The sequence below is a fragment of the Accipiter gentilis genome, chromosome 24 (assembly GCF_929443795.1).
Source record: "Accipiter gentilis chromosome 24, bAccGen1.1, whole genome shotgun sequence".
Lineage (NCBI taxonomy): Eukaryota > Metazoa > Chordata > Aves > Accipitriformes > Accipitridae > Astur > Astur gentilis.
In genome coordinates, this window is record NC_064903.1 from 4018116 (window position 1) to 4138844 (window position 120729).

A 120729-nucleotide genomic window follows, 5' to 3' on the forward strand; every position below is an offset into this window, starting at 1 on the left:
GAAAAAGCAAAGCTGATAGCTCAAATGGATCAGGTAATTATCTTTAAAAACTAATTTTTTTTGAGGAAATCATGTCTTTCCAAAAGGTTGTTAACCTTTGGTCACAGCTCCCTGCTTGTACTGGAAAGTATCATCTAATGCATGCTAAGGAAATGAGGCTGAGTAGAAGTGGCAAAAAAAAGGAGAGATCGCAGGGGTGGGAGAGCGTGTGTGTGTGTGTGTGCGTGTTTCTCTGCTCCCCTCCGCAAATCCTGCTCCCATCAGTGCGCCAGCTTAGCTGCTTTTATGTAGAGAGGATGAGTGAGGAAAATTGTCCCTGTATGTCAACCTTGCTTTGAGCTGGGGGAATTCTTGAAAAGATAGAAGGTTTTTGCTTTCGCTTGCTGTTCAAGGCAGGGTGGATTGACAGCACTGGAGCAAGTTTTGTATTAAAAGTCTGAGCTACAAGTTCAGTGTTACTTGAGGATTAAGGCAAGAGCATCTCCCTTGAAGCCATTCACTACAACTCTCATCATCACTGAAAATGCTTCTCAAGCAGCTGTTATGGTCCTAGTTAGCTGCAGGATGTCTAGAGGCCATCAAGCCCTTTTGGTATTCTGGGAGAGAGAAGGTTTGATCTTCCAAGATACAGATGGTTAAAAACTGTCTTTTCCTTCTTCAGCAGTAATTGGCTCCAGAAAACAACAAAAACAGCAGAAACATCCCAATCAGACTAATTACTTTATTTGCCGCAGGCAAACTGGCTGAAGCTGCGGGTGTCTGGGATACGGTGGGAGCCCCGTGCATGTTCCCCACCTTGGGCAGAAATAACTATCCAAAATTTCCCAAAGCGGGTCCTGGAGGGCCTATTCCCACTCACCCTTTGGGGACCATCCTCTTGGATGCCACATTGGCTATCTCCCTGGGTACAGAGGTGTCTGGAAGGTATTTAAAGCTCTGGCATTACACACTGCTTCTAATTGTATTTTCAGCTTAAATTGGTTTTATACCACATGAGGTATGAGAGTCTGTGCTGGTAGGGAAAGCTTGTGCTAATCTGCAGGAAGAGTCTCATCTCTATAATCCTCATGCTCGTCTTTCAGTCAAGTGACTACAGAGCAAGACCCCACAGAGAATACATCTGCAGAGAAAGTGGTTACAGAAGCATCTTTATGAAAGCTATCTGCATGGATTGAAGCAAATGGAGGGGAATAAGTTACAGGAAGAAAGGAGGCAGGGAGCTGTGCTCTCCCCAAGGCTCATGAGCAACAGGATTTCGACCAGTCCCTGCACAACTCATTTTTATAACTTTATTTTCACTTGGGGTGACGGAACTGGTTGTGCTGTGCACACAGGGTGTGTTTGCTGTGGCCAGTGTCACTGCTGGTCCTACAACAGAGTGTGTTTTGTGCTTACCAGTAGTGTGGGACACTTTCCATCCTGAGACCCGGACCACAGCCTGCCTGGGGCTGCAGAAAACAGACCCTAGCTACTATGTGCATATAAACATAATGTAATTTCTAAATACTCACCATTGGAGAAAAACATCTGATAGCTTAGAAAGGCTGTGACGGGTGAAACACGGTGCCTTCACTCTGCAAACGTTTGACTTGCTCAAGTCTCATCCCGTCTCTGCTATCCCAAAGTCCTTTAGCTATGGGAAGGCACTGTGAGAATAGGAAGAAGTTGATAATGTTTGTTAGGTCCAATATATATATATATTTTAGAGTCTTTAAGGACTTGGATTTCACGGCACAGATACCCAAGAAGCACTGTGCTGTTTGGTTTTGCCAACCTCACTGCCGCGTGGTCTGCTCAGCCAGGTTTGCTCCTCGGGGAGCTCTCCTGCGCACACGCAGGGTCGCACCATCTTCTGGGTTATTAGAGCAGCTGTGTCAATACTGGCCAAACAATACTAAACTGTCTCCTTGTTTCCATAGTGACATTTCTGCCTATATGAGTAATTTTGGGCTCTTCCCGGTCACGCTCAAAAACACAAAGCAAAAAGGAAAGGAGATGTAACAGGCAATGTAACTACCGTGCAGACCCCCAGCAGATGTCCCAGCTGGGACCAATGGAGTTGTATCCATAGATTTCTGCCCCCATTTTCTCGTGTACAAATACCCCAAGAAGCAAATTGTCTTCAGCTTTGTTTCCTAGCTTGCTAATGGTATCTGTGGAAAGGACAGGCAGTGCCCTAATTTGAGAGCATCAAATATCTAAAATAACCTCAGAGGACGCTGCTTGGTAGCTTGGATGTGGACCAGCATGAGAGCAGCGGTGGTGCTCTGGAGTTCGTCCAGATGTGACTCTGAAGCTCAGTGATTCCCAATCCTTCAAATGGGAAAAAATCTTCCTTTCAGAGAAAAGCACTGCTACTCTTCTGACCTCTGATCTCTCTGCTCTTACGGTTAGGTCCTTGCTACTAAGCTTAAGTTTGGGTTTACCAGTAGAGGTGGTTCAGTCTCCAGCACTGGTCTGTGTGGTGTCTGGTGTCTACAGCATGGTCAACGCTGTGCTCCTCTCCTCTTCCCAGTTCAATGAGAGCTGTAGCTACATCATTACTCTAACCTTGTGTAAGTTTGTGAAGGAACAGCAACTTGTGGTTACATGTGTTTTACCAAATTCACATTCTCTAATTGCAAAAAAGACTCCACAGTATGAAGAACAAAAGACCAGGGTCTGGTGATCAACATGATAAATTTGCCCATGTGTGCTCTGTTTGTTCAGTGGAGTACAGTTGTCAAATAATATGCTTCCAGGCTCTGTGAAGCAAATTAATTTTGTATTCTTTAATCAAAAAACCCTTACATTTTTCAAAACAATACCCTCTTTTCCCTCCCTGAGGGCCCTGGAGAGCATAAAGCAATGCAAAGGAAAGAAAGAAATAGATGGAGAAAATAAACATAGTGACAACATGACAAATCTTTATAATCTAGTAGAAATTTCTTTATTTTTATATTGCTGCATGAATCTGAGCCTGGAGTTCTGTTATCTGCTGTGGTAAATAAGGATGAAATAATGGGAAAAAAAGTGTATTTATAGCCTGAATATACTGCTGAGTAATATAGTGGGGTTTGCTGCTTGGGAACACAGAGACCAAGTCTTATCCCAACAAAATTCTTTTGTAACCCTGCCAAATGCGTCCTGCTGACACATCCTAAATCCATGAACAACCAGGACCATAGGGTTGCCTATGTGGGAGTCAACCGAGACTTCAGGAATGGAAGATAGCAAGTAGATAATCAGTTAAAAAAAAAAAAAAAAAAAAAAAAAAAAAAAAAAAAAAGCTTTTTTTAAAGAATATGTGAATTAGCAGTGGAATGCCTTGCCACAGGATTCTGTGGGTTCCAGAAGATGACAAAGTTCAAAAGGAAGCAGGAAAAATCAAAGAAAGAAAACATCATTGAGGTATCTCAAATACAAAGACAGCATCTCTGGACTGGGAAGCTCCAGGGCTGCAAGCTGTGGGAGTTTGGGAGCATTTCCTAGGAAAGTGTTGCTACCTGCTTGCCCCTTTTGTAATCTCTCCTGTCTGCTAGACAGATCTTCAGCATGATCCAGCATGGTTATTGCTATCTTCTGACTGAAGGGTTTATCAACAGGGTCCATCACTTGCACTGCAAATAACGGATATGTACCTAAAATGGCAAGAAATTGTGGGATTTCTGGACCCTGAGTGTTTAGGCCGTTCTGATTCAGGGACAAAGAGAACAAGAAGGAGTTTGGGTTAAATTAATAAGAGCCTTAATGTACATAAGGTGTTAGTATCTTTAGCATCATGCCACGGACACCAGATGTGAGCAGGATTAGACTACATGGTGCCTAAAGCACTGACATCTTGGAGGTGCCCTCTCTTAAGCACTGACTTAAGAGTGACCTCAGAGAAAGCATGGATGGATGCAGAATTTCGGTGTTGCTTAACACAGGATGAGCCCAGTTTTTAACAAGCTCATCTTCCCCCAAAACAGTTTTTCACACAAGCCGTACTGTAAGTGTTTTTATATTTATTTCCTGTGACGAAGCTTTTCTAGGACTCAGCCAGGTACAATTTTTGGTTTTAATAGCCTTGCTGTCTCAGCAATCTCATCTGGATAAACAAGGAAACTGAGCACATCTCTCCTTTTGTCTTATCTTATTGTGGGGTGTCAGAGAAGAATGAAAATTAGTTGAATGGCCTCTCTACCTATTTCCAAACAAATTTCTGTTTTCTCATGTAAGTATGGTTGAAATGAGCTCTTGTTCAGGCTAGTGTCTACCCTGAAGAACTAGCTAACAGGTAGGGCAGGAGAGGGAAAAATGGTTAGAAGCTATAATTTTAAAATTGCTAGTTTTGCATGTCACAAATTAATAAATAAGGCTGGGAAATCTCCCTCTTAGCCCAGTGGGAGCAGACTCATCACTGGGTTACATTGCTTTCTGTGTCATTTGTCTTCCCAACTACTCTGAACTCATGGCTAAATAGAGTTCATGGCTTCAAGGGGGAATCACAGCAACATTTTGGCTTCCCTGTTCCCTCAGACCTTCATTCTGATCCACACTCCAGTAAATACCTGATTTTCAGCAAGCACGGTAACTACAGTGGGACTTTTCATGTGCTGAGAATCAGGCACGCACCTATCTCAGTGAATCAAGATCTGCAATTTTCTCTTAGTGAAGTGAACATGTGCACAGAGATGAAACACGTGCAGTTAACAACGGTACAGCATTTCACATACACTTGAACTGGCGATCAGCATTTTATCGGGAACGACGGCTATCTCTGCATGCTACCTGAAAGGAATATATTTAGCAGCAGAATTCATAAGCCTAGATTTCCAGCACTGTGTGAATATGGAAGGTACTTCAAGGCTGTTGAACACCTCATCTGTCGCCACCAAGGAGCACTTAACAAAAAGCAGCTGTAATAATCCTTGCAGAAACACCAGCGTTGATTATGAATGTTTGAAGACACATCTCTGGACCTTTGCCAAAGGCCTTTCAACCAACCGCCTGCAAGGTCAGACGGCTGCTGGCTGAGATCCCTCTGTCCCCGTAGGCATTGGATCAGGTCTGCCATCAAGAAACGGTATGGGGAGAAGGACTAAGAGCGCCAGCTGGTGCCAGCCCATTTCCCGCTGACAAAATCACCTTAGCGTAGAGGGAGTTTCATTTTAAGAGCGGTGAGGAAGGCCTCGCTACTAGGGAGCGAGGAAGATGTCAGAGCACCGAGTTATTACTCATTGCAATTACATTTATGCTTAAAATCATGGATTAAAACCTAACCACGAGGTCTACAAAGAATAATGGATAAATTCAGTCTATGCTCTGCTTTAATTTTTTCAGATGAATGTTTCTTTCTATACCAAGCATATGGTGCACTAGATTTCAAGTCCCATTGATAAAGACTCTAATCTCTGTAGTCTCTTTATTATATTTTTCCATTTTCTGCTGAGTTGGAAAAAGGCATTGCATACCATCTGTCAGCGTGATCATAGTGCAATTTGCAGAAGTTTCAGGCCGGTACAGCATTAGTAGCAGCTCGCTGTTCTCCTCCAGACTTGGGTTCTTATGGAAGCAATATAGCCCCATTAAACAGTTACTTCACAAACAAAAACTCATTTGTGCAGCATGCTAATGACAATAATGCAAACGAATATGTCATGTTTGTAGCTACTATCCCTAACCACCCTATTCATGAATATATGGTAATTAAGTTATTACTGCAAATGTAACTGTGTCAGCACTACTAAATTAAGGGCTGTACTGTAAATAAAAATGGGGTCATAAAAAGGAAAGAAGGCAGTAAAAGATAATGGATAGAAATACTAAAGGCAAGGTAGCAGAGGCTTTGCACAAGCAAAGGCATTTATTTTAAAGGCTCCTGCTAAAGGATCTATGTTGATGCCATGGCCTGAATTTGCAGATAGATGCTGATACATAAAAAATTAGTTCTTTTTTTCCTCAAATGCACAATACTAAATCCCATGACACTGGCAGGTTTGTGATAAAACTGGTAAGTGATCATCAACAAATTACCCCTCTGATGTGGCTCCATCTCTGAGCTCATTAAGAAGTGTGTAAGGCACGGAAAGATGACTTAACAGACCCCTTCTGTAAAAGTTTGCAACAGAAAAGGGACAGGTTCCTGTACCCAAAGAATAATCTGTAGTCTGAACTACATAAAGTCAGGGGGTTTCTTATTCAATGAACTCAATCCCACTGTATACTTTCTGCTCTCTTGTATTGTCCCCAGTGCAGCCAGTTTTAAAAGCCAAACAAAATTATTCCCACATGAAGAACCCTATTTCCATTGAACAGAAAAAAAATCGGATATTTGTAGCAGAAACAATTTCATTACACAAATGTAAATCATGAGAAACACCACTGAAACCAATATTTTGCTTAGGCTCAACCTGTGTATAAACGAAACCAGAGTCTGGCTGTAAGTGACCAACCCCAGGGGTACACCATCATGGTGGGACCCGTGGTGGGACCTGGACAACCACTATCCTGCTTCAGTTCGAAAGGCTTGAGGTTTGAAGACATGAAAAGAAAAAGCCCTGAATTAAAATACATGTCCTTACTGAGGGGGAGAGAGAAGAAAAGGGAATGATTCAGTTTGGGGAGGTGATACACAATGCACAGAAAGAAGGATAGACAAGCATGAGCCGTATATTGCATATTCTGCATTTGCAGATTTTCCTGAGTTCACGATTTTCATAGAACATAAAACCAAAGAGGACAATGATCAGAACTGCAAGACACTGCATGCAAAGAAAGCCACTATCTGTGGTTAGTCTGAGATCCATAGTGGATAAATAGCACTGAAGGTGGCACATAGTGAGATTTATCTGTAAAGTGAGAGTTTTCTCCACTGTATCAGATAGAGGAAGTTTATATTTTTCTAATGGATATAATCCCTCCTGCTTCAGCACAGAAGACGATTGCCAGCAGAGATTGGAAGATGCCTTTTCTCCAGGCTGTTTATTCCACTTGCATTCACAATGTGGTTTCCCTGCCTTTTTTCTCCAACTCAGCTAGAAGAGAGCCCTGACAAGGATAGGGCACTGGATTTGATGTCCCCAGTATGCAAATCCTAATTAAACACAGGCAAGGATATGCTGCATCAGTTTGCTGGTAATATTGATTTATATAGGGACAGGCACAGCATATAGCTAAGTGGTTCAACAGCATTTTGAGATACTGTCTGGGAAGAAGAGAGCTGGCTGAACTCTCAAATCTGCATCAGCTGGCAGCCACCACCCATAGCCGATCCCCTTCAAAATATTTTTGCTTTGACAGTGCCGAGGGTCTGAACTGGAGCCAACTGTGGATTTTGCAAATGGCCCCTCTATTTCTAAAGCACTGGGCACAAACTGTCCAGTAAAGAAATTATCACCTTCCAGCCTGGCATTTCAAGCATTTTGCACCCCAAATCCTCACTCCTTTCTTGCTTCTGGGGTCTCTCGTGGGGCTCACCCTGAAGCTGTGGATGGGGAACGTAATGCCAGGGGAAAGATGCTGCAGCTGACAGCAGACCCTTCCCACTGCCCTCTCAAGCAAGCATTTGACAGCACTTGCGTTTGCCCAACTGGCATGGGATGAAAAAAAATACTTTGCCGATAAATTACCAGTTCCACCGAGAGACTCGGTGGTTTTCTTGAAATGCAGGGTGCCTCAGTGTCACTGGGGGAAGGAAGCTTGTGAACCAAGGACAAAATGTAACCATAATAATGTGAGGCACTGACGGAATGTAAAATAGTTTCAGTCACTTAATACAAAGTAAGCCATGACTAGCTCAGGAGTAATTATTTATTTTTAAACTCTCTTTTTTAAAGAATTAAGAATTGCATACTAAGGAAAAAGTTTAGGTTTGAAGACAGATATCCAAACCAGAGCAAGAGAGCATAAAGGCAAAGTTTCGAAGGTATTCATCCTAAAGGCTAAAATTAGAAGTGATTTGTGGGAAGATGGAAATTAAACTCCTTTGGTCTCATACAAGTGCCTGCAAATAGTAGCACATGCTTGAGTGCCCCTGGCTGCCGAGCCCTTTGCAGTTCCCCAGGGCTGTGCGCGGTTACACCACGCTCTTCCCATGGTATTTATTGCCAGGTCAAGGCCTTTGCTTCCTTTCTGACAATTCAAGTATGTACTAAAACCCACATCTGTGTCTGCGAGGGGAATTGCCAGGGCATTTCTGAGAAGAGACCATCAGGTGCACGAGCACGAGCATTGCCAGCGGGTGCAGGGAAGACGTGCTGGGGCCAGCGTGCCCCGCAGAGCCGCAGGCACGGGCCACATGCATGGGAGCGTGAGGAGGGCTCAGAAAATACATTACAACCTGTGTTTGCAGGGAGCAAGAGGCACATGCACAGAAGGAGCAAATGGCATGAAGTTAATGAGCAAAGATCTATTAAACAGCGGTGTGACCGCTGCTCGCGGTCATCTATCTCCTCCCGGCTCCCGCAGGTAGCAGCAGTTGCGAAACGACGCAGTCATGTAACAGAGTCAAAGCTGACTTGCCTCATGCTGAAGGACTGGAGTTAAGTTGAAGAAGCCAATAACTTGTTTTAAGGCTGTCTTCCTAAGGGATCATTTTGGTCATTTCACCTGCCGTACAGCTCAGTGTCAGCCTTGTCAGAAAATAACCGTCCTGATGTGAGCAGGCAAACAGACTGGTGGTCTGTCTGTCCGCAAGCAGGAAACAAAATATGTAAATTCTTTATTAGGAAAAGGGTAAAAAGGTGCGTGAGATTAACAAGTAAATTGAGACAAACTGTCCCTGGGCTAACACATCCATTGCAGGATGGAAGGGATATGGCGACAACAGGAATTGAACTCATTTTTCCATGCAGTTTAGTGGGAGCAGCAGGTGTAAGTCCCGGGGCCTGATCTTCCCCGATGTAAATCGGTGCTCTGCCACTAACGTCAATCAAGCTGTCCTGACCGCGCACCAGCGAAACAGCTGGTCTGGAGTGTTTGCTCAGTATGCGTTCACTGGAGCAAAGAAGATGGAATCCAAAATAACGATAATAAAGGTAATCCAGAGAAAAATTAAAACTACTTAAGAGGAGGCATAGAAAACTCCTGCTCATACCTCCATCACCAGCTGTAGCGCCGAACATCTTGTCAAGCTATATTTCATCAAGCTGCACCGCTTCTTGCAACTACAAGTAAAATGGCAGCCCCGCAGGGATTACCCACTGCCCAGTTAACAGCAAAAAGATTTTGAAGTGCGGAAAGTTAAAAAGAAAAAGGTTTCCAGTTTCCTAGTTTAATTTCCATTTTCTGATGACCCGAAGTCATCTAAGGCAGCGATAAAAAAAAAAAAAGAAAAAAATCTATGGCATTTTCTTAAGGGACGAATTATTTTTAGCCATGGAGATTTAAAGCTCTCTCCAAGTTCCTGAACTTTCAGAACTTTTCTTCACTAAGGAGCTTGACAGCAAAGCAGGTTCTCTTTTTCCCAACTTTTTAACTGATCTAATTAAAATATGCAAAATCTCCCTTTCTGCACAATGAAGGAATACACATTTTTTCCAGCGAGATAAAAGGCATTTTCCAGAGGCTTTATTTCTAAGAATAATTGCTCCCCTCTCTCTTTTTAGGGCTCAGCTGCCGTCCTGCCTCACTTTATGGTAGAGAAACAGGAAATAAACTATCTTGCCCATTTTACTTGGTTTTGCTCTTGAGATTACTGGCATCAGACAGCTTTTGTGAGACAGAATTTGTTGTCAATGCACCACTGGGCCTGATTCTGATTGACATCGGTACCACTGCACACTGCCAGAGCTTGGTGTAAATGGAAATTTGGTCCTTTATGCCTTAGTTGAGTTCAAAAGGCTCCAAAGGAATGACTTCCCAAATGGGATATACATATATATACACTTTTTTAATGGAGTTTGGGTAAGTATCGCTTTTTAAAAATGACACTGCTCTTTCATCACCTCCATTTATGGGATTTTGGGGGGGGTGTTTTGCGTTGCTTTTTGAGTGAAGCTCCCCTCTGCCCTGCACCCTGTCACAGCCGGGGGGGACAGAGGCAGCGCTAGCTGCCTGCATCTCCCACTTGCAGAGCTTCAACAGCTTTTCCTGCTGTCCCCTGGGACAGCACCGCACCCTTTTTCTATGTGCAAAAATCAACCTTTTGCTCTTCCAGACTGTGGTCACCTTGTAAGAGGCCCTGGCTGGGCAGAACCCAGGGCCAGGTTCTGCGGTAAAATGCAGAATAAAAATCCTATAGAGAATATACAAACAGAAATTAATTAAACCAATCAGAAGGGATTGCTAGAGAAGCCCTGACCTATGTTGTCACTATACAACGACCTGAGGCTTTTGCTTCACGGTTGCAAATTTTTTTTTCTTTCTCACTAAAACTATTTTCTGTCCATAATCTGAATGTAATCTTGGCCGCTAAAGGGACTCTCTCCTTGGGCTCAAGGCCATTCCCTGGCAGTAAATTCAGTTCATCCCACTGGAACAGGGACAAATGGATGTCATTTACAAAGCCAACTGCACCCACTCAGCACATACACGTATATACGGTACAGCAAAACCCCTGCAGCAATGCGTCACGTGCCCCAGTCCTTGGATTTAAAATCCAGACAAACTCTTAAGCATGGGTTGACTGAATCTGAGCAGGAAGAAAATGATTTTATGTTCTTGGACTGACACAAAATGCAGGCAGAAGTTTTGAATAAATTATTTGCTCTGAATCATTTACTCAGCGCTACTCAGTACCTCAGAGGACAAGGAGGGCTCCTAAACATTTGCAGTGATAAAATATTGAGTCAACTCTAGTACTTTTTGCAGGGGAAGAAGTGTTCATCCCGATGCTCTGACCGATTTAGCTCGTGCATTCCTGGCGTGGCTGCCGGCAGGCTCTGGCACTTTGAGCTGCGGAGCCCGTTGTTGTCTGCGTAATGTTGTTGTGCCCCATTAAAGCTGTTGTTGCGTTTCACCTTATAGGTGGGTGCACCTCTGTGACAGATAAAGTGGTCCCTGCGCACAGACTGTAGCTAGTGAAGTGCTTTCTTATGAAAAGTGCTCGCGAAGCGCAGCGAGTTCAGAGTGTTAGTATGTATTATTCATCTTTTAATAATATCGCAGCAAAATTTAGGGGAGTACGGCAATAATCTTAATCATTAAAGAGGGCAGGACATGGGTTTGACGTGTGTATAAGGCCCATTACAAACTCCTCTTGAGTGTCAAGTCTCGGTTTCAAGAGTATAGTGGTAAGAAAGGCTCATTGTAGCAACTATGGTGCTTTCAGGGGAAAAACAATTTAATGCTGGGATTTTGTGCCCAGAACAGAACCAGAGGGGATTAGCGTGGGGGAGCAGAGTAAGAAACTCAACGCGCTCCTGCTGTGGGCAACGCCACAGCATGATGGCGAAGGCAGGATTGGTGCGAATGCCTCTGTTAGAGCTCCTCTTTTCTGGCATAAATAAAATGCTACGCTTAGCTTAAAGTGGAGAAAGAGGGGAAGTGAACCCCAGTATAACCAGTGGTGCCTGGGCAGGGTTAGTGGGAAAGGGGAGAAAGACAGAAAAAGGCCTTCCTGCTGACCAGAGGGAAGCTTTCCTGGCCAGGGAAAAGGTAAAAACTGGATTTCACCGGATTCAGTCTGTCAATAAACGAGTTACGAGATTTTCTCAGTTATCTAATAGATATAGACAGCCATGTGTCAAAGTGTCTGGGAAACGAAGAGGAGGTACGAACTCAGAGCCTTGGGATGGCTGGGAAGTTGAAGCGGAGAGCTGAGCACTGAACTGGGTATCTCTCCACGGTGTGCTGACAGGCTTTAACGGCCTGGCAGGGAATTTGGCTGGATGCGGCGGAGGCAGGACATTAGGTTTGTCCCGTGTCAGGGGCTCGGGGTGGGGTGCCCCAGGTGCCGGCCCACCCACGCCAAGCTTGCCCCTCCAAGGGCTCTCACCCCCCTGGAGTGACCGGGATGGAGGGCCAGCCCTCGCTCAGCCTCCCTGCCACAGGCCCAGCCCGGCCGGGGGTCCGCGTCACGGCCAGGCCAGGCCCTGAGGGGAGTGAGGGAGCGTGGGTGGGTGCGTTGGGGGTGTGGGTGGATGTGTGTGGGTGTGGGAGGGTGGAGGTGAGTGGGGGTGTGGGGGTGTTTGGGGGGGTGTGTGTGTGGGGTGAATGTACGCGGGGTTGTGTGTGGTGGGGGGAGCGGGTGGATTTGTGTGGGTGAGGGTGTGGGGGGGGTCTGTGTGGAGGTGTGTGTGTGGGGGGGGTGTGGATGTATGTGGGGGGGTGTATATGTGTGTGAGGGTGGATGCGGGTGGGTGTGTGGGTGTGTGTAGGGGGGTCTGGGTGTGTGGATTTGTGTGTCGGGATGTGGGGGTGTGGGGGGGGTGAGTGTGTGTGCGTGGGTGGGGAAGAGAGAGTGTGTGTGTGTGTGTGTGTGTGTGAGGGTGTGGGTCTGTGAGGGGAGTCTGCACCCGTGTGTTTGTGAGTGGGTGTGTGAGGGGTGTTTGTGTGTGTGGGGGTGTGTGTTTGTGGGTGTGTGAGGAGAGTCTGTATGCCTGTGTGTGTAAGGGGTGGGGGGGGGGGGGTGAGAGAGGAGGCAGTAGGTGTATGTGTGTGCGTGAGTGTGTGCGTGTGAGGGGCTGCTGTATCCGTGTGAGTGTGTGAGGGGAGGGAGTGTATGCATACATGTGTGTGTGTGAGGGGAGCGTGTATGTGCGTGTGAGTGTGTGAGGGGAGGGTGCGTGTGCGCGTGTGTGAGGGGAGGGCGCGTGTGTGAGGGGAGGGTGCGTGTGCATGTGAGTGTGTGAGGGGAGGGTGCGTGTGCGTGTCGGTGTGTGAGGGGAGGGTGCGTGTGTCGGTGTGTGAGGGGAGGGTGTGTGTGCGTGTCGGTGTGTGAGGGGAGGGTGCGTGTGCATGTGAGTGTGTGAGGGGAGGGTGCGTGTGTCGGTGTGTGAGGGGAGGGTGCGTGTGCATGTGAGTGTGTGAGGGGAGGGTGCGTGTGTCGGTGTGTGAGGGGAGGGTGCGTGTGCGTGTCGGTGTGTGAGGGGAGGGTGTGTGCGTGGGGGGGGGGGGTGCGCTTGTGTGTGCGTGTGAGGGGCGGCTGCATCCGTGCGAGCGTGTGAGGGGAGGGTGCACCCGCGCGTGTGAGGGGCGGCGTGTCCCTGTGAGGGAGTGCGAGGGGCGCTGCGTGCGCCTGGGCGCGACGCTCCGCTTCGGCTGGGAGCCCGGCTGCCGCCGAGGGCCGGTCGTAGGCGGCGGGGAGCACCGCGGAGACCCGGCCTTTTTTCTTTTTTTTTTTTTTCCCCTGGACGCGGGTCGCAGCCCTGCCCGGCGCCTGCCCGCTGCCGGGCCGAGGAGCAACGATGCCGCGCTCGCCCTGCCCTGCCCGCCGCCAGCCCCTCGGCTCCGCGCCGCCGGCAGCGGCGTAGCGCTCCCGCCTCGGGCGCACCGGCTGGGCAGCGCAGGCGGGGGGGGGGGGGGGGGGGGGGGCATGGGGGCTCCCGCCCCCCGCGGCGCTCGGCGCGGAGCGGATTACAAATGAGCGGCGCGGCCCGGCGACCCGGGCCCGCGGCCACCCCGGCATGTAGAGCCTGACGGAGCGGCGCGGAGGTGAGCGGCCCCCCTGGGGCGGGAAGGAGGGAGGGAAGGGGGGGGGGGGGGCGCGCACCTTGCGCGGGGAGCGGCCCCGCGGCGGCGGCGGGACCAGGCGGGAGGACGGGGCTGGGAGCGCCCCCCCCCCCACCGTCTCAGTCCCCTCCGGGCGCTGCCCGAACTTGGAGCCGCGGCTGTTACCCCGTGTCCTGGGGCGCCGCACACCAGCCGCGTGTGGCAGGGGCCGCTGCTGTACATCACCCCCCCGGCCGCCCGCCCCACGCAGGCACAAGCATCCGCTTGCCCCGGGTCGGAGGGTTTCTCCCGCTGAAGTTGCCAGCGCCGGAGCGGCCGCGGTGCAGCAAGGGCCGGGGCGGGCGGCGGGGCCGCGCTTCCCCGCGGGAGTTGCCGGCCCCGCTGGGACTCGCAGCCTCTAAGGGACGGTGCTGAATTTTTGCTGACCTTGGGCTAAATGACAGCACGTACCCTATCGGCCACCTGGATCCTCACATGCACGGGTTAAACACAAATGTAGATTGCTGTTAACTGGGGCATCCTCTGACCTCGTTGAGAGTCGTCTCGCTGACCCATGAGCCCACAAAATGGGAAAGGTAACAGTCCTATCGGAGGGGGTGCTCTCTGCTGTGATGCTCGCAGAAGGAATGCCTCATTTATCGTCCACAGACTCTCGGGCATCTTGCAGTTCATAGTTTATCACATTCCACAGCCTGAAAAATAAGTCAGGGCTCATTTTCAGGACTCTTCGTGAGTTCATTTGTTTACTATGGAGCCGTGACTTAAATGGTATAAAAACATTCTGCTTGTGTGATATTTTTGGTGGCATTGACAACAGATTTGTTAGTCATGGTTATGAATATGGTAATGTGCAAGTCTTCCATTAAATTCTACATGCTCTAGGTAACATGGTTGAACAGTCATGTATGAAGTCTTGCGTTCTCGCTGCTGCTGCAAGGGAGCAACGTCGCTTTGAACTTCCAGTCTGTCTGATCACTTCCTCTTAACTTTTCCACTGTATTATAAAAAATATTTCATCTCCCTGCTGGTCAAATGTAAACCCTAAGTTTTGTGTCAGGTGCACCTCCTTGCAAGCAAGCTTATGTAATGCGGCGCCCTGTGCAGAATGCAAGAGGAGATGGAGGGAAAGATTTTTGGAAAGAGGGTGGTCATGTGGTTACAGTGCCTCTGTGTGTATGTGTGCATGTCCCTGTGGGAGAAGAACTGAGGAGGTTTATTTACTTATATTCTGTGGACATCTTGCCTGATCCTGGGCAAGTCTCTCAGTCTTCTTCAGCGTTGCTTGCCTTCTCCGTAAAATATAGCTTATCCTGTGTTACAGCTTCTGAGGGCTGTGTGAAGCTACTCAGAAGCCCTTGAAAACACTTTTCAGCCAGGGAGGTACTGTGAAAATGCAAATTACTATATTGCTGTTTTAAAAAATGCTTTTCAGAAGTTAAAGCAGTATCTTTAGGCAGTTTATTGAAACTGTAGCCAAATGTCTTTTCAGGTAGCTCCAAAGCAGACTAAAGGAACTATTTTCTTGAGTAATACTGCCCTGTAAAGACATCTAGTGTCATTTCTTAAGAAAAGGAAAAAAACCCCCACATTTGGGTGTTATCAGCTGTGTCACTCTTTGTTCCGTCCATGAATATTTATCCCCAGTTTCTCTGCATGTAACTTGGCAGTAATTATCAGCTGAAGAAACACTTCAGACCTAGACCGTTTAAGCTGTAAGTGGGGGATGAAGACATGAAGGAGCTTACCCTGACCCGTGACATAAAACTGGTCCACTGTGAGTCCACTGGTCTCTGTGGTGTGGCTTTGCTGTTCCATCTGGTTATACTTTTATTCTGAGACAGAGCAATGATCAATACACTATCAGCTAGGAGCAAGTCTTGCTAGGCAAGAACTATGTCTCAGATACTGCTACAGGGCACATTTCTAGCATTAGAAGTAAAGAAAAAGGTCCAGGTGCTGGCTTTTTTTTTTTTTAACTGTGAAAAGAAACTAGATGGAAAAGGACTTGAGTTTGAGACTAACCTCTGATCAACTTTAATTTATCTTGCAAGTACATAGAATATAAACAGAATTCCTTATTTTTATTACTGGGATTCTGAGAGAATTCTTTGTATTTTGATGTGCATTGCTTTCATTCTAGCACATTGAAATCTCATTGCTTTTGTAATATATTTTTTTAAAAGGCATTGTTATTTTTCTTAACCACCTTCTGCTTTGGTAGAATCTCTGAATAACTTCTACTCAGAATTTCATTTGAGGTAATGCAAGACACAAAATGCTTTGATTAACTTGCTTTTTGCAAAGATTTATTTTCAGACAACCTTAAAAAAATTCTTAGAATGTCGTTTCTGAGGTCTTTTCATGTTGTGGATTTAATAGACAAGGTACTGTCAGCTGAGTTATGAGTCTTGCTAATAATATGATTATGTTGTTTTTTGAGAGATACACTTCTTGAAAACATACCTCAGAGGAGAAAATTCACAAAAGCTATGTGCAAATAATTTTTTTTTCTACAACAGATGGAAGAGCTCGATAATCACCAGTCAAGGGTGGCTAAAATTAGTTTAAAACAGAAAAGATTATTCCTACAAGTACAGTAGTATAATTCGTACGAAATGAGCCAAATCCTACTAATTGTTACACTGGTGTAAATATAGAGTAATTCCTTTGCCTGAAGTTTCTCCTTCTTTATGAAGTAATGTAGAAAACAGGGGATTATGATGCTGCTGAATTTTGACACATTCGTAGCACAGGTCAATTCTTGAAATGCAGTGGCAGAATATGGCCCAGAGTTTAGCCCCTTGTTCCCATGTTCACAACAGCATAATACTCACTCACTGAGACTCCAATTCAAAATTTGCTGTAATATGACTGTGGGTAGAGGGTTGCTGAATGACTCAGATGAATGTAGCTCAGAGTAAACAAACATGTAAATCATTTCTGGCTAGAGGAAGGAAAACATGAGAGAGCAGAGAAAAGCCAACCTCAAGGATGAGACATTTATAATGACATGATCAGCAAGGATCACCAAGTTCAGCAGGATTCAACCATCAAAAACTCAGGACTGGATTTGCCACAGTCTTTTACCTTTGGTAATGAGAGGAACCTGTATGAAGTGAGTGCCTACATGCAAGTATTACAAGCAAGCAGAGTTTTCCACTTGCTTGGGCTGATAATCTGGTACAAAGGTGAGCAGGCTCACGTCAAAAGCTGCATTTGGGAACATTTAAGTGGCCCGCTATGAGAGCTGGGAACCAGGTGTACTGCCTGTCTCGGAGAGGCAGGATACTGCCAGTGACTGATTGGTAGTCTCTACAATGTCCAATTTGGGGAAAATACAAGCTAGCAAGTGATTCCTGGAAGTTTCTGAACCCAAAATCCTGGATAGAAGTGTGGAGTTGGTATGAGTAACTGCAGAAGGATCCAGACCCAGCCTGTGGTTCAGGTTAAAAAGTACCAGAGCAAGTCAGTAGGTTTGAAACAACTGTAGGTTTCTTCTCATCTAGGTGAGCGTCTAGCACAAAATCAGAGCAAGGCAAAGGCTATTCTCATTTGTTTCTCCTGCCAAGGGAGATGACCAGTAAGCACAAATCACTGCAACAGAGCATCTTGCCAGTCAGGTCCTCTTTTGAATGCCCAGGCCCAGTGCACTTAAAAGGCACGGGAAGATGGAGCTGTCTCTGTGTGTGGGAGACTGCAGTCACTGAAAAGTTAGGGCAGGATTTTTATCCCTTTCAGCTGTCTGAGCTATTACGCTTCAGTGTGTTTTCAGGGTAAGTTAGGTTAAGTTCCCTCTTGGGGAAGCAAGAAATGTGCTGGCATCCAGGGTTGAAATGAGGAGAGCTGGGGCTGGTCCCCTTCTGCTGCACAAGGATCAGTTCCCCAGAGCTCTGCCTCCCTGCTGGCTAACCTGCCTCCCGTTTTGGCCACTTTTACCATAATGGTAAAGAGAGGATGCTGTGTTGTTGTGTGGAGTTGTTCAACATGAAGCCTGGGCTCTTCCTGAGATTTCCTGTCTTGGAAGGCAATGAAGAAACCTTAGAGTGAAGTGTGGCTGTAGGTATGGCATCCTTGTGGTGTTTTGTATGAGATGATGGCTGTGAAGGGGAGGAATTGGAGAGACAAGGTATATTTCTCTATGTGCATGAGTAGCAGGTAGACATCAGTCCTCATTTCTCCATTTTTAATTTTCTTTAGAGTATATCAAGTTTTGTATAGTGTTGGTCACAGTGGCCGTGATAGGAGACTTGACTTGGGCAGCAGGATAATTTTTGCTAATAGGAATTATGGGTGTTTCTGTTAGATCGTTAGACACGTATTATTATTTATTCTCAGCTCAATCTCTGGATTCAAGCCAGGGAGCTACTTAGTCCTTATTCCCTTCTGTCAGTCTCTTTCCCTCTTCATGTGCAGTGAATATGTTCCAGTGAGAACTGAAGCAATTTCTTGGCCCCTCTCATGTATCCCGCATCCCTTTTGCATCCTTAGAGAGGAATCTGATTTACTGTTTGGGAAAGACTGACTTAAGCACCTGAATAGAGCCAGGTATGTTTCCTATCATGTCTGCTAATTAAATTGTAATGCTCATTACCACAGGACACTGTGGAGGGCAAAAGCATAAGCAGGTTGAAAAAGATGAGATGAGTTCACAACGAATAGAGTGGATAGGAAACGAGGTGGTCTGGATGTAACTAACCTCTGGCTGTCTACACTACGAATTGCCAGATGCAGGGAGAGTGCAGAAGGGAACAGTCACTGTAAATGCAGTGGACACAGACTTACCCATCACCAGAGATAACATGCTGGGATAGAAGGACCATGGGTTTAATCTATTCCTGTGCTCTCCCAGCACTGGCACACATAGCTTGCTAAAACAGCAATTCACTTTCTTGTCAGTAAAATAAAGACTGAAGAACAGAGCTTATGGAATAGTGTTTATTGGGCATTTTGGTTCCAGAATGATAACCAGAGTAGAGATTTCAGCCTGCTTTCACAGGTATTAATGGATTAACATAAGAAGCTGCAAGAATTTCATTGTGTGAAGCCTTACTGGCAAAGCGGTATGAGACGATGAAGCCATTTGGGGCTCAGGGCTCTGGCTGGGACAAGAAGATGAAATAATTCTACTCTCTCATTCAGTCTCTGTGTCCTGTTCGTTCTGGTTTGTGCTGCATTATGAAATGGAGGTGCTGATCTCTTACTTAGCCCGGAGCTGCAGTTAATGGAAATATCTGCATTATGTGTATTGGGGTATTTGAAAGTTTCCAGTTGGAAAGACCTCCAGGTTTATAAAATTGCCCTAATGCCTAAAATTGTTCCTAATAGGAACAAGAGGAATAAAGATTCCTAGGATGTCAGCACCTTGTCACTGATTCTTCACCCATTTCTCTTGGGAGGTCAAGTTAGATGCAGGGCCATGGTCACTGAATAAATGGACAAGGGACTGTGAGATGTCTCCCCAAGGTACAGCTAGGAAGGCTATTTCAAAGAGAAGCATCTGCTGCAAGAGAGGGATATTTTAACAGTAGAGGAGAGGTTACATTGGCAAAGGAAGTAAAGCCCGATCTAGGGATGAGGAGGAGGACAGGAGAGCAGAGAGAATGTTTGAACAAAAGATATGAAGTCCCTGCAGTATATTTAAGGCTATAGTGAAAATCCTTTACCCAGATCTTTCTTTGCTATATAACACCATCAGGGGATCCTCATTCGGGAAGAGCAGACTGAGTCTCTGAAGAATCCTAAATGTCTTCCTAAGTTTGCTTCTTCTGCAATATTCTGTCTTTTCAGCAAGAAAACAAAGACTAACCTCCCTCTTGGGAGAGTCTGCGAGGACCATATCTGGAGCTGACTATGCCCAGTGGCTCCACAGGAGTTGCTGGAGAGAGCAGGGCTGCCCAGCTAGCAGCCCAGTTCTCCACCAGCCTCCGGGTTCCTTGGCTGGGAAAGCAGTTCCAATGAGGTCCTGGCTGACACCCCATTGCCAGCTCCTGCTGTCAGGGGGATGCGCAACAGGAGATAGATACAACATGGCCACGTCGCTGTTCCTGACAGACTCTGAGTCCCTTCTCTGTGCCAAAAACATAAGGGGCACAAGCTGAACCCAGACTAGGGATGTGCTCTATAGCTGGAAAAAGGGCTTCAGGCTTCTTAGACTCAAGGTCTAAAACAAGTGTGTGCCTGAAAATGCACATCTTTGTTTAAGCCTGGAGCTCTGTGTTTATGGAGTGTTAGGGCAAATGTTCTGACATTTGTCTGTGGGTTTCTATTGATCTTGAAATCATGCCAAGTTTGAAATGATCTCTTTCCAGCTCCCCTTACTTCTTCACCATATATGGGGATTGATGCTGGTGTGCACACATGCACACTACTGAGCTTACATGAAGAGTTGGTGACAAAGAGCGATATGTTATGGTCCTGCAAGCACGCGCGCCTGTGCGAGCGCACAAAATGGCTTCACTTCCACATTATCTCCTGCAGTTTTCCCTGCACCCTGTCTGTAACCTAATCAAACAGGCTGAGCAGCTGGTGAGTGGGCGCCTTGCCTGTCAAAGACATGGGTATGAATATCAGCAGTCAACAAGCCATCACATTAGCTATTGGCACAAAATGTAATCGGTGAGTGTAGACACCCCTCCCAAAAATAAACCCATTGCTGTCCACAGAAGCCACATGAACCCCTGGTTGACTGAAATAGTTTGGGAAAAGAAAGAAGTTGAAGAGTGGCTTGGCTGAAAGTAATATATGCAGGATGCTGCAATGGATGAAAGGAAGAGGTGTTTTAGAAGTCTTCTGGCTCCTCATGTGAGGGTTTCTGACTGATTTCCAGTCAAAAATAGTTCATCTGCACTGGCCATACATCTATGGAGTGGGTCAGGTAGCACAAATACTAGCAGATCTTTCTGGGTTGTCTTCTGACTTTGCTGAAGATTTGAATGTACTCATGAATGGAACAAGACAGAAAATGGGGGGTTTCTTCCTAGAAAAATCTTACAGACTCCCAAAATGTCACTCCAGCCTACAAACATTAACAGTCACAAAGCCCTGAAAGTTTGTAATTATTTACACAAAATGGAGCATCTAGAGAAGCTGAGACCCTGGCACTTAAATCACTCAGCAGAGAGCTGGGGAAGGAAAAGGAAAGGCTGGGATTCAGGCCACCAACACAAGGGTGGGCCTGGCCCAAAGTCTGTTTGGTCTTTCTTGTGTGGAAGAAAGATCAGATTTGTTAGAGCTATCAACTCTGGTCCCTGTTCAGAGACATTTCCAGTCCAAGGCTAAGCTCAATTCTTGGAATTCCCAATTCTTGCCTGGCTGAAGGGAAATGTGGCTCTAATTGGCCTGTCTTCTTTCACTAGTCCTGGGACTAGCCACAGGTTGAATTACTGGTGAAATCCGAAGGGACCCCGTGGTCCTGTAAGGTGAGCACAGAAACAACAGTGGGAAACAGAAAAATGCTCACTGACTTCATTGAACTTTGGATCTGGGCTTGAAGAACAATGTTTTATTTTGGATGTTCTCACTGTCCTCTGAATGGCTTATTTTCATTCTTTTTTAAGGCTCAATAGCTGATGTCACCAAAATTCAGGGTGGAGTATTTGGGGTGTAATGAAGGAGCAGGGTTGCTACTATGACCGTCCCATTCACATTTGGATTAATCTTTCTCTCTTACAAAAAATCAACTGGAAACAAAGCTCCCTCCCCTGTGGCACTTACCTATGCAGAGCAGGCCAGTTCAGAGTTGTTTTGTGTGTTTGCTTTTTTAGGATCAGAGCCTTTATTTTTTTCCTGCTTCTGCATGCAGAGCTTCCCCTCAATGACCAGAGGTGCGTATGTGGAGCAGGGACACCTGCCTTCACCAGTGTGGCAGAGGTGATCTCTTCAGAAGCATCTTTCTGTCCCTCCCAGAACGGGGGCTGATTCAACCAAGGAGTTTGGGCGTGTGTTCAGGCTCAGCCCTTGGTAAGCGTGGAGTTACAAATGGCTGGATAAAAGCTGAGTGTGTTGTTTTGCACTGTGACAGGCTGAGGTGGAGGGAGCCACAGAGTTGCTCCAGACAGTGGCACAGTGATGTGATTCCTGCAGTCCTGCTACATAGCCCCTTTCATGGCAGTGCTCTTTTAGAGTCCTTTAATCTGGTTATTCTGCTTGACTGAAGTCCTTTAGCCACCAAACTTGCAGTGCTGAGGCTGCGGTGCTGTGAAAGGATCCTGTTCCTACATTTGAACCAGGATAAGACTACACACACCTGTCAAATCTCCACTGCTGTCAGATTATTCACAGCAACTACATTGTTAGATGGATTTTGTTGTTGTTTATGGACATTTCAGAACCTGATCCAGGTTCTACAAATGGCTTCAGTATTCCTGGATGATTGGCCAAACTCATTTTTGCCAGCAATGGGTTGTAGACTGGTCTCTCACTTTCTGTGATACCTATAGGAAAATTCGGGCAGCCACAAGATGTGGCTCCTCTTGATCCAGATACTGATGCTTGAGCCTGAGAGCCTGCTCTGTTCAAATGCCCTCCAGTAGTACTGACAAGCTGAGTGCTGTTACACACATAACAGCATGGGGGTCCCTCCTTTTTCAAGTGATAACCGTGCATGAGTGGCTACACGCTGGGGCTTCCAGCAGTATGCAGTCACAGAGCAATGAGGCAGGTCTGTAGCATGTTCCTGTGCTTAAATGTTGAAAAGTTATGAAGAGAATGCAGAGTTCAAAGGAAATCAAATTAGGCTTTTAGTTCCTGTTCATTTCTGGAAAATCTGAAGCATATTAAATGGTATTAATACTGTGCCCATATTGAAGATGCTGTTTAAATCAGCTTTATGGATTGAGCTAACATGGAATTAAGATAGATTAGCATCATTGTCACCCATTTTACAGACAAGGAAAGAGAAACACAGCAGCATGACCATGATCATGCAAGATCGAGAAGTCAAAGCCAGGTCTTTTGCTTCCTTGATGCTGTGCCACACAAAGCTGTCACTGAGTTCAGTTTATTAATTCAGAGCAAAAGAACAGTGTGCTACTAATAAAGTGGTTACACGAGGGATACCAACATGCTGTGTAGATTTTGTGATGGATGGTTTCCCGTTTTAATCATCTTTTATAGCCCCAACATATACAATATGCCTCTGAGTAGTAAATGGGGAATCAAGTCATAAAGAATTGAGACTTCAGACGGGGGGGGGGGGGGAACAAAGCCCAGCCCATTTCCCACAAAGAGACCATTAGCAGTGGTGCAGTTGCACACACACGCATTGTGCTGTTATGACCAGCTTAAATTCAATATTGAACACGTCTGGTGCTAAAATGGGACTGGCAGTTGGGAAGAAAGGAACATAAAGTAAGATATTTATGAAATAATTGTGAAGCATTCTTAGATGAAGGAGCCAAGCAAGAGAATTTGTAGAAGCTCCTGTAGAAGTTTGTAGAAGAAGAGTGCAGGCTGATTCTTTGTCTCTGTCTTGCTGGATGATGGGGAGTGGATCAAGCTGTGGGGCAGTCTTTTTTTTCCATTACATAGATGTGAATGTTACTGCTGCTAAGGTCAGCCCAAAGCAGGGATAAAAGACTAAATTCTAATCTGCAGATATGAAAAGTGAAGAATATGGGCAGATCTTCTTTTCAGTGGAAGTAAAGCATTGTATAGGAAAGATAATTTATAAATATCATGGATAACTGATGCTATTCAAAAGTACTGGTTTGTTTCCAAATTAACCACTACATAAGTAGACCTACTCTTTTCTCATTTAAATTCATTCTTTGTTTATCTTGGTTTGGATCCAGAGGCCTGATCTACTGTTTTTTATCCAACACTCCTGTTGAATCCATATGGATCAATTATCATTATCAAGAGCATCATGTTGGTCCTAAAGGGAACCTCTCGCACCTGAGAGATTAACTCTGGAAACAGCCTCTTCAGACTGCAGAATTTTTCTAGCCTAGATGGACCACCTCTGTGCAATGGGGACGCTAGAGACACAGATGGGTGTTTGGATACCAAAAGGTTTTTTAGTTTGACCATCTCAGTTTTCATAGATGTTTGGAGAATGACTACACTTGCATGAATGCCTGAGTCTATGGAAACTGATGAATATGCAAAGTAATTGACTGTTCTTGGTGGTAACCCAGTCATCTGTTCACATTAGACCAGCGTAGTATGTGTTCGTAGCGCTGCTGACAGTGCCTTTCATGTCTGGGCAGCTGGGGAGACCTTATGAGGCAGAAAACCATAGGTTTAGCCCATAGTAAATATTAGAACCCAACCACATGTGATTGTTTCAGTAAAGAATCTTATTTGTATTTGTTACAGCCCAGGAACATACCATGACCTGAACATCTTCTTTACCCTCCTGGGTAATGTCAATACAGTCTTTGCAGAGCACACTCCAATGTTTCCTGTTAGCAATACACCCTATTTCTGTGTACAGATATATAAGGTGCCAGGAGATGGTCCTGCAGATTTGTGCTTTATTTGGTACTAAAGCTCCCCTGCAGCACACATCCAAGCCCAGAAAAGCACTGGTGGCATATAGGTAGAGTCATACTCCTAAATTGGCACTTGGTCTCTTGCTTTTTTTGGGGGGTGCTGAGCAGGGAAGATAAAGCCCAAAAGTGGGAGTGACAATAGACTAACTCAAAATGTAGCAGGCTTTGGGGCTGAGAACTGAAGAAGTTCAGTAACAGCATGTGATAGACTACATCAGTGGTACATGAAACGAGAAGCAAAGCATGGAGATACTTTGATGTGCTTGCAATACCTTCCCTGCTGAGTTAGAGTTTTAATTTGGTGAGTCTCGTCAATGGCATCAGCCCAGTGTAACGAAGCAGGAAGGAGTCCAGAACAGTGGCTTCTCTTTTCAGTTTTACCAGTGCAATTAGGAATTATGTCATTGAGGTCAGCAAGACAAGTGAATCTCCATAAGCAGAATGAAATTCAGAGTGCATAAGATGCTTTTGAAACAAGTTGGCTCTGCTTTGGCTGAAGTAATGTGAAGAAAGATCATAGTAAATTAATAACCAACACTAGAAAGGAAAATAGAAAAGGAAGTTAAAAGAAAGGAGAGCTCTAAGTATTTTCTTGCACCAAGATGACATATAAATATATACAGACTTAATTAGGAGAAGGTTACTTGAAATCTCAAAGCCAGCTATCAGCTTCTCACTTTCTCACAATATTTTGTTACAGCCTACTATAAAAAAGGCATTTAATTAAAACAGATTTATTCATCTGATCATGCAGGCGTTACAACGAGACACTGTTTCCAGAACTTGGGTCTTTTTGTTCAACTTAGTGGAAAGTAATAATATCATGGAAAAGGTATCTCCCATGTTAATAGGCAATGTTCATCCCTTGTACCTTAGCATTGGTTTGTTCTGCCTTTGCCCTGAGCCTAGCAGACTGCAGACACACTATGAGATTTTGTCCTGCATTTTATGTGTGTAAAGGGAGGATTTTCCCTGAGACGTGTTCAGTTGCAATGCTGTAGTTGCTTATATTGCTTACTTAGACTTCTCTGTGCGCCCTAAGGATTTGCAGACCTATGCTAATGTAATACATAGAGTCACCTTGAGTTCACATTTATCAGCTTATGCAAGTGCTAACCTTTTACTGCACTGCAACAGAAATGCCATTCCTGTTCAGCCTGGAGATGACAAACAAACAGCTTCATTGTCAATCGTGGATTTAGGAGGCTGGCTGGCTCAGTGGCTGGTGCAGTGGCTTTGGGAGCGTAGTTCTTGTCAAACACTACACAAACCAGAGCGGGCAATCTTGTTTTTTTCCCCAGGGAGGGATGGTGTTTGTTTGTTTGTTTGTTTGAGTGGTTTCACCTTTTTCAGGCTTTAAGGAGGGCATACTTGAGGTATGCTGAGCATTTCATGCCAGCTTTCCACTAACAATCTGTGGCATTATCTGGTGCAGTGTTGGCGCTTGTTTTGGGGCAGCTCAAACTGTAGGATCCTTGGCAGGGATGCAGTATCCCTAGAACTATCACTGCCCATCATTTTCTTTTGTAGAAAGTTGAAGTCCAGAATGAAATTTGGGAAACATATGGATAGCATTTGACTTTTTCAACCTGAAATGTCAGCCAAGTAACATTTGTGGAACCAGTATAGCCAGACACCAGGCAATAGACACTGTGTAACAGCATGGACCATCCTGCTAAGGATTTACAGGGAGACTCAGTAGCTCCCCTGAAATATAGGGGAATTCTTGGAGGACTCCAGCTTCTTTCACTGGCTGTTTGGCCACATGATGTGGCTGTTTGGCTTGGCTTCTGCAGGCTGCTGTTCTGGCTAGAGACACAACACAGGAGAACAGTATTTGTGGTTGTCAGAGGTGCTTGCTGGTAGTAAGGTCTACACTACTGTGTTTTGATCAGAAATCAGTAAAGATGGACCTGAACTGTAGCTCTGAAAATAGCTTTGAAAGGAAGGAGCCAGACCTGCTGGGCCAAAGGTATGCAAACAAGAAAGCAAATAGCAAGCAACTGGCCTAATGTATTTTAGACAAAATTGAAAAGAGGTCTTCACTGACAGCAAAATCCAGCTAAAAAAGAGAATGCAAGGGCTCCTGAGAGTGCTGGAGGGCACAGGAAAATCCGTGCTGAATCTAGCTTCCCACTTGAGAGCTGTGGCAGAGGAACAGGGACTGAAGAAGCTGAGGAAAGATAGCTGGGCTACAAGTACTGTAACGTTAAACAAAAAGATACTTCTGGTCCATTATGGCACTTCAGAACACAGGGCCTAGGACACATAACCTCACTAAATTGAGAAGAATTTGGCCTTAGTTCATCAGTGTAAAAAAATCATTGTTTTATTTATTTTTTCATGCATGTTCCAGCTGAAACTACCTTCTAAATAAAAAAAACATTCCTTTATTATAGTTACAGAAGGGGACTTGAAAAATGAGAAGGTCTTGAGAAAATTGTGGACCTGAATACTTTTGGTGAAGCCAAATTAAGTCCTGTACGTAATTAAGCCAGTAGAGATGCAGGGTTATTCTAAAGAGTCAAAGAATTAATTTTAGACTTGTGACAATGCACCCCCAAGCAAAATCAGGCTCGGATTTTAGTCAATCATGCAGTCCATCTAGGAACAGCTCAGAATTTGAGGAAAGTCTCAATTTTCCCTTTCAGTGATGCATGGGAATATCATGTCTTCCATGGATACTCTTTTTGCCGTCATTTTTGCTGTTCTGTTATGAAAACTTGATTGTGGGTAATAAAATTTAATGGATAGTGTTCAAGAATGCTAACAGCTAATTAGATGAGCAAAAAAATGTGTAAAACTAACCGTAGAGCTTGAAATTATAGAACTGTAGATGGTCATTATGCCCATGCCCATTGAAAGTGTAAGTGAAAAAAAACCCCAGGTCTTAATTTAATGTCTTTGCCAGTTGTTTGTTATACAAGCTGGCTTTAGCCTTTTGGATGTTTTTTAATCAGACACTTTATCTGCTTTATGTGTCTGGAAAGAACAGTGCTGACAGTATCTTGAAGATGAGAGCTGTGTAGTCAGAGAAAGTTATTGAAGCTGGGAGGAAGGCAAAAAATGAATTCTAGAAACAGAATTCATTCCTGTTACGGCAACCAAGACGAGGGCCTCTTGGTGTCCTTACTTGTAGCTACCAGTGATGCCATATACTCTAAAGCAAAAGAGAAGTGCGGACGGGACAAACTACTCGTCCAAGGGTGCACCAGAAAGGCAGTGGAAAAGATCCCTACTTTGCTGTGTCACTGGGATGTGGCTCTCAGATAGAGCAAATGCTGCTGCTAAAACTCCCAGCTAGAATCCTGATTTCTTTTCAACCTCAGAGAAGCTCTCAGGCACCTCAAGGATTTTACCCACCCTTTATTTTGCCACGTTTGGTGGAGTATACTTTATAACAGACCGACCCGATTCTGGTGGGAACCACCAGACCCTTCACGTAACTGACATGAGAAGCCAAAGTCAGAGCAGAGCTGGGAACTAATCTCATTTCCCACACATTAATTCTGCTTGTTTTGCCATAGACCCGATGATCTGTGAGAAACTTGGCTGATGTGGTTATGCTGTTTTCTGCAGTCATCCCAGAGGTCGTCCCCAGCCCTCCTGACAGCTTTGAAGGTTTGCAGAAAGCTAAGCCTCAGGTAGCTAGACAGTGGGGATCTTAGCTTGATACTCATTTCTCCAGTCAATGTCAAAAGACCTGCTCCTCTGGAAATAACTCTCAGAAGGGAGGATTACATCGCCAATGCTGTGTTCACAGTAGGAGGTAGTTCAGAGTCCAGGACTGGGGTCAGACAGAGAAAGCAAAAGGTGGAAGTGCCTCTCCATTCCCTACTCATTAAAGTAACATGCCAGGTGAAACGGCATCTGAGTGATGTCTGACATCTGCAGTGGTCCCTCCAGCAGTTTGCATAGTTATTTAAAATGTCTGTGTGTTTCCTCTGTTTCAATGAACACCTTGAGCATAGCTCCCTTTCTGTTAAATTCTTGTACAAATTTTGTTCATGCAGCCCCTTTTAGGTGGGGCAAAAGAGGTGAGGGTGTCTTCAAAAATCACCCAAGCATGGAGGTAGGAAAGATAAATAATGCAAACCGGTAACTTTCCATCTCCTGTCTTGGATAAGGACTGGAATTGCAATCAGCATTGGCACCTTGATGATCATGCCCCAGAATTAGCCTCTCACTGAGATATATGGGACTCAGCCTTTTGTTCTTTGCCCAGGCTCTCTGCTAACTCCTGTAGCTGTCTAAGCATCAGATACCCACATTTTCAGATTTTCTTCACAGACATCGTAGATGGAAGCTTTCAGTTAAGAAATCAAGAAGGAAAAAAGCAAGAGGAAGGCAAAAGAAAATGAGGATTTGAGTGAACAGTGCCTGTCAGAGGAGACTAGCAGTGCATCATCACTGTACATCTGCTGCTCTAGTGCCTTGTTCTAGTCAAAACATCAGTAGGGAAAACAGCTGTGCTACCCTGAAGCCTTACTCTCCTCTACAGTACTCCACACATAGTTCAGCCATCAGTCAGTGGTTAAGGTGTGAGCCTGGAGCGCAATGATGCTCTTTGCTGGCCCTAGGCTTCCTGTCAAAAGTTGGTAGTGTCTTCTGCTTTTCTTTACTTAGAAAATGGGGGTGATGATACTTTCTGTTTTGCAGGGAGCCCTAACCAGATGTGCTACTAAGCAAGGATTTGTGGGAGGAGGGCTCTTAGACCTAGGGCTTTAACGAAAAAGGAAATAAATTTGAAAATAGTGCCTATCTGGTAATATACATGCTGTTTGCATTTCTGTCTGTAGCCACAGTTATGACTGTGCTTAAATAGAGTTGTCTAGTGTGGAACATATTTTCTCAGCTGATTTTAAGCTCTGCATGGCAGTAATAGAGGTGTCTTAGAGTAGAGAAGATTCAGCAGGCCTTGGCTGTAAGTAGGCATGTATAGAAACGTATTTCTCTGCTGCCAAAAGTGGTGTTAAATTGGTGGCTGTTTTATCTGATTGAGTCGAAGGGATCCTCTCACACTACATGTGAACAAGGATGTATGATATCTAGCTGGCATGATTTAATGGACTTACAAAACTATCTTCGTGGAGAATACCCAGTGATGCTTCTGCACTGTGTCGACTGAGTGATAACACCCTTTTAGCTTTATAAATAGCAGAGCAGGCGATCCTTAAAATGTGTGGGCATGAGTGAGTGTACAAAATGCCACCGTTGCCCTGACCCGCCTGGTACCAGAGCAGAGCACAAAGACATCCCTTGCTGCATGGACCATGCTGGGTTTTTTTCCAGCCAGTGAAGGGCTTACAGAGAAGGTGGTGCCGTGGCCTGCAGAGAAGGTCTGGCATGCCCAAATCAAGCAGCCACAGTACTGCCGAGTCCATGGGCTCCAATGCCCCATTCCTCCCCTCTCTGCCCCATCCCTCAGATCTGCAAACTTTGGCTTAAAGTTAATGAGATTTTTTAAACCTAGAGAATTTGGGACACTTTCTGCCTGGTTTCTGCATCAATGAAGTTCACTCAGTGACTCACACTCTTTACTTCACACCCTGGAGGCTAGAAACTTTTTTTTTTTTTTTTTCAGAACACATTCTCATGTAATTATTGAACTCTCAGAGCTCAGGGCTGAAAATAAACCCCAGCAAATGTGGCTAGACTCCCAAGGAAGTGACAAGCATGGCATGACTGTAATCTAGTGTAGTCTAGTTGTGCAGACTGCGAACAGTTATGGAGAGCACACAACCCTGGGGAAAACTGCTCTCCTGGGGTGAAACAAGTCCTTGATATGCTGCTAAGAGTGATACTACTTACATGGCCTTCTCGAGGCCTGCTCGGCCCTGACTGCATGGTGTGGTTTATCCTCAATCTCAGTCTTAATGCCAAAACAGTTCATTTCAGAGTCACTTTACAGATAGTACATTGCTGCTCCATTGGCAGAGATCAGTATCTTGTAAGCCATCTGTACTGTAAGAAACAATGCTATTTTGTCAGGGAGATGGTGAGAACGATATCCTACATGTTGTATATCTGCGATTTAGCAGCTCTGTGTAGACTTCCAGGAAAGACAGGCACATAAAAAGTACAGCTAAAGGTGCATCAGGAATGCACATATAGGAAGAAACCCCAAGAAGCCAAAAGACAGTCTGCAGGTAGATGTTGTTTGGGTAAATTAAGCAATTAGTCTTCTTTCTTTGCAGGTTCAGTGCTCGCTATTCCTTTCATGTGCAGTAAATCACAATTTTGATGTATGTCTACCATGATCTGACCTACATTTTATGTAGGAGCCAGGAAAACATAAACCAGTTCTCCAAAGTGATGTTCAGGGAAAGCAGAAGAGCAGTTCTTTAAAATTGTAGGTGCATGGGGAGGAGAGGCCACTGCTACTGCCTTGTAGGGACCACAAATTTTCTTACGCTTCATTCTTTTGCCAAAAGTATAACTCTCCTGCCTCGCAGAGATATCTGAGAGATGCCCAAAGGACAGGACGGGGACAAAGGTCTGTAGCAGCCCAGTAACTCCCAGCAGGTTCCAGACACCAGTTACGAGGGCTAGCTGGAAGAGAACAGAAAAAAAAGAGCCTTTGCAGAGCCTTGGAGGGGAGAGGAGATCAGTATCAAGAGAGGAAAAGAAAACTAGTAGAGACAGCTGTGGTAATTACCACTTCAGGGGTGATTTTCATTAACCTGCAAGATCTTCCTCTCAGCAGAGATCAGACAGAAAAGGGGAAAGTGAAGCTGTGTTAGAAGAGACCTGAGAGGGAGGAGGAGGGAGGACAGGACGTCCACTCAAGAGAATCTGGGAGAGAAAAAGTAATGCCCAGGACCAGTCTGTGAATCCAGCACTGAAGACAGACCCAGGGGCAAGGTATTTGTTAACTGTTTTCTTTTTAAAGTTTGCAAAACATTAATATTTTAAATAGTTTATTCTTTATTAGCATAATTAAGAATACACAAGTCTAAACTCACTGAAAACAGAATTAACAAATTAGCAGGTGCAGGAATTTGGAAGCAAGAGGTTTGGGAAAACAGAGCTTGCAAATGTCGGCATTAAGTAGAGCAGTGAAATCGTGCCAAGCCTTATTTATGGATTTGTGCACTGCCTTTGCATAGGCCCACTCCTGCAGCCAGAGGAATACAGCTCAATTTAAACATGAACCCCCTTGCAGTTATACTGTAGCTGAGCCTAAAACTGAGAACATACAAAATAAATCTCTTCTGAAGAAAAACTGATGAGCCTCACCTCAGATGTCTCTTGAAAGCCGAGATACCTTGAATGAACACTTAACTGAACAGGGAAGCAAACTGCAAAATTAAATCCAAAAGAAAATGGGAGAAAATTTTAGAACAGTATCTCAAGAAAAGAAAATACAAAAAAAAAAAAAAAGCAGCAACATTAAGTTATACTGCAAACAAGAACTTGGGGAGAAAAAAAAAGCATCCTATGCCCATGTGAGAAGTTCCCCTTAGGAAGACCAGGGACTGATTTCTAAGATAATGTCATGCAGATTTTTCAGCATCTGACAGAGTAGCCCTGTGGAATATTTAAAATAAGGTGTTTCTCTAGTAAGGTGGGGCTTTTTCATTTTTTATCATCACTTCTTGTGCAACCTTTCTTGGGACAGAACTGCTGCGCCCCATCAGGGCACTGGCCCCAGGAGAGGGAAGTCTCTACCGTGAGATTGAAAAAGGGTGCCAGAAGGCTTCCACTGCAATATCATGGGGCAGGACTGCAAACTTCAGACCTGAGCCCAAGGAAGAGAGACTGCGGTATTCCTGTTAACCACAGTGGCTGCCTGTAAGGTGAGGAGCAGGTGTGGGCAGAGGCAAAGCTCCTGCTTGGTTTTCTCTATACAGAAGGCAACAGTAGGGCAGGGGAAGAGCATTTTACATCCCTCTAAAGGGGCTCAGTGACTCAGCTCCCCTGGAGGCATTCGGACTCCAGATCGCTCTGGCATTGTGTTTGTCTCAGTAGACACTAAAGGATCGGTTACATATATTAAGCTATACATATATATGTATGTGTATTTCTGGGCAATTCTGGCCAATTATCACTTGCTGTCACGAAAGGATGAAGCAAGTCACTTCACTTCTGTTTGCTGTGGATTTCCCACTCGTACAACGAGAGGATGAATGCTGCTTGTCCTTTAAAAAGTACTTTTAGATCTGTGGCTGAAAAGCCATGTAAGAGATGGGTGTTATTGTTGGTAGCCAAAAGACACAATGTAAGTAGGCAAAGATTAAGAAATAACATGTTTACTCCTACAAATCTCTGACCCAAATCTCTGACTTTATAAGAATGGTCTGGTAGTTGAATAGGCAAGTTTTATACTGGCGATATTATTCAGGAACCTTATAAGGGCATAAATAGTAACAAACGTCTGTGTCCTATGCATTTCTTTACTTATAAGCAGTATAACAGTGTTACCCCTCTTCCATGCTGCTTTATGTCTGTGCAGCATTTTTTTGTGTCTTTTAGATTCACATGCTTAATTCTCCTGAGAACAACATTTTTCTATTTTAAATGAATGTGTTTTTATTTCCTCCAGCCTTTCTGTGGGTCTTCAAAAATTGTCCAGTTTGCAGTTCTAGGCTCTTCCCTGAGCTATCTTAATGAACTAGGATTTGGCTTTGCTTCTTTATTTTATCTGCAGACTATTCTGTTTATTGTCATTGTCAGGGGAAGCTCCCTCCCACTTTCTTTTTATGAAGATTTCTCTTTTCTTTTTTCTGTATGGCATTTCTACCTCCCCATAAAATACCCTGCTTTACTGCACAGCTGAGGCAGTCATTTTGTCAAGAGACTGTCTCAACAGAAGTGGCAGTGAAGGATGCTAGGACCAGGCCTGACTTGTGCAGAAGCATGACTGAGATAAACTGTGATTGCACTACCATTGCAATCTGTAATGCTTGGTCTCCATCATTTTAAAATGGTACATTCAGCAAGACCTTTTGCTTGTAGAAACGGCTTTCCTTCTCAGCCCTACAGCCATCCAGGTGGCTCAGACTACAGGATTTGCTGGTGAGGTGCACCTGAACCAGCCAGGGTCCAACGTGGTGGGGAAGCTGCGCAGCCATGTGGCTGCAGCCACAGGAGAGGAGACTGTGCCCTGCATTGGTCGGTGCTAGTGAAGGAGAGGTAATACCCCCCACGCCGAGTTGTGCTGCATTCAAATCAGTCACCTGCTCTAAGTACTTCAAATATTTGGATTTTTCAGAATTTTCTTCCTGTGTCTGGAAGCCCCTAAGAAATCTTTCTCCTGTGAAGGTTTTAGAAAGGAGAGATGTCTGAAAGCTTGTTCTCTTTCCACAGAGCGCAGGCACAGAAGCATCACTGCCAGGCACTAGCACCCTCATGGGAGCAGGGCAGCCTCTCCTTGCCCATTGGGAGCTCTGATTTTGGTGCCATTTGAGCAAATGACTGCGAAATGCAAGTGGTGTGCTCGCTGCTCTTGGGACACAGATTCCTTGTGTTCATGTTTCCAGCATTCTGTAGGTGCAGGGAATTTGGCTTTTAATCCCTCCATATTTACCATAGTTTGGAAATTAAGTCAGGGAAGCAGTATACATGGGTCTTACACTTTTTCATCTCCAAAAGGTGATGCAGGTGAGCATAGTACTGTCTGAAATAGCTTTTCTTTGCAATTGGGAAACATTTATGTGAGAATTGAGCACATGATTTTTCCTTCTCCTACCAAGAACCCCCAGTCTAGTTTGAATGACAAAATTAGGAACAAAACTAAAACAGAGTTACTAGAGCTAGAGTTACTACTGCACAGTAACCCTAGAGACTGTCAGCATAGGGGACTGCATATGCTGGGTCTTGACTGTATTTTTACACGGGTGCCAATGAAAACAGTTCCAACAAAGCTTGTTCAGAAATGGTAATTGATAACCACTAATAAATCCACACGTTACTGAGACGAGAAGCAGAGCCTAAACAACTGTCACTGTTAGTTGTTTATAGCTTGCTGCAACTGCCCTTTTCTCATACTGGCAACTGTGCCATAATCTTGTATTTTCCTTTTGTGACTGGGTGGCTTAGTTGCGCTTTCAGCCAGGCTGAGGCAGGTCTAACAGTCCATACTGTCATCAGCTCTCCTAGAGACAATATTCACAGATTATCTTGTTGATTGAAGAAATGATTACAACGCTCGTTGAGTGAGAGTGGGAACAGGCAAAAAAAATCTCTTCTTCAATAGCTACAGCAACTAGAGATTACAAGCAGCAGGCACAGAAACAGTGGACAACATAGAGCACAGAGATGATAATGATGCCATGCCACATTAGTGCTGCATTAGCAGATAAGACAACGGGGCGGCTTGCTTGACAGTATTTCTCAGTTCAGTTGACATCTCTTTTTTGTTATTAGGTGGTGGAAGATGAATAGATAGCCCATCTCAAAAGAGTAGGGGACAGAGCGATGACGTCAGACAGACAAAATAAGCTTTCTGTTCTGTCTGCATTTGCAAAGATACGTACTGTGAATATATTCCAGAGTTGTTTTTTTTTTTTTTTTTAAGCTCCTTACAATGGTACATTTTATTTATTCACACCCATGTGATGACTGTGTGAAAAGAAGTTGGAGAATTACAAACTGTAAATACTTCATTGTAATAGTAGCTAAAACCATGTGGTGCAGCCATTCCATCACCAGAAAGTCATTTTAGTAGCCCAGACTGATTTTTGTTGAGGTAATACTGAAATACTCCAGGGATGGGTCACTACTCCCTGCCCCTCTGCCTCCCGAATAGGAGCTTTGAAATTGGCTCTACACTAGAGGATTTTTCAGTCATCCTTTCCATTAAGACATACCGGAAGCTGTGTGTTGCTTTCAGGACAGATGAAAACAAATCTGGGCTACCTGTACCCTGCAAAGACCACAGTGACAGAGCTGGAGATAGACAAGGATGTTGCTTGTCCTGAACACAGGGATGACTATTGGCCCATGTTCTGCATGGCTGCTTAGGCTGTGTGCAAATCACAATGGCAAGGAGTAGATGTCCTGTTTATTATTATCCAGAGATCAGAGAAAGCACTCTAAATCAAATATATTACCAACTTTCCTGGAATGCAAACACTATACATGTGTGCATAGAGTGAATCTACTGTTTGATAAATTCAGACAAGCTTGGTATTAGCTTTTGCTGTCATTTCCCAAGAAAGGGTGCTGTCTGTTGTTTGAATTCACTTGCAGAGTATAAGGCTGAGCAGCCTCATACCAGCTTGCTCACAGGCTGTAATGGATTCTGGTTTAAGCCCATATATCCAGGGCTTGTCCAGATTAATATGAAATGCTGCAACTTCTGTGCAACTAGACTGAAACTAATGAAGGTTATAACACAAACTAGGGGTTTCCTAATACTGTTTCCTTGATGACTTTCACCCTTAAACGATGCCAGTACATCCTGTTCAGGCAAGAGGCCTTAAGTCATGTGCGATGGAGGAGTAGGTAACAGAAATATGCTGAGCTGAGTCAGGCAAGTACAAATCTTTTTCCTCCATGGCAAAGCAGAGTACCCCAGAGAAGTGTTTACCCATGCACTGTTAAAACTCGGGGCTTTGCTCATTTGGATCAATTAAGCAGCCTGCCCACAAAATGTAGTGACTGTGTTATCTGCTGAAATGTTCTTACACTCTGTATTTTAAAATACAGCAAAAATACACTAAAATACACATTTAAGAAGTTCCCCATTGAGGAAAAACTAGCTTATTAAAGTCACAGATGTACAAAACTTATATGTCTGGACAACACCTTTTTGAAATACAGTTCTGCTGAAGAGAACATCAAGCTCAGCAGGTGGAGATGGAGGACAGAGAACCACTGGGGGCAAAAGAGAGAAGAATAACTTTCTGGGGTTGCTACAAGTGATCATTGCTAGCAGTGAATCAGTGGTAGCCCACCTCTGCAGCTCCACAGAAAAAAGCCTTTTGAGAACATCCTGGTGCTTTGAAGCAATGGTCCGCTCCTGTCCCCAGCATTATGAAGGACTCAAGTGCTGAAGCAGTAGGTTAAACAGAAACCTAGGAAGAACAAAATTCATAGTTGGCTTGAACAGGAAAGCAAGGAATATCAAACACCTCATCTTTTTAAATGGTTAGGCTTACGATGTGAGTTCTTCTCTATGGTCAGGTCAATCCAGATGTGAAGAAGGGCTTGTGTGCTGGCAAACTTGTCGGTTTTGTTTCCAGTTACAGCAGTTCGATATAACAAATGCAAAAGTCTCTTCCTGTGAATTTTCTTTAAGTACATCTGCAGACAAGTATAGTTATAATGGAACTTTCCATCTCTCCAAAATTAAATCCTCCTTTTCCATCCTGAATATCAGCCTTGGCTACCATCTGGCTGACTTTGATTCTGCAGAGATATGGTGAGGTGGAGCCTTGCATCTGCAAAACCCCCTGTGAAACCCATGGGATGTTTCAGGCCTGTAGAGCTCAGCCTGACACTGAGGCCAGTTTCATTGTGTTATTCGCTCTAGGTTCTCGTCTCTAGTCATCACTAGAGCATGGGACAGCCCTTCAGCTCTTCACCAAGACAACATGATTCACATCTGTTACATGCTGGCTTTTAGGCTCTCCCCATGGGTTTAAGCATATGTGGTGAAGTATCACGATTTGTTATTTTCCTTTGAAATACATATGTAGCTGTGCTCTTCTGCTTGAGAGGGCAAAGTCAAACCAAGTGCTTTGCATGTGGAATGGACGAGTTTGTGCTACAGAGTCATACTGGCTTTCAGTAAGGCTGTGTCCAGCAGAGAGAGCTTATTCATCTAGTAGAGAATTCAGCTGTGCCAATTTTTCCATCCTCCAGCATTAGGTGGCCTTGTAGATGTTCTGGACTGACGTGATTGAGCACCCTAAAGCCAGAAGTCTGAGAACTGAGTTTGATTCCTAAGTTTTAGTTAGGAGCACTGAATGCTCAGAGAGGAACAGGTACTTTCTTAAGCCCAACAGTATCTCCAAGCGTACTATATACGCGGTATCTTTTGTAATGATATTTTTATATATACATATATATACACACCCATATGCGGTTAGTCATGACTCATCAATTGATCATGCAGCGGAAGAGAATTATACCAAAGAGTTGGCCTTTCCAAATCAAACATATATATCTTTGATAATTGTCACCCTCCCTAGGAAGTTAAGAGTTGCAGCTGGGACTTGAGTCAAATTATGGCATTTTGAGTTACTGGCAAAGAATTTTCTTTTGGCTTCTGTAAATTTATAATCTGAAGTTTGAGGTTGTCTTCTTTTACAAACACTTCTCAGATTAGAAGGTTACATGCAGTACCCCAGTGACTATATGTATTCTTAACTACGCCTGAAGTGATGACGAGTGAAAAATGTTCTAAGAAGAATTTTTCTCTGCATCTTCTAAGGACATATCCTCCCATGTGAATCATGAACGACTGCAGCCTTGCATTTTTATCACATACTCTATTAGTGCTCTCCCTTTCACTCATCTTGGGCAGTGAAACTATATTACTCATCTCCAATTTTATTAGCTGTCGGTTTCTCATTTTTGTGTTGTACTGCAACCCTGCAAGATTTGGAAAGCACTTATTCCAGGGGAATGATATATCTTACATAACTTATGAGCTGAATATAAACTTCCTGAGATCATGGGGCCTTTGCTAAAGGCAATTTACACAGCCATATACACCAGAAGGTCATTGCAATTTTACAGTTTTGAAATACTTCTGAGGTTGTATATTTATTCAGTAGTGGCTCTTTTTGCATTTAAAAGCATCAGGAAAAATTTCTGCTTCTGACCAAAAAGGTGGTGAGTGTCATGCAGACACATGAGAAGCAGTGAGACTTAGGTTGCAATCTGGTTCCCACTGAACTTCATGGAAAAAACAATTTTCTGGAACAAGAGGGTATCTTTGCAGAAGAAAAGGAATTGCAGAATGTTACAAAGTCAGTTTTATTTCCTCAAACTGTGGGAGGCATAAGCTCAGTCAGACATTGTTAGTAAATAAGATCTAGAGCACTTAAAAGAAGGATCCAATCACAAACTCAATTGGTCCATTAACTACATGTAATATTATTTACCTAAGTGGTCCTTCTGGACTATTTCATAACTCAGCTTTATAACCTTTTTAAAAAAGATCAATATTACTGAGCACACAGCCTCTGAGTGTGATGAAAGAGTCAGGCTGTTTTAGCAGTTACAGTCCATGATTTCCAGACCTGAAGTCCAGATTAGAAATGCAAAATGAGGAAAATACTTTCCCTGAAATACTAAAAAGAAAAAGTAGCCTTGGAGAGAAGAATGGAGGGAAGCAGTGAAGTAAGATGTGTTGCAAGAGATCAGTTCTTTTATTGGGCTGATAGAACTAGAAAATACAGTCAGGCTTTCCAGCACATAAACCCTTCTGCAGATCTGAGAGAGAGGATGTAGTGACATTTAAAGCCACACACACAGTTTTGCCAACATGTGTCAGAGTGAATCTCCAGTAGGAGGGAACAACCAACCGCTCTATTTGCAACTTGGCAGATAGGGTGTTTTGTTGTCTGCTCTAATGTGTGATGCGAGTTGGCTGCTCGTACCGAGTCCCATCAAGTGGGAAAGGTAGCTCTTGTCTATTGAACTTGTGTTCAAGATCCAGTATTTGATTTGTTCCTCAGGTAGTCAGATGCTCACATCAGCTGGGAGCGATGAGCTCCACTATCTAAATTCAATACCCCTACAAGTCTCTGCTGCTTCCATTACACAGGGAACTCAGAAATTGGGAGCAATGGTGCTTTTCCACCTCTTAATCAGCATCATGAAAATTCAAATGATGGTAAAAGCAAATAAAAGCCAGGAAGGTCCTATTTTATAGTGGGCCTAGTGGCTACATGGATGTAAACCAGCACTGGCTCTCACCCTTTCAGTTATACTCATCCCATTTCATACAGGTCATTCTGATTTCCGTGAGACGGTAGCATGTGGGAGTGTGTTGTGTGTGTAAAGTGGGAAATGAGGGATCGTTCAACTGCTAACAGATCCTAAGTTTTGTAGTGAAAACTCCTGAAATTTTTAGTGGCAAAGGGCAGTGCTGCTGAGTGATCTTTGCCTGTCTATCTTCATTAACCACATCTATTAACTAATGGCTACTATTCAGTGCTGCTCCCCTGCACTTCTTTCTCCTTGCCCTCTCCTCACTGCTTCTTACACATTGATCAGGCAGCCCCCCTTGCCTTTTCCCATGCTAGCACACAACATTGCTCTAAACTTTGTGCAGTTTTCATAATGTTCTGTCTCCGACAAGAAATGTTAGAAAGGAAAGCTAATTTTCATTCTTTCTGTTGTCTGTTTCTCCTTGGTGCTGAAGCAATCTCTGGTGCACCTGGGCATGATACATCAGTGTGATGAACTGATCATTTGGTACCAAGTTGTGATCCAGGGTGGGAGACAGGCAAGGGTGTTGAGGACAGCGCAGTGTCTGTAGAGAGTGCTGACTGTAGGTATCATACAGACGGTGACAAGTATAAAGCCGCTTCTTAGTTTGCAGCAAAACCCATTGTTTTCAGCCCTCAGCCGAAGTAATACCATTCCCTTGTGATTGTGACATGTCTATCCCAAGTGTTCAGTCAAAAAAACCCACATGTGGCAGCTGTAATGCCATTTCATTCTTCCGAGTGAAAAAAGTGGCCCTGTTGGTGCAGGGGATAAATACATCTGAACTGAGTTTTGGAAGATGCAGAGAAATTTTTGCAGGGATATTAAAACCATTTTGTGTTATTAGACAAAGTAATGTGGCTGGAAACCTTCCTTCCCCAAACCAGAGAAGCTTTTTCTGCCAGGTATGACTGCTTTTCAGGGGCTAAAGCTCTCATTTCTGTGCCAGGCAACATAGAAGTGGTGTCAGGCTGAAATGGCTTGAAGATTTGGACTAATAGTTCAGGGAGAAGGGCAACCCAAATGGAGAGAGATCATAGAGTCCAAATTGAGTGGTAAGTCCTCCTCCCCTTATTTTGTGTAGTTTGTTATGTGGTTCTCTTCATTTTTCTACACCTGTTTGTGCTGCAGGTATCACCATTGCATTAGCCAGTCATTGGATATTGTCAGATGCATCTGCAATCAGGCATAGACTGGAAAAAATTTTCCTTGCCCCAAATATTAACTCAAGTAGCAGAAAATGCCTCTCTGTGAAGAGAATTCATATGGAAAACATGTGCTTTCAGGCTCTCTGCACAGATTCCAAAATTTTAATGTGACTGTGTTTCTATTTTCGCTGCCTTTCAAGTACTTAAATTGTTTCTTCTCTCTAGGCACCTGTGAATTGCCTACCCCTTTTCCTACCTGGATTTCATCAATATTTTTGTCATTTTTTAACTGTTAAGCAGGAGACAGTACAACTCTGGGACAAACAAGTGGTCTAGGGTCTACCAGCATTGTCTGTTTCTTTCACGAAAAGATGCTGCCTCCAGGAGATTGGTGGTATTGGGAAGTGATAGCTAGAGAGCAGTAATCCTTGGGTTCATTTGTTCCATCCACGTTTGACTGATGCTCTGTTAGCCAGTTTTGGAAGAGAAAGACATTAGGTTTGGAAGGTCCATCTGTAATTGTGCTGGATCTCAGGCTGAGGGGCAGCTCAACAGCTAAAGTTTTTGCTGAAATCTTCCATGTAATCCAGACAGACAGATATTTGTTTTGACACTGCATGCTATAATTTCCAAACCCAGTCAGCAGTGTGCGTTTGTTAGGCTCTGCAGATGATGGCATGAGAAGAATTCAGGGCAAAACATGCATTTTGTGAATCCTTCCTGTTTGGTTTTATTGCAGCTTCTTATGTGCTTGCAGTATTAACAAAATGCTTTCTTGGACTGGGGTTGTACTGGGAGATGAGATCTGGCTGAGAAGTTAAGATATCTGAAGCTTTCTTTTCTTTCTACAAAACTGTTGGAAAGGAAAGGGATCCAATTCTGGCATGATGTTTCATAAGGTGACATTTGTTATAACTCATTGCAAATGTTACTCACCATCTACAAAACATTCAATTAAACTGAAGAACAGTGAAAAATATCCAGTTCCACTTTAGCAGCTGTACTTGTCACCAGAATCCTTCAGGTTTCTCGGAGCCAACAGATTCCCCCCTGGAGAACTCTACATGGTGGCTACTGTCCTCTGCCACCCGTCCCACCAGTTGGTGTTCCTGCTCCTGTGAGCCAGATTGTCACATGAGGACAAAATTTCCCTTCCCATTTGGGCTTATCCTTACTTTCCCAAAGATCTCTTTGGTCCTTAACTTGTTATCAGACCTGTTCTGCATCCTTTTGTGTCTTGTCAGTATTTCAGTGGGAATTGGCTGCAGGGATAACATTTTCAAAAACAAAATTTGAATAATGACCTGTATTCCTTAGTCCTTTTGAAAATCGGAGTAGTTGGTTATACATGTAGTTTATTGAGACTTCAAGCTCCTAAGTCACTCAAGATTGTTCCTTAGTTCTCAAAGCTTTAGTGGCATAACGTTTCCATAGAAAATAAGCCAATATGTTTATGATGGTTTCCATTCAGATCATAGGTCCTTTTGCCTGTTAACACCTTTGTGTGTGTCTTCACGTTGAGGGATATGTGCAGAGAGCTCTAACTCTGGAAACGTAACAAACAAAAACTTTTCTTGTACTTGTAGGAAACCAGGATACTAAGCACATTTTTTGAGATGCCAAATGCGTTGTTACAGATCTCTGGCTCCCCAGGAAATTCGCAGATGTAACTTTGCTGTATGCTACAACCACCCACTATTTTGCAGTGTCAGCTGGGCTGGAGCTCAGATCCACCCACTCCTGCCGCACCGGGCCCATTACACTGGAACTGAAGGCAAAATGCAAATTGGCTCTGCTGAGCACGGTTGCCTTATGGCATGCAGTGGTATGGTAAAGACAGAACCCATAGTGTCTCTCTCCTGGTTCAGCACCTGAACCACAAGATCCTACTTCTCCTTATCTCTTTATCAAAACCTCCTCTTTCCCCTGGATAGCGCACTAAAATGGAACAAAACTCTGGCTAATTTGCTGCAGGAAACCATTAAGCTTTGGGCAAGGAGGCGGAATAAGTAATCCAATTAGTTATAGCTGCTAGTGTCCACTGGTCCTGATTTGGTGTGGCTTATCGATGCCAAGCGGAGGTAGATAAGCATAGCTCCTTTCTTCCTTACGTGTGAATACCTGTCCAGCCCATGTTTCCTATGACTTCAGTCACCTGCTAGACTCTTTGAGCCGTGGGAAGGAACAGTAGTAATTCATTCAGTTTGCCACACTTGTTCCAGGGCTGGATTGACTTCTTGTTTTCCTAGACCATAAATAACATCACTGCCTCTGGAGAGCAAGCGTGGTGGCTTTCTACATCAGCCTGTCTTTAGGTCCTATTTATGTATGAGGAGAGTGAGAAAATACGTTTAAAAACATGCAAGCTTTAAAAATAAAACTATGACCTAGTCAAAGAGTAAACATCAGGGAAAAATAAAAACCTTTTTTAAGAGATGGAAGCAGAGAAGAAGTAGCAAAAATAAAATAAATCTTATTACTGTAAATAGGAGGGTGTAAATCAGCAGCTCCCATCGCTGACAGTTCAGAGATGCAGAGGACCTGGCTCAGCAGTGAAAAAGGAGGGAAGTGAAAAAAAAACATAGAGTGGGAAATAAAGCAAAGATGAGAAATCCACCTACCTGCACGTGATAGATTATCCATAAACAACAAGATCATGCTTCTGACCAGATAAATAAATGGCAGAGTGTTTAAACCAGATTTTAAAACATACTGAGTGTCTGTCATTCTGTGTACCACTTCTGAGCAGTAGTGTAACCTTTATTTTTTCAGGTAGCCTTTTAATGTGGGGTTGCTCAGGGGGTGTTACAACCACTGTGTTGAGAATAAAACAGCTTAAAAAGGGATCAGAAGCTTTTACCACGATGGACCTTTGGAAGTTTGTCCCCTGTGAGGAACAGACAGGGGTTGCTTGTCTGTTTTGTCACTTAGGCATGTTTCTTCTTTCCCCGTAGGTTGCCCGGTCACTATGAACAATGGCCCAGCTATACTACAAAAAGGTAAACTATTCACCGTACAGAGATCGGATCCCACTACAGATCGTGCGAGCGGAGGCAGAGCTCTCGGCAGAAGAGAAGGCCTACCTCAGCGCTGTGGAGAAGGGGGACTATGCCAGTGTGAAACATGCCTTGCAAGAGGCAGAGATCTACTACAACATCAACATTAACTGTATGGATCCTCTTGGTCGCAGTGCCCTTTTAATAGCCATAGAGAACGAAAATCTGGAGATCATGGAGTTGCTTTTGAGCCACAGTGTGTATGTGGGTGATGCTCTGCTGTATGCAATACGGAAAGAGGTGGTGGGAGCTGTGGAGCTGCTGCTGAATTACAGGAAGCCGAGTGGTGAAAAACAGGTTAGTTGAGTGTTCCAGTTCAGTTTTAAGCTATTATCCACAGAGAGGTGCTGTGCAGGAGTCATAAAACAAAGTCCTTAATGTAGGTCCGTTGCTTTAAATGCCCAGAGTAAACATGGGCAGTCCTGTTTGGATGATAACCTTCCAGTCTGAGGAAAGGTGTTCTGCCTGACTTAAATAGTCAGCATTTTCAATTTCACTCGGTGTTCTTTTCAGTCTTACAGTGTTTGTGAACCTACTGATTTATAGGTTGATTTATAGACGTGCACTTTGTAAAGGAATTTGGGGCTGTCTGAAATTATATTACAATCTATAAATATGAACTATTGCCATGCTGTTGTACTGATATTAAGTGGAATTTCTTTTCATAAGTAAATCCTGAAAACACACAAGCTTATAAATAACTGTAAGTAAGCAAACAGTCTGCTAGGTTTCAGTACTTAGCCATAGTACAGACATATCATCTTGGTCTCCATCTCCAGAGAGTTCTAGTTCAGAAATGCTGAGGCAATACATAACGTTCCAGCATGAGCTAAGCTGCTGTATATCTGAGCAATGAACAACTATGACTTGTAAGAAGGATGCTTAGCTACAAAACCATCGGTACGTCACATAAGGATCTTTGTGAAAAACCACAAAGTCTGAATCCTGTAATTTCAGTTGTCACATATCACGCTGTCCTTAACTTTTCTTTTTTTTTTTTTTCTTTTTTGCATCTTCTCATTTGCAAGTACTACTGCCAATAACTAGAATAGTTTATATACATTAGTGACCGCTGACAATGTTTGCATGTTCACTGCTTAGAAAGGAACATTCGAAACTTGGATAATCCTGAAATATCAAGCCTCGTTTTGAAGGCTACTTGAACACATCCCTCTGTGTCTGAAAGAAGAAAATGATTAACACCAGTCAATCATAGAAGAAAACATTTTCAATGGATAGGCCCCTTAGTACATAGTTTTTCAATAATAATTTTATGTAGCCAAAGCAAACAATAAGGATCAACCCTGACAATGTTCAAGAGTGCTCAGCTTGATACTTTGAAACAGCAGCATTCTGCATGCTGTAGCAATGTGATTCCAATGTATGGGTTAAGCACTAGAGAGATGAAGAAACTCTTCTATCAGACCTAAAAATTGAAATATTAGTACTAGGTTTTAGTCTGACAAAATGTAAGTAGCAAAGTACAGACCATACATGGAGAATGAGCTATTTTTTTCTTGGTCTTCTAGAAAGTTTGACAATCTTATAGGCCAACAGGACAGAAAGTAGAATAGAAGAAAAGCTTTTTTCAGTAGCATGAGGAACTGCCAGTAATTATTGCAGGTTAGTGGCAAGCTTCTCCTGAAATGTCATGGAAAGCAAGTGATGGGATTCATGTGGATTTCTATAAGATCTCTTGAATACCAAAACTTGTGTCCACTCAAATTCACAGCCTTGCTGGCTTAACTGAACAGAGGTCCATGAAATAAGGTTGATTTATTGCAGCTGAAATTCAGCTCCAACGTCTCTAGTTCAGTGATACATTTCATAGCAGGTCTGTTTCATTTTTCTTTATCTCTATGGCAGTGTGCAGCTATCCTTCTGTAGCTAGGTTTGTATCTGCTGTGAAGTTTACAACTTGAAGGAGAACATGTGTGTGGGAGAAGAGATGCAGTGCCAGTTTAAGCTTTATTTACAAGGTTGGTTACAAGACCAGATTTCATCAGTACATTAGACTAGTACTGGCTTGATGCAAGATCCTATGTACAAACTAGGATTAACTTCCCTGGCTGTGGTTCAGGCTCTTCTGTAGACTGCAGGAAGCGTTTGCTGGTAGAGGCCTGCAGGACTGGACTTCCATTTCAGCAGTTTCACTGATTGTTCATGCAGTGACGGTAATTAACATTTATTTCATGTATAGTGATAGAACATAAATGGAAAGACATGCTTAGTTAAGCAAAGTTGGGACAAAGTTAGCTTGTCAAATCACAAAGCTAATATAGGAGGGGTTTCTGAACACAAGTTCCTGATGCTAATTCCACAGCAGTATCGATATATGTTCAGTAATTATCTTTTATGGATCCTTTCTCAGAAAGTCCTTTGGGAATCCTATACCTAATTGCTTTCACAAAAAGCACCTGATAAATCAGATTAGCACAGCTTTGTCCTAATCAGCTACTTATGTGTTCTAAAACCTATAGAAAACCTGCTTTTTTGGTTGAGTAGTAACGAAAATTCACACTTCATGCATTGGTTTCTGTCTGGCTGAGAAATTTTTAAGATAGTGTCACAGCACTTCTTATATATAAGGTTTAGTATAATCTATTCATTAGGAGTACACAAGGTTCAGTCTGCCTGAACAAACCTGTGTGAAGGCAGCTCCTTGACTTACGTGTAGCAGCCTGTTTCCAATTAGGGGCTGTCTGTTTGTCTTTGCTGCACTCCGGGCATTGGTGCAGAAAAAGCATCTTCTGATTGCTCTCTCTTAAATGTTCAGTACATCGCCTTCATTCATTTGAGTCTGGGGGCTGTGAAAACGTGTTAGTTCCTATTTTCCCTCTCTCTGCCTCTGAGAGGTTATTATTTGACTCCATACCAAAGCGTTGTTTCTCTAACTGCCAGGCATGAAGAGCTGTTCCTATTTGCGTCTGTTCACGTCAGCTCAGTTAATTGTTGTCTTTGCATCTCAAAAGCAGCTGAGTAGCATAATTCAGCATAATGCATTTTATGGGCATGTATTTTCGCTCATTCCCACAACCTTATCATTGTGCCACAATCCTGACTGAAAACGTTACAAGTTGCATTATGCCAGCCTCTTGTGGGGTTCCAGTGACTGCATCTAGTTAGCAAAAGATACACCCAAAACAAGGTAGAAAACTGCAGCCCCTTACAGACTTGGCCTGCAAAGCAGTTTCACTCACCAGCTACAGAGTCTCTAAAAGATTATGTGTCCTGGGCGCTCCATACCTGTCTCTTGAGAGCTGCCCGAGGAGAGGAGCTCTGCTTTTCCCCTGTATGATGACCTTTCCAGGGAGCAGAAGTAAAAAAAAATTCAAATATAAGAAGTGACCTTTGTTGTGTTTCTTATGGAAGAGAATCAGGGTCTTATTCACGATGTAAGGGACAGGGAGAAATGGATGAAGAGGTTGGGTGACAGAGATGCTTGTGTCCTGTTATTAAGTGAACGCAGGCAGTCATTATTCTTCAAACCTTTGCTAGGCTGCTGTTTAAGTGCTGTTTACTGAAAATACCATGACAATGGCAGGGGTAAGTCATAGCCAGTAACTATAACAACACACTTCTCCTGCACTGCAGCCGCGCATGTAAGGGGTGTCTTGGGAGAGGAAGAAATTACTCTGTTTACATGTGGAGCGTATGAGAGCTGGGAACATGAACCACCTCTCTCTAAATCCTGCTACAAAGCACATGATAGATGAGTGTGCTGAACAGTGATGTGTTTGAGTAGATGTATTTCCTTTTAGGTTTACCTTCAAGCAAGGTTCATGGGCTATTTTAAGAACTTAACATTTCTCCTCAGATCTCTTCTGCCCGGTCCTGACAGCTTATAGCCATGGTTTTGTGTACTGCTCTCTGAGTCTCTTGATAAAGCTGGGGAGAAGACTTCATCAGTTGCAGCCAGAATAACTGGCTAATAAAGTTACAGCTGTTTGGAAAGATACTGTCACTTATCGGAGATTTTCGGTTCGGTGAGAGAGTTATCATGGTCCAAGCATCTTACTTTTGCTACCATGGGAAGACCATAGAGGTGTGCTGGTGTGCTTCACTCCCAGCAAAGAGTAAAGCCCAGGTTTTAAAGGACCCATTCTCTTCTTCAGATCAGAGCTAACCTCTCCTCAAATATGCCACACCATGCTCTGAGGTACACTTTCCCCTTTTTTTTTTTAACTGTCAGTGTGCAAGTGTGGTCCAGAGGGCCATGGAAGATGTCTGTGTGCAGAGTATGTGGTGCTGCAGGCTCCAACAGCCCTGCCACTCACCACAGCATAGGTAGGAGCTTTGCTGACCTCAGCAGGACATGGTCTGGACCTGGCACAGCACTAAGAGCTGAGTTATCAGGGAAATAAAGGAAAATTCAATTATCTACTCAAAATAGATTAAGTAACAAAAGAGCTTTTCTAGTTCTGTGATTTTTTACAAGTTCACTTGTTATTTCCAAATGTTATGAAATTTACTCCAATTAATCCTCCAACCTTTTTTGTTTAAACCATAGTTCTCTTTGGCCAGTCACTTCGTATTGCTGATTGGTCACTTAAATCATAGAATAGTTTGGTTTTCCCCAGATAGATGACAGACATTTGGAAAGAAAGCAGCCTATTCATTAATAGTAAGAGGAACAGCAAAACAAGCTCATATTCATGGAACCTGGAGGGTATGCAAGTGTTGCTTTTCCTGAGAAGATTTGTAGTCAGTGCATATGTATTCTCCAGGAAATAAAAATGAGCCTAATCTGGTGCTTTGATAGTTATTGTTTGCTTTTCAGGACAGTGAAGAGGCTGATATTGTTCTGCATAGTGGCAGAAGAGTATTATACAGTACTGCAGGCTGTGTGGCACGGCAATCCATACTCAAGTTTTCCACATGATGAGTGTCATGTTATTTAAATAAATAAGACAACAAACCACTGAATAATCATCAGAAAGAGCGGGGCTAGGTTAGAAATAGTAAAAATCAGCACACACAGGTGCAGTATGGACTTTAGCCCAGGCTTGAGTCAGGTGCCTCATCTCTTTTGGGGTAGGAATGTTAAACTTCAGAGTTGTCTGTGCGCAGGACAGGTCCAATGCATACAATGGCAAAACAAGACTTTTTGTACTATTCCATCAAAAACAGAGATTTGGCTGAGGTTCTGTGGGGTTGGAATTAACAGGGACCTTGAAATTACTTCTTTCTTTTTTTTGATTCAGTACTACTGTAGGAGCAAGGGAATGTATATATGAAGCCTGTTGAACAAATTCTCTTTTCCAGTAAAATCTGTCTCCCAACCTATTCAATCTTTGAGTTTTGGTGTTTTTTTTCCCTAGAAGTCTTAGAAATTTTTTTTACTATACAAACATCAATATAGTGGGTTATGTTTTCAGCCAGGCTGGAGTCTGCACCTAAACTGCAACATCAAAGAGGAGGAAATACATGTCTCAAAATTCACATTTTCCTACATGTTTGATTCACCTTCAATTTATCATTACTAATAGTTGTATTTCCACACATTTTGAAGCCCACTGAAATCAGTACAAATTTTCCCTTGGACTCCAGATGAGTCTTCAGGAGCATTTTCTTAATAGCTTCTTGTGTGAATTCTGTGAAGTGGTCCCCGTTCTCCACTAAACATGCATCACAGCTCTCAGGGTAGCGCTCTCAGTTTGCACAGATCTCACATAAGTTTTTGCCTTGCTACAGTGGATGTGTTTGCAGTGGACCAGACATGGTCTGTGCTGACTGCTGAGCCCTCCTTCCTTTCTTTAAGAAGCTGTAATCAGTCATCTGAATTACTACACATTCATGGTGTAGCCATAAGCACCTTTACGGGTAGCTGTTTTCTTCACAACAATCAGAGCTGACATCAAATGTTTACATAAGGATGATAATAGCATCTCTCTGGTATCTGCCAAAATTAGCAATTTGCTCATGGCAGATGGCTCCAAATTAATCTGGTTCACAGATGGGACTACAAATGCAATTCCTCAATAACGTGAATAAAAAGAAAAGGGATCTCAGTATTTATGACTGTGATTCAGTTTGTTTCAACAGTCCAGTGGCCTTCTGAATCAATGAGATCTCAACAGATACCTATCCATATGTCTTCCAAAAGAAGGAGCTTTACAGAGATAAACCCTGGAAGAATATGGTTGTGAAGGGGAAACTATAGAGAATAAAAGGCAAGTTTTCAGTCTGAGTTGCTAATCCTCAGATGCCTGCTGGTAGAAGGTTGCTGCATGTGGTAGTATTAGTGAACTTAAAATTTGACCTCAAAAATCCTCTTTCACATGAGCTGACGAGTAAAAAATCTGCCTTAATCTTTGTGCAAATATCATAGCTCAACAGCCTAGAGAGAATCTTTTGCGAACCAGAAATTTTATGTTGTATTAAACCATTTTAGTCTTGCCCAAATCCAGTAACTTTTTTGATACAATGTGGTTTAGCTTAATTTTCCTACTCGCATAAGGTTCTTTGTCCTGTATGGAGAGTCCAGTGCAAAGTTTAGCTGTTACCACCAACAGCCCTTGATTTCTGCAGACTTGCTGATACTTATTAGATGTACAAGCTCATTGTTAGCATTGTCAGCCCTGTGCTATCACTGACAGGACCTTTTTAAGTCAAAGGAGGCAGATCAGTTGTCCAATATTTCATGACATAAAAGCTAGATTCTGCAGGCAATTAGATAGAGTAGAGTTTTAGAAGCAGCTGGTGTTCCTTCTGACTTGGCTGAAGTGGTTGCTGTGGATCTGTCTCACCTGCAGGCAAAGTGGACAGGGGCACCCTGGGGCAGGACCAGAGGATCTGGGGTTTGTAGCTGTGAGAAATGTTATCCTGCCTCCTTCAGTAAAAGGTTTATGTTTATTTTAGAGGTGAAGGACAGACTTGTGGACTCCCCAGCTAAAATTGCTAAGCCTTGCAGCACTAGCTCCTAAGCTATAAGCTGAGGATGGATGTGGGGCGTTCACTCACGTACAGGCTGAACAAAGTCTTGCTTACGTGGTGGTGATAGATATTCTGGGTGCGTGCACTGTCTTTTTCTGGAACATGACAGACAAGATGGGTGCCAGCAATCGTGGAGCATTACAAAGGTGTGAAGTACAACAAAGTGATCACAGCACGCTCAAAGTGCAAGCAGATCTGTGTAGCCCTTCTGCAGTGTTAACCATTGCATACCAGCAGTATTTGTGTTCTTCCTTGAGTTTAAAAAGTTCAGCTAATTCAAGAAGGTGTTGCTGAAACCTGGGCATCTGTATCTGGAAGTCTATAGGCATGACCTGTTCTCATTGAGTTCTTGCTATTGAGCTCTGTAACAGAGAGGGTAACAGGCTGATTGGTATGACTCAGTACAGATACAGTACCCTTTGGTATGACTCAAACCAGCCATTTCCATGTTAATATGAGAGGTCCAAAGTGAAAAGGGAAGGCTGAACCTGGTTAGATACACTCTGAGCAAGAGCAGGTTCCAAAGAATAGAGAAAAACTGTTGAGAACAACTAGCCACAAGTTCTCAGTATGAAAATATTTGAAAGGCACAATAAGGAAGAAAGATTGTGTCTGAAAACAGAAAACTAGCTGTTACTGCTCCAAAGCCTAATGGCTTTGCTAGCATCCAAGCTTTTCATTATTTTTATTGATGCAGTAATAATTCACAGCTATAGTTAACATGCCTTTGACATTGGCGTCTGCCTTCGAAATGAATTCCATCTAATTAAACTAAACAACAGAGAAATCAAAGACCACTTCAGTTAATGATTACATTTAACTGGGAATTTCTTTCCTCCCTCCCCACTGCCTTCCTCCCCAAATAGTCTTAAATCTATGAGAAGGAGGTGTGAGGCAAAACGAAGAACTCGGGTGATACATTACATAGACCTAATGAGTGGCATCAGGGCTAGGGCTCACAGGCAGTGCCAGCTACCAGACATCTGACAGTGGCAAGTCACTGGCTGCTTCTCCTGGGCGAACATAAAGTCTGTTATTAGTTCCTAGGAGAGCTGGTGAGGTCAGGCCAAGAGCTGCATCACAGCATGCACAAACATGTCATGCTTGAAAGTTAACATATAGACAGGTAGAGGTCAGGTATGCACTGTTTGTTATATGAGATGCTTCGCAGGGAATTGTCTTTATTAATTTGTGGGAGTGATCTTAGCACTTGCCTGTGTTTGGCACACTGTACGGTGTATTTTCAGGCAGGAGTGATGGGTGCATGGGTTTCAGCTGGATAGACTACCTGTAACAAACTCTTTGTAGGGAAAAAAATCCTGTTTGTGTTCGTACACAAGTAAACTTTAGGTCTCTCTACAGATCTGTTGATTGAGGTGTTAAGTTTCAAAAAAATGTATTTTATTACCTGTCCAGCATCCATGAATATACCTAGTTTACTCACCACCCTTTGCTCCTAAGCCCAAATTACAGCATTAGCTGCTTCCTTACATCAGCCCCCTGACATCGCACAACGTGTGGGTTTGCTTCTAGTCTGTATGGCTTCTGAAACCCAGAAGGGGCTTTTGACATGGCTATCCAGATTCACTGATAGAAATATGCAGGAGAGTCTGCCTGGTACAATAGTTGCAACACATTTTCCAAGGGAAGCTTCTTTGTACGGGGAAATTGAACATAGCAAATTACAGGCTCCTCCAAAACAAAGCTTTGGGATCTATAAAGAACTGCAGGGTGGTTTAGTAGGAGTTTGCTAGTCCTTATCTGGCTGTTAAATAAAGCTGTGCTTGGGTTTGCAGAGTAGAATGGCACCTTTATGGCTCGTTTACCCCTGTGTTGGGCAGTCTTTTGGTTGGGTGTGGGGGGGTAGGTGGATCAAAAAGGCATTGACTGAGAACAATATTCTCCCTGCTGGTCTCCACATTGTTTACAGCAAGGGAACACTGTAATCCAAGGTCTGTGCTCTGTCATTGCCTTGGGAGAACATGTTGGAAAACTGCTCAAGCCTGCAGGAGGCTCAGGGTCACATGCATCATTGGTACTTAATTCATGGCAGTGCGAGAGGGCTTGTGTGCTCCACTTAAATACTCTTCAGGCAGACAGATGATGAGTTACAGCCAGTCTCTGAAGCATGAGGGTCATATCATTAGCTAGATGTTTTGAACTACCTAGCATTAGAAATAACAAAGAAAGTCACTGCTTACGTGGTGTTAAAGGAGGATCAAAACCACACAGATTTTATTCTCATGTGAGACCCTGCCACCTGTCTAGATTGTCATTTCTTTGCTATCGCAAACTCTGGAGTCTTTTTGGAAGCCACAGTGTCTTCTTGATTGGTGTAATAACAATGCCAAAAGCACAGCTCAATAGTCAAAATGGGGAGAAACGCAGCCTCGTGGTTTGTGAGCATCAAGATGTGTTCTGTGCAACATCAGACAGCGCTGGGCTGGCACCAGATGCAGTTACTCACTCCTCTCTGTGATGTTGTCTTATGATCGAATCTGATTCTTTCCTTTTTTTTTTTTTTTTTTTAAGGAATGTGATTGAATAGGAACACAACCCCACCTCTCCCAAGCAAAAAGCCCTCCCTTTTCAAGCCCTGTTAGCAACATATTACCTCACCTAAACTTAATGAAACATCTCTCATCCACACAGAGTAATAAATTACAGGAAATAGGGATATTTTATGTACAAAGATGACATAAAAGGCTATAGATAGCATGATTATTAGCCTATATTAGTACATCTTGTCCCTGTCACCACTAAGAATAGAAAATACAGAGACCAGATAAAATGAATTAAAAAGCTGGACAACTCTTCCCTCCCAGAATAAATCCTGGAAAATACTAGAAAATGAGTAGCCATAATAAAACAAAGATTACCTTGAATACAGAGCCTGCAAATTTCCAGCTAACTATGGACTGTCTTTGTTTCAGCATGCTTGAGGTCAGGGGAAAGCTTATCCGTAAAATGAAAAAACATCCAAGGTGCGGTGACATTCCAAGGCCTTTAGTGTAGCCAAGGAATTTACAGGACTGGATTAAGTATGCTCTTTAACAAAATTCATTCCCAAACTTAAAAACAACATCAAAAATTGTTAGGGTTTAATCTTTATTTTTACTGAAAACAGCTGCTTCTGTCACAGAGGGACTCTTGAAATGGCAATGAAGAAAGGTGAAAAAAATGAACAAACTGCATTTTATGTTTCCAAATGGGGAAAAAAACCCAGCTTCAGGCATGTATGAACTAGTCTGCCTATCCAAACTTGAGGAGACAATTCAATTTACCATCATGTCAGCAATACTAGGCTTACACCTGTGTTGGTATCAGAAGGTCCCAAGAAACAGATCTAACAAGCACCCAGGGAATCTCTGCATTTTGGCAAGGCTTTGGTAGATCCATAATATGCTGTGAGCCAGGTTCTGATGTCAGTTATGCCGCTTTTTCTCTAGCAGGTTCATTAACGTCTAGATTTGTAACAGTCCCAAACGTTTGTCCCTTGTTTGTTTTAACTGGACAAGTGTCATCATTCAGCTAGCCCCAGGCTACATAAGTGTATAATGAAACCAAGATTCATTTGATTGTTGGTCATGTCATAGATATAACATGACATAACGTGTAAGGTGCGACTACAATGAACTTCTCAGCCATTCTTACACAGATGAGAAGTCATAACCAGGAGAGGGTGCAATTGCTCATGACACAACGCTGGTCTGTCTTTAAACAACGGTAGGCACTTGCTAGCCCCTCTTCCTGCTGGATTCAGTAGTTCTTAGCTGGACCAAGACACAGAAATTCAGGGCAAAGCAGACCTCAAGACTGCACTTCATTTAAATACAAGAGGTTCAAACACAAGCTAACTCTTTAACAGCATCCCTCTGTGACTTGGAGAATGAACTCCATGCTGACTGCACTCTTTCTTCATTTCAGCATCAAGTGCCTCAGCTTATTTCCTCCATCCGCATGAGAAAGGGAGAGCGGCTTAGAGGAGAGAGTGCTCTGTTTGGAATAAGTTGCCATAGGCCATATGAATGCATATTTACAAAATCCTTTCCTTCTGAAGGCTTCTCTCTGGATTCCTCTTTTTTAATCCCCAACAAAAGAGAAGTTATTATGTAGCATCAACCACAAATGGTGACATCTTTTGACAATCTTTCTGGCTGTGCTGCATTTCCTAAACACATGGCTGAACACAAGTAGCTCTGATGCAGTTCTGCCACTGTCAAATGCACTAGGTTTCAGTTTAGCTCTGAAAACTAATCCCTTGGGTCTACCTCCATTTTTAAACACATGGATAAGAAGCCAAATTAAAACTTGAAGAATTTTGCTTTTGTTTATTGGTTGCAGAGAAAAATGTTTGGTTATACAGGTATCACAAATCTAATTTTTCACATTATTTCAGTAGTAATGCATTATATCATGCTATTTTTTATTCAGACATACGTATTTCAGTGTTAATATGTACCATCTGGTAACCCTGTATCAGCATTTGGCTTGCCACAAGGCACTAAAAGGTACTAATTTTCTATGTTTTGCAGTATCAGTCTGAGGGGCAGAGAATTTATTTGGCTTTACAGGCATGTAAGTGACTGAGCAGATTTTAGACCAGAAGGAGCCTTTTCTTCAGCTGGATATTCTGGGACAGCTGTATTGAAATCACTGGAATACTTCAGTAACAACAGCAGAGCTTGCCCAAAAGTACATCTGTAACCACGTGTGCTCTTTGCTAGAGTTACAAACTTGTTCATAACCAGCACAAAAGTCTGTAAAGTACATTACTTTTGTTATCAGTTTGTGTTGTTCATTATATTTCATTAACCAAATTACATCATTTCAGACAATTAGTTGCTCTTTAGAGAAAAACCAACCTCCCTATTAATATAGATACTGTCATCACTCTGATACAAGATGTCTCTCAAGGCATCTCTGATTAAGATACTCAGTTATTGAAACCTGCACTACTGCATCACCTAAAATGAATGCTTAAGATATTCAGTTATTGAAACCTGCACCATTGCATTACCTAAAATGAATGCTTAAATCTACAGAAGGATGTAACATTTTTCCAGAGTCCCACATAAGAAAATAAATGCCCATGGGGTTCTGTCAGTGAAAGAATTTGTTTATGGGTTTCAGCAAGGAGCAGGATTAAATTGGTCATGCCAGTTACAATATGTATTTTTTTTCAAGACCTTTTTGCTGGTAACATGGCTGATCTGCAGTCTAGCAACACTGACTCTGTCTCTCATGCTCTATTTATAGAGCTGCAGCTAGAAGTACCACAGAACTGCGATTCTGAACAAAATCACAGTCACTGCTAAAGCTGCTTCTGACCACTGAGTCTCACACTAAATTGATGTAGTACAAAATCTTCTTTTTGGAATGACAGAAATCGGCTGTGCCTGTTACTGGACTTGTGGATGGCATATGCACTTCCCCCATAGGGCTGCATGCAGAAAAACAAACTAGAAATAGGAAATGCTTGCTCAATAAGTTACCCAAGCTTCCATGTCCATAAGTGTTACACTTGAAGTTTTCCAGTGATGTTGCACGAGTTTGTTTTGTTTAGTAAAATGTTGTTTTGGCAATTAGAACATCTTTTATAACATATAGTTGTATCCAAAAGTTATGCAAGCTGAAAATAATGCAGATTAATATATTTACAGTTTATCATGGTTATACTTACAATTTATTACACCAGTCCAAGTGAGGTGCTAGTTTATGGAATGGAGATGGCTTCAAAATGGGGCAATTCCACCTATAACAGGTAAAAGTATTACTAGTTATTTTCAAGCATTCTCAATGCCAGACAGGATGCATATTTAGACTGCCTCTGACCCAAGAAGCTTACAATTAGAGATTAACAAAACTAAGAAAGTAAAGGATTTTGTGGTTAGGCTTTGCTTTACTTTCTAGGTATTCTCTTTTCAGTGCAGGTCTGAAGCACTAAAGGGTTATCTGTAGAGACTGTAGCTGTGAGCACCACTAAAGGTGAACACTGAGGAGAGACCTGAACATGAAGGGAGACTAATGTCTGATAGGGTTACCACACCATAATCGTGAGAACTGTCAATAAAGAGGGGGCAGAAAAGCATAAGACTGAGAGATAGAAACAGAAAACCACCCCCAAATAGTTGTTAGACAGAGCCAGACTACTTCCTCAGAGTTCAAGATTTTGCACTTGACTGGCAAGTTCCCTTTGCTGCAGAACATCTTTTTTTCACCTAGTTGTCCTTTTTTATATGCATAGATAGATAACAAGTGCTGTAGAAACACTACAGCTTGCTTTGAAATCTGCCGGTGTTTAAACCTGGATATTAGCTTCTATGGTCCATAAAAGGCAAAAGATGGATTCATATTAGTCTTTTAGTTTGGTTGAGGAGCATGCTTTTCAGCTGTATCTCCTTAACCTTCCCATTTACTGCGCTTTGGTTTATTCACATTGCTGAGCAGTCTCAGAGCACTTGAGCTGGATTGCTTTTACACAATACTAAACCAGAGGATGTGCTTCAGAGGCACTCAGATACCAGACTAGATTAAGTCCAAAGTAAAAGTAAAAGACCTACAACAAGGCTGTCAGGTCTTCAGTGCCAGGGTTTTTTGTTGCTCTGTAGTTCTGCTCCTCTTACACTGTACTAGTTACTAACATAAGCAGAGATTCCTGGTCTTCCTATCCGGAGGTTCTTTCTAGCAGTGCACTATTTACTGGAAAACTTGTTTTTCTGTTCAGAGGAGAGCTTAGCTGTACTGAACAGTGCTTTTATGTGAGCTAATCCTCCCCTTTTCTTCTCCTCTAATGAATTAAGCTAGTTTCTTCCCCCCGCCCCTTTTTTAAATAAAGATTTTTCACTCACTGCAGTATCTTTTAGAGAAGCAGCAGTACAGTGGTAAGCAGCCTACCTACCTTTATGAGGTAGTGCTCCATTTTTGGGGTGAGGGCTGGTGATATGAGCCAGAATAAAGGATGAGAGATCACTTGATGGATACCCCAGATTTGATCCCAAACCTTGGGACAGCTTTTATGAGGATTAAGTCTAGGAAGATGGTAACAAGCATTCAGTCACTTGTTAATTGTAGCATTAATTTCTTAAATGAACATTACCAAGATGAAATACAGACAAGGCACATGCTCCTGTGCAAGTAGTGACAATAAGGTTTTGAAGGACTCAGCCTAACAGCTTGTGTCAGGTGATGAGGTTAATGGAAAAGAATTTGTTATTCAGGTCACTTAATGAAAATAACCTTGGAAGAGCTTAGCAGAGCCCTTGGGGTAGAATAATTTATTCCTCTTCTGCTTCCATCACTGTAAGTTAACCCAAGACATAGAAGAAACTGATCTAAACATGAACTCAACCTGTCAGAATAGTGCAGGAGGAACATCAACAATTACAATGCATTGTTGTAATCTCTGCTGCCCCTCCAGTGATAATATGTAGAATACAGCCTTCAGAGCAAAGGCTTGCTTTGCATAGCCCCTTCTTTAAAACAAGACAGTTTAAGATGCAGGTTGTCAAAACGCTATGCAAGAAGACAACAAAAATATTCACTGCAAGATATATAATTCTTAGCCAACGCATGGTCTTTGGATCAGCCAGGCATAGAAAAGAGAGAGGCCACAGGAGCCATCATTCACACTATTCCTGTTCTGTGTTTTGTTGGTTTGTTTTGCTGCTCAGCTATAATCAGAAATAAGCTTCAGCGCCTGTGATTTGAGGCCTTACACTGATCTGCTCCCAGACCCCAGGGAGCCTCTCTGTCTCTGCACCACCATTTTGCTTCTTATCCCTTAATTAAAAGTGCTGCACACTGCCTAGGAAAACATGCCTTCCACACGTCAGCTGCCCGAGTCCTAACGAAGTAGTGCTCCATTTTTGGGGTGAGGGCTTGTGATATGAGCCAGAATAAGGGATGAGAGATCACTTGATGGACACCCCCAATTTGATCCCAAACCTTGGGACAGCCATTTTGATAGCCTTAGATCCAAATTTAGAAAACCTCAGGAGTAGACAGGAGCAGACAAGATTAGCACTATCCCCACCTGTAACATTACTACCTTGTCTTGTCTGCAAGTGCCCATTTCGTATTCTGAGCAACATGAATACCTCATCTGTGTAAAGCTGAAAATCCTTTTCACAACCCTGGATACAATAATTTCCATACAGGAAAACAAGATTAAACTTGACAGTAATAGGAGTGATAGAGAGGGAAAGCGTTCTTCCTTTGAGGCAGAGGCCGTGAATTCAGCAGCCAGTGACTGACTGAAAAAGGAGGGGAAGAAAGATAAATGCAATTATTCAAGCATCAGGGATTTAAAAGAAATGCTTCTAAGAGAGAGAAAAAAGAAAAACCCACACCTTTCTCTTGACGTTTAACAAACTACCTAAATGAGCTAAGTAAAGAAAGTCAAAGACCTTACAAAGACAGCTGCTTTCAGCTGTTTGTTACTAGATATCTTAAAATACATTTATCCAACCTTGCTAAGAGACACCAAGCCCTGCACAACCCACAGCAAATCCTCACTACCATTCTCTCTTCTTTCCCATGAGCCATATTTATAGGCTCCCTCCTGGCTGCCTCTATAGGGACCAGCCTTGTTAGCAAAGCCTCTTTACACCTGGGTGTCTGTAGGCCGCCAGAGATTTAACTCCTCATGTGCCGCATCCAGGGTAGCAGACTTGTATTATACCCGAAAATACCCATAGCCACCCAGTGAGCCCTGCTCCAATAAATGACCCTGCATCTCAGTGTGATGCCGACCTTTGGGAGAGTGTTGCGTACTATGAACAGGTTCTGTCCTGCTGTCGCAGGTAGGTTGTGTAGAGGTTTATCAATCAACTGCAGCCCAGGAGTCTTTAGTGCTAGAGGCACTTAACTCTCAGGGAACTCAGACTTGTGGTTAGAGGTTCACTGTCTCATAACCAGTCTTAGGTATATCCTACAGAAGGATTTCTAACCAGTTACTTCATGCTACTTTATTGCTGCTTTACTTTTGGATTTTTACATACTGAGTAATATTTCCTGTCATTAGGACTCTTTGACAATAGTTTCTCTGAAACGCCTTTGACATTTGCAAGGGGAAACAGGCCTACTGTTCACCAAAGCCAGCAATCACCCCTTGAGCAGCAGGATGCCAACTGCCAGGGCAAGAGTGGTGGGCACACGAAGTACAGTATGCTTGAGTAATGATTAACACACAACAAAGAGAGCTGCCTGTGCTGCAAATGGGAACATACTGCGTGCTTGGGATGTAAGAGCGTTTTGGTCTAATTTTGCACTCTGTGTATAGTAATAAGACACAACAGGGTGTGCATTAAGCTCATCTTTTGAGAAGTGCAACAGTAGCTGAATAATGCACACCCTGGAGTGTCTTATTTGTAGTGGACTATGGCTCATTAATTCTACATTTAAATTTTTTCAAACCCATTATAAAAAAAAAACCCAAATCTATTCTGAGGGCAGTTATGTAATGTATCCTTCCACTGAAAAGTATTTTCAAATAAAAACAGTAGGGAAAAGGTGAGGAAGAGCTTTGCTCAGCTGCAGACCAATGTTTGGTTTAGTTTTTGTATGGCCTACTACAAGCAGGTTCTTGGCCTGCTAATGCAAATGATGATAGTTATGGAAATCTATTCAGTGTTCACTCTTTTCTAGACTTTCCTTTCTTTTTGTGTAATTACTTAGGCCTTTTGTCTTCCTTTTTTCCTGCAGAAGTCCACCATTTGGTATATGAACCAATACCCATTTCAGAACAGGTTCACATATAAAGCATTCAGATGGGGATATGACTGACTTTTACACCAGACTGGGAGCTGAATGAATGGTCACAGGTTGCTGCTCAGGAGGCAGATAGGCATGATTTGAGGGAAGATGGTTTTGCCAGAATAGCAGTGTGTGTGCGTGCATGGTTACAGTGGGATTTAAAGAACAGAGGGTGTTATAGAAACTCTGTTTTGTTATGACATCACTTCAAAAGTATGAAGGAGGGACATCTGATTTCTTCTGTTCCGCATGAAATATGACTATGGTTTATCCCTTTATATAGGTTCCAACCTTGATGATGGACACCCAGTTTTCAGAATTCACTCCAGATATCACCCCAATAATGCTGGCGGCTCACACCAACAACTATGAAATCATCAAACTGCTTGTCCAAAGACGGGTAACAATTCCACGCCCACACCAGATCAGATGCAACTGTGTGGAATGTGTCTCCAGTTCGGAGGTGGACAGCCTAAGGCATTCCAGGTCAAGGCTGAATATCTATAAAGCCTTAGCCAGCCCTTCGTTGATTGCCTTATCAAGTGAGGACCCCATCTTGACGGCCTTCCGACTGGGCTGGGAGCTGAAGGAGCTCAGCAAAGTGGAAAATGAGTTCAAGGCTGAATATGAAGAGCTTTCACAGCAGTGCAAGCGTTTTGCTAAGGACCTTTTGGATCAAGCACGGAGTTCCCGAGAATTGGAGATCATTCTCAATCACAGAGATGATCAAAGTGAGGAGCTGGATCCCCAAAAATGTCATGATTTGGCCAAGCTAAAGGTAGCAATAAAGTATCACCAGAAAGAGGTAAGAGTCATCCAAATGCAAACGTGTGTGAAGGCTTCATGTATTGGGTAAAATGATTCATTTCTCTAGTCTCCATGGGTTTGTTCCGTGTTGCTAACTGAGAGCCAGCAGGGGTGAGTTTGGATTGAGTGTAGAACCACGTGCAGATGAGTTACTCACAAACCAGGAGGTTCAGTGCACCTTGGTGACAGCGTGAATCTGATGACAGTTGAGGGCAACAGGACTGGGACTTGCTGCAGTGGGTTATGGCTTCTGTGTCACTGACACTTTCTGTTTCAAAGATACTTCAATCCCATTTCATTGTAACCCATCCCCCTGCAAAGAACAGCCTTCAGAGATTTCCAGGTTTGTTAGCTCTGAGAGCTTTTCCCAGTAGCTGCTTTTATACAGGAACCAAAAGCTAGAAGGGGTTGCCTGGCTCATGAAAGTCTTGACTGCAGGAAATAATATAATGCAGAATTCACTTCCTCCAGCCACCAAACACTTCCTAGCACCCATTCAACACTAACTCATAAGGGCCAGAGAAACGACAGCAGCAAAAGAGAGCTCGACAACACTCTCACTGTCCCAGGTCTGCATGCTGCCAGCAGTTTTGTTAGGTGAAAATGCTTGTGAGGTACTAGGAAGTGGATTATGTCATGCAAATACTTCTTCACACCTGAGACACCTCAGGTTGATTCTTGCTCCTTGATTCGTCTGTGTTTTAGGAACTGAGAAGCAATTCCCAGAAATTCAAACTCCTGCCCATAGTACCAGAAAGGAAAGTCATACTTCAGCTAAAGGGCACAGAGCCTTTCAGAAGCCCTGCAAATCCAGAGATTTATAAGTTGATTCAATAAAGGCCATGAACCTATGGAGAATGCTGACAACAGTTTCATTAGTTGGCTCTGGATTTTCTTTCTCTTTCCAAACCTGGACAGAATTTAGTAGATGATATATTACTGTTGGCCAGTAGTGTTCCAGGTTATCTGAAGGAGGAATTTAGCTTGCTTGGTTAAGGAACTGAATTGCAGTATCTATCACATTCTTCTGGAGAGTCTGGAGAGTGACAGAAGTGGCAGAAAAGCCTGCCACATTGCTCTTTTCACTGTCTTCCCCACATTTGACACTTTGTTTTATGCATTGACCCAGATGAGGACAGCCTGATATGATAGATTCCACCTCCTGTAATGGCTGCTCATGTCATCCGAGGTACAACAGTCAAGAAGTGAAAGATACAGACCATCCTTTCTTCTCTTTGGTCTGTTACGCCTCCTGAATACTAGCCCCTTGATGCAACAGCCTGGAGCTGAAGCCTCAAGCTTTCTGGGATCTAGGACATGGTCACTTACTGCTCTTACTGGGCTTCTCCAGGGGAGTGTCAGCAAGGCTCACTGCCTTCATGTCAGGTTGTGTGTTTTGCTGTAGCTGACAGGGTTAGGTAATGCCCTAAGTGCTTTAGGGACTCGAACAAGTAGTGAAGAATTGGTCTGGAGAAAGGTAATACAGTGTATCAGGTCAAATGTTCCTTGAATCTAGGAAGGATGAGAAACTCTACTTCTGTTTTTTTTACTGGCCTGATAGCCACAGATGCTGCACCCACATACACCCTTCAGCAGCCAGGATACTACTGGCACTGCTGTGTGTAGATCACTGCTGATTTCAGTGTCTTGTCACAGTTCAGGCTCACTGTTGACATCCAAGCATAAATCTGTGGCTACCCTTATCTTGTGTTTGCATTAAGAAACTGCAAGTCTGAAGGAATTTGGTATATTTGAAATGTAGTGCTGAACAGTCCTGAAGCTCTTTTATTTAAAGTAACAAATTTTTAATCTTTGCTTGCTTGCTTGACAGTTCTTAGCTCTTTTTTTTAGGCATATTTGACTGAATTCCAAGCATATGGACAAATTTCATGTTTTGTGACATATTCATGACAGTTCCAGCATATAAATGATACCAAATATGCTCTATGTTGCCAGCTAAGTCAGTGCTGTTTCCAGGTAGAATACTGATGGGCAGGAACAAAATGAATGAGTTTGGGAAACCAGCACTACTGAACCCCCTCATCCTACCCAGTTATTCACAAATACCTGATGCATCCTGCAGGATGGTGTTTGTATGCAACAAGATATTGCAGTGGTTTTCTTAAATTGGTAAATTACTCCAATACAAAACACCAAGCAAGGTACAAATGTCATTGCCAGCTTCTGAAAAAAATGAGTAGGAACATTTGTCAGGGAGACACTGAGAAATGCCTTTTAATCATGATTGAAGAGTATCAGACTGAGAGAATTTTTGTGGGGACGGGAAGGAAAATAGAAACAAGTTTGGTTTTGTGAAAGACAGTTCTGCAGAGAGAAACAGCAGACTTTTTAAAAGTAGATAATCTTGTTCCACTGAAGCTTTTTTATGTCTTAATATTAAATGGGATTGGATTCAATGGAGAAGCTTTTTATATCTCAACATTGACAAAGTTACAAGTCAAATCTCTAGTAGCCTAAGACAAAAATCCAAAGTGGACCTTAGTTATTTTCTGGCGCTGTAAATTGTTACCGCAGTTGTTATTTCTTTGTATTCAGCGTAAAGAATGTGTAATCTCACATAGATTTTAGACTAATTGCTAGACAAATTTTCTGCAGCTTTTTTCTTTTTGAGTGAAATAAACCTCAAAATTTCCCCCAAAACATGAAATGATGCCATTTCTGCTTATTCGGGCAGATATGTTCAACTTTAAGATTCTTTCTACAGGAGCTGTTAAGAGGGAATTGGTAAAGAGATCGTTGCCTTTGGATGGAGGGGCAGTACTCTGTGTTCTGGGTAGGGAGTAGATCTTAAAGTTACTTTTTCTTGGTGCCAGCGTAAGTGATCTGGGAATTCAACAATACTCTTCACCAGACGCATTTTTCAGTGTTCTTGTCTCCAAGGCATTTCAGATGAACCCACTGTGCCTTTTTTTCTCCCCATCGCACTTCTATACTGAAGAGTAAATGCTGGTCTGTTCCAGGTACAGAAAAGTAACAGCATTCAAATTTCTAGTGCAGGTTGATGATCTTCAACAGTGAACGTACAGGACTGAAAAAAATCCTGATGGGAAAAGCTAGACTGTTGCGGAGGATCCACAGGGGAAATCACGCACAGACCAATGTGATCAAGTGAAGTCCATTTACTACAACGTTTAACACAGTTATATACCTTATGTGCTTGTGCACGCGCCTTATACAATACTCTAATTGGTACAATACCCCGTTTCACGCGACACTATCTTATTCTCTATTGGCTGTGCGGGCTTCTTCACAAGGTGTCCAGCAGTTACTTATCTCATTCTTCGGCATCCAGGAGTTGTTTGTCGGGCTCTTCTTATCTTCCTTTTTCCCAGCGCACAAGGACACAACGTCCTTGTCTGCTCCGGCACTTTTGTAAACTGATGCTTCGTTCCCACCGAACGGCTGGATTGCTCACAAGCCTTCGCCCAGCCAAAAATCCTCAACACTAGACATCTATGGGCAGTTCTTGCTCCAAACTGGGGCCTTGGAGGAGAGCTTTTTAAAGCTAGTTAGGCTGCTAAATATGCAGGTAAGTAGGCAGTAAGTTTTTAAACAGAGTATAATCTGGTTGAGTGCCTAAATCCTGTTGGAGATTAGACACTTATCTTGCTGAGGCATTTTGAAATTCCACTGCTGAATTAGCTGCATCTTTTGGCACCTGGCTGCTGGAGAAAAATCTGATCTTATGCGTTGAGTTTTAGCAAACAATTAGCAATCATCAATCCCGCCACAGACACAAATCTCTGTTCTTCACACTGAATCTAGTAGACATATTCATGGTATACACAACTTCATCTTTTGATCTGGCCTGAGTGCCTCAGTCTTCACAGTGAGCAGCCTGGACGAGGGCTGGATTAGCAAGGGGAACCACTTCAGTTCAGTCGTACCTCCAGGGGAATACCACCCTCATCACAACGGGTCCACCTCAGTCTGTATCCCCAGGTAAATCCCACTGCCAGTGTATTTCTGCCTCATGACATAGATACAGGTTTCATGTTCACAAGGGTAGAAAAATCTCCCATTCTTTTTTTCCAACAAAAAAGCCTGGGAGATACAAGTTTTGATTACTCCCAAACATTACATGTGTTAAGTATTTTATAAACTGACAAATGGGTTGCTCATGAGGAAGACAACCTTTTTCCTTTGGAGGAGGGCCAAAACAATGGGAGAAGAAATTTCTTGCTTTCCATATTTGTTTTTAATAAGACCATATATCCTGGAAGGTAAATCACTGTTCACACAGAAGGAAAAATTTCAATTATACAGGAAAGATTAAAATATGCCCTAAGGTAGCTTTGTAGTATATTTTATGGTAGTAAATGTTAAAACCATGCTGTGCAATGTTGGTTCACAAGCTCCCTCTCCATCTTAGTTATAGAATGGTTGTGTCCTCAGTTTCAAATTACAAAAGGGCCCTGATCTTTTCTTTAGAAGATAGGAAGGACTTAATAGTTGTGATCACCATTTGCATCACAGTGACAAAATATTAGAAAAAAATGAGGACAGCTCTAGTATACTGTGAAACACAACAAGTTCAGTCCAGCACAGACACATCGGTTTTCTCAGTCCACTTCTGAAAGAAATTATTTTTGCAGGATCACAGCAATCCATGGTCTAAGAGACAAGCAGGCATTTCATAAATGCTCTGTAGTATATGGCATTTGTCTTCATATTATTACTTTTCTCATTTTTTTATTCATGACTAATTTTGGAAGGAGAAAGATGCTGAAGACTTAATACGAAAAGGCACAGCTCAGCTGTTGAGGATCAATCTTCACTATGCTGTTCTGGCACCAAATTAGCTCTGCATTTGTTAATTTGTTTGCATTTCTAAGAAAAGATGGGGAAAAGTCATCTCTTAGGATCTTGCCAGTCACATAAAGCACAGTTGTATCTACAGTGTACCATTGCTGTATTAGAGAATCAGAGCATAGGCAGAATGCAAATATAATTTTTATGTCCTTTAAGTTTTTTTTACATTGCCAAAATAATGTAAAGCAACCATAGTCTAGCAGTGAATCAGGTCTAAAAGGGGAGATTTCTCCGTGTATATAATATTCTGCTAAGCCACAAGAATAGCAAAATACATTCAGCCTATTCCTGCTTTCCTGCTCTCCATCACAGGTCATTCACATCTTCAAAATGAAGGGAAACACCACAGTAGTGGTTTTTTAGTGTTTTGCATTTTTCTGGTACTGGTAGTTGCAAATGGCTGTGCAGGTTTAGTTTATATGTCTGTAAGAAACGCACACAATGCAAGGCACTCAGAAAAAAATTTATTTTACCTATGACTATATTGCTTAGCACTTCCACTGAACTAGATCAAAGGAGTGCATTAAATTCACTCTCAGAAACCTTAACCTTAGCCTCTCTTACTCACTGTACTCAAATCAATGACAGGAAAGGAGAGAAGTAGAATTGTTTGCTTTTCTAATTTAAAAACAGTGCTCTTTGCTGTTTTCTCCTCAGGATGAAGCTTCAAAAGTTCTAGTTCCTTTTTTCCAAGACATTTACATACACAAGTACCTCCTGAGATACAGCACTGAAGTGCATGAATAATCATTCCTGCCATGCCACATATTTTTCAGCTGTGTCTTGACTCTTGTCAACTGTGTGGCTGCAGTTAGATGCACAGCATTATTCTCCAGGGAGTATGCATAAACCTGGCAAATTTCTAAGGGCACTTCAGTTAGTGTATAAAAAGAGCTTTTAAAAATATCAGAGATGCATGAAAAATGAAATGTGAGGTCTGCAAAAATCAAAGCTCATCTACCACACCTTGTTTACCTGTTTTGAAAGCCATTCAGGTATCTTGATGGATAGCCACAGATCTTTCTTTGCTTGCAAGGCAGTGCTAAGTTATTCTCACGTGATTTTGTCTGTTTTCTTGCCACACTGCCTGGAGGTATAATGATACAGGGCTGAATACTTGTATTGTGCTCTTTAAAGGCACAATAAAAAGCTAGCTTTTTGGTGACCCTGTAGAACTCAGAAGATTAATAAGCAGGCTTTTACTTTCAGGTTTCTAGGATGAAATCATACCACATCATGAAAAGATCTTTATTAGGACTAGATGGAGGAAGCAGAGCTGCTCCCTGTGGAAGCTTTTTTCCTTTCTAGTGACCTGGAACATCTGTATCCCTTAGGTATTAGATGGTAAGGAATGGTGTGGTTATGCTAGGTCCAGATCTGTCCTACACCACAAACCTGAATGTTAAGTTTAGGGATTTCAAAAGCACTGAATGTCCAACTGTCACCTTTCATTTTCCAACAGCATTCATTCATTCATTCTTGTATGCAGCAAAGTTACCATCTGATGTGTGAACAGTGGCCTATGCTAAATGAAGCTGTTTTTTCTCAAACTCAATCCCAGCAGGCAGATGACCACATTACAAAATCTTCCATGCATGTGGTACTAACAGAGCTGTTATCAGCAGTCTCAGAAGCAGGACTTTGGGGTGGCAGGTGGGGAGACTTATCTGCATTTGCACCCTTAAAACAGTCTTTCCTGCTGATTGCTGGTGGGGCAGCAGGGTGAGTGGTGCATATCTTGGAGCCCCTACTCTATAGGTTTGTACAGTTGCCAGATCTATTTGTTCAGTTTTGGAAATTAGCATGGAAATTTAACCCATACAGCGCATTGTGTTACAAAAATTAGGACAAGTTACATTTAAGTGTAACTTCTCTCCAAACTTAGAAGAAGAAGAAATATTCAGAGAACTGATGGTTCATCAGTTTGACAAAGTGGACTTGAATGTTTATTTGAGGAAACAGTATTATTTGGTATATTATTCACGTAACACCAAAATGTTCTAACTTGATGAAGGTTAGCCACATATTGCAGCTGTCACAGAACAGAACGGCAGAAGACTCTCTGTTGACAGCAAAATCATCTCTGACTAATCTTGCCATGTACAAATTTGAAAAAAAAAACAGAAGACCGGTATGTCAGTCAAGGACAAGGACTCTGCTTGTGTTAGCGTAATGTGTAGAAGGCAGTAAATGCCTGGATCATTCTTTAAGTCATTTTTGGTGTCTCGTGCCTCCAACTTAAATGATCTCTCGGACAAAGACAGGAAATAAGTTGAAAGCTAAAGGGATTGGCACTGTTTTAAGAACATTCAAGAATGATTTAGTGAGTCTGTCAGTTCCCTTAACTTCATGTATCCCATTAGTCTTCTTGCCAGCAAGAGAAGAGGCTTGAGAAGCCAAAGTTGAAGTACAGGACATGATTGATTGGCTTTCTATAGACAACAGAAACTGGAAAGAAGTGATGCCTTGTATGTTGTATAAGCCAAGTGTCGAGTCTTACTGCATCTAGAAGTCTAGAGTGCCTTGCAGAGTCAGCTTTACATCAGTAGTGAAGAGTATATAATGTTATTTCATACTTCATTTTGAGTGATACCCTGAAATAATAAACTCTGTGGAAAAAATATTGCTGTGGATTCTCGCTTTTGGGTATAGAAGTGGTCATTGTTACTTACCCGATTTCTGTGAATTTCAGCTTTACTTCTGTAGCTTAGTGAGGAGAGTTATGAAACTCTATAGAGAAAAGAAGTGAGATTCCACTCCTCTTACACCTCTTAATGTATACATCAGATCCATCATCATCCAGACAAGCCATTTTAGGTGTCTCATGATTGAGAACACAGTTACCTGATAGTTCTTCACTCCAAGAAAAGTGAGATGGATAGATGGGTTAATCATAACCCCCCCAAACTGAGATATTTTGCAGAATAGCATTTAAAAGCTGTGACTGCATTTTTGTGTTCTTATTGTTTCTCTACAAACCCCAGCTGGCTGAGTAAACATCCTTCAGCAAAGCATAGGTCCTCCTCACCCTGCAATGGTGATATTACTCAGAAGCAGAGGTAGCCTTTAGAGGCTCCCAAGAATGTGAGAAGTGTTTATAGTATGCTGGTCTGTTCTTTTCCTGGATATTGGAGTAAATTTACTCATTCAGGAGAAGGTAAGGTAGAAAGAAAAAAGAAACATAGTTTCAGTGTAGGTATTTCTCAGGTCAGAAAGGAAGCAAATGAAAATTATTTTTAGAACTTTTTTATTAACACTAGTAGGGTAAAGTAGATATGCATTTAAAAATACTTGTGAATGACTTTTAAAATTCTCATGTTTGCTTTACTTATCACTTATTTAATGTAAATGTTAGAAATTCACAAGGGAGAATAAACCCAGCCTTTTACTTAAAAGTCAATACCTTCTCCACTTCAGCTAAAGCCTGTGAGAGCTCCCAGTGTTCATTTGCAAGATCTGTAACTCTTAAAAGTGCTGCCTGCAAGAGGGCTTAGGAAACTCTGCAAGATTTGTCTCTAAACAGTTTTTAGCCTGAGTGTTTTTTCAGTGCTTCTGTAGAATGTGTCTGATATCCTCTGTTCAGCTCTTGAAAACCAGTTAGCGCCTTGTGAATTAACTGACTCTCTCAGGTATATCGCTCATATTCAGCACTTGCTTGTACTACAGCACTCTGCCTTTGGAAACCCAGTCTATACCTACTTAATCTTTGTAACAGAACTGTATCCTGGCATGTTTGCTGAAATACATCCTACAGGAATTTATTTATCAACTGTAGTCTGCTGTCTGCTAAAATAAATGCTGAAAAGTTTTGCTTATGTCTAGACTCTTTGCGCAAGGTCTGAGCCAGAGGAACCGTGTTCTGGTGGGGTGTTTGCTAACAGAGGTTGGCCCCAGAAGCACTGTTCAGCAGCTTGCCCTTATTCAATGCAGAATTTATGCCTTCACTTAAATCCTGCTGACACAAACCACAAATATAAACCTATAGCTAAACACACATTTAAGCACTCTGAGTAGAGTTGTATTTAATTTCAAGCTTAAATACTTTGTTAATTGCTTCTTCCATGGGTACGTACCCAGGGTTTGCAGGCCTCTACCGTTGTCCTAGAATATGTGGGACCTCTTTTATTTAAATATTTAAGCCAATCCAACATAAATTTGTAAAAACTATGAATTTTGATGGAACTGTAGCAGGCTTTTAGACGTTATTCAGTCTTTTCATTTGCCAGCATATATCTCACTGGTGAATTTCCAGTTGCTACTGCTTAAGCTGAGTTCATGTCTGCTACCATCAAGAGATGTTATGGACAGGAGACCTTTAGTTATAATTCATGTGTCATCATCACTTATAATATTTTAAGAACAGATTAGACAAAATTTGGTATAATTTGAGGCCATATGTTCATCTGTGGAGGATCTGGAGTTTGTTTTATTCACCAGCAGAGGGATTGAGCAATTTGGGTAGCACCTGGTTTTCTTGAAGGACTCTTCCAGCTCAGCTAGTGATCTTAATGGCAGGAATGACTGCCATTTGGATTTGCATCAGTGCTTCACTGTTAGTAGTAACAGGCATGTGAGTAGCAGATGTGTTTTTTATAGGATATTCATCCTATATTTTCCTGAGAAAAAATATTATTTCTTGGCAGTGCCTGATGAGGTATGTTGAGTTGTAGTCCCTTTTCCCCGAGTTACACAGCCTCCCCTCCAACTTCTTTGTCTCATTTCTTCTTTTTTTTTTTTCCTCTTGCAGAAAGTACTTAATTAACAGGATGAACAACCATTAGGTGTTTACCCTCTGCAGCTCACACTTCAGCAGCAGAATGTAAATAACTTTGCAGTTATTAACAAGGTTGAACTTTAAAAAGAAATGTGCTACAAAAAAGAATTTTCTTATTCATCTCACTGTTTGTAACACTGCAAACTTGTGGAGGCTGGTATTTCTTATGTAGAATATCTGATCGCATAGGGCTTACTGGCTCTTTGCAGCAGACATCAAATTAGGCCACAGATAGTTTCTCTCTTCTGTCTTGGGCTAGTTTAGAAATGTAGCTCTTTGAGTATTGCCCACTGTAATTTCCTTTAAGAGCAATCAAACTGATACAACAACCACACTTCCTTTCTTCCTCAGAAGATCCTGTCCTTGGTACGAGATGGAGGCAGAGTGGTTTGTCTGTTGCACTGGAAGTGCGTTGTGCTACTTGGTTCTGAGCAGGAGCATCTGCAGGATTTGGGAGTGCAGGAGGAAGATGGGATTTTAAAAGTTCATTTCTTTGCATGCCACTTCATGTTCCTGAAGTTGGAGTAAAGAGGATCACTTTATTGCACAGTGTGATCCATATGCCTGCTGACATTGTGCCAAGTGTTAGAGCATGTTTGAGCTATTGGACAGTCTGTATTGAGCTTTGCGGGTTTGGCATTGATTGATAAACCCAAGCCTGTGGTAGGACTGACAGTGTAGGAGTTTCCTATATCTTCATGGGACGAAAGAAATTCTAGCTAACTGATTCTGAAAGTTCAAGTATGAAAGGCTGTGCTCTCCCTAGTCCATCTGCAGTAGTATTGGTGTGTATGGGGTAGGTACTTCTGTGCCTGGGTAGGTCACCCTTGCTAGCAACCTGGGATGAAGAGGACCATAGACCTGCTGCTCCCAGCCCTGCCTGGCGACACCGTGCTCACCAGCACAGGGAGGAGATGTGTCTTCAGAGACATCTCCCTTCAATCTGCCAGAGAGGGGGTGCAAGACAGTACCTCTGCAGGATGGGACAGGGCTTTCTACTGAGTAGAGAAGGGTGATGGCATCTATCCTTTTCATGATAGAATTGGATTCACAGGATCTACATTCTTTGCAGATCTTGCTAAAATATATACTTATGCTACTACATCAGACACTGCAATTGCCTGATTGTCACACAGACTGCAAAATCTAGCTCAGTTCATGTGAAAATCTGCCTTTCCAAAGCCAAAATAGCTTTAATTATAGAGGGCAGCAGCATATAATAATACCCCCAAACACAGTAACCTTGCAGGTATTCAGCTGCCATGTTTTAGATACTGTGGGATACAGTGCTGTTGGTGAGATCTAACCTATTGAAATGAGTGTCAAACGGGAACTAAAGTTAATTTCATGGCTCCCATGCCACATTTGGCTCTCAGTGGTAACCTCATTGGGAGCTGATGTAGCTGACTGATAGAAGAACTCAGTCCTGCTTATTAACACAGGGCTCTGCAGTTACAAATTAGTGCTTATTCATCTATGAAGAGCATTCACTATCACCATCCGCAGCAAGAGTACAGAAAAGAACTCCAACAAACTCCAAACAGAAGAGCCTGTTGGCAGCCGTCACGATGATAATCAGAATAAATGCAGAGAGATACTGTGCTCAGCCCCTGTGATGTCTATCAGGGAGCTATTTCAGTTGCTCCCTGAGGCATTCACATCTCAGCCCATCTGTGTCTGATCCTAAATTACTTATGACTGTGAGAGATAAGGGATTTCCCCATAAATAAGGGGGGGGGGGGGTAGAACATAATTTCAGTATTTGATATTTATATTAATGGCACAGCATGCAGAAAGCATTTAATTCCTGAGAATTAGAATTTAGGTGACATAAAAATATCAGTAAAGATTAGATATTAAGAAAAAGACACTCCATCCAGCGGCTGGTTTTTTCCCTTAAAAATTTTCCCCTTGGTAGAGGATCAGGTGGCAATGAGCATGATGAACATTGAAAATGAAATTCTCTAATAGCACAATCCAGCTGCAAGCCAAATGTTACACAAAGACCCTGGCAAGACTGAAAGAAGAAAGAGAGAACATAAAAGACTTTGTATTGCAGTAGTCTCTATCCTGAAAGTGCTTCCCAACCATGACTGAAGTTGCTGATCTCACTTCTTGGAAAGGCAAAGATACTTATCCCCATTTTCAGAAGCCAGGAAGACTGAGCATCTTGCCCACTGGTGACACAGTGGCATTGTCCTCACAAGAAGGTATTCTGAGTTGCATCTTATCTCCTTGTCATTAAGTGAACTGCATCTTCAGCTAGGGACAGGTTCTGCTCAACAGGTAATGGAGGAGGAGCTTTCTCTTTGGCTTACCTCCCCCAAAAATGCATCTACAGGCTTTGTCTACAGGTAGGGACAATCCTGGACAATGTTATGCTAGCACTACCACAGGCTTCATAGCATTGAATGTTTAGTTCATACATTAGCTGAACTGATTATAAATGCCATCTTTTGGAAGCATTTCTTTTCACTAATGCAGCTGTCAGAACATTCTCCATCATGTCTGTGGGATGATGTTTTGTGCTGCCATTTGTAATAGAGATTGGAGGCTCCTATAATGCAGCAGTCCTTGAAAAAAATGCTTGATACCATGCGTGTTATGTATTGGAGAAATACACTGTTTGCGAGTCACATGCTCATCTTCTTAAACAAATAGACAACTTCTGGTACAGTACATCTGCCTCTGATTCTGGACCATCTACAAAACTGGGACAATACGCAGTTTTTTAAATTACCACAATCTCTCCTTTTCATTGTGTAGAAGCTTCAACTGATACCAAATCCTGTCACATATGGTACATTAATGTGAAATGATAAAAGACTATGATATACACATGCGCTATTTCTGTCTATGGTAAATGAAAGGCTTTGCAAAAAGGTGAAAAAATGTATTTGGGACCCTACTTACATGGAAATTGAACTTGTACTCAGGAAAGGCCTTGGCATAAGTAGTGTTGGAGAAGGCAACTTGCTTTTCCAGATCTCAGTTCTGTCTATTTGCAAAGTAGAAATAAGATTGTTTCCTTAACTTTATGAAGAAATTTGAAATTAAGGATGATAACAGAAATTCCACGATATTATTACAGTTTCAGGCTACTTCACACCTAAAAGGGCTAAAGCTGAGCTTTTTCATGTTTTTATATTTTATGTGCATTGATTTAGCAGTATGAATCCTAGACAGTCTTTAATGAGTTGATCATTCAATGGTTTTGTCTCGTCAATTAATTTGATGGTTTAGTCTAGGTAACAACACCTAGAAGCAAAGACGAGCCTGACATTCACAGGACTACTTAGGGAAATAGCTAGTTTCGGTATTCTTTCAAGTTAACACAAAGTTACTGAAAAGCAATTGTCTCTTTAGGCAGCACACCAAGGGCTTAGTTGAGTTCTTCATCACAATTCAGAATTCCAGTGTTTCTGCACACTGGAAATTCTGTTTTTCAGCCAGCTGTAGCCCTTGCACTACTTGAGATCTAAGCTGCAGTATTTACTAATTTTAAATCTGTGATTAGTAAGTTGGACTAATACAAGTTAATAAAAGCCTAGTCTACAAAAAATAAGTGCTTAGCCTTACATTTAATAAAGACAACATTTGATGATTTGTGACATTAGGGAGAGTTTCTTTCTGTGGTGTGCTTAAATTTCCCTTAGGCCATTTTCAGTCAGGTTGGAATGGGCTTGATTGGAAAATTTAATGGCTTTTTCCATTTCCATTCCTTTTTGCCAGGCTGGTCTTTAAAGCTGCTCTTTCATGATGTGTGAATTTCTCTCCATTTGAAGAACTATCAGATACAACACAGAAAGCAGATTTTAGAAATGAGCTATTAGGCAGAGAAGAGGCACTTTTAAGATGCTTGCAAGTTGCACAGCAACCAGGGGAACATATAGTCATTTGATTTCTCAAATGACTCTGACTTTGACTCGAGGGAAAAACAGTTTTATTCTCCCTTAGAGCTTTCTATCATATGTGATAAAGAGAAAATGTGTTTATACATTTTCCCCCTAAAAAAAAAAAAAAAAGTTGTACCTCATTTCAGAGAAACAGCAGCATCTATTACCATGTAAATTACCACAGAACACATCTGGTCACAGCTCCTGTTTGTGATCTTAAATGAGAAAATATAGCAGTGTTAGCAGTGTAACCTTCCATTTCTTCTAGCTTTTAGACATAACCCTTCTGAAATCATAGATTAAAAACCAACCAACCAAACGACAACCAGTGCTTGATGTTTTTTTCAGTTTCTGTAGAATTGTTTCTTTCATCACTGTCCCAGACTTGGATTTTTACAGTAATATTTTCTGATTGTTACAGGCAACAGGTCTTGGCTTTTTCTGGAGATCATCACCATATCAGCTATCACCCAGTTTCTGCTGCATGCACATGTAGGTTGACTCCAAATCAAATGCATTTCTGATTTTATTTTCTCATGCTCTCTAGAGCACGGTGTCACTTGTATGTTAGATGCAGCAGTCATGTTTATTATAGTAATAACACCTAAACATCCAGCTTCATAAATGCCAGATATTCTTCTTGGAGATCTTATTTTCAATACTAATTTTGGTCAGTCCATATATTTGAACTATTCAGTCCAAAAATGGTCTGATTCTGATATAAACAGCCTGTTACAGTATATAAAATATATTCACAAAACCTAAAAATACCTACAGAAATGAATTACTTTATCAGACCGAGCAACTAATTTTTCCTTTTGCTTGACCTTGGTTTAGTCATTTTGAACATGGCAGTGATAGTGCTGTGCTTGTATAGAGCACTCCAAGAACTGCACATAAAAAGTCCACACAATATTGGGCAGTTTTGGCAGTGAATGAATATTTAAAAGATATGGGTGTGTGCTAAAGCTTTTATTAAGAAATTTTCTCTTTAACACCGAATCTGATCTCCTGGTGACTAAAACCTACAGGAAGTCCTAGGTATCTTCAGACATGATGAGAGGAGCCTTGTATCTGTCTCATCAATGCACATGTGATGGCTGATTCAGTATTAGCCTAGGCCATGTCTACACTGAGTGCACTAGTGTCTACATAAAGGCTTCTGCCAGGGTTGAAAAATCATACCCATTTGGGGTGATAAAACAGTAAGACTCTTGTATTCAGAATCCAGTACCTTTGCTACCATGGCATAGTCCTTCCAAGAGCTGGTTTAAATTGTAGTGTTGAAAGAGTGCTTTGCCTGAAAAAATCTTCCCTGGGGGGGAAGAAGAGTTTGGTGGCACTACATCCCTCCCAGAGATCCCTTTGAAATATAGAAGAGCCAAGTGTTATAAACAGTACTGTCATCTTCAGGTTACTCACTACTTTGAGTCTCCTTTATAAGAGGTCTCTTCTCCTTGATAAATGCTGCTAGTAATATTGTGTCCACTGGAAGTGTGATTCTTTCTGATATAGCTGTGTCCAATCATAGCAATATAGTAGTTATATTGCTACAGGAGTATGTTTATTGATAACTGTATCCATGCGAAGACATTTTTTCTGGTTTAATTACAGCAAAGTAAGTATAACAAGCATCCTTAGAACAATAGTTGAGATTTTCTTTTGAACTTGCAGAGCCCAGTGGGAAATCTGAATTTAGTAGATCAGAAGTATAACTTCATTAAGATGGATTAGAAATCAAATATGTGAAGAAAACCACAATTGTCTTGGGCTTGCAGACATCTCTAGCTATGGGTCTGAAAAGTTTTGAAAATGATGGGGCTGTCCAGGTATGACCAGGAACATAAAGTCTTCTGGCATAGACCAGAAATATCATGGCTTAAGTTTGAAATTCCAAATGCTGTATTAGAACAGCCTGAAGTAGTTGCAACCTGAGCATGTCTGGTATGGAGTCACTGAGATGCAATAAATCACCATCATAATGCTATTTTTTGCAGAATGAAAGTAAACTTTCGAGTGTCACTTTTGGTACTGTGATCAAAGATTTCTTTTTGCATCTGCTTAATCTCTTACATTTTTACAACTGCTCTCCTCCTTAATAGTGAGGCACATTTACAAATATGCTGTCCTGCTTCCCAACAGATGTCACCTGGCTGAACTTTACTGCATGCTGTCTCATGCCTAGCCCATCCCACACACACATATGCTGGCCTCCTTGCACAAAGCCACGTGCAGCACCCCACACACTTCTGGAGACATTCTTTCTCCCTCTCTCACACACACACTCTCAGAGCTTCACACCTTTTCCCTCTTCTCTCATCTTTTAGTCACTTCTTTAAGATGCTGACAGTGAATTGTTTGAGGCAGTTGAAACCTGAAACATTCTGAAAAGAAACATACTGAAAGAGAAACACATGGGAAGAGAAAAAGCTTGTAGTAATTTTTGTTGTATCACTTTTGCACGAGGCTTCATATGTGGTAACTGATCTATATAAGGATACTTCAAATAGAAAAAACCTCATGGAAGAAATCTTAAATCCTATGTAGAAAAATAAGAGCGAAACCTCCCTCCTTTTCTTCCCTCTGTCTCCAGAATATGCTTTTCCACCCTATAGCCAGCCCCAAGCTTAATCTGAGGGTCTCTGTGGGCTCTAACACATATTTGAGGGGGAGTGCACATGAAGTACCAGTCAGTAATAATCTTTTTTTTTTCCTCCTCAGTTTGTTGCTCAGCCAAACTGCCAGCAGCTACTAGCAACACTTTGGTATGACGGTTTTCCAGGATGGAGGCGGAAACACTGGGCAGTAAAACTCTTGACCTGTGTCACCATTGGACTGCTATTTCCTGTGCTATCTGTGGCATATCTGATTGCACCGAAGAGCAGGCTGGGACTGTTCATTAAAAAGCCATTTATAAAGTTTATCTGCCACACTGGCTCTTACCTAACCTTCCTCTTCATGCTCCTGCTGGCATCGCAGCACATTGTCAGGACTGACCTTCACATGCAGGGACCACCTCCCACCATCGTGGAGTGGATGATCCTGCCCTGGGTTCTAGGTAAATCAGAAATACAAAAATGCCTGAGCCACAGCCACCTGACTCGCACCCATGGCAACTGAGTGGAGACTCATTCCTGATCTCGGCATCATCAGCATGTAAAGAGATTTGGCAGCCAGCTTCAGTAACTGCATAAAACAGCTGGGCTCCTTCTGGAACAGCAGATCCTGTTGGCCTAGGGCTCTTCTGCTGTTCATATTGCCATCTGACATGCCTTTAGACATGACCCTGAGTAAACCGCACCAGACGCAGCACTCACTCTCCCTGTTTCCCCCATGCTCTGTGCAAGGAATGGGTTAGGAATTAGCTTCTGGGTCACGCTAGTAACAAATAGTGTCACTTCTCATGCTGGCTTAGTTCTGCTGGCTGGTACATGGCAGAAGGCAGTGCCAAGAACCTGTCTCTGCTTTTGCCTTCTCACTGATCTGCTCCTGGAGCCAGTGCGCAGGTACCGGGACTGTTTATTCCTGGGCTCCCAGACTCCAAAATAGCCTACAGGAAGGCAGCAAAGGGAAGATAAATCTCAATCTGCTGTATGCCTCTGTGGTGATAAACACTGACCAAATCAATATTGAGTACTCTAATATAAGCAGGAGAAGGAGGGCATGTTTATTATCAGAAGGTTAAACGTGAGGCTGTTATTCTGGTCTGGCTTGGGCAACCACAACTGTGAAGAAAAGGAGGTGTCCATGTTCCTGAGGGCAGGATGTATGAGTGAGGTAGTGAGATGGGATGGGAGAAAGCAGATAGAGGCACTGACGAAGAAAAGCAGAGAAGCATAGTTGGATATATTTTTGATGAGAGAGAAGTATTTACCCTTTCAAACTGAGCTCCAACACAACAGCAAGTGAAGACCTGTGGACTCCATAAGAAGCATGATCTCTCCTCTAATTAAGTTCCTATCTTCCTTGCCATACCATGTACATGTGGCACCGCTGTGAGCTGGGGTGTTACTAGGAGGCCTGCTCACAGGGAATGGTTTCCACACCCTTAGAGCTCTCCTCCAGCCTCTGTCCATACAGCCCAGGTCAGTTCAGTGCAAAACCCCAGAGGTCAGGTACAGTGAATTGCAACTGTCTAGTAGGCATCAATGGTCTGGAAAGCCGTGCTGATGCTTTCTGAGGATACCTCTCACAAACCTCAACCTCTGGAGCTCTCCTTACGGCTCCTCAATGCTTCTCATGGGTCCACCTCTGCTTTTCTGTGCCTGCCGGCTCCCCTCTCCTGGTAACGCTGGGCCCCAGCTCATTTCTGTGGTGCCTCTGTATCAGGCTGGTTCTGTGCTGAACGAACCTAGCTGTTGCCCATGCCAAACCTAAAATTGCTGATGGAAAATAAGGAAAGAAAGTAAGAGAGTAAGAGTTGCAAACATGCTTACAAATCACTTTCGATCATGACCCAGGGCACTTGGCTCCTTGCACAGCTGTACCACAACTTAGAAATGGTAACTCAAGCCTCATTATCTTATTAAACTGATTTATGGCATTGAAATTCATGCCTTGGTGGAAATTTCAGAATAAGCTGAGAAGTTTAAATGTCTTTTCTGAGCTTAGGTGATCTCTTCACTTTATCCTTAACTTCATGGTTAAAATTGAGGGAAATGGTAGGCATGTCAGCAAAATTGATTTGCAGATGAAAGAAGGATAATCCATTTAAAAAACCCTTTCAAAATCACCTCTTACAGCTGTCTACTCTTCTTTTTGAGTTCCTTTGTTTCAGATAAATAGGGACATTGGGGGACTGTTTATTAAATGGAGAACTTAGAACAGTTTCACCAGATTAAAGGTTAATATTTAAGAAATATTTTCCACTATGAAAGGAGAGGGAGAACAGGCACATGCAGCATTGCTGTTACTATAGTAACCAGCAATGATAACTCAGTATAAATACAGTGTATGAGTTCAACAGGCTCCTCTCCATTGAGGTTTTTTTTTTTTTTTTTTTTTTATGATTTTTGTGTGCATGCAAAGATCTGGAGGCAGCTGTAATAAAATTACCTTTTTGGCCTTGACCTTATGCTTGCCTGACCATTCACCTGCCGGCTGGCAGCTGAAGAGCTAAGGTTGGTATTTGGATGTTTGCAGCAGTTCAACATTATCTACTCTTCAGATTGAACTTTCAGGTGCTAAAACTTGAGTTGCAAGTAGCATTTCAGTGACCACTGCAGTATCCTGTGGTTAGTCATAGATAGCAATTTAGGTAACTATATTGGTTATGCATCTGGAGGTGTATTTTGTTGTTTGGGGTTTTTTTTCACACGTCTCAGGTCTTCATTTAAGGATAATGTTGTAAACTGGGTAATGCAAAACACCTGGGGGCTCTAATGACATTCTCAGAAGCATGCAGGCAATGAAGGAGCCTATTTGCTTTTTAATGGGACTTAGGCTCTCAAAAATACTTGAACAGTTCTACAGTAAAGGACATATAAGTTACTTAAGATTAGAATTGTATGCCAGGTGAGTTTAGCAGTCTGGTAATTAACTTCAGAATCTGCCCCTCATCCCTCCAGCTGCAAGGAGCTATAGTGAAGGTTAGCAAGTGCCAAAAATTATTACCAGAAGGAGTTTCAGAGTTGAGATGATGGGCTCTGGCCATATCCTCAGGAACAAATATTCACCTCACAAAACCCATAGCCATATTTGACATTAGGTGAGTCATTGTTGAGAGATGCGATGCCAGGCTGCAGTGCCCTTTTTCATGCTGAGTCCTCCCTTTTTTCACAAATAGTTCCTGTGGGCTTTTTATGCAGCAGGATGCATAAATACTGTGACTGAGCATAGAGAGTCAATTCACTTCTTCCTTCTTTGGTGTGATATTTCCAGGTCAGGGAGGAAATGTACTGGCACGCAGAGGCTGGTACTAGTGTTGCATGTTCTGCAGAGCAAGTCAGGAAAAATCAGTACAGTCCACCTGAGCAATGAATTACTTCTAGTTTCTATGAGAGCAGACAATCTTTTAGAAACTGTACCAAATACAGTTGCTTAAATAGTTTATTGATGTAGAACAAATTTCATCTGAGCCAATCCACTCATACTAGTTATAATTAAGATACGTTTCAAGCAGTCTCCTTGTGTGCTTATCTGGAGCCCTGGATAGGAAACTTGGGTCTTTTTCATCTCTCTGTAGACTACCTTCCCCACAGAGTTGTAAAATGTCTCATAATCAGCAGTATTATACTTTGTAGAAGACAGGAGGGATGAGACATTTTTTTCCAAGCTGTTAATTTAGAATTGTCTCTTATTACATCAGATGTACACAGTACTTTAATGGCAAATAATACCTTGTCATGACAATGAACTCTCTTTCTTTCTACAGGTTTTATCTGGGGAGAAATCAAGGAAATGTGGGATGGTGGATTCAATGAGTATGTACATGACTGGTGGAATCTGATGGATTTTGCAATGAACTCCCTCTATCTTGCAACTATCTCCCTTAAAATTGTGGCCTACGTCAAGGTACAGTAACTTGGGAGAGAGAATTTGTAACTTGCTTGTGAGAACTGTAGTACACAGGGTAGAAACTGTCAAAATCACAGATCAAAGAGAACAGCTGCTTTTCAAGCAGCCCAGTTTTGAAAATTCACCTGGAAAGCTTATTAATTTGTTTGGAGAATGATTGTCCTTCTCATCCTGGCTTTTGATTAAGACTGAAGTAGATTGTTTGGGCATTGGGTAGAAGTTTCCCCACTTGCTGTCTGTTTTGTACTACTTAGTTGCCAGAGATATGTTTTGTTTTCCATACCAACACTGGACCTCTTTCAACAATGCTAGAAATAGTGAAAACATGATTTTTAAATAAAACAGTAAAGGAAAAACAAGAATAGGTTGATCTGAAAACATGTACAGCCAAGATTTATAATCTGTAGGTTACTAATCAGAAGTTTGTGAAAAGCCTACTAAGAAAAGCAAGCCTGATAGTAGGAGGCTTCCATCTGATATAAAGGAGTCAACTTGTTCTCTTCAATACAGAGTTTTAAACTATAGGCAAAGAAATGACAAAAGAGCATGCTGGAGCTTTAACACCATGTAGATTCTTCACTGTCATGTTCCATTTACGGCAAGAATGCACATCAGAGCTCATCCTCAAAAGCACCTTCCACATTTATAAACTTCTGATGCTCCAAGTTAGCATATGCACATGTTTTGAAGCCAGAGGATGGCCTGAAGCACTTTCCTTCTGTCTCTCTTTTTTCAAAGACACAGATGAGACACAAATGGCCTCCTGCAAACTTCCTTATGCAGTGGCTCTCTTTGACTTCAGTTGGAGCTGCACGCTTGGCCTGATTCTTTTCTTGGTATAAATCAGCAGTAACTTCACTACAGTTAGTATAATTATACATGTGTAAATCAAGTAACTGGAGTCTGCTCCTTGGCCACTTTTGCACTTTCTGTTGTTGGTGTGCTGCTGTGATGGTTTTGCCCTGGTAGAAAGGTACTACTTCTTTTAGCCCAGCTCCTAAAAACCAGGACAAGCACTTCCCCAAAGCAACCTTGTTTAGTCCCACTCAAGCTTGTATGCAGGCAGAGAGGAAAAGAGGAGAAAATTTCACAAAGCTCATTGACTCTAAAATGGCAAGGCTTTTATAAAAATCTCTTTAGCAAGCAGTCCTGCTATGGGGCCTTTTTAAAATCCAGAAGGCTGCATAGCGGTGAGTTAGTTTTTCAAAAGGAAAAGCTTTAAGATAGTTGCTGTTCCCTGAAGAGGCAGCTCTGTAACAGCATCAAAGCAGGAACAGATTACATCTTTTTTCTCCCAACATTCAGAAGCAGTGAGGAAATCACAGACTTGAAAGGTTGGTCTTTAAACTGTGAGCAATAAAAAAAAAATATGCTGGAAATCATAAGATTCATGAACAAATCTTAAAATGTTAACAATCTCGTTCTTTCTCTTTCTCACACACAAATTACTAGAAGAGCTGTGCATCCACAGAATTATACAGTCACATGCTGAGATATAAACTCATAGCCAAACCGCACATACAAAGGAAGTACAGCTTTGTTTATGTACTCTGTAAGAACTACAGAAACTTACAGGCTAACTACAAAGACCTATATGCCAGCACACAAAAGAATGCTTACAGGAATATATCTGTTTGTGTACAGATCCAACCCACTTGGATTAGACCTGGCTGATCTAAGGTCTGTTCCTGATGAGGACCAATGTCAGAAAATTCTGAGAGGTGCATAAAATCTTACGTAGGAGTAGTTTTGAAACAGTGTGCTCACAGAAGTTCCCTTCTGACCTATGCCACTTGGAGGTTGCAGTATGCTCTGAAACATGAGGATTTATAACATGATAATAGCTTCAAAACCTTTTGACTTGCAAAGGTTTTTGTTATTTATAGAACAGCCCCCTGAGCTGGAAAAGGCTGGTATATATGCCAATATACCATATTCTAACATTTCTTAGAACTTCAAAGGATTACATGGACATTTAGCTTTCTGCCAAATATCAGAAATTGTATACTGACACTAATGTTTTCCATCCTTGTTTTTATGTGGAGACTTTTTTTTCTTGATTTGACTGGTTCCAAGACCTGGCCCTAATATTGTCCAATACCAATGAAATCTTCAGGCTAATTATAGGGTGAAAATACATTCTTAATCAGTTTTCATGTGCTGTATTGAATTATCATGTAATGAGGAAGGGTAAATGTGACTGCCTGGTGTAACTTATTTGTACTATTCTGTATACATCTTTGCTGTGTTTCATCTTCTGATGCCTACCCCAAACAACTCTAGCCTGCCCAGATACCCAGCTTCATTAGACACCTCTGAAATCTTGTTTCTCTATGATGCTAGGCTGCTCTGAAGACACTACTATTTTCCAAGCAAGGATATACCATCAGTTTATAAAGGGCCAAAATATGACCCTAACAAGTTGCTTTAAAATTAGATGTGAGATGCAGAAGACCTTTTCACATATCTTTACATGCAGTCTATGCTAAACCCTAGCAGAGAGCCCCTGGGCTGCCGTGTCCAGCCAGCATGCAGAAGAGAATTGCTAACAACTGTGCAAACCTGCTGTCTAGGCAGGGGAGGCTTTCCCATCACAACTATCCGCCCCCACTGCTGGATATTGGCAAAAAGTTAACATGTCTGCCTGTTTGTAAACATTTTAAGACCCATCTTCACATCAAGTTAACAGACTCAGTCCATGATGTTCATGTAATAAAGAACAGTTTGGAAATGTCAGAAGCAATCAGAGGTCATGCTGAAATGCCTTTGTATCATGTCTCAGCTCCTTCATACAGAGGAATAGTTTGAACTATCAACTTGTTTTTAGCTGTGTCCTTGAAATTATTGTGCAGTCCTGTACAGGACCTTCAGATTTAAGTAGAAAGTCCCTGCAAAATCATCTGTCAGTATGATATTGATACCATTTCTTTTTAAAAGGTACAAAAATTATTTCAGGAGTCCTAACACGCTGGCTATATTAGCTATATTATTCTAAGTACATTTTTGCCTTTTTATACATGTTAAATGAGCAGAGACAAGTGTTAAAAGGACAATTACTCCTTGCTGTTAAAATGTCTTCGACTCCATTCTGGCGTGCCAGTGTAGTTACATTTATACAACAGCTCCTTTGTGTTACCTATTTGCATCTGGCTGCACTTCGCTCAGAAAATGCTTCTGCTTTTAGAGTTACATTACAAACCAAGTTAATGTTATAATTGATGCACTCAAATGTATCCAGTGTTTCAGCTGTAATGATGACCTCTGCTTTAGCAACTCTTTTAAAATTGCCATGACGAATTAACTAATAAGAAAATTAATATGAAGAAACCATTTTGGTTCTGGGCTGTTGGCACTTTTTTTTGAGATTACTAGGGAAGGAAAGCATCCACTTCTTATGTTCAGTTCATTGCTTGCTTTCTTCCCTCCCTTCTCCCTCCCTTGCATTCTTCCTGGAACGTGCAGTGTTTTGAATGTACAGTCATACTTAGGAGGAAAAATTTAAAAAGGTAATTGGAAATTTCCGACCTGAACTCCTTTAAATGGTAAAAGAGGAGGAGATTGTGTATGAACCCATGGACCTGAAGAACCCGCAAACAGTAAACTCAACATTCAAAAGGCCTGTTTTCTAAATTTAGGCTAAGAACAGCCAACATACCAGAAGCCTCTAAATAAAAGCTGGTCCCACAACTATCCATATCAGGGGGTCATAATCTAGTAGGGAGGGTCCATAGGAACACATCATTAAGCCTAAGTCTCTGCCCTGATCAAGTCAGCTTCAATCCTGAATCCCGGATGTTAGTCTGACAGTAGCTGAGACTTAGGAGTTTAAAAGTACTTCTTGTGTCACTAGTACCTGGTTAGTATTTATATGTGAAGCATTAGTATTAGCAGGTGTGACTTTTTGAGTTATCTCAGAGTAATTACAAGATAATTCACTTCTATACCCTTGTTATTTCTTTCAGTATAACGGTTCTCGTCCAAGGGAGGAATGGGAAATGTGGCACCCGACTCTCATTGCAGAAGCCCTCTTTGCAATATCCAACATTTTAAGTTCCTTGCGTCTCATATCCCTGTTTACAGCAAATTCACACTTGGGACCCTTGCAGATTTCTCTGGGACGCATGCTGCTAGACATCCTTAAATTCCTTTTTATCTACTGTCTGGTGCTTCTGGCTTTTGCCAATGGACTGAACCAGCTTTATTTTTATTATGAGACCAGTGCCTCGGAGGAACCCAACAACTGCAAGGGGATCCGATGTGAGAAACAGAACAATGCCTTCTCCACGTAAGATGTCCTTTACCTTTCTGTTTTTAAGGTTGACTTCCGCTGTCCCCTTTCTGCCTTTGCCTGTTGTCTGTCACTGCATTGAAAGTGCCTTTATTCATTCATTCGCAAATATCAGGTTAGCTGGTTGACTATGCAGGAAAGGTGTGAGTTAACTGGGGCAGACATTCTGCTGAGCTTTGCTGTAGGAAAGACTCTTATTTAGGTCTGGAAGTAGGAGACAGTTGTTTCAGTTCTGGACCAAAGGGTCTCCCTAGATGATCCTGCAACTTAAATTTTATTATGGCTATGTATGATTTCAGTATGTTTGAGAAAGCAAGTATCCTTTTGCCATAATAATAATTGTTTTGTCTGATTCCAGAGGAAAGGAGGGGAAGCTAAACAAAATGTAGAAAACAAGGGATAAAATTATGAAAAAAATGTATTAATAAATAATGTGATACAGCAACAACAATCTCACCTAGGCCATTTTTATTCATACATGATGTTGCAAGTTTCTCTGATTTCCTTGCAGTGGGGTGAGACCAAAATCCCAGCAAAATCTTTTTTGCTGAATGCTGGTACTTTACTGAGATGTTGGCATGGAAATTGCTGTGATGACAGCTGGCAGGGCTGAAAGAGATAGCACATGCTGAAAAATAACATGAATTGTCTTTCTGATGTATTTGTTTTAATTACTAATAGTTGAAATAATTATAATAATCAGCCCCCACCCAATTGTTCTTGCTGCTTGCACAGTACTTAAAACACAATGGGAAGAGAAATAAATAAAGCACGGTCTAGAAAAAGGCCTACGCCCTGCAAACAAGCAAAACAAAACTGTTGTCCACCACTTTATGCTAAATTAAATAAAACTTGTCATAATGCCCAATAATTCTCCACCCTTCCTCAGCTGAAGGCTTGAGGTTAAGAAAGGATTTGTGACATATTTGCACTGTTATCAAAAGCAGATGATGGTTGAGGCCACATGACTAGGCTGGAAGAGGAAAGGCTCCAACATTGTCCTGTGAGCTCCCTCCTTAAAAGAAGTGGGGGATTTTCATGGGATAGAGTCCAGCCTTACAAGAGCATCATGACCTGGTAGACCAGACGTGCTGCCATTTTCCACTACAGAGCAGGAACACCATAGGCTTGATTGATTAATTTTCTCATTAAACCCATCTATATCTGGAGGAAGTGAATAGAACTCCACTGTGCTAATGAAAAACAGAATTAAAGACTTCAGTCTTTTTTCTATTTTAATTGCTTTGCGTGCTCCAGAATGTGTTGTGCTGCCCTTGCAGAGGAATTAAAGAACAAAAAGTGTTCCTTGATCTACGTTGATATTGATGCAGCAGCCAGAGGGAGAAATGTTTGGCAAGCACAATGTTTGTTAAGTGGCAATTTCCAGCTCACGAAGGGTCAAACTCCCAAAGTTCAGGACTAGACCCTGCCTTTTCCTGGAGCTATGGTGAACAGATGCATTCAGTTCTGCATTCTGGTTTGGACCTGTCTCCATTGCAAATCAGTTGGTTTACAGATTTCACTGTCAGCAGGTTAGTGGAGAAAACAACAGCAGGATTTGACTAAAGAAAAAGAACGTTGGGTCAACAGGAAAAAAAAAAAAGATTCTCAAGTCTGTAAGAAGGTATAATATCTTGGGAACTAGAAATGATACAGAACCACTTAACAGAAAGTGTGCAGATCAGCTTAAATACAGACCACATTTTCTCCCACCCTAACATTCACTTCTCTCCCCTGCCAAGGAGAATGTAGCACAGAAAGGAAATTGAGGGGGCTCAGCCTTTATGGCAGAGGTTTGTTTAAAACAAAATCGCAGTGGGAGGGGATCCATTAGGACTGAGGTCTCCTGGCAGGGGACAGAACACTCTGCAGTTACTTTTTGTTTGAGACTTGCTTAAGAAATTTATTTAACATGTTCTTAAAAGTTTAAATAGTCATTATTAACACCCCCAGTACAAGCTGACATTTGGCCCTTGAGCAGCTGCACAGCATGGGTGACTGGCTAAGAACGAGCAACCTGCAAAACGGAAAGTTGTATTGTTGGGCTGGGGAGAGCAAGCATGGCTGGAGTGAATTCAAGCCAGGGCTGGTGTTACCTCAAGTTTGCTCGTAGTTCATCCCTAATGAAAGAATAAGTATAAAAAACTTTAAATCAGTACCGTTTGATTCCTACCAGCATTTCTAGGCAGCCACACAATAAGATCTAATTTTGTAAGGGAAGGAAAAGCAGGACGCCACTCGTGTTTGTACAGCTTGTTTAAAATGTGACACCTATTTACTGGTGCATTATTTCCTACTACTCCCAAAGGATGGGTTTAATATTTTCTTGGTGAGGAAATTTTCTGCATTGCAAACACAGATCATGGAAAAGTAATATTCCTTTGTGACAGCAATGAGGTGAAGTCATGAATAATTTAAGGTTTTATGCTTTGGCCTCACCATCCCTTAGAAAGCAGAGTGTCTACTGTTTAGGCAGACAATTTGAAAATATGTTTTATTGCTGTGACTCCGGCAACTGAAGGAGGGAGAAGAGAAAGGAAGAGGAGGAAGGGGTGGAGGAAGTCACACCTTACTGCCTGCTGTGTTGTTCTCACTGGAGGGTCACACAGATTGCTGGGGCCATTTCTCCAGGGACTGCGGGAGGTCAGGAGGGTTCCTGTGGCAGAGGGGGCCACTTGTTCTCTCGAAGTTGCTGTGGAGAGTGGTGGGTGGAGCCTTGAGATTTCCCCTGTTTGCTTAAGATCTAAAATATACTTGGCAGGAGGGGATGGTGTCTCAATCACAATTTCCAAAATTCTTTTTTTAAAACTGCTTCTCTGAAGTGGTGTGAGCCCACCTGAAACACTGTGAAAAGAGATGGTGGTTCTGGCCTGTCATTACACTTGGGAAAGAGTAACTAAGCCTCACTTCTATGCAAAGTTGCAGAAACCAGTTACTGTCTTTTTTGAGGGGCACTACATGTCCACATGTAAATACATTGGCCTTAGTCTGGGCCCCAATTATACTCCTACTTAATACTATGAATTCAGAGCAATACACTGATCATTTCTAAGACTTGACTTCGGTTTCATGACAGGAATCTCTGTCTCCCCTGAGCCTACAGCCGAATCAGTACTTTAACTGCTAATAGTTAAAATAAGTTAAAAGATAGCTAGCACTGCACCATTTTTAGTAGACAATTGCTTAACATTCTTTGGTTAATCCTTATTTACCACCTCACTTATTTAGTAAATCTAACAAACAGCCTGACTTTTGGGAGAAAGGATTTTTTCTTTAAAGAGTCTTCATAATTTTGGCCAGTGAAAAACAGAAAATACATCCACAAAATATAAAGAATCTAAATCCCCATATCAAAGCATGGGGGTACCTGTGGAACAGATGCCCAGAGAAGCCGGGAGAACAGATTCCTGGTATGTCAAGTAAAGTACCTGAATTATTTTTATTGATTTTTCTACTAGGAGCATTTGAAAATATCTACTGACCTCAGGCCAAAATGGAAACTCTTAAACAGGCATATAAATGTCATTTTTGGATGATATAAATGCCATGTTTTGGAAAGACAAAACAAAGATGCCCAAATAGAGCAATTATTTAGATTGCTGATTATGTATTTGACGTGTTTGCGAAAGGTCACTTGTCTCTGGCTGAAGCAAATAGAGACCTGGGATGATCTCATCAGCTGTAAAGCACAGTGAGGTCAGGTCTAGTTCATCTATGGAAAGAAGACTTCAAAAGAAGAAAACGTCTTGAGCTGAATTAATGTGATGACTTTCTTTCATCTGAGTCATTACTGATCAGTTGTTGCAGCATGCTATTGAGGGCACTGCACTGTGGTGGGTGGGAGCTGCTGCACAAACAAGCCATAGCGACCAGCATTTTTGGCCACGTGCATTGCTAACGGACAGGGTCTTAGCACACTGGCCTGGTTCACTTGCAGCCAAAGTAATCACAAGCTTTCAGCTTATATTAGGGCAAAACGTGTAAGTGGACGTGGTTTCTTGCATCTCCTACTCCTACCTCATGGTGCCTTGTTGTTGTGCACTATTTAACTACTACGGTCATGCTGTACTTGGGGATGTGTTCCCTGAACGTTTAGTCTGCAGACATGTAAATGATGCAGGCACTGGTTAAACCTGAGAGTTTATATCTATAGCAGTATCACAGCATGGCAATTTTAATTAGAGGGAATTTATTGTGACTGTTCTGTCCATGTGTGTAGAGTGGGCAAGGGAACCTTGGGTTTCTTCAGGTCAGTTAGGGTTGTTGCATCTCACAAGGATGCGGACCGGGCTCTCAGACAGGTAGCAAGTGTTGTTGATGCGACACAAGTCTCACATGCATTGGCCAATGGGTCACTGTGGCTGGAGTGCAGACTGCCTCCTGGGGAGAATAAATGGCTGTGCTGAGCAGCTCTGTGGTGTCCCAGGCTCCCAATGTCTGCATGTTCCCCACCTGAACACTGCCTGAACCAGGCATTGTTTTCCATTCTCCAGAGACAGGTAGCCAAGTAAAAATCTTGTTTTATTTCCAGAGTCAGGTAGCCAAGTAAAAATCTTGTTTTATTTGCAGACTTTTCGAGACCCTCCAGTCACTCTTCTGGTCTGTGTTCGGTCTGCTGAATCTCTATGTCACCAACGTGAAAGCCAGACATGAGTTCACAGAATTTGTTGGGGCCACTATGTTTGGGACCTACAACGTCATCTCCCTTGTTGTGCTGCTGAACATGCTCATAGCCATGATGAACAACTCCTACCAGCTCATTGCTGTAAGTTATCTTATTCTCTCTCGCTTTTATTTTTCTCCGTGTGCCTCATCTGTTTGGCTTATAGCAAGTGTGTATCTTCTGGGATGCTAGAGACTGCTGCCCCCAGTTTTTGACAGCAGATAGTTGGGATTTCTACTCACTAGCCTGAATCATGCTTGCGGAGGAGTTTTTGCTCTGTTTGTAATGCTTCTTAGCTGGAAAAGGCTTATCAGCTGTGATCTGCCCTTGTCTTCCTCTGTAGAGTAACCTCACTAATCACATTGTCATTAGCAGCTGATGTACTTTGTAGCAGAGAGGGCATATAAAGGGAAGCCTTCCCACTGCTTCCTGATGTTTGGTTTTAATTTGGGGGGGGGGGGGGGGGCAGCAGTGGTGTTTTATATTTTTTTTTCTTCTCTCCTATTACTATTTTCTCATTTGAAACCGTGTGTGTCAGGAGCCCAGTCCTGTAATTTCTTATTCCACAGTCTTCCCACTGAAATGAGATCATTTCCATCTGTAACACCAGGCCGTCTCCTGGCAGCTGACTGTAGACCCATAATCTTAGATTCCTAAGTAACCTCAGTGCAGAACGGATCTGAGCTGAGGCAGCTCAGGGCTGCCAGTTGGCTGTAGAGCCAGTTTCAAACTTAACTTTACCTTCATTTGAATGTTCAAAACTGGTCTCTACTGTAATCTCATTCTGTGTACCTAAAAGCTAATCTGTACATTGATGATTAAATTTGTCAACAGATTGAAAACTAAAGCAGCATGCTCTGCATTTTAAGATTCTTCAGGTAAACTACACAGAAACAGTATGGAAAGAAGCTAAATCTTGTGTGCACAGTACTTAAGATAAACCAGTGGGCACTTGCTTTCCAGTGTGATAGGTTTAGAGGTAGTGAGGTGATGGAAGTGTTACATCATCAGTGAACAGAAACAGGAGTTAGGAAAGTCATTTGTGTCCTCAGCTGGTCACTCAGAAGTACAGGCAGAGCACAGACTTCCTTCTCTGCTTTGGATGACTCTTGGATTTACACTAGAAGATAGAGGATAAAACAGAGAAAAAAAGAACCAGCACCAGCTCCCCTACTATTTCCATTCCCAACTTCCTGGACAAATCTCTGGGGAAATGTATGGGTGAGCTCCTTTCCTAAAGCACACAGAGGAAAGTACCTGCTTGAACAGGTTCCATAGCTGCTGTTGATCATCTGCTGATTCAAGTGGCTCCTAAATTTAGTTATCTACTCAAACTGAGCACAGACCCAATCAAATCGGTGATACTTTTGGACATCTGATCTTTATCACGTTAAAAAGTATGAGAAAAACTGGACCATTGACCTTCCAAATGAGCAGAAAAGCAGCTTATCACAAAGGCATTGCTGCTTTATCAGTCTGTTTCAATGCTTTAAGTGCTTTCTCTTTGTTTAGTGCTACTCCTCACATTCCAGCGAGACTGGAATGAGGGGCAGAAAACGAAGATATGCTCCTTGGCCATTTTCTCCCATTCCCCTTCCTTTGTTGTCATCAAATAGGCTTGTCACTGACACAAAGCCCAAACCTAAGATTGGCATAAGAATAGCAGTATTTGCTATTCACTGGGATACAAACCACTCATCATTCTTTTCCCTGAATAATTTGAGTGATGCAATGACACATTACAAACAATCCCGCATGACTTAGAGAAACCCATCATAACAATTAACTGAAGTGAATGGTCCAGAGTGGACTGCTGTATTAATGTTTTGTATATGGAGCAGTTGGGAACAGTGAATTGCTCCATCAGAAAATGTGCTTGTGAGAGACCTGAGGGTAAAGGACTGAACTCACCAGTTAACCTAGGCATAACACGCAATTCAGCGTGCAGCGTGAGCCCCCTACTCAGAAGAATGACAGTGAAAATGCTACAGGATACTTCTTTGTCATTTAAGCTGTCATATTGCAATTGCTACTGAGAGCAGTGACATTTCTTGGGAAGGCAAGAGGCAGTCACTTCCAGCCTCTTCTTGTACAGTGCATGCAGCTTGTTTTTTGAAGCTACTATTTCTGCATGCTCACAGCATTCTCTAAGGGATAAGTTTTCTTCATGTGTCTTCTAAGGGCAAACATCAATTAATCTTTTCCCTGAAGGAAACAACTCATTAATAAATGTTGAGCTTTACAACTGTGGGTCATTTTTTAACCTCCTATAATCAGGTCTACCCCTTTCTGAATCACAGTAGACTGGTTGCTAGACTGAGCATTTCTTCCTCCTGGTATTTATATTACATTGAATACACACGGAATGACAGCATTCCAGCGAGGGAGGAGGGGAAAAGGACCAAGAAGCCCTTGGAGTGGGGTGGAGGTCTTCTCCTCAAACACATCAGTAGGAAATCTTGTGCCATGTGCAGGACTCTGCAGAGAAATAAAATGAGCTAGACGTCAGGGATGAGAGTGCATCTCTGCTTGTTGATTTCCCTGCAGTGGAGTGGTCAGGACATCTTAATTAATTCCACTTGTTAATGAGCGAGTGGCATTGCTGCAATGCAAACAGTCTTTCTCCCTTCCTTTTTTTCGGGGACAAATACGTTAATGCATTTGTTGTGGTTATTCTTCTGGTTAGTTTTTCTCCGTTGTCTCATATATACGTGAATTTCTGCTGTGAGGTTAGAGAAAGGAGAATCTAAGCTGCTCTTTCTTTGCTATTCATTGTGTCTCCCGAGTATGGGGGTTAGGGCTTGGTAGTTAATTAAGCACTGTAGGCACACAGCATGAAACCACAGAGTATCTGTGGAAGACAGAGCAAGGCAAGCAAAGAGTAAAACCTCCACACAGCTTTGAGTGATTTCTGACTCACAGAAGGAAGAATTCTTCTGCCATAATTTTGTTGGTTTTTTACTAAGCTATTTCAGACTTCAATAAATACATTTTTCTAGGGCTACCCTGAAGCAGTTTCAATATTGATTTTTTTCATACAGCCCGTTTTTCTCTTTTGCCAAACCATTGTCAAGAGCTGGTTATGGGAGACACAATGTTTCACTGACAAAGCAAACAAAATCCAAATGCACACAATTTCCATATGCTTTGCGCCATTTCAATATGTGAAGGTCAGAATGTTCTATACAAGCAGCACAGAATGCAACTGGATGTTATGCACTGCCGGGTCTCTCAGCTTGATACCTTCCCAGACGTGACAGAAATACCATCACCTGATGAATAGAAGAGGAATATGTCACGATGACACGAGGAAGGACAATGGAACTTATCTGAGAGTAGCCAGATGGGTCCATCATTCGTAAGTGGCAGAAAGTAACAAGAGTGGGTAATGAGGACACTTTATGTCATAGGCTATTTCTCACAGAATTGCCACTTGGCTGCATCTGAAGTTATTAAATCCTTCTGCCAGTTTGTAATTTCTTCAAAACAATGTGATAGTGGGTGTTACTGGGGGTCCTAGGGTGCAGGTACATTTTGCAGGGAATTAGCATTCACGCATGTTTTCTGAAAGCATGCTCCTTATGGACACATCCGTGATATTCTGGGAAGTCATGCAGGAATTAGTCACTGGAACTGTACCAACAGTTCTGACGCTGACACTGCAGGAGCAATGGGAAGCAAGATCAATGCAAGAACGGCAACTAAGACCCATCTGCAGGAGGAAAACCGTAGAGCTGTGAACTCATAATCCGAGTTCCAGGTGAGTTAGAGCGATAAGTGGCACGCGACAGCACTGCAGCAGTAGGCATCCCACTGACGTATTAAGGAGAGATGTAAGCACTTGCAGCTTTCAGATGTTTTAGGAAACTACAACAATGCTTAATACCTCAGGGATAGTCACACCAACATAGGTCTGAGAAAAATTAACTACTGTGCATTAAAGTGAAGGTGTTACAGTCTCAAGTGCGTAATACATGGTGTAGTGTGATGTTGAAATGACTTCACTAGCAGTATGTATTAAGTTACAAAATTGTTTTGTATATTGTATTTCGTATCCTCCTGTTGGTTTGCATGTCTATTATTTCAACTTAGTTCATCTCAGACAGCTGTTACTGCAAAAGACAGCTGCATGTTTAATTTTAAGTGTATCTCTGGGAGTAGAGTGTTTGACCAAATTGAAACAGAGTTGCCAGTGTTCAGATTGGAGAGATTAGGACACTAAACTAGGAGTGCAGTTTTAAATGATGGAGTAAAATTGGGTGCATTAGCGCATACTATGGAGGACGAGAATGCAAATGATAACTATTTTGCATAGCAAAACAAAAGCTGTACAGTAAACAGAAACAGTTGGTATGTGCAGCTAAAAATAAGTGACCACTTTCAGAAAATTTTGACTTTAAGTGTAGGGATGTTGCACATGGAATTTTCTCCATTTTTGCGGAGAGCTTAAAAATCAAAGCACAGAGGAATATAAGGATCTTTCAGCTTCCTATTACATTGTTTCCAAGATGACTTTGGATTTCCCCCAGGAAGTAGTATCAAACTTTTCTTGATCTACAAAGAACAAGAATTCCTCTAGTTTGCTGCGCCAGTTGAACTCCCTTAGCACCATGGCAGTAATTGCTACCCAGTTTAATTCACAACTGCAGCAGAAATTCTCTTCTCCACTGTGATCTATGACCCTCAGAACTGTCAAAAAAATTTTGCACTTCCTCTGCTTGCATGACCTGCACAGTTATTACTTGGTGGTTTTGCTAAGGAAGAATTTTACGCATCAATAAACTTAGTTCAAGACACACAGCTGGACAGTCCCTGCATGTGGCAGGTTCTGGGGTGGTAGATTGTCCCCCAGTAGAGGGAAGGCTAGCTCCAAAGCCGGGACTCAAATCTAAGCTACTGTAAAGCATCAGGAAGTGTTCATCTCACAAGCCCCATTTCAGAACCATTAATTTGAATTTCTGAGGAGAAATTGAGATGTGTTTGCTTTTTTAACTCTGTCATACAGCAGCAAATTAGATTATGCTCTTGTTATACTCTTGTTGCCAATATGATCTGGGATTAATGTCTCTTGAAGCTTTTTATGGTGTAGCAAAACAACTGGGCTCCAGAAAGGGGGTTAAATGGCTCTTCTTTGGTTTGCTGGCTGTTTGTCACCCAGTTTTATGGCCCTCGGGGGTTCCAGCTGACCAACGTACACACCCTGCTCGTCACTGCCCATGTGCAGACCTTGTGTTCTGGGTGCAGGTAATATACTCAAGCCTTTTCTTCATTCTACAATGCCACTGTAATTACCCAAATCTCAATTACTGCGCTCCCAAAACTCATTTGTGTCATCAGTAGTAATTAACTGAAATCGCAAATTCTCCTGAACTTACTTGGTGCCTTTTGTGACATTTGGACAGGCAGATTTCTGTTATATTTCCCCACAGAGTGCGATACATGTCAAGAAATGCTACACCCCTGCCCTCTAGTTCCCGCCTGGGTAGCACATCTTCAGAGGATTGGGATTGATTCCCAAGGCTGGGTGCTCTCTCTGGAGCTTGTGACTGGATGTGGGGGGCTGCCAGCAGATTTTTCTTTGAAAGTGAAGGGAGATACGTTGCAGCAGTGGTGTGCTGTGGTGCTACCATACAGTGAGAGGTCTGTGCGTGAAATTAGCCCTGGAGCCTTGCTCTAGACTGGCAGGCAGCTTAATTGCTTTTTGTTAGCAAGCTAAAGTATTCATTTGAAGGTGTAGAACTGTTTGTCTTTTTGCTGGCTTTGGCCTAATTACATATAACCCATGGACTTGAATCAAGTTGTTAATATTCATCGGGTGTTTGTAGAGCCTCTGAAGGGAAGCACTTGATGTGCTCTGGCTTCACATGCTGCATCTTTCTTCTGTTGTTAGACGAGACAAAGCTAATTCTCCATCCTAGAGCCCAATCCTGCAAACTCCCGCTCATACAAGTCTCATCAGCAGGATCAGAAGGTTAATCCTTTCTGTTGTTGTTAATCTTTGAAAACCCTGATATTTAGCTGACTCTGTGTACCACCATGGCCAAACCACTCCAGCACTTACTCAGAGGAGCAGAAACATTACATTTAAGTAAAAGAGATGAGCTTGCAATCTGTAGATGACCCCTGGCTGATTTAAGATATTACAGGGAATTTGCTGGCATTTGTATGGGTAGGTTCTGTTTTCTTTGGTGTAGTTAACACACCAGTGCCCCGCATGACAGGTCAATAATTCTCTGCCCATTACGTGCGAGGCAGCACAGGAAGGTTTGTTCTTGCTACATGATAGAAGTTGAAGTATCCAGATGGAACCACGTAGGTTGCAGCCCCCTGCATTATCCCATCTTTTATTTAGGCCTGACAAGCTCAATTAGCATTATCTTGTGCTTCTGCATCGAGGGGACTTCTGCTAAAAAGGCAGAAGAAAAGAGGAAAAGTGAAAGATAAAGGAAAAATATTACTGAGGAAAAAGCAGTGAAAAACTAAAGGGATTTATCTGGGAAGAGCTTTCACCTGATATTGAGCAATGGGAACAGCTATATTAAGAATCCTCTGAAACATGACCTTTTAGATGCCAATGCTTCACCGATTCCCTTTTCAACACGCTGCAATCTAGCAAATAAGTTGATGCTGATTATAGAGGTGAAACAGGATACATACAACTCTATCCAGTGAAATGGGAAGATGTCTAATAACCTGGATGCTGAGCTGTGGCTCCTCATCTGCATTTCTGTTCTCTGGTCCAGTCCCCCACAGCTCCTCAGCTGTAGACCCTGCTTTCAGAATCTGAGGAAGAAACAGGGGCTTCGTCTCCTGCATCGGTGCAATCTGCACGGCTCAAGATTCACTTAGAGACTTGAGCGATCTCATACATTTATAATGGTTCCCTTCCTTTTGGCTCAAGGATATATTTAAATGATGGGGGTGTTTAGCTAGGATGTTTCATTTTTGAGCTATTTTTCTGGTTTTGGCAACTAAGCTCATGCATTGCATTTAAGTGACTATGCAGGCAGGCTGACTTCCAGAGGTGTCGGGCACCTGCTTTTCCCACTGGTGCTATGACCTTTACAGACTCAGTAGAAGACTGTCCAGCTTCTAGTCCAGCTCCACTCCTCCGCTGAGGAAAGGCACTTTATGACCAGTCATAAAAGAGCAAAACACTAAAGCATTTGGTACCTGAATACATGTACATGGTTTCATTGCTTAACTATGGAAGATTAAGAATGATAATTTTATTCTTTTTGTTACTTGAGAAAGGGATATAAGGGCTTTGTATATATGTGCATAAAAAAGTTGTAAAGCTGAAGGAGATACAGTGAGTCTCAGAGCTTTGATTCAGGGAAATTCCAGCAACACATGAAAACAGCTCCCAGGGTCAGACCAATAATGAATTTACAGTTATTACCCCTTTTGGTCAGCTCGATGTGACCAGATATTCTGGTAAATATTTTTGTAGCATAGGAGTCATCGGCAAAGACTATCAAATGTGCTTTGTGATTATTCATAATCAGAGCTCAGATCTAAAAGTTACAAATGGCCCAAATAACACATTAAATAAATTGTTAGACCTTTAAATAACTTTGTCGCAGCTGACATCACATTTCCCAGCTAAAATCACATCCTCATAATGGCACAGACTGGATCCTGGGATCTGAAATTCACATGTGGATCCAAACTGGAATTTTTCTTCTTGGGACTAATTTCTCTTGGGGGGAAAAAAACCAAACCAACAAACAAACAAGAAATAAATAGAGGGCTACAGAGAAGTACCTGATTTTCCTTTGTATCTGGCTCCTACCAGTCCAGCAATAAACTTCAAGACGTTTCTTCCATGGAAGAGTCAAATCCCAGGCTGACCAGCTATGGAGAAAAAAAATCAAAGATAATATTCTGGAAATAGTACAAGTAGAAATGAGGCAAAGCTCTCTTTTTTTTTTTTTTTTTTTTTTTTTTTTTTTTTTTTTTTTTTTTGCCTTGGTACTAACAGAGTCATCAACATTTAAGCACTTTGCCTTAGACATACCTTCTCAGACTACCATTTCTCTACAGGTATGTGTGAATTACTTGATTTTGACCTGGCTGGAGGTAGTTAACATTATCAGCACAGATGCACCTTATCTCTCTGACTTTCAGCATGAAAAGAGGCTCTTATTAGGCAGCGATAAAGGAGAGAGAATGGATGGTAGGAAGAACAAAGCCTCAGTGATATCCTTCTCATTGTTTCCTCCTGCTGAGGCTTTTTTAGAGAACTATTTGTCTGCATGACCTTCCTACTGATCTGATTTATTTGACTATTAAAATAAAAACTGAACTTTGCTGGAATATGACTGAAGAAAAAAAAAGGTGTCAGTTCAAGTAATTCAACTGCACTAAAACCAGCACAGTCCACAGTTCTCTGTGTGTCTCAAATATAATATTCCCTGGCCTTCTCATTAGCTATCGTTGTTTCCATCCAATATGCTGGTAGGAGATGAAAGGTAATTGATATATATAACCTAAATGCATTGTGGAATGTAGTGCATTGCAAGCTATAATAAAAATGTTAATTATTAATATATTCTGCACATAGAAGATATAAATAGCAGAGATGCTAAAGCATGCATTTTCCAAGTACAAACAAACTGATTCCCCAGAGCTGGGAAAATCAGCCAGCTCGCAGTGTGGACGTCTGTTCTGGGGAAGCAATGGCCAGTGCAGCAGCTCATCTAATAGGTCTGCTGTGGTTGTGGAGTCACTCAGGAGTGAATGCCCATGCTCTTCGCTTGACCTTGTGTATTCAGAAGCCATTAGCAGTTTTCTTTTCCATTGCAGCCAGTGACCTACCCCATTTTCATAGTTTCCATGATTTTGGAGCCTCTTCGGCTATTCTCCAAAGATGGAGTCCTTTATCCATCTTACTATAAAATGCAGTTGCTGTGGTATATGTCTTGTTGACGCTGAACTGGCCATTCCCTTGGTCTGTTTGAAGTGATGGACCTCGGACACTGCAAAATTAATGAAGCTTTTCTTAACTTCCTCTCTTACAGTGTGTTCTTTTTTGGGCTCTACCATGACTGGGATCTTCATACAGCTTTCAAGTTTTTAAGGCTTGCAATCCCATTGATGGCTTTTCTGAAATTTCTGCTATGTAAAAATTTAGATTTTGGGTTTTTTCTCCTTTGTGCTGTGTTTGATTTCCTCACCTAAGGGCCTTGCTGCTTTCTGCCTCTTAGCAGATAAGGATAGCTCTTTTCTGAAATCAAGTCTTTACCTGTACCCTGGCCCAAGAATTCACTTTTCTTGTATCCCAGTGCTGGTATTTATTTATGAGTCTTTCTTCAGGACCTGCCTATGCTTCATGAACATCCTTTTCTGTGCTGGAACCAGAAGGTGCCCCGCATCCCCAGCTGAGCTGCTGCCTGGGGAGCAGCTCTCCCTTCTCGCCCTGCACGTCCTGCCCTTGCCCATTTGCCTGCATTGCGTGCTGGTGCATGGGGTTTCCTTTATGGCTCTCCCGGCATGTTTTCCCACATATTGGAGCGCTCCTTCGCTATGTATGTGCTGGTTTGCATCTGCCGTGGGCTTTTTCTCCCCTGGGTATTGCCTCTTCAAAGCTGTGTGTGGTTGGCGCGGGGCCGCTGCAGCTTCCCTGGTGTGAATGTCTGGTTGCTGGTCAGGACTTCGTTTGCTTTACCCAGTGCAGCATGTGATTTTGTGCTAGACAGTACTTTCATCTCCTCTCTGGCTGTCTTATTCCCCAACTGTTCTAATTGCTTTTTCTAATGCTAGATTGTCCTCCTTTAGTAATTTTTCTTGTATTATTTTTGAGATTGATCCTATTAAGTTCTTATCCTTCAGTATGTCATCCCCAGCTTTGAAAGCAAAGTCATTTGTTGTGAACTGCAGCTGAATTACCTATGCATTAATTGCCTTTGTAGGTCCCTGATTTTTCTCATAGACTTTTTTTTCTTTCTATGACATATTTTTCTTTGAAAAATATTAAGCATCATTTACCTCAAATAGCCTGCTTGGATTTTTGCTGCTTGCTTCTCTGAGCTTGTCATTAAACCCCCAAGCTCTGCTGATGTTATTACCAGTTTGCCCAACACATATTACAAAATTAACAGCTCTAAAACTGCACAAGAGTTGTCTGTGTCAGGCTCTGTAAAGATTAACTTTCTCCTGACCCTCTTCCTGTAATGCTTTCTGTTCAGGACACACAAGGGTGTAGTTCTTGTGCTAGCCTGCTTGAAAGCCATTGCTGATATATTTTCTGTGCTGTTTCCTGCTCTGGGTTTTGCAATGAGCAATAAAGAGGCACGTGAGATAGAAATACACTAAATAGCATTTAATGACTTCTGTACTTCACAGCGCAGCTAATTACACAGCAAAAAAAGCACGTTTGAAGTTCCTGTGCCTCTCAGGCAACTAGCCCCCCTGCTCCATAGGCTGCAAGTAAGATAGATATGTCAGCGAGCGCATTTTAAAGGCGAATGCTGCATCTCCTCCTTCCTTCCTGGAGGAAAGTACTATAGCTTGGGCACTTCCTAATCTTGTGGGGCTGCTGCCGGCACCTCCTGGGACAGCAGCAGACAGCAGTCCTGCTACGCCTGATGTAGAAATCATGCCGGCTTCTGTCAGCATTCCTGGCCTAACGGGAAGGCTTCCCGACTCAGCCACGGCCAGACAGCCTGGTCCTGAGGGCATTGTCACAGCTATCTATATCTGCATCTGACAGGCAGCAGCCTGATTTCCAGCTTAGCCCACTGACTGCTGTATAATAAAACACAAGATAGGCACACACAGCCCTTTTTGTGCCAGCTAGAAAGACGCTAGATATCTTTATACATTATTCTTTCCAAATGGGCGTGGGGAGGATTTGCATCCCAGGAACACACTTAGAGGAAGGGGCAGAAGCCCTTGTGCAGCTCTGTGTAGCGTAGAAGAGCTTAAGTAACTGATTATCTTGTGATTGTTTCACAGTGGGAAAGTTTGAAGATCTCAAGAGTGCCTGGCTGCTGAGCATTACCACCACCTCAGCATTATGTTTTAGCTGAGTGTTTGTACCATGGCTCTGTACCAGCCTAATCCAGAGCTAACCACAGTGTGCAGCAGCAGAGCGCAGGGAGCTGCCATAATCCATTTCAGCCTATCGGCCCTGAGCTAATGTAAACTCAGGACTATCCCAGTGCTTTCCGGGAGCTAAATCAAGAGTCACGAGATTAAGCTCCTGTGCCCCAATTTGCCACAGGCTTCCCATGGGACAGCCCTGTGCCCCAATTTGCCACAGGCTTCCCATGGGACAGCCCTGTGCTTCAGCTCCTCTGTGCTAAAAGTAACAGCGTTTTCCTCCATCAGCTTTCCAGCCACAAGGGAGCTGAAATACTAAACACATGAAGAGGTTGAGGAACCTAGAGGCTGCAGCAGTGGTAGCCATCTCATACAGAGAACTGAAGCTGTCTTCCATCACTGGAGTCTGCTGGCTGGGTCAGTACCAGCTGAGAAACTGGCTGTTACTTGGCAAAGTATGATCTAAACCATATGGCCCAGCAAGGAGATGGTGATGGAAATCTTTATAGAAAACATTTCACAAAATGTAAACAACAGATTTTCTACACAGAGATGAAGATGGAGATTAATGCTTGAATTATCCTGGATAATTAGTGTAGCAGGTAATTATTTAAAATCTGGCACATCTGTGAATACATCACTTTGACTGAATTAGAAAATCCTCACAACTGCTACAGTAAGATGGCTTCAGCGATCCCACGGGGAAATCTTTATGGGAGATTAATTCTCACTTCAAATGGCAGAGATTTGCAAGAGGATTATGTGGCCAGTATGACACATTCGCATTGTGATAGTAAGTGATACAGTTTTTTTTCCTCACAGAGAAGCCGAGTGCTGGTTTCTTTGAGTTCATGTGTTCTTTGAGCTTGAGGGCTCAAGCCCTCTTAAGGAGTGTTTTATAGCTGAAATGATGAGCAGTGCTTGAAAGAAAATGGTGACAAGAACAAGGGCAAGAGCAGCAGAAGCTCAAAGAGAGGACAGTGGAATCCAAACCTGGATTTAAATTCCTAAAGCAACAAGGTCACACTTCCAAAGCTAGTGGATATGTTTCTTTAGCTTATTATGAATGTTACCAAACAGTTGTAGTCTAAGAACATTGTATGAGACAGCACGGGTCTGCGAGGATCCTGTCCTCGCTGCGCAGTGGATCTGCTTGAAGCCCCTTGCCATGGCAGAGCACTGCAGGGCACACCTCGCACCGCCGAGCTCCCCTTGGCACATGAACTCTCACTGTATTGGTATTCAGGAGCTCGCTTTGAGTATTCACCTACATGCAATCTTTGCAACAGCTCTGATGCAAAGCAGGCTCAGACTCGGGCAGCTCTCAAAAATGTAAATCTTGCCAAATGGCCTGCAGTCACTGGGGAGATGCACCAAAAACCTGCAGCATGTCTGGTGGTCCGCTGGGCCACGTTCATAGCCCATGCAATGACTCAGGTACTGGTTATAACTCACGAGTGCTTCAGGTTTGAATTGGGTATCGAATGATTGCTGAAGCACGGTACTCTTGGTACTCAACACAGGGAGGAGAGTTAGGAAAGTAGCAGTTTTGTGTGCAGATTTCACTACTTACAGCACTAAAGAGAGCTCTAACCAAGAAAATGGTGGTTTCCTGGCACACAAAGACATTCTCAGTAAAATTGAAATGTCTCTTTGCTATATATTTCGAACACAAAACTGCTGCCAGGAGCTCTCATCTGATTTTTCTCAGGTTCTCAGAACATCAAGGTGAGTAATTGAGACAGGCAGAGTTTATAAACCCTAGGGAATTCACAGCGGCAGAAAAGAGAAAAAGAAAAGATACTTTGAGCTTTGTACAGAGGGTCTAGTCTTTTAAGAGAGGTTATATTGCATTCCTTGACTAAGACTGCACAGGAACAAATACAGGTGGGGCTGAAGCCAGCATCCACCAGCCTCACCCACAGACACATTTAGATCAACAGTGATTTGTTCAGACCAACCACAAAACTTCCCCAATGAGAAACTCCTGCTAAGTTTCACAGCAAAGCCCCACACTTGCATTTAGCCCCTAGTCAAGCCCATGTAGTCCCCTTAAGCTATTTTAAAATGGAATAACAAAACCCCAAAACACTCTGTGCAGAAAAACTAATTTGCAATCCCCAAACTACAGATTTGCCTTATCCTCCTCTACAAACAGCATCCAACATCCACTACTAAATTGCTGCTGCCTAGGACATGCCCTTTTTATAATGGGCTGAAGGAATTGCTACCAAGTCACCACACCTGATCCGACCACCAACACTGGACATTTGATGGACCTTTGTAGAAGGGAAGGGTGGATTTATAGCCTTCTCCAAACTACCTTCTCCCTTCTGACTCCTCAATAGGACATTTACATCTACTTCTGTATTGACAAAGAACTTTAAATATATGTCTGTATCCAAAATAACAGGTTTTGCAATCTCCTTCAGCTACTGCCTTGCCCTAGACTGTCCAGCTGCCCCAGATAGTGCTATCAGTGTTGCCAGGTGTCTGTAGTTTCTGCACACCCTGAGAAAGGCTTACTCACAGTTGGGCTGAATAACTCAATGCTGGTCTCATGCAGCTATTCCCCTGCAAAAGGCTTTAGATGCATGAACCAGCAATGTACCCCTTCTCTGCTAAGAGAGGTTTGATCTCCTGCCTCCATTGCATACAGCATGTCGTCCCCAGTAGCCCCTTGGCTCAGCTGGTGTGTGATGCCAGTCGTTCTTTTTCCGAAGACTGTTTCTACTGAATTTGCCCAGACCAGGAAACATTCAGGTAGGAAGATGGGCACGAGTGAGGCTTTAGGATTGAGCAGGGAGCAGCCAGCCCTGCTTCTGGAAGAGGCTGGGACAGCTCTGCCTTTAACTGTGAGCAGTTATTAGGCAGGAGTCATCCCATGGGCTGGTTGTGGAGCTCAGAGCACTAACCCAGAGTCTGGGAAGGAAGAACAGCAGCTGCCTGACACCAGCTTGTCCTGCTCTTCTCTAGCTCTAGCTCTGGTGAGCTTGCTGTGGCCTGCAGGTAGAGATAAATGAAGAAAAAATGAGCAAACAAATTTTTTTTGGTGGGGTGGCAGTTATTTCTACTGCTGTAAACTGCATTTTTTACTACCTGGAACATGGGGATACTGCAATTTTCCTGCTTATGGGGTCTGATAGTGTATGAGGCAAACAGGAGCATGGCAGCCTGCTTCTCTGGGTCTACCTACAGCTTGAAAACAGCCCTTTTGGTAAGCTGGCAGGGGATGGTAGTGTTCTGGGCTGATTCAGACCATCTGCAGAGACAAATGTGCTCCTGGGCCACTAAGGAAGTATTTTTAAATTGATTGCTGCACATAATTTGAATACACTACTAAAATGGAATTCAGCTGCACCTAACTGTCAAAATGTAAGCGTATTTTACCCATGTCGGAGCACTGGAGCGTAGCCAGAAAGCCAGTGTAGTAATTTTTGGGGCATGATGTTCAGCCATATTTTATTGAACTCCCTGTCCTACACGTTGCTGCTTGTTTCTGAGAGCTGCTGCCCTGCAGCCCAGCATCCTTGACTCAAGAGGGCTGCTTGTTGCAACCTGGCTGAAATCTCCTCAGAACCTTAAAATCCTGCATTGTCCTTTTCTCCTACCTTGTGCTGTTACTTGGCCTAAATCATCATGGCTTTGGTTTAATCTCATGTCAGATACCGTTAGCGTAAATGCTGAACAGCTAAAATGTCATAACCATCAGCTTAGCACTATACTCTGCAATGACAACAATACCCAAATTTACCATTTAAATTCACTGTATGATTATAAGCTGTGTTCAGCATTGCTTGGCTTGAAGGCTTCAAACTATTTCCTTCCTTTTCTGTCTAATGTCAGAATTTCTGCAGAACATACAAAACAGTGGCATTTTTTAACTTTAAGACTAGTATGAAACAGCCTGAAATCCATTTTGAATAGCTGCAGTATCTCTCTGAATCCAGGCTGCAAGCAGATGTCTCTGCCCAGATGTTGAAGGGAATATGCAGTTTGTTACTGGGCAGGACAGCCTGTTGACTCCACGGACTAGACTGCAAATAGCTTGATTTGGGGATCACCTTTTTTGCAGTCTGTAAGGTCAATGTCTTGTATAGACTTAGTATTCCTTTCCTGGTGACTGTAGGGACTGTGTGCCTATCTGTGCAGCTGGAAAATGATGCTGTTAACTTCCCCCTTTCCTTGGTTGGGATGAAAAACACTAGAGCACAGCAAGCTAGCATGGTGATAATATAAATGAAAAATACACACAAACCAAACAGTAATATGTCTCCCATTTTATGTAAGGATAATGCAGAGGCAAGATTTAAAATATGGCACGCATAAAATGTGTTACTTCCCTCTAAGAGCTGAATTAATGGATGCTATAAAAAAGAAACGAAATCAAAAAACACCATGAAATATCTTTTTCCAGGGAAGAATGTGAGAATTCATTGGATTTGGACATGAGAAACAGCAATCTGTGATAATAAAAGTGCTAGCAAAAAAACAAACAAACAAACAAACAAAAAGTGTTTTCTTGCTTCTTGTATTGGCGAACTAATAAGCACAACCTCTAAAGGATGAAGCCAGGCGTTAGCATGTGAAATTATTTTTGTGGAATATTGCGATCATCTCATTTTTCAGTGATTGGTGTTTTTACACTCTAGCTACATGTCACACCGGTTTTATTTATATTATTTTTTTTTAACTACACCTGCAGCAAGGGAGATGGAAGAAGTGATACTGCTTTGTCTGCAGCTGGAGAAATCCTTTATTGCTCACATTGCCTCCTCAGCCCTGGGCATTTGTGTCAGGAAAGCCTGCCTGAAGCTGTTGATAGTCTCTTTCCTTCTCTCATAGGACCATGCAGATATTGAGTGGAAGTTTGCACGGACAAAGCTCTGGATGAGTTACTTCGATGAGGGTGCCACTCTGCCACCTCCTTTTAACATTGTCCCGAGTCCCAAGTCAGTTTGGTACCTTTGCAAGTGGATTCACAATCAGCTGTGCCCAGGAAACGACTCTGACAATGAACAGAAGAGGCATGAAAACCTCAAAACGTTCACAGTAAGGAGCTGCGTGGGTTTATACTTCATTTTTCGAGGGTGCTTGTGCATGTTCAGGATTGTGAGGGCCATTGCTCTGCTAGTGCAGTAGAAGGCTGCTGGATCCTTACCTGCTAAGAGTCATCAGGAGCTCTAAAGACAGGACTAAATAGGTAACATATCTGTGCCTTTCTCTTTCCAGGAACGGCACGCGGATAACCTGATTCAGAATCAACATTACCAGGTAAAGTCTTGAGCACATAAAGTCTTTACTTGCTGTTTCTTCTTCCTGCTCATTTTCTAATACCTCAATTCTTGCTTGCTTCTAGAATATATTTTGGAAGTATAGGTTCTCTAAGCGGATTTTGCTTATCATGGACTAAAACATTTCCTTATTAGAGGTGGGATGATTCAGTAGATCACTCCTAGCCTTTCACCCCCTCTGAAGTAGTAGAAACACTTGCCAGGTATCAGTCTGGCTGCTGAAGTCAAAGGTGACGTCCCCATTGCCATCAGAGGGACCAGGCTGTCACACCATCCTGATTAAAACTGTTTCTGCAGCACTTTTACACACTCTTGAATTGTTCCTCTTCTGCTCTTTTTTGCAAAGCATCCCCAACTCAAACAGTGGTTGCAATTTTCTTTTGTTTTGGACGGCTCAGGAAGGAGGAATGGTTCCTGTGTTGAATTTTGCTGGTTTTGTTTATTCTCAGCCTGCCTGTCATCAAGTACTCATTGAAGTCAACCTACAAAAGGATGAAACTGTATTAAAAACACCAGCTTCAGTATTTGAATTCAGGGTGATGTATTATGCCAGCATGCTGGAAGGAAAAAAATTCTCCAGAATGTTAGGTGGTACGTTAGGCTATACTGTCAAAAGCCATTAGTAATTTGTCTTACTTAAGACATCTCCTGCTTTTTGAAGAGTATTTTTATCTGCAGTTGATGTTTAACACAATTAGTCACCTCTGACAACAGACATTTGGTACTTTCTGACTGCACAGCACAGCTTATGGGTGCCAACAGTGGGAGCTCTTAAAAAACCTCCCAGTAAAACCTTGGTGTGGAGACCATCTTCATGCTGGGTGTTGCTCAGAATTATCCCTATTTATGAAACAGGGGAAATGAACGGAAGGTTTGCAGTAGTCTCTTCTTTACGTAGAGATCACCGTCTGTGTACGTTTGCTGGCACAGATAAACGTACAAGCTCGAAGTACCAGTTTTTGCTTAGATAAAGCCAGCAAGGAGGGACGCAAGCACGGAACAAAATGGATCTCATCCTACAAAAAACCTGTACTGTAACAAACAGCCCAGGTAACACAGAGGAGCAAAAGCCCTTAGAGACGGCACTGAGGGTGTGATTCAGTCCCTCCAGCACTGTCCATAGACACTGCAGCAGCCTTGAAAGGAGTTTCTAACCTGCCATTAGGGAACGCCCGGGGAGCTGGCAGGTGTGCTTTAACGTGAATGTGCATTGCCCCATGGGGTCCTGGCTGTTCTTCAGGTTAATTGTTGTCAACGTAGCCTGCTTGCCTTTCAAATACTCGATAAACAATCTTCAGATGGCAAGTTTAGCTTATCATGATACACAGCATATACACATGAGATTGGTAATCTTAAAAACTTTCAGCGGCTGAGATTAAATGGCTTGAGGACATTTAAGACCACCAAGAATTTTTTCGCAGTGAATTTTACATATACAAAACAAGTACAAAATACCTGCTTGCTGTAGTTAACAACTGAGCCTTCAAGATGGAAGGTAGATAACCATTTCCAAAGGTTTGTTCCGTTTAAAAGAAAGTGTTCTGTTTCAAATGGTAAGTGATTTTCTTTTTAGACAGCAGAGTCACAGGCCAGTCACTGTCTGTAAGAACTCAGTAAAATGCAGTAAGAACAGAGTTTGGTCTGAGCCAGCAGTTGAATCACTCGTATTGTTTCCTATTCCAGGAAGTGATAAGAAATCTTGTGAAAAGATATGTCGCAGCAATGATAAGGACTTCCAAAACCAATGAAGGTTTAACTGAAGAAAATTTCAAGGTAATTTATTATTCCTTAATAATAATTTATTATATTAATTCAAGTAGCCACTTGCAGAGTTTGCACTAACTTGTTAAGATGATTTGTAACCTGCTGTGGAGACAGGACTATTATGGGAGCTGGGAATATATTTGATGTGCATGTGGGGGGGTTTTTGAGCAGAGAAAATATTATTATTTGAGTGTCTTCTCATATGATCACCTCCTAGATTTAATATACAATATGTTATGTAGATAAAAGCATTGGAAAACAGTAGGAATGAAGTATCTGATTTGAGTCAGTATGACATTCCTAATCCTAACCTAGACAGAGCCAAAGAATAAGTCTCAATTAATGGATACGAAGAACACTTACCAACAAAGTTAGAGTTGGGCCTATCAACTAAACAGGATTCCTGCCATATTTCTAAATTTCAGTGGCGTTTCCCCTCTTCATAACTGTCTGATTTGACTTTTGGGGGGGGGGGGAGGGGAGTGGGGTGGGCAGAGGGGGCTGGCCAATTCTCAGGATTACCAATATTTTTGTGTGTGTGTGTGTTACTGAATAATTGAGATCTATGTGGTATTGTTGTAAGTGTGATTTGGTATCAGCCATTTGCATAACTCTGAACAGCTCTCCCAAGAGAACGTGATCATTCTTTCATGTCACAGATAAAGCTGCTGAGTGTAACTCATTTCTCCTCTTGCCCTAGGAATTAAAACAGGACATCTCAAGTTTTCGCTATGAAGTTCTTGACCTCTTAGGAAACAGGAAGCCCCAGAGGAGAAGTTATTCTACCAGCAGCACAGAGGTGTCCCAAAAGGATGAAACAAATGAGGATAGTGCTGGAGAAAAATCCAAAGCCAAGAGCGTGTCTTTCAATGTAGCCAACAAAAAAAAGGACTTCAATGTATCTGCTCTCATTAAAACTATGTCTGGGATTGATATGGTAGAAGAGAAGCCAAAAAGCAATGGGATCAGTAAGCGCTCTTTTGTCCGAAATGGAAATAGAGTTCAGAGACTTTCCAGCTCCAAGAAGGAGTCCTTTAAGAGACTGGGCCTGCTTTTCTCCAAGATGAACGGACACGTACCTGAACCAAATTCAGAACCCATGTACACTATTTCAGACGGAATTATTCAGCCCCACTACATGTGGAAGGATATTAAATATTCTCAGATTGATAAAGAGAAGGAAGAGAATTGTTCCAAAAGTGAAATTAACCTCAATGAGGTGGACTACAGTGGGAACACAAGACTTACAGGACAGAGCAAGGAGTGCCCTGTGGTTTGTACCAGCTCCCTTCACTGTGCTTCCAGTATTTGTTCCTCTAATTCCAAACTTATAGACTCGTCAGAGGATGTGTTTGATTCGTGGGGAGAGGCTTGTGACTTGTTTATAAACCAGTGGAAAGACGGGCAGGAGGATCACGTTACAACTCGGCTATAAGTAAAGCTATCTTAACATTCGCTGGAAAACTTGGCCAATTATTTGTAATGGTTTGCTCTCATCTGATTCAGCATTACTATTTCCTTTCTGTCCACAGGTGGAAAAAAAAGTGTAAAACTACTTCTGTTAATCTATTTTCTAGCCATCTGCACCTTTTTTAATTTACTTTTTTTACTAAACTAAAAGTTTCACCATTTATAAGGTCACTATAAACCACAGGAATCCCTTTGGATGCAGTCTTAGTCTTCAAACCCCACAGACTTCAGACATGCTGGTGGCCGAGTAAAGGATTTCTCCAGTGCTCTCATCATTATCCTATTGCTGCTGCTATCCAATACTATCGGCTCTGCATTCTGCTCAGTTTTCCTCATCAGCACAACCAGCTGGTGAGCAGTGGCTTAGCAGGAGGCTGCAAATCATATTTCAAGCCTTTTTAGAAAGGGTTTCAACTTATAACTGGCTTTCTGTTTTCTTTAAGCAATACAACCTCTGATTTTTTTCGGTTGTGTGTTTTTTCAGGTTCTTTATTATATTAATATTGTCTCCTTTCAGTAATAATTTACCCCTTTGATTATCCAGCTAGAACATGTTATGATTTGCTTATTTACCTAATTCCCATAAGAAATTCCTCCCACAGGGAGCAGAATGACCTTCCAGTTAGGCTGACAGTAGAAGCTGGCACCTGGCCTTGCTGCCAGGTTCTGTGTAGATGAACTGACCCAAAACCAGCTGTGGCTGCTTGAAACATAAACCTCAGTGCAGTTCTCATTTCTTGTGGGCTGAACTGAAACCCAGCCCTGAGCCTTGCCCTTACACCCTGCTCCTCAAGCTGTATCTGTTTTTTGAAATGCCTAATCTTACTTCCTCTGCTGCATTTGCTTTTTGCTGCCTCTCTGATGGATGTCAGGCTTTAGGAAGAAAACCATCATCCTGGTATATGGCAAGAGAGACTGTCTTCCCTGGGCCTGTGAGCTGCATTTCTGAAAAGCAACCTAAGCAATAGCAGCTCAAACTGCATCTCTGCAGTTCCTTTTCTAAGGCGCAACAAAAAGGAGTGCGGCAGATGTTACCTTTTATTTCCCCAGTTGCGGTAGTGTCCAGACAGGGCCTAGCGGTGTCACTGCTTTTGTCCTAAGGAGCATCAGAGAGGGGAGAAGACAACCCCATGAAGGGCAAAACGGTTGAATTTTTAACAGTGATTTTTTTTTTTTTTTTTTTTTAAAACAATGTGATACTTGAACTTTCTTCTGCAGTGTTGCTAAGAAACACAGATGATTGGCACTTACTTACCACCACTTCAGAGCTGTTATTAGTCAGCTGCTTTCTTGGAGAAAGCAAATCCTGACCGGGAGCTCAAAAATGGCGATTGTGTGTGACAGAACTTCGTTACTGCGCTCATGCAGTCACGCCTGAGGCTCCGTTCCCAGGAGAGGTTACATGAGCTGGAGCGTATCCCAAGGGTGGCTGCCAAAAATCACCTCTTCTGTGAACTGTGGTGTGAATTGCATTTGTAAAAGCTTAATGCTGGAAAATCTACACCTACTGTTGGCCTGGTCAGATTTTAGCAGCAAGGGGCAGGAGCAGCTCTCATGGCAGCACAGAGGGGCAGGAGGAGAAGGATTTCTCACCACGGCAGTCCCCCACAGAAGAGATGCTGGGATGTTTGCAGCTGGATACTCTGCCTGAGTTTTAAACCTGACTCCCTCCTCCTGTGAAGGAAAACCGCCTCGTGTTTCCCTTTGGGTACCTACAGCGTTACCTAAAGGTCATGATGGAGCAGCACGGACATCAGAGAGAGAAATGGGAACAATGCAGCCAGCTCCTGGAGCGGAGTTGCAGATGCCAACGCGCCGGACTCATGGGAAGTTTTCAATACAGACCTAAATCAGGGTGGAGACCGTGGCTCTAGGCCAGCTCTGGTGTCAGGAAAAATTAGCAACTAGGAGCAGACTCAAAAATGTTTCTGTATTCCTTGCTTATAAATGACACCAGTCTTGTTACCAGCATGCAGTATAAAGCCCCAAATATTTAAGCCCCTAGCTGTGTTAAGGTGGAGTGAAAAGCATTTTTGCATCATTGGGTTTCAGGCTTTCATACTAATTGCAGGGTTAGAGTCGTCTTTGAAAACTACATCTCCTCTTCCTTTATGAAAGGCTTAGCTAACTGACATCGGCACTACGCAAGGAGACTTGTAAAATCTGAGGGTCAGAAGCAGTTTGCTGATCATTTGTGAAGAAATCCAGCACCCTGGTCTTTTAAGAGGCAAATCCATTGATATGAGCGCGCTGTGGTCAGAACCAACTGAAAGCAATTCTCAAAGCAGCTCACAATAAAAGCCCTACAGTTTAATAAACCAAACTGAGCACGCTTCTGGAAAGATGAACATCAGCAAGAGCTGCTACAGGGGGATGAAGGAAAGGGTTTGAATCATTTTCTGCCTCACCTAACCACACTGCAGTTTCTGAACTCTACTTGACATGGGGCCAGCAAATCTTTATGGTATTTCCTGTGTAACAAGTAAGAATGAAAACAATCCAAGTATGGTTATGCAGATTACATCAACTGAGTCTGAGGCTGGGAGAGAAGCAGGGTTCATATCCTTGGACAGTAGAAAGGCTTTTTAAGTTTTCCACAAGAGCAAACACACTGTTACTGGTGATAATATTGTGTCATTCAAATGCAGCACTGCATTAACAGGTACAAATCACAAAATGAAATGCAATTAACTCTGCAGTGGTGCCCCCTAAAAATGTAAAAATGACACCGGGCAGCACAACTCCCTTCTGTGCAAACTGTGAGTCATGTTCCCCTGCTGCATCCTGAAAGGGCAGGAGTAGGAACTGCCATGTTGGAATGGCATGATGGATAACGCAGTCTGCAAAAATCTCTCCATAATGTTATGTTAAAGGCAAGAGGTACGTCACATGGCTGCTTGGCTGGGGCTCCCCTGGGATTTGTTTCATGACTCAGATACTTCCTAGCTCCCAGCTGTGAGCTAGTCTGAGCTGACTTTGGAATTTAACACAAATATTTGATTTGGCTGTGGTTAATACATGTGTCCAGGAGTTTGCAAAACTGTCACATTGGTCCCCCAAAAGGCAAAATTCTGTTTGATTGCATCTATGCATGCCCTTTGGTAGCAACAGACTTCATAGCAGCTGGTGAGTTATTATGATTATTACTCTAAAACAGGAGCTTCAGGGGAGGGAAATTAAAGTACCTTGTGAAAAATACATTTGATAAGCAAAACCTGGTTTTTTTAAATTTACTTGCAGTCACAGTACTTGGGATTTCACTTACATTTTCAATTGCACAAAAAGAAAACACATTTTAGGGAAAGTTTTTCTTTCCTTCAGAGAAATCAGTGAACTACCCCTGTGCTGTCTGTGCAAGCGACCAGGGAGGAGCTGATGGGACACTCAGAGCTTGTCCTGTGAGGAGTTAAAACTTTTCCTTGGCTTGGGTTCAAGATGCACAGCTGTGCTCCAAGTGGTACACACCTGGCCTTTATTCTGTGGGCTTCAATAATAATCCTTATACATATGCAAGGAATTTGGAATAATTGTAGCAGAGATCTTGACCACTTGCCCTTTCTTGAGGTGTCTTGCTCTTGAAGCTGCTTTATTTCTCACCTCCCATCCCCGGTGTCATTTTCACCTAGCTTTTTAAAGGAGCACACCTACAAATGATCACCAATTAAAAAGTTAACAACCAATATCCAGGGTTAAGAATATCAAATAGAGCTAGGGGGTGTTTGTACTCAGGTCAGAGATTAAAGAAGTTGTTTCAGAAACAAGAAATTAACTGACATATCTCTGCAGATTATTTGGATAATTGCATTTGTATATTATTCACTTACTGGTATATATGTAAATACTCAAGTATTTGTATACGTGGTCCCTACAGAGGAAGCATGCACAGCGGCAAGAGTGCAGGATTAGCAAACGGGACTTCTGAGGGCTAGTCCCAGCTCTGCCACTGACTCACCTGTGACCTTGGGCAAGTCACTTAGCCTCTCCAATGCCTCAGTTTCCCCATCTGTAAAATAGGGATAATAATACTTACCTACCTCGCAGGGGGGGTTAGTTCATTATTTATAAGCACTTTCAGATCTTCAAATTAAAGGCGCTATATACAGTAAGTAGTTAATATTCGTAGCAGTAGTATGTACTTTTATTTTCTTACAACTAATTCAGGTTAGGATTTAACTGTATGTCCGTTACGATAGTTTTCCATGTAGAAAACTAGCACGGTTTCCCACGAAGGGAATTTAGGGGACTTCTGCAGTAGACAGAGAGCAGGAGCAGCGTACCCTGGAAGCCTAAACTCTTAACACCCTTGCTTTTGTGATTTATGTCTCACCCTTAATGTCACTTTACCGTATTTGTGTTTCACCCTTTTTCTGACAGTACATGTAACATAATTTTTAGCAGAAACAGCCACTGTAAATATTAAGAGTATTTAAATAAATATATTCATGTATAAATGTAAAACCTTTCCTTTTAAAGAGGTTAAAATTAGTTGATGCAACAGACTTCTAAGCATGGGGAGGTTGCACAGGCAGCCCAGCACTGATGCACGCACACACGACAGGATACTGGAGCAGGGCTATAGGGAAATTCCACATGCCATCACCTCCTTAGTATTCACTGTTCACCCCATCACTGGCAAGGGCAGCAAGTCACACAGGTGACAAGGTGTCACAGGAGGGCACGCCATGCGCTGGGGCAAAGGGAGGCCGCGGCTGGAGCAAAATCGCCCGGCTGCCCGTTTTGCCCCCAGGAGCGGGATAAGGCGACTCCCAGACACGCACCTCGGGCAGCGGTGCATCACCGGCACGATGGGGGGAACCTTTCCCGGACAGCGAGAGACTGTCTCCTGCGTCCCTCCGAGGGGGCTCTTCACCCTCATGTCTCTGTAGGTACAGTTTGGTTTTCTTTAGTGCTTACTTGGGATAAAGGTCTTTGGTTTGAGCGACAGGAGCTCCAAGATTTGACTTGCACAGTACAGGCACTACGAGCATCCTAAGCTCCCCTCCAGGAACGCGAGCGGTTGCAGGGTATCCGCACTGGCTATTTGGACAGTTACTAATAGTGTGAGCAAGGATCTGATTTACTGCGGGCTTTTCTAGCAGCTGGAAAACTACATGAGCACCTGCTGCTCTCACACCATTAAGCGTGTGTCCCATTTCCCTTGGGACTTCTCAGCTTTGGTTTGATATTTCTACTTTCCTTTTCGAAAGGCCAAAATCCCAAAGAAAAGCATATTTCGGTTAACCAGGAAGAGGTGCAATTTTGGTTTAATTTCTGGCTGAGTTCTCCTTCAACCGGTTAACTTGTCCTGCAGCGTGCTAACACTTTTCCACAGACACATCCACGAGAAAGCTCTGTGCCCCCTCAAAGGCTGATTTCCAAAGAAACAGGATCACTCCACCACCACCATTGCAATTCCACTAACAGAATGGCAAAAAATAAGCAAAAACATCCAAACCACTAGGGCAGCCTATGATGAATTAAAGTTGTTACTTAACTAAAAACTCTCTGGAGCTGTTTTTGGGTTGGGTGCACTGCGAGGACCTCTTCCTTGCAAGAGGGACTCGGCTGGCCAGGGCAGGCAGCACAGCGGGTTGCAGCCCAGGTGTGCTGGAAGCACCGATGACTCTCATTCATGTAAAGGTAAAATTAATTGGAATCAGTGAGACTACAGTGAATAATAAATCAGCTCACTGGAGGAGCATCTAAAATAAGCTGTTACCAAAATAATCTGTAGTTTTCAGTGACTGTGTAACTTGAAGCCTAACAACTATAAAGTCAGTCCCTTACTGGTTTTTTTCTTTTGTTTGGGTTTTTTTTTTTTTTTTGGAGGAGCAGGCAGGGAACCCTCCAGGCTAGCCACATTAATGTATTTTCTAAACATTCGTAATTTGATTCAATTTCATTTTCACACGACTTCTTTCCCCATTTCAGGTCATTACAATCTTACAAACAAGTCATTTATATATTATTCACATAATTGCCTCCACCCAGAACAACTACTGCTCTGGAGTAACTTCATGACCAAGAACAAGTGTTTTAAAAACAAAACATGCTTTGTCTAAAAAGGTAAATTTAAAAAGTGGAAGCATTTGATCCTTATCTTCTGAATGTTTGATAGTATTTTATGCTTCAGGGAAATACTTTACCTGCTCTGTTTTTTTAAGGTGTGCAAAACAAACCAGAAAACCCAACCATAACAGCAACAGAAACGCCCTAACCTAGCTCAAACCACCCACAACTTTAAAGGCCAAATTGATCCTGGAGTTCATTCTTTACATACAGACCCTTCTTGATCGATGGCTCACCGACTAGAGAAGACAGTGCAGCCCATTCCTCCTGGCTAGCATGTCCTCCTTCAGCATGGCTTATTTGGTTTATTTTGGGGTGGTTTGTTTTGTTTGGGTTTTTTTCCCCCTCTCCAGTTTAAAGCATTTCCATATCAGCAGTAAGTCCTAAGCCAGCAGAAACGATGTGCTTGGGACAAGACGTGATCAATCAAGGAGCTGGCCTTTTAGCACATTAGCTAACAGAACACTGTGATACCTTTAGCCAACAGAGTGAAATGCCTTTTGACTATAAATAGTTGTTTTTGAGCAAGGGGGCACTTTTTGGTCTAGCTATTTTTTGGGTATTGTACAGTCTTATTTAAAAACTACTGAATGTGTTTATAGGTGGGTCTAGGAACTAGAGGGCTAGGGATCTTTGAGAAACCAAGGACAGCAGATGTTTAAGTACTCTCTTTCCTATATGGCAAGCCCTAGAGACCTGGGCTTACTCTGCAAACAGGTTTTTTAGCAATCAAGTTTTAATATCGAATTAAATCTTCATTAAAAAAAGCTATCACAGAAACGGCTTTACACCTGAGCATATTTTAAAATGCCATTTTACTTCATGGGATAAAAACGGTGAGGCTTTATTTTTTTTTTTTCCTCCTCCTTTTTTATTTTAATTTTGGTCAAAAACTTGATGGCCTTTTCCAGGCAAAAGAGCCTTTAGATGGTGTAAGAATTTTGCGTATGTAAAGAGAGTGGGGACCTCAGCATTTGCCAGTTGGGTAGTAATAGCCACCCCTAGAGAAAGGGGGCGGGGAGAAAAGGAGAAGAACAAAAAGCAAAAACAGACGCTTAGTTTTATGTACTTTTCTACTTGCATCTCTTCTGTCCGTAGTGCAGACTCCATGTCATATCCTCGTATAACATGTAAAAATGAAATGGTGTACATAATAAATAAAATTATTTATTTTATGTGTATTTTTAGCTTAACTGTAAACTGAAAAAATAAAAAGCATTTAATTTTTTTCCCAGAAATGTAAGCCTATTGAAATTCAAGGTGTTTCTACCTTTTCAGATGTAACATTTCCAGCTGCCTATTGATAATAAACATTTATGAACAGCAATAGATCTGACATTTCATAGTTTTTTAAGATCGTGTTCACCGCAGACTTCTCAAGGGCTGTCAGTGGTCAGAGGAGCACTTAAGAGCTCCAACTCTAGAGCAACTTATATTGGTATTTACATAAAAAAGACACGGCACAGCTTACCTGCAATGAAGTTGGCCACCCAAATTGGAGCGAGCATTCATGGCCAAGAGCTGAACAACACCTGGCTGTGGAAAAACAAAACCAAAACCACAACCCCAAAACATTCATTATGTCCTGTCTACAACAGAAAATAGCAAACCACTGGAAGTGTTGGTAAATAAAATGCACCGCATGAAGGCAACTACTCCTGTACAAAGAAGTCTAAGTGTAATTCATTTTTAATTTGCTCCCCAAAGATACCTTCTATGACCACAACTACATTAGCCACACAGCAGTATACAGCAATATAGGTAACAGTGTAAAAGAGTCATTAAGCAACAACATATAACTGTATTTATGTAATTTGCTCACGTAAAGCTGTCGTCCAAGCAAATCTCATTAAAGCACTGGAGGCATGCAGATACATTTCAAAAGGTTTCCATCAACTACCAAAGGCTCTTGATCAAGCCTCCAGTAAAAGAAGAGTTTCCTCAAGTTAAACAATGGCAGTATCCCTTTCCTTTAAATGCAGAAGGCTTCTGCACAAAAGAGACAATGTGGACACACACAGAAATAAACACAGTCCCTGCCAAAAGCTGTAGCAAAGCCCAGCACCACAGTGATCCACAGCCACAGAATTTTAAATACCCACAGAAGGCTACTTTTTTTTTTAATAGAAAAGGACATTTCAAAGTTGGATGTGTACATTCCCACTCACATCAGAAAGCCTAAAAGTTCAAAGTTAAGGCACCCCAAATCCCCAGTTGGCTTCCTATCCCAGAAACTGGAACCGAACTGCACCTGAAAATGACTTCCATCCCCTCAGCTGTCCCTGCAGAGGCAGACAGATGCGCTGCAGCAGAAAATACCAGATTTGACCAGGGAGGTAGGAGGTAGGGGAAGAAGTGTTGCAATGTATTTTATCTCCTCTTAATTGTACTTCCTGAAAAATGATACAAATCACGCATTCACATAATCACCACAAACATTAGCACTAAGATTTTTTGCTTTCAACTATGATACGTATTAAAAAAGTACTGGTTTAAGAAGTCAGAAACCATAGTTTTAGATTTGATTGGAAAATGCAAGTAGGCATGGTAGGGAACAGGAAAAATATATAAAGGAAAGGGTAGAGGGAGTTAGGTGGTCCATTAATTTAATCATTAGAGGATATTTCACTTTCTCTTAAAAAAAAAACATTTTCTCTCGCACAACAAAGTTGAGCAGTCATCACAGCTATAAGAACAGAACGACATTTATCTTGGGGTAAACCCCAGCACCCAGAAGCTAGCGGCAAAACGTTCACCTGTTGCAGGGAAGGCAAGATTTAGCATCTGGAATAAAGGCGCTACCATAAACTGAACCCAACACATAAAAACTCCCTGTCAGGACTCGGGCACATGTTCCTGTTCCTGCAGATCACCACACTGGCGGAGATGACTAAATTGCAGTAGCTGCCTGTGTACGTGCTCTCAGCCTATGGCTCATACTGGCTGAACTATTTCATACTTGCCGCAACTGTGAAATCTAGTAAGCAGCAGTGACTTGATCATGCGTAGGAGTTTCTAGATACAGGCCTACCCTGCAAAATCTAAACTCTGATCTTATTTCAAAGCTATAAAGCCCTGGTCCAAGGGCTTTATCTTCCTCCCTTATAAAAAAAGCAGTTACTTGGAAGCCTGGGTCTGGATTTGTATGTTGAATATCTTCCATACATAATGCAGTCTTCTGTGGTGTAATTTTATAAAAGAGAAAGGTATCCAGCAGCACTGCAGAGAGAACACTGGAAGCTAAAGAGTAAAACAAAACAACTGAGCTAGAAAAACAACTTGCTGTAAGAATCGGTTTGGCGTTCTTATGTGACCAAGGGGAAAACAGAGCACAGGAGCAACAGCCGGTGATAGCCCAGCAGGCTAACGCTGCTGGCAGGCAGAATCGGCGTGGTTTTTCTCTACAGTATTTATAATAATTATCTTCAATAACAGATGGATTTTACAATTCAAAAGACTTCAGAAAAACACTCACGCCTCTGGCAAACAGCAGTAACGTAACGGGTGTTAACACACACAGACTAAAGCAGGACCAGCGATACCCCGGCTGCGGGGGCAGGCTGCGTGGCGTGGGACAGAGGAGGAGGAGTGGGGTACGCACCAGGAGGGCAGCACTCGCAGCCTGACTGCAACGGGGCACAGGCTTGGCACGTCCTTTGGTGCAAGACCCAAGCACCTCTGCCAAAATACCATGCTTTTACTTTACCGTGTAGCAAGCGGTGCTCAGAGAACAGAAGTACGCTCTGGCGTCTGGAGACCTGCAGGCGAACACAGCCAGACCGAAGCCTGCTCCTTCTAAGGGCAGAAAGATTTGCAGCAGTTTAGAAGAGTGACAAAAAGACAAGAAGCTCACACCCCAAAGCACGAGAACTGCGGTTGATCACCGCTTCTTTCATCCTGCGGTTTCAGAAAAGGCTCGTCTCTGAGGCTGTTTATAAGGGCTACGAAATCAGAAGTGCTCACATCTAAAGAGAGCACACTGTGGCACTGCCAGCTCATGGATCCTTCCTGCACATCCTTCAGGTGTTAATTTAATTTGAGCCCCTGCCTTTCATATATAAAAACATGGTGTGGAAAAGAAGGCGGCAAGCATGACTAGCACAGAGTTGGCTGCACGACTCTTCTGTTCTCCCTTTCAAAGGCTGAAAACCCATCCACAAAAAATAAAGAAAAAAATTAAAAACACATTTCAGGATCAAATCCTTGCTTTAAAACTTATTACGCAACATACCTCAAGAAGCCCAAGAAAGAAAAAAAAAAGTCTGAAGGAAAATAATTGTTCCCAATAGAAATCAATACTCATGGATTTTTTTGTGCTTCTATTTAAAGATAAAATATGCTTATAGCTGCAAGCTATATCCCACTACCCCCATTCATGACAATTCTGCTGGGCATGAAAAACCCAGAGCACTAGGGTGGTACCATATTGTAACAGAGCAATAATCAAGCCATGTGCCAAAGTAAACAAGTCTGGATGATCACCAGGCTGACACTGGGTTCCCCACAAAAAAAAGACCATGAGCCCACATCTTGGCACCCACAGACCACACATACACTGCCCCCCCCCCCCAAATAACCCCTCTCAAACCCCCAGAATTCTGTGTAATTTTGATGTGAATTATCTTATAGCCTCTCAAGAGGCAACTGTTTTGTAGCAATTAGCCACCAGAACACTTACCACAAAAATAGGAATATTATCAGTACAGGGATGCTGCAGCCAGACCTAGTACTTTCTAGATGAGGAAATGGCTGACATATGAAGCAGGTTAGCTGTGTTTTAGGTAGAGCTGTGGCTTTTTTAGCAGCTGCTTTAGTTAAGTGATGTAGAGCTAGTGTAATGCAACACAACTCAGGAAAGCAGAATTAAAGACTCCAGCACTCACTTAAATTTCTGTACAATTCTAAGCTCTTTTGCTGTCAGTAAGAACATAGCACTCCCTGACCTACGGAGATCGTGCATCAACCAGCTCCAGGACATGCTGCTAACTGTTCCCCACAGCCCCTGCTTGCTAGTTCAAAAAGTTAATTTTGAGTCTAAACAGCCCTGGCAAAAATACATCTAACAATTCACAGAGGAGGTACGTGTGTATCAAATCCATAAATAAGTTAATTGGCCACATATTACATACATTATTATATCAATTAATGTAATTTTCCTGTATATCAAAGTAGCCAACACAGCCATGATAGCCATAGCTAATGCTGAATAATCCAGCTACTAGAAGGGCAAGCAAAAACGTGCAAAAAACTTGACTCCATACCAGAATTATCAGTCAGTGTTTCCAATTAAAAGAAAAAGTTGAGTTCAGGATACAAACTAATACCAGAAGATAAGAGACCAACACTTAGCTAGAACAACCATTTGTATAGAAAAAAGCAAGGCTGTCTCAGTGACAGCAGAAGAAAGGAGGCATTATTCATAGCTAAAGCCTGAAAGTAGAAGATACTGACTTCGA

General features: G+C 42.4%; 1 protein-coding gene across 1 annotated transcript; it reads left to right on the top strand.

Moving 5' to 3' along the window:
- Nucleotides 1–13417: 13417 nt before the first annotated feature.
- TRPC5 (transient receptor potential cation channel subfamily C member 5) lies at nt 13418–109343 on the top strand. Its single transcript, XM_049827563.1, has 11 exons — nt 13418–13557; nt 43060–43458; nt 60137–60658; nt 76885–77221; nt 80537–80676; nt 84642–84964; nt 89537–89732; nt 105522–105728; nt 105909–105950; nt 107654–107743; nt 108435–109343. The coding sequence occupies exons 2-11, from the start codon at nt 43081–43083 to the stop codon at nt 109167–109169; spliced, it is 2970 nt and encodes a 989-aa protein (XP_049683520.1). The 5' UTR covers nt 13418–13557; nt 43060–43080; the 3' UTR covers nt 109170–109343.
- The last annotated feature ends 11386 nt before the right edge of the window (nt 109344–120729 follow it).

Excerpts from the sequence above, each read along its gene's own strand:
- TRPC5 (XM_049827563.1), top strand. The coding sequence starts at position 43,081 with ATGGCCCAGCTATACTACAAAAAGGTAAACTATTCACCGTACAGAGAT. Across the intron at positions 77,222-80,536 it reads GATCCTGCCCTGGGTTCTAG|GTTTTATCTGGGGAGAAATC; the intron begins GTAAATCAGAAA and ends TTCTTTCTACAG. Across the intron at positions 84,965-89,536 it reads CAGAACAATGCCTTCTCCAC|ACTTTTCGAGACCCTCCAGT; the intron begins GTAAGATGTCCT and ends TTTTATTTGCAG.